At 40.6% G+C, this 144,179-nt stretch overlaps 1 protein-coding gene across 6 annotated transcripts; it reads left to right on the top strand.

Annotated features, from left to right (window-relative positions):
* The first annotated feature begins 34,071 nt into the window (after nt 1-34,071).
* On the top strand, nt 34,072-93,650 carry KCNJ16 (potassium inwardly rectifying channel subfamily J member 16). 6 transcript variants are annotated; one of them, XM_075216864.1, is made up of 2 exons: nt 34,072-34,153; nt 91,739-93,650. In XM_075216864.1, exon 2 carries the CDS (start codon nt 91,794-91,796, stop codon nt 93,180-93,182), a length of 1,389 nt encoding a protein of 462 aa, XP_075072965.1. In that variant the 5' UTR covers nt 34,072-34,153; nt 91,739-91,793; the 3' UTR covers nt 93,183-93,650. The 6 variants fall into 6 exon arrangements, with proteins under 6 accessions (XP_075072965.1, XP_075072967.1, XP_075072969.1 ...); XM_075216866.1 differs by lacking the exon at nt 34,072-34,153 and adding an exon at nt 40,549-40,740; XM_075216868.1 differs by lacking the exon at nt 34,072-34,153 and adding an exon at nt 59,526-59,546.
* The last annotated feature ends 50,529 nt before the right edge of the window (nt 93,651-144,179 follow it).

Raw genomic sequence — 144,179 nt, 5'->3', positions numbered from 1 at the left:
GATGTGAATCCATATCGATGGCACAGAGCAATGTGACTGGAGACTGGAGAGCCACAAGAACAATGTGACTGGAGACTGGAGAGTGACAAGAACACTGCTAGACTCGGTTCGGTACTCGGATCTCCGATGTTTGGGTGTGCACAGTTTTTGGAAAACTTATGCATTTAATATACCAAATAGAAAATTTAGGAGGGGTGCACTCACACATTGCAGTTCAATATTTGTATTTGAGAAAGGAAGTAAAATATGTATACTCGAGGCACTCAATGACTACACTTTAAATAAAATGTCATATTATTTTATTGATGCCCAATAAAAATAAAGTTTATTAAAGTTATTTCTATCAGGCTCTGATAGACATTTGAGTGGCTTGGAGCCACTCGCTATGTAACCACTTTGAATCTTAGTAAGGGATACTGGCAAATTCCCCTTAATAAAGAGGCAGAGGAGCAATCTGCATTCATTACATTGTATGAGAAATTTGAATTTAAAGCAATGCCCTTGAAGAACATCCCAGCCATCTTCCAGAGGGCGGTGGATGATCTGTTAGACGGATGTCAGGATGAAATAACTATATTCAGGAACACATGGGAAGACCATTTTGACATGTTATCAAGGTGTTTAAATGCATGGCAGATGCCAGACTGACTGTCAGGCCTGACAAATGCCAAGTGGGAATAGCACAGGTATAATATCTAGAGCACAGGGTAGACCGAGGCAAGGTGCAGCCATATTCAGCCAAGGTAAAAGCCATTTTCTCCTGGCCACTCCCCTCCAACCAGAAACAATTGCGAGGCTTTCTTCAATACTGCAAGATATTACCGCAAGTTTGTGTCCCGCTATGGTACCATTATCAAACCACCGACGGAATTCACAGTTAGTATGGACAAAAGTGGAGGAAAATCAACAACACTCTGTAGCATATTTGTCACAGAACCTGGTGACTATGGAAATTGCCTACTCCACCACTTAAAAAGAATGTTTGGCCATAGTGTGGTCAGTCCAAAAATTGCAACCCTATTTATATGACCGCGAGTTTTCGACTGTTACTGACCATAATCCCCTGAGCTGGCTCAACTGGACCCCGGGAGACAAACGATGACTGTTGAGATGTAGTCTGGCTTTGCAAATATATAATTTTACCATTTCCTACAAAAAGGGCAGCCAACATGGGAATGCACTATCGCGTCAGGATGAACCAAATGCTGTTGATTCTACCTACCTGGCCAGCTTGTCCGGCATTGAGACAAACAGATTCATCTACCAGATTTAAGTAGGGTGAGGAATGTGAAACCACGTGGTGTGATTTTTAGACTCATGCGATTGAAGCAAATAGACACTAGAGATTCATCTCCTCTTTCTGTGTACTCTGAACTCTCATCCTCTCGTTGTGTTACAGTTTATTGGTATTTGTTGTTGCTTATTGTCATATGTTGTTCCTATGTGTTTGGTTAACATATGATATTGTATGCCATGCATATTTATGTTAATTTTTAGATAAGTTAGACAATTTATTTTTAAATGTCGCCAGGTGGAGTGTTACATCAGGGGTAAGAGAGAACAAGATGTCTGGGTTAAACAATAAGCGTATGCAGATATAATACTATCAAACTTTTCATGTTTAGCCAACAAGGTCATTGATATACTAGTACCCTGGATTAGACTCCTAGGTATCTTCCTTACAGGGAGCCAATGGTCCCAAGCACCAAGGGGAGGACACTCAGGGTTAAGGGTTATAATTTTCCCACCTATCATAACCTGGCTAAACCCTTTGTCCACCCACTATTAAATCACCACCATGGGAATATTGAAGGGGATATAACCTTTGTTTTTGACTGTATTGGTGTGTGGAATTGGTGACTAGGAACTGCGCTTCCATCACATGTGTATGCTGTACCTACAAAGAATCGCATCAGTCTGGTGTTTGTATATCCACATTACTGCGTTGCCATCTATAGAATAAAGTGCATTTTTGTTGCAACAGTCTGGCTAGGTGATTTTAAAGAACCCACATGGAAGTGCGGTCCTCACAAGTTGGTATAAGTCTAGAAGCTCTGAGAATTTGAATTACATTTCTATTTTCAGCTCATGTGACACATGGCAGTACATTTCTAAAGACAATTTCTGGTATTGTAGCAAAGCTTCTTAATTGTTTTATATATCATGTAGCCATGATTACTTCAGCGAAGTACATAGGTGAAGACAACAATCAAAAATTCAAAAGCTTTTATGCCAACTCTCTTTACCCAGAGAGGTAAAAAGTCAGTTAGTAGTGCAGAGTCTAAGAAATAAAATTGCACGTAATTCTGGATTTTGACCTGAAGCACTTAGCACATCAACTAGACTAGTGGTAATAGTGCTGAACATCCTAATATGAAAAGCCAATAAGTGTTATAACAGTCCCATATAGCAATACATAGATCTATTTTTGTTATTTAGTCATGCAGTCATCTATTCAGTTATAGACAAATCTCAGACTGTGTTAGGAACCCCTCCAGCCAGCACAACACAACCCGGAGTCTACTCTGCCAGTCAGGTGTTCACTGGAGCCCCTGATGGTGGGGACAGGCTGGGCTGCAGACTGACAGAGGGTCGTGAAGTGTGTACCGGCTGGGGAGAACCCAGGCAAGCGAAGTGGAATCCAAGCAGAGGTCAGGGGCCGGCAGCAGACAACAGTACCTGTATACAAGCTGAGGTCAGGGGTCATGAGCAGACAGGAAAGGCGGTATTCAAGCCAGAGGTCAGGGTCACGAGATTCACAAGCAAAGTCCAAATCCAAGCCAAGGGTCATACACGGGTAAACAACAGCAAGTCCAATAGACAGGAACAAGGCAGAGAGCAGGTCTAGCAGGCTGGATACAGAAACTATAACCGGCAATGAGGCAGCAGAGCTCATTGCCTTAAATACACAGCTAGCCCAATCAGAACTTACATGCACCCCTGCAGACTAATCAGCAATATAGCACCAAACCAATCAGGGCTAGTCACTGATAGATGCACCCAGATGCAGGCTAATGCCTGTAACTTCCAGCCCCCTTTAATTAGCCCACAGGCTGTGTCCTTTTTTGCGCATGCGCCCGGCTTCCAACACCGCCGGGACGCAGCGCTATATGACAGGCCACCGGCCGTTGCCTTGGCGACGGCCGGGTAGGAAGGGGAAATTACGTCCCGGTCGTTAAGGTGACGGCCGGGACACCAGAGGGAGCCAGAAGCGAGCCGCGGCGGCTGTGAGTACCGCCGCGGCTCGTGACAGACTGTTTTGAAGGTATGGCATGGATGGTGAGTCTGTGCATTTCCTTTCACAGAGATGCAGATGCGGGTGGCTGTATGAATGAGATTTACTAGCTTTCTGGAGCCCAGGCTTTCTGAACCATATACAAATGTAGCCAAGGACATATTTATGTATTTTCCATTGTATGAGTCGTCGATTCAGAAGTGGCAAATTTAGAGGCAGAACAAGTTTTAATGGCTGATGTAGCTTTGGACCCCAATCAGATACCAAAAAAGAGGTGAAACATCAGCATAATAGCATGAAGGCTTATTGGAGTGCTTTACCATGAAATCATAATTTAATACATTTATTTTATGTTGGTACAAACAAAAATTGTCCTCCACCCCAAAAATTTTTCATTGACTTAAAGCTCTATGCAAAGCTAGCTGACAAACCCACAGGCATCATTTCACAATTTACGCAGTTATAGGGGCAAAGAATGTCAAGCATGTGCAAGTAAGTTTCTTAGTAGAATGTCAGATGCTTATGATTACACAATATGGGTTTTTGGTAAACGAGTCTGTACAATAGGTAGCCATCAGATTTACATTATTGCCTCTTTGTAGATGCATAGATCCATAAAGTCTAGTAAATATGTTTAGATAGCTTTTGAACATTAAAACTAAGTTTATGTATTGTTATTATTTTTTTGTTGGCATGTGTTGTTGTCAATCTGCTGCATGCAAGCCTATAGTTCTGATTCATACATTTTTGGAATTCAATTCTCACAGCCTTGTGTTGTGAGACCACCACAACCCTTTATCATCCAATGACTCAGTGCTCCTTTGAAACGGCAGCTTTAAGATTTTCTCAAACGATAATTCTATATAAAGTCATTGGCACTAAATCTAAACTAAATGAGATATTACTTTTGTTCAGTTGCAGTTCAGTTATGAAACAGCTACTTCTACTAACAACTGGCTAATAAAAATGTCCTCACTTTGTTTTCCAGTTGTTTGATAGCTGGGAACTACTTTTGCAGAGGATTTGTCAGGATTCCTAACATAAATACTATGGAGAGTTATGGTAATGAAAACAGAATGGGCCTGGTTCACAAAGGAAAGTAAAGCAAAAAAAATGAGTAACTTTGAACCTTGGCAAAACCATGTTTCAATTGTTATGCACGTCTAGTTGCTATCCAATAATGATTGTTGATTGCCGAAGCGTGTACACAGACAGTATTATTTTAAACATTTATTCACTATCATCGCTAACTAGAGTATACAATGTGCGATCTCTTCGGCAAATGAACCGGACAACTGAGGATAAATAGAGGATTAAAATGATACCAAACATGACATATTTTCTGTAACCTGAACCTTTGATTTCACTAACATGTATATAATTTCTAATATTAACAGTAAATATTACTACATTTCGACATAAATAACTGTGGTGCAACTACAATTAATGTGTACTAATTACAAATGTGTATGTTCGTGTAAATGTGTAAAACCTGTTATTGCCACGTGTTGCGGCTGGATACGCTTCTCCACGCCGTAGCATACTCTACACATAATTTTCAGACAAATATGATCAAGTTTGCTAGATATTAATTGAAATGACTTCATCCAATTTGCTGACTTTGACACATTGGAGGGGGAGATCAATTTAAAATGTGAGGACAGATTTATAATTGGGGTAGAGCATATCCTAGAACAACTTTGAATTTCAGCGCAAAATAAAGCTATCAAGTATTTGTGTGTCACATGAAAAAACAGCCAGGATAAATCTTATGTGCAAAATAATCAACAAATTTTCACCCCTTGCATTGTAACATGGTTTTGTCCAGAAGAAAACTTACTCATTTTTTGCCTTACTTTCCTCAATTAATCAGGCCTAATGTCTTTATTGATAACATGGTTACACAGGAAACAATACCTGCAGTTAATGGTTAACAGCAATTCAGTTCTTAGAGGTAGCAGACACAAGACAGCAGAAAATAGCAAGTATAGCACGGATTTCACAGGAGCCAACAAAAGCAATGAATGGTTAATGGAAACTCAGATCATGGGAGCATCAGGTTCAAGATAGTGGGGATGGCAGGTGTAAGGATAAATGCAGGCTCCTATACACACAGGGAGAACTACAGCACTGGATAGCAGGTTTACCAGGTCAGACTCTGAGGCTGGAGGTGCAGGAGAAGCAGGACACACTAGATAAACCATGGGTAACAGGATTCAGGTTTAGCCAGAAGGCACAAGGCATCGGATGATCCACAGGTGTCAGGATTCCAGGTTTGCCAGGAGGCACAAGACACCGGACAATCCACGGGTGTCAGGATTTCTGGTTTACCAGGAGGCACAAGGCACCAGATGATCCACAGGTGTCAGGATTCATGGTTTGCTGGGAGGCACAAGGCATCGGACGATCCATGGGTCTCGGCAGTCCAGGTTAGCCAGGAGGCATGAGACACCGGATGATCCATGAGTGTCAGGATTCTAGGTTTGCCAGGAGGCATGAGGCTCTGGGTGATCCAGGGATGTCAGGGAAACGGAGGGTCAGACAGGCCAATGGTCAGAATATGGAAAATCCACAATACCAGGGAATGAGCAGGAGCACGGTCAAAACTAAACCGGGGTCTAGGTCACAAAAGGAGGTGAAAAACGGAGGGGCTAGCAGGAGTCAACACTAGGATACAGTTCAGGTTCGGGTCACAAGAATGCACAGAGAATCCAGCAGCAGAAATGGCAATTGATGAACTGGTTCAGATTGCAGGGAAAGGCAGTTGTTATGTTCGTATTGTCACTACCAATAAATATTGTCCAATGCGATTATTGTGGTTCAAACGCACAAAGAGATTTAATAGCAAAAGATAGCAGAATTGCAGCAAACCATGATGATGCATAAAAAGGTATGACAATATGCAGGAAAATATGCCCAAATACATTATGCAAGCGCCCCCTGGGCCCAGGCCCAGCATTAGTCTTGATGTCTGCGGTCAAAGAGATTTAATATTGGGCAAGGGCTTGCTTATATACAGTTTGCGTTAACAAAAATAACAGTGATAATGTCACAATGTACACAAAGATAAACTAAGGACTCTCTTCATTGGTGCAGACGTTAGGTAAGTTCAATATAATGCAGATCATAGGTCAGTTCAAAGGATTGCGCTCCAAAGGTGGGGGCAGCTCACTCCAACAGCTGTGCACATGTTGTGCCTCAGGAACCAACCTAATCCAGTTTAAACCAACCTATAAACATGTACTGCCTACAGTATTATAGAGTATCAATTGTGTAATAATCATAACTAGCTAACTTGAATATCAGCTCATTGAGTAATCTCATTGCTTAAACAATGAGTTATCTTGGAAGGCATGTAAGTCTGGATCTATATAAACTGATCTTGCATGTCTGCACAGAAAAATCTGCAGACATACATCAAGCATGTGAACTAATTGTAGTGCAGACATAGAGGACATGTAATTCATGTGTCCATTTCTACATGACTGTTATTGTTGATATTGCAACCAACCTCTTTTATTTGAGTTTTGAGTGTGCTTACCATTTTTCATCCTCCTATAGTTGTTCTGTTGCAACTGTCACATTATTCAATGGTCTGTGACTCTCGGATTCAGCATGTCCAATTGATTCAATAAGTGATTATTTTATTTGAATGTCTTCTAGAGTCCAAAACACAGAGGTATCCTCCTCTAACGTCTAAAGTTGTGATATATTACACAGCATTGTACAATGACGGGATCAGAACACAAGCAAATGAAATACAATTATTATTATTGATTAACCTGTATTTCTATAGCACCTACATAGTACGCAAAACTTAACAGATAATATTTACTAATTCTCATCAATCCTTGCGACAATGGAGCTTACATTCTATATTTCCAACTACGTTAACACATACACTTGGAATACTTTTGTGAGAAGCTAATTAAACTACTAGTCTGTTTTGGAGTGTGGGAGGAAACAGGAGCACCCAGAGGAAACCCACACTATAATGGGGAGAATACTCGGCTCCAGGGTTGGGAGGCAGCAATGCTAAACACACTGCCTCTATGTTGCCCACAATTGCATGAAATAGAAGGTAAATATGGCCCTGCCCAAATGAGCTTACAGCCGAAGAGGTATGGGGAACACTTTATATATAAATAGCAGAATAACAATTGTAGCTGCTGGTTGAGAAAGTGCAAGTGGCTACTGTAAGGCATTATCAGTTGCTAAAACAAAAGCAACCATTGGCTACTAGCAGATACAGGTGATGTGGTAGGGTTGGAATGAGGAGAGACAGCTGGCCTGATTCATTAAAGCACGTAAAATAAACATATTGTGCTTTTTCTAAAAAAAACAAGATGCACGCAAATCAGATATACAAACATCTGTATTCAACAAGGAGCGGATGTAAAGATTTGTCTATTGTTGAATGTATGGGTCTAGGTACGCTATGCTCTAACAGACAATACACTGCCATGTATGTTCAATTCATATGTAAAATGTAAAGTCACAAAAGAACGCAATGTAATAATAAAAAAAAATTAAGTTACCTGCTTTTCAACAATAGACATTTATTTGGATGTTATTAGTGTCTACTGTACATAAAATGCATTTTTACAGTTGCTCCTGATTGCAAGGACATGTTCTCGCTTGCGTACGTGACCATCATCACTAGTATTCGGCACTTACACCAGACCAGAAGCTGGTGCAAGTGATACGACAAAAAACAGGTACCTTTGAGATGTCCAAGTGTAAGCCTACCAGGTCACACACAAACATATAAAATTGCCTGTATATACATATATATAGTTAGTCATTTATTCCATCTTTTATGGTAAAGATATACCTCCTATACCTCCTATCTGTTCTGTGAGGAATACCATAAATACAAAAGACAGAAAAACTTATAGAAAAATAAAATAGATAGATCTATATGCCAACGAGAATTATGAAAACCTAGGTGAGTTTACAGAATCTATAAACTGATACATTTTTCTTACCACCAGACACAGCTGTAAAGTGATTAAACTTATAGTTGCTTCCAAGTTACTGCAGAGGTCAAAGTCAAAGTAACTTGGTGACGCTTGTCTGCTGTAAGCAGGTCTAATAATTACACAGAATTCAAAGTTGTTTCCAAGTTTGTTTGTAGAAGAGGAAACCAATATGCATTTATTACAGCATTGCTATAACCTGCACAAATGTTCAAAAGGTCATTTAATATCACAAGGGTGTGTTTATAAACATCTTGTACTGTGCAAGGGATCCACGAATTACTAAATTGTATTTGCAAACATTTTGGGTAATATTATATTAATTATATTATTATTTTTTTGTGCCTGATGGTAGGCAGGATGGCTTCAACCTTCAGTGGAAATAGTCACCACTTGAAATAAAAGCAGCCAAAATATGTTTTCTTTCAGGAGTTACATTTAGCTCGTGTTTCTATTTTGATACTTATTAGTAACACTGCACTATAGCAACCTTTTACCTAATTACCTTACAAGCATGGATACTAATTTGCTTTATTCTTTGCAGGTTCCATTGAAAGTTATTTAGAGTTTTGCATTATACTCACCTTCCTCAACCAAAACTGGATTTTGTAATTGTCTGGAGTTATGCCTTTATATATTTTACTGGGTTAAATGTATTAATCCACTATAATATAAATAAACTTCAGTGTGTATGTGTTATTGCTTGTGCAGTTATTAAACTGGTTCAACTGCATAAATAGTTGCTAGGAAAGTCCCATTGACTAAGTACCTCCATGACCTTGGGAAAGGCATAAGGTAACATTGCTGGTATATGCCAGCTCAGACTAGAATTTAATGGTTGCAATAAGACATAATAACACACAAAGCACTTGGCTGCTATAACACACAGCAAATTGCACTTGTTATTCAGAGACTGATTAAAAAGTACAGCCTTAGGGAGAGAAAAACATGTAGATAATAGCACAGACAGTGGCTGCTGACTACACTTATTTGCAGTACATAGTCTCTCCCTTTTTGTTCAAACTAATAACATCCTAACGTTCAACTGTGCTCAAAAACACCATTATATACTTGCTAGTAAAGATCAAACTCAGTGTGAAACTCCAGAGATCCAATCTTCAAGTTACACTTTTAGTTTTATATATCCTACAGATTATAAGCTTGTGATCAGGGAACGCTTACCTCTCTGTCTGTCTGTACTACTCAGTATCATTTTATTACTGTGTTTGTTTCCAATTATAAAGCACTACGGAATTTGCTGACGCTATATAAATAAATGTTGATGAGGATGATATTCTGTGGAGTATTTGTAAACTCGTATTTTATGGAATTTTCAAATTAGGAATAGAGTTGAGATAATGACGGTCAAGTCATTGTGTGGTGTGGTTGGGCTAAGACTGGGAACACTTACAGTTAAATTGAGCCGGAGAAAATGGTGAACTTTTATGACTGAAGTCCTAACACTAGCGAAAATTAAACTTTCTGACGAAGAAAAGGGTATTGTATTGGGGCTATTTATTAAAGCTCTAGCATTAGGAAAATCACTGATCTCTCCATCGTTAACACAGTTAACGCTGTATACCGTCATCTCCATAGATCTTAATGGGGACAGTGAAATGACATTGCAACATTCAAATGGATCTCAAGATGGCGTTAGGCTGACTCTACCTGTTTTCCAGTCCCACCGGAGAATGCCATTGCATCACCACAAATACGCACTAGGGGGCATATTCAATTAGCCGCATGTACTACGGTACCTCAACATGGGGAATTCCTCCAAGCACCCATATGGGAGCCAAGAGAAATCTGTGATGTTACACTGCCGCAGAGTACCTGCGTGACCGTTCCAGAGGCCCTCCACAGCTCATTGAATATTTCACCTCAAGCTCTGGGTTTGATCATACCTCAGACCTGTGAGGCTATCGTACAAGTTCTGCATGGACAATATATGAAAGTTGGTAAAAGAAATAGTATGTTTTTTTAAAAAAATATTTTTTTATGAAAAAAACTAAACATATTAATTAACATATTAAAAACCACATAAGCACTGCCTTTGGCCTATATGCTGTTGGAATATGGAACCCATCTCTGCTCATCAAAGATGGGCAGAGATGGGTTGAAGATGGGATATATGGGAAAGTGAAATTAATATTTATGAGAATTGAGGGCAAACATTGCTGGGTGTAGTGGGATATCAGACCCATCTCTGGTGTGCAGACCAGAGATGGGCTGAAGAAGGGAAAGCAAAACAAATATTTTAACTTAAATAGGTCACACATAAACCATATAAATACTGTTTAAAAAAATGTCTTAAAAAAAAAAAAACACAGGTGTCACAGTTGTCCGTAATTTAAATGTTCACTGTTTTCCAGTGGTGACGGACTTCCTGTGTAATGTAGCAGGGTTTTTATTGGGGAAAAACCCTGATAATTAATATATATCAATTGATATATAATGAATATATTCACCTCAAGTGCAGAGGTGAATATATCATGAAATCATTTTGAAAATTTTGCTTATGTTTATCTGCCTGTGTATGGGGTATTTAAGCCAATTTATTTTCAGTGGGCACTCTTTGATTTTGTTAATTGAAATATTACTATAACCAAATATAATGTTTCTGCTATTATATACAATATAGGGTAAGGCTGTTTTGGGACCTAATGTTGGATTAAAATGTCTGTGTATGGTGATCAATCCACACACAGACTTGGTTATTCAAATTTAGGTCACAATTATCACCCTGCCTATTTTAACTTTTAGTGACATGTTATTAAACAGGGATGTCTACAGAGAACACATTATTTCCCTTCTGTTTCCTGACAAACAAAAATATTGGGGGCCACCCACATGACTTCCAGTGTTTGCTACTTTACTGCATGACCAATCCAAATGTAATTTCTTTTCATTGTAGTTTAATACTGGTTTTAGAAATGTATTTATTATGTGCTTATTTATTATTTATTTATGCTGTGTTCCCTTCGCTTATAAAATCAACTTGATGAGATTAGTGTATAAATAATGTCATGTTGCAGGACTTTATCTGCAACTGTTTTCCTATCTGTATTCAGGCTAGACTCTGCCACCAATTTTGTCTGCCCCATAAAACCCTTATCTAATTTATAAGACTTTCTGTTGATATTGTGTGTGAAAACCCTCTAAGCATACATCAGCTTTGACAAGTGGGAGCAAGGGTTAGTGATGGCAGGTCAGATATTATTAGCTATTATTAGATATTAATAGAGGCATGGTCCAATTTGGAAGTCAGACAAATAAGACACAGAGCAGGAAAAGGTGAGACATACATAACCAAAAGTCTACGTATACACTATAGTGTTTTCAGACGACTAATGGGTCAATCAGATGATAAACAACCATTTGTCCCGATATCTTATTAGTGTGATTGTCGTTCCAAAGCACTTGATCGAGATTTTCAAACTGATTGGAAAACCGTGTTCGGCAATGGAACGACGTTGTTCCAATCCTGCAGTGTGTACGAACTCACGACCAATTGTCCGACATTCTGATGATTTTTTCTCCAACAGCGAGGCCTTTCTGGGCGTGTATATTTAATTTTAGAATATCTCTATGTCTCCTACGTGGTGTGGTGTTAAAGCGGCAAGGAAATGGGAATAGTGTTCTTTTAATGGAGAAGCAATAATAATCCTGTTTGATATGCTCCATATGTCATTTCTGTCTTCCTGTATACAAGTGTATACAACAGTGATGGCTTGGTGTGTCAAAAATCGGAATAAATTGTAGCCTTCCTTGGGTCGCGTGTCATTTCAATAAAAAAAATAAATTTTATATATATATATACAAGTTAACCCGTGCATGATACTCATGCATTCTAGTCAAATCAAGCTACTTAAGGTGTTAAAAAGCTTCTTGTCATGCATTTGGGCCATAGCCCAGGCCTCAACCACCAACCACTCCCCACTGTCACCCCCGGCAACCACCAACCACTCCCAACTATCACTTCTCCTTCAAGAAATATATATATATATTTTTTTAATCTTTATAAACACTTTTAACAATTAACAAATTAAATTAACAAATTAAATACAACTTAGTATACCAAATTCAGCCCTTTCTGAATTTTTTTTTCCACACACACTAAGAATTTAGTAGGTCAGTGTATAACTCCGCCCAGCAGGTGGCGCTGCAGCTTGGTTTTATTTTTTCCACACACAGACAGACTAACACACGCCACTAGACATTTATATTATAGATATATATATATATATATATATAACGATTATATATATATTTGGTATTGGGTTACTGGCCACAAGCAATCTTATGTAGTGTTTTTATTAATAGACCAAAAACTTCATTTCTGGTGAGCCTGCAGGGTATGCAGAGCTGTGTGATTATATATAAATATTGTATTATAGGATTAAAAAAGTAGAGGAATCCTCTACTTTTTTAATTCTATAATACAATATGCTCTGCATACTCACCAGAAATCGAGTCTTTGGTCTATTAATAAAAACACTACATAAGATTGCTTGTGGCCAGTATCTGAGGCTATTTTACGATTAAATATTGCAAGTATCAATTATAAGCCCTAGCGTGCCCCAGGGAAGCCAGCCAGTGAGGTCATGCCAGGAGATATGCAAGGGAGGAGCTGCTGCGACCGCACATGCGCAGCAGCTCCATTTCGCTGAAGGGGAGTTGTACAGCAGGGAGTTGTACAGCGGTGCTGTATAAAGAAAATGTTTGGCATGTTTAAAACAGGCAGTTTGACTGTCACACCTGGCGTGTCAATCAAAATGCCTCAGCGTGTCACGAGTGACACGCGTGTCATAGGTTAGCCATCACGGGTTTGCAACATGCATTGTTAACACATGTGAAAGTACATAATCTCACTAAGCTATCATTTGTTTAACTGATGGGACGTGTGTCCCTCTCCAATTCTGTATTATTATGTTAATATTAAGAACTAAAATTCAAAAATGTTTATACGTGTGTGTGTGTGTCTTAATATGTCTGCTATTATAAATGTACCTATTATGCCAATTAATACATCTATGTGTATTAAATTTTCTTAATGCACTGCCTGGGTAGAAACCTATTTATATCAATGTGTATTGATATGTCTACTTGTATAATAGGGGCTAATATAATAATAAACATAGGGGCTGTGATGTTTATGATGTCCAAGTTGTGGCACCTGCATTTCACTCGTGATGAAGAATTAGCAAAACAGACTACCTGCAACATGGAGATGGACAGCACTACCTCACCTGAAGTTATAGAAGCAGACAACATACCTGCAAGTGGCACAGTAAGTAAAACATACAACATATGCATAAAAGATTTATTTATGTACATTTAGCTGACAAGTAAATATAATCAAACATAAAATGCGAATGCACAATTATTACAAAATGTCATTCTGCCAGGACACAGCACCCTCACCATAAAAATATTCCAAATAAGATTCCCTGTTTAACGTTGCCATGTTGCTGGAATTTCTCATGTGGGAAGAAAACTCCAATAGTATCAACCCTACCACTTCCACAAGATCTACAGTGCTCTCCATATTGCTAGGTGCACTACGCACTCCATGGCTTTTACACCTAAGAAAGTCATGTAGGACACAGTAAGTCACCACCACATTGTCTACTTTGTTTAGGCGCAGATTTATGGCGGAATGGAAAATTCGAAATTTGTTGCTCAATATACCAAAAGCATTTTCCACAACTCGCCTCGCTCTTGACAATATATAATTAAATATCCTCCTATTGGTATGAGATTTCTTTGGGGATAATAATTTAATACAATGGGGTGCAGCACAAAGGCTTCACTAGCTACAAAAACAAAGCTTAGTCCAACTTTTGTCTTGGTGGCAAATTAAGAGCACTGTTTTTACGTTTGTCATGGAAAGCATTCTGCTCCAATGCTCAGGCATCTGGCACTTTTCCATTTTCCCAATGTCCTCGAACAGAAACTCATAGTCGACATCCACTATGGCCATCAGAATAACGTTGAAGAATCCTTTAATTGTAGTAATAGGATCCACTTTTTGAGGGTGGCAGAGATGCGAATAAAGATGGAACGTTTGGTTTATGACATAATTGATAGGACACAGAGGGGAGATCTCTCACAAGACACTATATTGACACAATACCCCCACACACAGGAGCAAGGATATTTTAGACTGGCGTAATCCTATACATTTTGCATACTGCCACTCCACAGGCAACACCCCTGCCTACAGGACTTCAGCACCTATGGGAAGCACACCTATGCTACATTATACAGGGAGTCCGTCACCACTGGAAAACAGTGATCATTTCCATTACGAACAACTTTGACATCCGTGGTTTTTTATGACAACTTTTCAAAACAGTATTTATATGGTTTATGTGTGACCTATTTAAGTTGAAATATTTGTTTTGCTTTCCCTTCTTCAGCCCATCTCTGGTCTGCACACCAGAGATGGGTCTCATATCCCACTACACCCAGCAATGTTTGCCCTTATTAATCATAAATATTCATTTCACTTTCCCATATATCCCATCTTCAACCCATCTCTGCCCATCTTTGATGAGCAGAGATGGGTTCCATATTCCAACAGCATATAGGCCAAAGGCAGTGTTTATGTGGTTTTCAATATGTTAATTAATATGTTTAGTTTCTATTTTAATAAAAAAAAAAAAAAATTTTTTAAAAAAGACTATTTCTTTTACCAACCTTCATATATTGTCCATGCAGAACTTGTTCAATAGCCTCACAGGTCTCAGTTATGATCAAACCCAGAGCTTGAGGTGAAATTGCTGTGCTGTATTTGAGATCAGCCAGTGTCCTTCCTGTGGGCAAAAATCGTAGGATAGCAACTAGTCTTTGCTCTGCAGATATGAATCTTCTTAAATGGGCGTCCTCCTTCTGGGTGAGTGGGGTGACAAGCTGGAGCAGCTCCTGGAATATAGGGTCAGTCATTCTCAGGAAATTCCTGGTTATCAGGATTGTTGTCCCGTATCTCCTGTAGCAGGGGCATATGTGTAAAAGAGTCTCTCCTCTGGAACCACTCTTTGGTCCAACAAGTCCAATTCTTTCTCCTTCTATCCCTCTGGGTCTGTGCTTGCCGTGTACTTACCATAGCGACAAGCAAAGACCACGAGCTTGCTGTTGATCAATTGTGGCCATTATATTAAAATAAACAGTAGTGAATGTGCAGTTGCGAACAAACGTAGACTATACACAAATGTGCTATAGAATGAATGACGATGACGTATTTTCTTTTCCGGATCCTTGTTTGTGGCAGTTTTTTCGCCCTTTATTTAAATGTATTAAACATATTGCTACTGGAAGATCATTCATCAGTTCACTGTGTATGGTGTCACAATCTTTTGAGACAGACAAAAATCGCAGCCCGGATGCTACATTATGCAAAAATCATTTAAAACGTGTATAGTTTATATGTATGAATTGGCTTACTGGTCGGAACTTCAGTCATTGGTAAAATCGTTGTAGAAAAGACAGTGGTCAGAAATTTCTGTAATGTTTACCTAGGTTTGTTCATTGCCCAGAAGAATATAATAAAGCTTGCATGAGTAGGACGTTCATGTGTGAGAGGCATCAGCACCCTTTTTGCCTGTTTGCAACAGATCAAATGGTAAATCAAGAGAAGAGTGTTTTTTTGGATGGAGTTCTTTAAATGTCAATTACTAATTCCTACTTTTGACAGCTACTGGCTAGGAGAACATTGAACGGGAGAGGCAGTAATCCTATGTTGTCAGCATTCATGGGTTCGATGGCCATGATCATGCTTGCTGTGCAAATGACAGTAGACCCCAGTTCGAATTTGTAGTTCAAAACAAGCAGCTTGCGTTCGCTGTCATTATTTGCGTTCCAAATTTTGTTCATGGTTTGCCATTCGCTGTGCCATTCAAGTTCCAGGATTTTTATGTGCTGTTGAAATTAATTTTTTTCATTTTTTAAACAAAATTTTTAAGTAAGAAAAAATATTTTAATATTTGTACTAAATCAAGCTTTAAACATATTTGTGTTCAAATTTTGTCAATGTACACAAAGCCAGTTCACAGATCGCACATGTACGTCTGTAAAGAGGCTTGAGCACGTCCGGAAAGACTCGAAAATGGTGGAAATGGCCCAAATAATGTCATCATCTCTAATTTACCTTTTTCTTAATTAATGTAGAATATAATAAATTACTGTTAAATTTAGAACCAATTTATCGAACTGATTCAAGAATCAATATGCAGCCGTTTGAACATCTCTACTTCCTTTCATTGCACTGATCACCTCCAAAACAGTTCTGGTAAATAGTTGTCAACATTGCACTTTAAAAACTCATTAGCAGCAGTTTTCCTGTGTTTTACACTCAATGACATTTCCTTGCTAGGTAAGTATTTTCTGCTCACAGCATCTATGCATCTAGGAAATTTTATCCAAGGCACCTTCATGTCTGTGTAAAAGTTGTCAAGATCATTCCATTCTTGCACAACCCTTCCTGAGTTTTTAAACCTTGCCCCATTCAGTTTTTACTTTGCAAGTTGTATAAATCCCCTCACTTTCTTTCTGACTACAATCCCAGAAACCTGTACGCAGAATTCACCTTGTTTATCTGGTCATTGCCATTTCAGAAAATCAATATCACATTAACACTTATGCAACGTCAAAAACAGAACAAGTCTACATCTTCATTATAGTTGAAACACTATAATAATGACAATATTACATAAAAGAAAACTATGGAACTAGGGCAAGGGGCTAAATTTAAACATCTCTTCCATGTCTGACGTCTGATTTTTGTTCTATTTTCATGTTATTGAGAAGCTTTTTCTTTGTGCTTTCATAAAAGTCCATCATTGATTTCTGCTCCAATCAAACATTGTTTCCTGTTACTCAAATTTCATAGCTTACATAATGTAATGGCATAAGCTATGTACGTATTTAGCATTGAATGTACTAGTGCTCATATGACATTGTTAGGTATAGGTGCATTAAATAAGGAGGACCCAGTTTAGAGTTTGGTAAAAATAACAGGGTATTTAGCAACATTTGGGTTCCTGAATCATCATGATCATCATCATCATCATCGTTTATTTATATAGCACCAGCAATTTCCAAAGCTGGCCTTGTGTTCATGCAATTTTGGAGTAAAAATAATTCAGTATCTATCACTTATAAATGTCTGAAAGTGATTATAATAGATATAATAAATAACATATTAAGAGGGTGTCTAATAAATGATGACATCATTAATAGAATAACTAATATTTGGGTTCACTGAAACAAACATGGTTCTATCAAACATTATATTTTACCATAATTGTGTCACAAGATTGTCCTATGGTGCCAGAATAATAATATCATGTGAATCCAATGAATGGGTATCTTATCAACAGAATAATGTTGAGAAAAAGGAGAATAGTGCCTTTGATTCATAGAATAAATGTTGTGTCCATAAAAAGTACCTCACCCACAACACAATTCTGATAACATATGACAATTAATTGTACCATAATGTGAATAGCGCCTTACATTCAAAAATAAATGCAATATCCATAAAATTATAAAAGTGTCCAGGGAATAGTGATTGCTGTAGAAATTGAGTATACCATACAGTTTCTGCACCAAATTATACTATCTTCAGGGTACTGACAACCAGGGGCGAATTGGTAATAGGCCTTACTGGGAAGTTTCCCGGTAGGCCGGTACCCTAAAGAGGCTGCCTCTGTAATGAATGACATTTTTTTTTCAAGCACTCCTGGAGCGCGCGCACCTGTGCTTGGTGTGGGGCATTCAGCGGGGGAGAGTGGCCGTTTTGCGCTCCGGCGGCTACCTCTGTAATGAGTGCAAAAAATTTTGCCCGTTGTTTGTTGAGGCTGGCCCTATGAATGACCTCATTGAGACAGGCAGCTAGACAGCCAATCACACTGCTGCCAAACTGCCTGTTATTTCACAGCGCGGGGCTTTTTTGGGAGAGAAGTCTACGGACCTGCCTACTGTCAGCAATAAACTTCCAACAATGAATATTTGCAGACAGCAGCTAAGTGCAAGGGGCCGGCGGTGGGGGTGCTATATGTCTGTGATTGTGTGTGTGTGTATGTCTCTACGATAATAATAATAATATGTATATGGTAATATTATATATAATTGTCTATACATGTACATGGTAATGTGTGTGTATGTATGTATGTATGTATGTTGCATTGGCTTTGTATGTATATGGTAATGTGTGTAACTATATAAATGGCTCTGTCTATGTATGTATATGTGTATATGGTAATGGGCATGTATGTATGGGAGTGTTATATGCCTGTTATTGTGTGTGTGTGTATATTTATTTATACGCTATTTATGTATCTATGATAATAATAAAAATAGTATGTATGTATATGGGAATAGCATATACCATTGCCTATGTCTATCTATATATATATATATATATATATATATATATATATATATATATATATATAGTATTGTGTGTGTGTGTGACATTGTGGGATGTGGATATATATAATATATATATATATAGCATTATGTGTGTGTATATGGCTTGTGTGTGTGTGACATTGTGGGATGTGGATGATAGAATCCCTTGTAGCTGTGATTGACAGCAGAGAGTGTGATTCGCTATATTTCTTAATTCCACTATGGCTGTGAAGTGATCCTCCAATGCCTCATCCTGCTGAGATCCCCATAGAAAGTCAGAGGCTTTCTTTACAAAATGCAATATGGTGACAAAATACCTCCAATATGCTGTTTTTTTTTATCCCTGTGATCTCCCGATCAATTGCTGCATTTTTATCTGTATCAAGTTTTAAGCATCCAGTAGAAAAAAGTGTTTGTGCTCTGAGTGTACATTTTTCTGTGTTGACCTTTTTCTCTGGTTCTTTATTTAGTGGCCACTAGGATGACCTGTGTATTGTGTGGCAGTCACAGGGATGTGATAGGCTTCTCCTTGTATTGCTATGATAATGCTGTGATAACCCCGCCTACAGTTGATTTCGTCCCGCCCACATGAGGCCACGTTCATGTTTTTTTTCCAGGGCCACTTTCAGTTCCCAATCCGCCCCTGCTGACAACAGTAATGAAATGTGTATATAATAATACCATGATGGATTTCTCTGAATCCTAGTCACGTTACATAGTGTTCTATACTTAATCTTTTGGTCTCCAGAACATTTTCATCCTGCAGTCTTAGTGCTTGTTATTGGTAGGGATCCTAAAACATTGGATTTGGTTCATCCCTATTATAGATAAAACAATGCAATTAGTTTGGCATTGTTATTGTAAATAGTCGCAAGAAACGCCCGTGTTCATTTAGCCTTTACCACCCATACTCATGTTCCATAAAGCTGCCTCCCTCTCTCTAAGGGTTCAGAACGAGTATCAAGAGAAGGTCAATGGGCACCAAGGTTGGAAATTTCCTCAGCTCTACTTTAGCTGCATTAATGCAATATATTCCTTGGTACTGGCACAAGGATATCATTTTTCATTTTGCTTCTAACAGGAAGACTTGGTCTACCACAATAAAATCAACCCTCTTATTCAACAGAATTCCCTCATCATATTCCAGCTTTTTGAAAGCAGACAGGTTTACCAACCAAAGAGAAAACTGAGTGCAAGTTCATAGGGATAGACAAAACAAGGAGATGCAGCGACAAACTGGAGGTCTGACAATTACCTGATCGGAGAAAATAGGGTAAACTAGAACAGCTTAAATGAATGGAAAATTCTCATACTGGGCTTCACTTTACAATGCTAATTTCATTTGTAAGTACTTGGTTTCCCAAGGTAGGAAAATTAATAGCTGCCAAGAGTAATAAAACCAGTAGGTTTTTTTTCTTCTCTGTCTTTCAGGGAAAAGATGGATGGAAACCTTAAACTCATGCTCCGTTTTACAGCAGTGTTTGGTTAGTTGAAGAACATGATCTTAACCCCTTGTAAGAGAGGTGCGGTACTGCTGAAAAGGCAAGGTTATTATTTTTTCATTGTTGCCAACACATTGTTATAAAATGTCCTATTAATAAAGTTAATTCAAAATTGCATAACCATTTAACCCTTCAATGACCTGCACTATTTGGTGCCTTAGTCACCAGACCCACTTTTATGGATTTGCAGTGTGTATCGTTCACCTATAATATCTTTTTTATTTTTTATTTATTTAATTCACTATTCAAGAAAACATAGGTAAAATTAGCATGGGAAAGTGAGCTAATTTTCCTAAATAGAGAGATATCAATTACTTGTATTTGCATAAAGTATTTCATGTAGGGTAAGATTTTAAATTTTTAACATTTTTATTTTTGCACTTAACCAGGACACCATCAGGAGTCACCAGAGATTCCAGTATGCCAATATGTTTTACCTATTGCAATCTCGTATAGATCCAATATAAGCTGTATCTAATGGAAGTTACTGGTTAGTCAGCTACAATTGAATCTAATTTGCCACTCTTAGATATAATTTGCCTCTATTTGCCCTATCCTGCTGTCACTAAGAAGATAGAAGTTCACAGCGTTTTATCTGAACCAAGCTGTCAACTGTGGAGAACCAGTGAGGGTGGGCACTATCTTTTATAAATAGCCATGCGGTGAAATGGCATTTCTAGAATATTTATTTATAAACAGCTCAATAATAAGAAGGGTTACGCATTGTCTTTGCAGATAGCAAAAAAGAACAGGTGTATGTACTTAAAAATGGTACAACTCTTCTATATTCATGGATGTTTTATTAATGATAAAATATTAATGTTATTAATAATAATATTAATATTAATATTACTAATTTTATTAATGCATTTGTTGCATTCAATGGGAGGAATTAAATTCCCCGCGATGTGCTGTGGAGTGCCTCCGCAATGGTTGTGAAGGCACTCTGAAGCGATGTAACATCACTGTGTTTTTTTTAAGGGTGTGCACCGGGCACTTTTGGTGTTTTGGGTTTTGGGTTTTTGGTTCTGATTAGCTTGAGGTTTTGGGTTCTGATTTGTTTTGCCAAAACACCCCACGAAAGGTTTCGGTTCTGATTTTGGGTTTTGGGTTCTGATTTTTTTTAAAAAAAGCATAAAGAGTGCTAAAATCCATATTTCGTTTTTTTTTCACTCCTACACTTTTATTAACCTCAATAACATTCATTTCCACTAATTTCCAGTCTATTGTGAACACCTCACACCTCACAATATTGTTTTTAGTCCAAAAGGTTGCACCGAGGTAGCTGGATGTCTAAGCAAAGCGACACAAGTCGGCGGCACAAACACGTGGCCCATCGTAGGTGGCTGTGTAGGCTTGAATGACCTTTTTCTGCTCCTCCATCCTCTGCAGCATATAGAGGGTGGAGTTCAAGCGCGTCACTACCTCTTGTTTTTGTTGATGGCAGGGCATGTTCATGCTTTATTGATGTAGCAGGAACAGTGAACGTAGTTTAATATCTGATACTAAGATTTCTGGACTGCGTAGTGGAGTGGCCCCGGTACCCAATTTGGTACCGGGGCCACAATACCTCCTTCAACTGTCTAAATTCCACTGCACAGATGGCGGACACTGGATGCACGTCTAACACCAACATAGCTGTTAAGGCCGCAGTTATCCGCTTTGCCATAGGATGACTACTGTCGTACTTCGTGCACATGGCAAACGACTGTTGGACGGTCACATAATGCCAAAAAAAGAGTAGCAAGATAGAATTGTCCTTGGGCCCTCCCACCCACCCTGATGTTGTTGAAATAGGACATGCGCACTTTAACAAACCAATCATTTCAGCGACAGGGCCTACAAAACTGTGGCTGAAATGATTGGTTTGTTTGGACCCCCTCAAAACGAGCTGGCAAAGAAAAAAAAGAGGTGCAAGATGGAATTGTCCTTGGGCCCTCCCACTCACCCTTATGTTGTTGTAATAGGACATGCACACTTTAACAAACCAATCATTTCAGCGACAGGGCCTACCAAACTACTGTGGCTGAAATGATTGGTTTGTTTGGGCCCCCACAGAAAAAAAAGCTATTCATCTCTCCCTGTACAAACTAAACTGGCTCTACTGAGGCAAGATGTCGTCCTCATCCTCTGATTCCTCGCCCCCTTCAGTGTGTACTTCCTCATCCTCACACATTATCAATTCATCCTCACTGGACTCCACAACCACAGGTCCCTCTGTAGTCTCTGGAGGGCAGTGCTGTTCTTGATTGAGGAATTGATAATTCATTTTTATGAACATCATTTTTTCAACGTTTTGCGGAAGCAACCTCCTTCGCCACTCACTGACCAGGTTCCCCGCTGCACTAAAAAATCTTTCCGAGTACACACGGGAGGGGGGACAACTCAGGTAAAATAGAGCCAGTTTGTACAGGGGCTTTCAAACTGCCTTTTTTTCCTGCCAGTAAGAATATGGACTGTCTGACATGTCTACTTGGATGGTGTCAGCAAAGTAATCCTCCACCATTTTTTCAATTGTGACAGCATCCAATGCAGCGACAGTAGACATGTCTGCAATGGTTGGCAGGTCCTTCAGTCCGGACCAGATGTTCTCAGCATCCCCGCCAGCGGGTCTTTTAGGAAAACTGAGCTTTTTCCTCGCAGCCACAGGTGTTGAAGAAACTGGAGGAGCTGTTGGCATGTCACGGTCCTCTTCAGAGGACAATCTCCTGACCAGCAGCACCTCTGTAGACTTGTGTCCGCCGGAAACAGAGACACAACATACGCTTTAAACCGAGGATCGAGCACGGTGGCCAGAATGTATTCCTCTGACTTTAAAAGAGTGACCACCCTCGGATCCTGGCAAAGCGTACGAAGGGCTTCATCCACAAGAGCTACATGCTTGGTGGAATCGCAATGCTTTAACAGCTCCTCCCTCACTTTCTCCAGCTGCTTCTGCAACAGCCTGATCAGGGGAATCACCTGACTCAAGCTGGCAGTGTCGGAACTGACTTCTCGTGTGGCAAGTTAAAACGGCTGGAGAACCTTGCACAACACGGAAATCAGTCTCCAATGCGCTTGACTAAGGCGCATCCCCACTCCTTTTCCTATGTCGTAGGTGGCTGTTTAGGCTTGAATGGCCTTTTGCTGCTTCTCCATCCTCTGCAGCATATAGAGGGTGGAGTTCCAGCGCGTCACAACCTCTTGTTTGAGGTGATGGCAGGGCAGGTTCAGCCTTTTTTGATGTTGCTCGAGTCTGCGGTAGGCAGTGGCAGAATGCCGAAAGTGTCCAGCAATTTTGCGGGCCACCGCAAGCATCTCCTGCACACCCCTGTCACTCTTCAGGTAATGCTGCACCACCAAATTAACAGTGTGGGCAAAACATGGGACGTGCTGGAAATTGCCCATATGTAATGCCCGAACAATGTTACTGGCGTTGTCTGACACCACAAATCCCCAGGAGAGTCTAAGTGGGGTAAGCCACTGCGAGATTATTTCCCTCAGTTTCTCTAAGAGGTTGTCAGCGTTGTGCCTCTTATTAAAACCGGTGATACACAACGTTGCCTGCCTTGGAACGAGCAGCCGTTGTGGAGATACTGCTACTGATGCAGCTGCTGCTGTTGCTGCGGAAGGCGATGCATCTACCCAGTGGGCTGTCACAGTTATGTAGTCCTTCGTTTGCCCTGAACCACTTGTCCACATGTTGGTGGTTAGGTGGACAGTGGGTACAACCGCATTTTTCAGAGCACTGAGGACACTTTTTCGTACTTCTATGTACATCCCGGGTATCGCTTGCCTAGTGAAGTGGAATCTCGACGGGATTTGGTACCGGGGACACAATACCTCCATCAACCGTCTAAATCCCACTCCACTGATGGCGGACACCGGACGCACATCTAACACCAACATAGCTGTTACAGCTGCAGTTATCCGCTTTGCAATAGGTTGTCTACTGTCGTACTTTGTGGTCATGGCAAACGACTGTTGGACGGTCAACTGTTTGGTGAAAGACGTAGCGTTCTTGCGACTTCCCCTCTGGGAAGATGACCGACTACCAGCAGCAACAGCAGCAGCAGCAGCAGGATTCCTCGGATGAATCCCGTATTGAAGAGGACTCAGTCTGGCTGGTGACATGGCCTGCAGGACTAAATCTGATGGAGATCGAGGAGGAAGTTGACGAGGAGGGTGTTGGTGGTGTGTATCCAACAGGACCAAGGGATTTAGGTGTCCCTGGACTGCTGACGGTCCTAGCCACAGGTCCTGAACTAAACACTGAATTATGAAGGTTCTTCAGGTGACATATAAGGGAGGATGTCCCTAGGTGGCCAAGATCCTTACCCCTGCTTATTTGAGCTTTACATTAGCTACATATGGCCATACATTTGTTGTCCGGATTGGAATAAAAAGAACTCCAGACAGAAGAGGTGAATTTTTTGGCCTTCTGACCAGGCATGACGATGGGCTTTTTCATCCCATGGACAACAACTGTTTCCCCCCTTGGTGGCTCATTTATGATAACCACATCAGCATCCTCCTCGTCAAGTTCCTCCTCAGCACCAGCTACATCAATATCCTCCTCCCGGTGTACAACATTCACACCTTCATTAGCCAAATCTGTAACTGGACTGTGGGTGATCCTTCCAGCATATGCAGAGGGCGTGCTGCAAATGGTGGAAGGAGCCACCTCTTCCCGTACAGTGATGGGAAGGTCAGGCTTCGCAACCACCAACACCCTTGGACTCGCCTTGGGGATTTGTGATGACATCTCTCTAGAAGGCAGAGTTGTTTGCTGTGTTGTTGATGACAGCTTAAGTCTCTTAAATTTTTTAGAGGGGTGGGGAGGATGAGGGCTTAGATCCATGGGTGAAGCTGAACCACTAGTCATGAACACGGGCCAGGGCCTAAGCCGTTCCTTGCCACTCTGTCGTAAATGGCATATTGGCAAGTTTACGTTTCTCCTCTGATGATTTGAATTTTCTTTTTTTACTAATTGTAGTGAACTTTGGCTTTTTGGATTTTACATGCCCTCTACTAGGAGAATGGGCATCGCCCTTGGCAGACGACGTTGATGGCATTTCATCGTCTATGTCATGACTAGTGGCAGCAGCTTCAGCATTAGGAGGAAGTGGGTCTTGATCTTTCCCTACTTTATCCTCCAAATTTTTGTTCTCCATTATATGCAGCACAAGAGAGCGTACCCCTAAACCACACACACTTTGGGACTGCTGAAACAGTGAACGTAGTAATATAGATTGCAGTTCCTATTTTTTTGGACTGCAGAAACAGTGAACGTAGTAATATTGATTGCAGTTCCTATTTTTTGGGACTGCAGAAACAGTGAACGTAGAAATATAGATTGCAGTTCCTTTTTTTTGGACTGCTGAAACAGTGAACGTAGTAAAATAGATTGCAGTTCCTATTTTATGGACTGCTTAAACAGTAAATGAGTAATATAGATTGCAGAACCTATTTTTTGGAGATGCAGAAACAGTGAACGTAGTAATATAGATTGCAGTTCCTATTTTTTGGACTGCAGAAACAGTGAACGTAGTAATATAGATTGCAGTTCCTATTTTTTGGACTGCAGAAACAGTGAACGTAGAAATATAGATTGCAGTTCCTTTTTTTTGGACTGCTGAAACAGTGAACATAGTAATATTGATTGCAGTTCCTATTTTTTGGGACTGCAGAAACAGTGAACGTAGTAATATAGATTGCAGTTCCTATTTTTTGGACTGCTTAAACAGTGAACGTAGAAATATAGATTGCAGATCCTATTTTTTGGACTGCAGAAACAGTGAACGTAGAAATATAGATTGCAGTTCCTTTTTTTTGGACTGCTGAAACAGTGAACGTAGTAATATTGATTGCAGTTCCTATTTTTTGGGACTGCAGAAACAGTGAACGTAGTAATATAGATTGCAGTTCCTATTTTTTGGACTGCTTAAACAGTGAACGTAGTAATATAGATTGCAGATCCTATTTTTTGGAAATGCAGAAACAGTGAACGTAGTAATATAGATTGCAGTTCCTATTTTTTGGAAATGCAGAAACAGTGAACGTAGTAATATAGATTGCAGTTCCTATTTTTTGGAAATGCAGAAACAGTGAACGTAGTAATATAGATTGCAGTTCCTATTTTTTGGAAATGCAGAAACAGTGAACGTAGTAATATAGATTGCAGTTCCTATTTTTTGGAAATGCAGAAACAGTGAACGTAGTAATATAGATTGCAGTTCCTATTTTTTGGAAATGCAGAAACAGTGAACGTAGTAATATAGATTGCAGTTCCTATTTTTTGGGACTGCAGGAATATATTGCTCTAGAATATTTTTTATACTTTTTAAATTATTTTTTTATATTTTTTTTAAAATTATTTTTTTATTTTTTTTTTTCATTTTTTTAAAATTTTTAGAAGATTTTATTATAATTATAAAATTACTATGGACTTAGCCCAAAAAAACTCAGGAGAAAAGCACCACTGGACTCAGCAGGACAGACACTGGCCAAAGCACCACTGGAATCAGCAGGACAGAGCACTGGACAAAGTACTACTGGACTCAGCAGGACAGAGCACTGGACAAAGGACCACTTGACTATAGTAAATTAGTATAACAGAGCACAGGATATCAACCTCCCTCGACAGTGATCGCAGGGAGAATGAAGATGGCGGCCGCGAGCGGGGCATTTATGATATCCGAGTCTCGCGAGATCCGACGCGAGACTTGGATGTCATAGCCTCATTTTGGATTCGTTTGGCGACCAGTAGTACCCGAACAGTGATCGGATCCCGTCGGATCCGCACTGTTCGGGTGGGCTCGGATTTCGGTAATCCGAGCCCGCTCATCCTTATTTTTTTTCACACCCCATGGAGGTGCGCAGAAATGCCTGTAATGTCCGGGTACTGTAGTATCTGGAAATGAGTGCAAACGAACATCACTGTGATGTCCAGCGACTCGCTGTGGGGAATTCCCCCACACACAATATATTTATGTTTTTGTCTGTTTATCCTTATTAAACTTGCTGTAAAAAATATTTGCCATTGTTTCACATCTTTTCTATCTATTTCTATCCAGATAACAGTCACATTGTTTCTTTTATCACCTTATTAACAAATTCCTCCATCCCCATGTTAACATTTATTCATTCTTCAATGTTGCTCATCTGTATAGTATTACTTTTTACTCTGCTCATTATTTTGCTAGCCTTCATTTTTTAACCCCTTCTTACAAATGGACACTTTATAAATTACAATAAATGCTCATTCTGAAGATTCCTATATGGTAATTAATAAACAGCCATCAGAGAAGTCCACCAAATGACGCAATCGTTGGACCACCTCTGTCAATTAGAACATATGGATCAGGAAGTATTTTGATCAGCTTCTAGGCCCACAATCATGTGCACACTGCACGGTTTTAATGCAGAGCGAATGTCACATAAAATATGGAAATCCTTTGACATCAACTCATACTGTCACTAGGATATCCCTTCATTGACAGACAGACAAGGTAATGCCTAAGCATGCCTAAGTCAGCCTCCCTTTTTCAGAGTGCACTAATGGATCCAGTAGAACCAGATCTAATAGGAGCTTGCTTACAACTAATTATTAGATTGTTTAAAATGGACCATTATGCACTGACAATAGGGGAAACCAACTGAAGTTTCTGTCTCCTGAAGATCTGCCCTGGTTAAAAAAAAAAAAGAAAAAACTTTTTATAGCTAGACCCTAAAAACTGCATGTGTATCTAGCATTAATCAGGTGTCTGTGCCAAACTAGATCCTTAACCAGGCCATTTGCTATTCTTTATAATTTTAAACAGGTACACTTACCATACTGTCTTTATTCCCTCTGTTTACTATTACTTGCTGTTTTCAGTAGATCTTCTCTTCTGCTCCTGCTGACATTTAAAATGAGTTAAATCATACTTGCCAACTTTGGCAAAGACTGTTCCGGGAGATGGGGGGATGTGGGCGTGTTGGGGGTGGGGGTCACATCATTTGGCCCTGCCCCTAAACATCAATCACATTTTATGACCAATTACAGCAGGGGGTGGGGCCACAATAACGCATGATTCGCATACTAAGCCCTCCCCAGCCACATTACTACTGAGGTGGTTAGGAACCGGGAGGTTGCCCTGCTCTCCCGGGAGTCCGAGGGGACTTCCAGAAGTTTGGGAGTCTCCCGGACATTCTGGGGGATTAGGCAACTATGATTTAAATGTCAAATTAAAAACAACAATTATAATATACCCACATGTTGCATAATGTGTACTGTTACTGGAATGGGGTTCACTAGGAGTACTGCCACTGTGGAGGGGATCGGGTGTGAGAGGCGGACCAGTGGAATAAAAAAGAGCTTAGTGAAACCAATAGCGAGCGTGAGTGTAGAGAGTGGAATTTGATATACTCATGTGAAAAGCATGTATGCTGAAAAAAAAAGAGCGGTCTGAAATTGATAAAACTACAAATTTTTATCTAAGGCATGAGAAGATAATCGGGATAGGACTAGGGTCTAAGTCAAGTCCAAGCATTCATTATAGCCTTTACCTTGTCCAGTGGCTTGGTAGGGCTGTGTGCAGAGTGTAGGTGGTAGTTGACACACTAGGCAGAGAGTCTAGGGGGAGACTAGCAAGAGTCAAGTGGAGCCACAAAGACAGTGAGGGCAGTTACGGGCATGCTGGGCCTGATAGTGCACTAAGCTCAGAACAGCTAAATTGACTCAAGCTACACGTAGAGTCAGATGACAGTGACCTCAATCCCATGAGTGAGAACAGGAGGAACCACAAAGTAATACTTTCCTAATACAAGGGACATTTAAGTGAAATGTAAACAACCTGGTAGTATGATCATAAGATAAAGCTACTGTAGAGGACTGTACACAGGACCATAGTGAGAGTGGTTATCCCGAAGGCATGAAGCATTAGCTTTTAGGCAAGAACATAAGGTTGATGCAAAATTTTATTGCAGAAGGTGTCTAATAAAAAGTGGATTTCATCAAAAGATGGTCTGGGGCCTTGTGATTATACCAACTATTTTGAACTTTATTGATGCACGTATGATGGTCCATTATCTGCCTTTTTCCAAACTTGCATGTGCATGGTCCCCTTTTTACAATCCCACCCACAGAGTACAGGGATGTGAAGAGTATATGCTAGCCTCCTACAATCTTCCTTGGCAAAAACATAACCTGCTGTATACAGTACGTTTTTGTTTACATTCATGTTGATTGACCTGATTTATATTTTTTAATACAAACAACTATTTTCATTTCTCTATTTACTAAAAAGCGAAAAACCCTATCTGAAGCAAACATGGCTTCTCCCTATATATCAAGGAGTTAACACTGGGAATAAGGATGGCAATAGCAGAAAATATTTACTGGAAAAATGCAAATGTTACTAATATTAATTTATTTATTTATTTTATTATATTTGTTTATAGAATTTTTAAAAATGTGTGGCCAGGCTAGAACCAGCCTATAAATAATGCTTAGGCAATTGTAATCAAATCTGTTTAATTTGCATTGAAATAAGTATTTCATTTTATTACATGCTTATGCAGTTCCATTTTACCAGAATTGCTATCTGGTATAATTGTTGCATAGGTATTTTTACATTCTTGCAGATAGGGGTGTGACAAACAATGCTTGAAAAGCTTATGAGTGTAAGAGCCGCTAATGTATGGGATGTCAGAGACTCAAAATAATCCATTGAAAAGCTACTGCCCAGCACTACAATTACATCCTGTGTATCTCGTTCTTAGGGTTAGTGTCTACTGCTTCCAAAGCCTTAGTTTGAATTGATATTGGAGATTACAAATTGGAGTCCTAATTCTGGCCTTGTGATCATGATAATCTGCAGGTTAGTGTCAATAAACGATACCTACAGAGGGTAAACCCCTTTGAGTGACAGGGTTATAATGCCGTTACCCACAATGGTAGATCAAATGGAAATATTGATTAAAAGACAGCACATGACCTTAATAATCTGCTAAGGTTTTATAGTATGTTCAATTCTCAAGAGGCCAAGTCGGATTAAGGAGTGGCGTTCTATATTTTATGTACTTTTTTGTTTTCCAAATAAGGCACCAACACAAACAGCAATTGAGCATAAGACACCAGCAGCTGCAGGTACTGAGCAAGTACAGGTAGGAGAGAGCAGGAATGTCTGCTCACTGTCCTGAATTTGATGGGGCAATCCCGAATTTGGGCAACTGTCCCGATTAGTCAGGATTTGGTATGACTGCAGGGACAATTGGGAGGTATTTCCTGTTTCACATTGTATTGCCTGTGTATTTGTCTAAAATGACACCATAAAGGTGTCATAAAAGTACACACTTGTGACACTACAAGTGTCAGCATGCACATGAGCACTTGTAGTGTCACAAGTCTGTACTTTAAATGGTGACCCCATCTGGAAATTTAAAGTGTTGCCATATCATAAAAATATAAATATTGCCCCACTGGTGATGGTAAGCCACTGTAATAAAACAAAAAAAACACTTACATTTAATCTATAAATACATTTGAGCCACTAACTTGTTATTAAAATAAATTGTCCCCTGTAAGAAAATTCATAGTCATTTTTGCCTCTCTACAACAAAAAGATTGTTTATTGAAACTTCCATTGTGTCTCCTGTCATATGCAGTGTAACAGTGATGTGTTTGCCAATCTCGCCTATAGAAAGCAGCATATTGTATCAGTCAATTTTGAATTCAAACTCGGGAGAGTTTGCAATGTTGTAGCTTCATACATTTATCGATTTGTATAGCTAGAGTGGAAAGAAATTGGGACCGCGATTTGTAACGGTTTTGGAAATGGCGATTTTGAAAGAAACACATCTCTGGCAATTTTACGTCAAATTGCCGGTTAATAAATCAGCAATTTTAAACTCACCTGAGAAAGTCGATGGAAATGCAAAGTCGCACCTTGATACATTTACCCCGAGGAAACAAACAATCATCAACTGAACATAAGCACCAGCAGCAGCAGCAGGTAGTGAAAGCTGTAACAACAGGTAGGAGAAAGCAGCAATCCGCCAACTGTTCTGATTCTAGTGAGACAGTCCCGATTCTGGGAGATTGCAGGGACAGTGGGAAGTATGTGCTCTGCTCATGAAGAGGGAGATGTATGTACCTAACATTAGTGCATGCAAGATAATCCATGTATTTAAATGTTGTTGGTTATACCTTCTGATGTTTCTAAAGGTGTTCAGTGGTGTTAATGTAGATGTTAAGCCACAAAGTTTTGTAACTTAAACAGGTTGCTGTTTATTTAAAGATGATAACAACAGATGTATGCAGTTACTCACAGTTGATTGTAGTACAACAGTATTCAGCAGTAACAACAGTTGCAACAGTCAGGCAATACAGATTATATGCAGTCTTGTATAAAGCTGGTATGCAGATGCAGTCTTGTAATACACTCTTATGCAGGTATGATGCAGGCACTTTACTATACTGTGCACGTCTGTGAAGCAGCTTATTAGTGTGGGCACAGACTCTCCTATTTGTGGTCAGGGGAGCCTCCGGTCACATTCCTATAAGTTTGGGGACTTATATACACATACGGAGCGTAGCTACTAGTTAGTGCATCCATTCACTGTAGAGTCTGATTAGAAGTAATGGCACAAATCCGAACTTCCGGTTATCGGAAGCCGCGCAGTAGCGCAATACGGACATTGGAGTCCTGCCCTGCTTCCGGCTTCCTCCTAGACCACCGGGGATAGCAACCCGCATAGGAGACGTCGCAAAGTACTCCTAATGCTAACAAATGTATGGGAAGGGGTTGGTGCAGGGGCGCACGCAGGGGGGGGAGGTTTCCTAGTCTCTGGAAACCCGTGCCCTGCCTGGTGTGCCTTATGTTTTTATTAACTTTGTCCCCACCCCTCCCCCGCTCGCGGCAGGGAAAAAGAAAGTTAATAAATACATCATTGGTGGTCAGTGGCAGCAACAGGCAGCCAATCGTGAGGCTGCCTGTTGCTGATTGGCCTCAGACAGGAAGTGCTCATTTCACTTCCTGTCAGACAGGAAGTGCTCATTTTACTTCCTGTCTGAGCAGCGCGGAGTGATGCAGCAGAGAGCAAGATAAGTGTGTGTGTGTGTGTGTGTGTGTGTTTGTTTGTTGACAAGGGGGCTTCTGGCAGTCCAATGTGTGTGAGGGCAACAGGGGGCTTGTGGCAGTCTAATGTGTGTGAGGGCAGCAGGGGGCTTGTGGCAATATAATGTGTGTGAGGGCAACAGGGGGCTTGTGGCAGTATAATGTGTGTGAGGGCACAGGGGGCTTGTGGCAACGTAGTGTGTGTGAGGGAACAAGGGGCTTGTGGAAATGTAATGTGTGAGCTAGGTAGTGGCTAACTAATGGGTGTTATTTTGTTTGTGGGGTGATGGTGGGGCAATTTAATTTGATAATGGGGTTGGTGCAGACTTATCAATGTAGGTTGGGATGATTAATTTAATGTTGGGGTGGTTTGGGCGCTAATAATTAAATGTGTGGCATAGTTTTGGAAAAACGATCGCTATTTCTTAAAAGTGAATGCAAGTTATTTAATGTATGGTAGGAAATAGGTTTATTTAATAAATGTGATTACTATTAATTTAATGTTGGGGTTGTTTGGGGGAAATGGGTCTTTTTATTATAGGGTAAATAAAATTATTTTACAGGGCTGGTTACAGGAAAGGGGCACTAATAATAAAACATGAATTGTTGTGACTTAATGTCGGACTGCATAGAGGCAGGGAGGCCTACTGTGTTCACTCATTGCTGATATTTCTATATGTCATGTATCTATTCTTTTTCCAAACAGGGAACCAACATTCCAGGATCCAGACAAGCACAACTGAGCTTAGGACCCAAGCGGCAGCAACATGTATTGAAAGCGGGAAGAACAGGTAAGAGAGAGCAGGACATTCTTCCAGCTGTCCTGATTCTGGTGGGGCAGTCCTGAGTTTGGGGACTGATCCACTCAGTTAGGACTTTTTCCCGACTACAGGGACAGTTGGGAGGTTTGTCCCACTTCACACTGCTCTACTCATGAAGGGGGAGCTGCATGCACCTAACAGTAGTGCACGCAGCATTGCTCGTGTATTTAAAGGGGAATTGGAAGAGTTGGAGAGCTACCTAGCACTGTCTAAATTTATAGCCACGTCGCCATGCATGCTGGTCATGCCCACTGGTGGTGTGCTATGGAAACCCCCCTCCTCAAATCCTGCATTTTCCCCTGTGGTGGGTGGTGCAGCAGTGTGTTTAATGATAGCTATAGTGATATTGATTATCTGTACTCTGTCAGCGTAACCACAATTGCTTGATTTTAGATCAATCTTGCAGTAACAAAGGGCTAGTATAGTCAGTGTGATAACGATAAGAATGTTTGAGCAGTGCTGCTGGTTTTGGCAGAGTTACATGATAAAGAAGAGTTAAAGTTGTTGGAAGAGACACCACATGCCCGTCAACCTAAGTTCTTTTTACAGGATATTAGTAACTTGAATCTCCTTTTTCCACATATTTTCCAACTGAAATAACCTGGGCTGAATTGCTGGTCATCCAGGACAATCTTAGCATCTTGTGATCGGTTTACATCCCAGCCTGATATGACTACTTCAGCCAGGTGCATCTAGCTTCCCGGGGAACATGCAATAAATGTTAAAACGTGGCTTGGGGTTTCTTAGCCCTTTAACTATATAGCCAAACTTATTGCACTAGGAAAAAGTATAAAATACAGAAACAAAAACAATTTTCACCTAATTGACAAGAATGCCTGAATAAAAACATCTAACAACATATTGTTATTTTACTTGAGTTGCCAGAGAACAAAATAAAGAGCACACAGAATAAGCAAGGAAAGGAATCTTCCAACAATTCAGCAAAAAGTCAATCACTTCACACATAGATAAACAAGGTCAGATCATTCAACAAGGGTAAATATTTAACTGAAATTCCTGATTGCTACATTGTAACAAGGAAGAGACTTTCTTATAGTGTTACAGCTAGGAGAGCGCAGTACAGCAGCCAGCGTGAAATAAAAGTTCTGCAGAGAGAACCCAGGTAAGAGGGAGATATTCTGATTATCAAAAATATATACTTGCGGGGGTATCATTTACTACAGCATGTACTTTTCCTGAGTTTGTTGGATCCGAGTTTTCTTCCAGCCTGTTTGATCAGGGGCATAAAAAAAACATAAACAGCCTCTCATGTTTTCTCATACATCATTGGACAGGGTTGAGGCACAATACGGAAGCACCAATGCATTAAACGTTATGTTTACTGTTTATTCCCCTTTGGATCTTCCTTTGCAAAATTAGTAACAAGCTTAAGAAAAGTGAGGGGAGCAAGGCTACTTTTTTCATGGGAATTAACCTTTCATTTCCTGGAGCAATCCGTATATCGCAACATTAAGAAACCTAATAAACAAATTGATCGTTTTTCCATTTTGGATTACTTTGTCACTTTGTAAGTTCTGCATGGCTCTGTCAGAATTCTTACATTCAATTTATCTGGTCATGCTAGAACTGTTTCCCTTAATAATGTTAATAAAGAAATACAAAAAGTCAAACCATGATTCTCCAGAGTGGTGATAAAAAAAAAATAATCACTTATCACTGCAATTTATCACTGACATATTGCTCGGCGATACTAGTGCAGAGCGGTAAGAACATACATACAGCTTCACTGGGCCAGTTTCTGTAATTGTGCCGTGATGGAGCCTGCATGCTGGCTCACAAATGTGCAGTGAGACTGAAATCCCAAATGTGGGCTGTCACTTCCACTTAGTTATACAAACAAATTACAGTTTTAAAAAAAAAAGATAAAATTTATTTTAAAAATTATTTAAAAAACAAAACAAAAACATTTATACATTAAAAGATACTTTATTCAGAGATTGTAATATTTCTATTACGCTATCCCCACCCTGAGATGTCGATAACAAAACAAGTACTGTGGCCATACTTGTTCCGCCGTAAATCTTGATAAATAGGCCTTGTGTGAAGGCATGGAAAGCCATATATACCCTTTATGTATTGGGCAAAGCCTTCTTTGTAAAAAAAAACTTGTATTCTCTCCATTGTATATCTATCACTAAAATGCTCTCGGCTTCATAAATTGGTCACTAAAATAGACTCCTTATGGATTACTGGTAAGATGGGGTAGTTTAGCATTTGATAATGGCTCTTTGAAATAATAATTGTTCATATTTTGGCTGTGTACAACAATGACCACATGGTTCAGCCATACCCTCTTTTCTATTGTGGTGTGTTGCTACATGAGCCTGGTTTACCCTTTTGTGTTTACCCCCTAGCTCAAAAGTTGCCAGTTTTGTCTGTCTGCTGGTTATGTCTAAGCACTACCTACCTGGGTTACTACAGCGCATTGCAGTGATGGAACTACTGCAACTACAAGGGGCTGCTGCTAGGAGGCTCAGAGATGACGGTCCCTGCACATGCTCAGAAGCGAACAGCAGGGGTGACATAAAATCACCAGACCCTACCCCAAAATGTTGCTATAATCCAGGGCCTATTGCCTTATTGCAGTAACTATAACTACCTATCATCATAATGATCATTTATTCATATAGCGCCACTAATTCTGTAGCATTGTCAGAGAACTCACATCAGCTCCTGCCCCATTGGAGCTTACAATCTATTTAACTCACATATTATATAATGAAACAACCCAGGAAAAGATTAGGTCTGTGCGCTGCCTTCTGCTCCCTCTGTCAGCTTATTATACAACTTTACCATGTGCACATCACTGTATTGAGTGACATGTGAGCATACATGACCGCTCATTAAAATACATACCTCCCACCCGTCTCGATTTAGGTGAGACTGTCCTGATTTGAGCACTTTGTCCCGCTGTGCTGATCAGGATAGCTTTGTCCTGATCAGTGGGAAGTTTGGGAGAGATTCTGTCCACTTCTGCTCTGCATGGCAGAGCAGTGGTGAACGGGTGCTCCGTGCACTGGTGAGGTTTGGAGGGGAAGACGAAACATGACAGGGTAGTGCTTCAAAAGCCCTGTCCAGCTGCTAGAGGGACAAACGTTGGTATGTATCAAAATATGAATTTACATGTCCTCTGAGCAGGTGTAAAAATTAATCTATCACATTCAACATTTTGTTTTTGTCCCTCTCCTGATGCGGAAAATGGGCCTACCAAGGCAGTTTTTTAGAGGCATATGCTTTAATATATGCCAGGGAGATGTAAGGAAAAGCTAAATCTGTAATAGGGGACCCAGTTATTTAAAATAATAAAGTAAAGGATTCCCACAGTTCGCCTAGTCATTCTTTGGGTGGAAAATAAAATACTCTAAAACTAAATTTACCTTTTTTTTCACATTATTAGTGCTAAAACATACTGGCCCTGATTCATTAAGGAAAGTAAAGCAAAAAATGGAGTAACTTTGTACCTTGACAAATTCATGTTGCAATGGTGGGAGATGTACATTTAAAATGTGATGGCAGATTTATAGTTGGGGAAGAGCATATACTAGATCAACTTTAAATTTCAGTGTAAAAATAAAGCTATCAAGTATTTGTGTGCTAGATGAAAAAACAGCCATTATTTATCTTATGTGCAAAATAATAAACTAATTTGCACCCCTTGCATTGTAATATGGTTTGTCCAGGAGAAAACTTACTCCTTTTTTTGCCTTACTATTCTTAATGACTCAGGCCCACAATAATTAATGTCATATGTTCAGCGCAAGTTCTTAAAGCCTGGTAAATGTGCTTTAAAGCTGATTAAGAAAAATTAAGTGAATAGACCTATAGACACACTTTCTGACAATAGTTTGCTTTGCATCAATTTCGACATGGTAGAACTCATTATAATGGGAGCACTCATTATAATGGGAGCACTCATTATAATGGGAGCTCTCATTAAGTACATAGCACACAATGTTGTGAGGAGGCTTTGAGAACAGGCTGCAAACACAAAATACATGGTTTTATCTATGCTTTCAACAGGTGTTATTTTCCAATGACCATGTGTACGAGTCCTTGCATCTACTAAAAAAGTAGTATCAGCTCATTTTGTTAACTAATTTGCCTTTTTTACTGCCCCCACGACCTGCTGCATTAAATGGCTTCCCTGTGTGCTCTCGCTATATGCTTCACTTTAAATATTGACTTTGATGGACATTTATGTCTATCCCATAATGTTATCAGCCTTTAGTGTACCCGAAGTTGATCTGCAGATAAGTACACCATGGCAAACAACTACAAATACAATCTCTAAACAACAGGTCCCATGGAGCCAGATTATAATGAAGTGAAATTTCCTTTTTTGGAATCTCCTTTGGTGACCTGGAAGGTGCCATATGCTGTATATACTGACCATTCTATATACAGAAAGGGTAATTTAAGAACCTAAGCCATGGACCAAGGGTCTGGCCTATTTGTCCACAGATAAATGTGGAGCAACTAAGTTTTAAATACGCACTGTAGGATAGACACATTAATGTACAAAAACTGCTAAAACAAACCTTTGGCAGAATGACATATGTATATAGCTGGAAGGGTTAAAGTTTGTTTGTCATTACTAAATTTATATGGTTCCATAGGACTTATAAGCTCACCCAACAATGAAACGGTGAAAAGCAGCATTTCTCATGACATTTTCCCAAGTCCCAAGCATAATAAAGGGTAAATATAATTACATAGTTAGTCCATGTCTGATAAAAGACACAGGCCCATCAGGTTCAACCTGTCATAAAGTTTTATTGTGTTGATCCAGAGGAGCTCGCCAATTGAGCCCCACAGGGAAAATAGGAAAAAACAACAACAGATAATTGATACATTTACTGGCTTAATAAATCCTCTATTAATTAGAGCTACATATACCATTTCTTGTAAGACAGCCATCCAATCTATTTTAAGTGCTAAAATATCCCAAGAAAATGTGTAATTCCTCTGTCTCCTTACTTTCAATTAAACAAGAAGCATATTGGGGGACAATTGGAAAAATGTCAATTAATGGCACATGGGTGGAGCAAAATGCGACACCTGGGCTTGCCTAGCGGAGATGCAGATAGATGATGACCATGCTTCTTGTGGGAATGTACTTACTTATGCTCCAGTTTGTACCAGTAGGTGCAGCTAGAGATTTATAGATGAGCGGTGCAGTGTAAATTATTGTCATTTACTCTACAGCTCTGACATACTATGCAGCGCTGTGCACTGAGGAGATCATGAAAAATACAAATTCTAAACACTGAAACAAAAAAAAGTTGCAGATACATGAGGAAGCGGAATAACAATTATAGCAACTGGACAGGAAAGTGCATGTTTTTATTAAAAGGCGGCAGAATTATTAGCCTCCAATAATGAAGCAATCCTTGGTGGATGACATTCCTGTGCAGCTACCGGTGGTGCGTCATGGGTTGAATGGGGAAAGACAGTGGGAGGAATAGACAGGAAACATGAATCAGTCACTGTAGAAACCAAATAATTGTCATTTGCTGTAAAGCATACCTGGCCTTTACCATTTATAATAACTGAACCTCCATTTTCTTCTGGCTGTGGAGAAGAGATTTGCCTTCGTGGAGTAGCTGTGAGTAGCCTTATGTCTAACTCATACTTGCCAACTTTTGAATGTTGCCAGATCTCCCGGAGGAGAGGTGAGTGTGTGAGGACAGAGGGGTCATGCCTCAATGAATAATGACATTTGGCACGCCCCCCAGTGATGCAATGATGCAAACGTATCATTTTAACACAGGGGCGGGTCAAAATGAAGCGATTTCCAGAGAATTGCATCATGGAGGTTCCAAATCCTGCCCACTTCATGAGGAAGTGGGAAAATGTGGGAGAGTGACCTGGGCGGATTTTGGGAGTCTCCCAGACATTCTGAGAGAGTGGGCAAGTATGGTCTAACTTCAGTATCATGCTCTCTGCGGGCAAGAGAGCCAGGATTTATGTACCCCAAAATGCCATTTCACCACTTTTTTCAGGTGTAGGAACTGCATTTGATCACATCCCTGCCCTTCACTGCTGCCAATCACTGCTACAGTAGTTGCTGGTCCCCCTTTTTGTTAAGGATATTCCAATGTCACAAGTTACTTGGTGCAGATATTGCAGGTAAGGAGGAAGGCATATGGGGCACATGCAGGTATGAAAGGGGTTATGCGAGGGACATACTGGTTGGGTGGATGTCATGTGAGGCACAGCAGATGAGGACAGGGGTATGTGGGGCACAGGCTATGAGATGGGGTTATGTGGGGCACATACTGGTGTTGTGGATGGCATGTGAGGCACAGCAGGTGAGGACAGTGGTATGTGGGGCACAGGCTAATGAGATGGGGGCATGTGGGGCACATACTGGTAAGGTGGATGGCATGTTAGGCACAGCAGGTGAAGACAGGGGTATGTGGGGCACAGCAGGTGAGGACAGGGATATCTGGGGCACAGGCTGGTGAGATGAGTGACATATTGGGCAATAAATGGGTAATATACAGGAACGTAAGACCTTAGCTGTATTATTACAGCTGTATAAGTGATTGTTTTTAACTTTTAAATATTTAAAACTGTTCCTGGCTCATTATTGTGATTTATTTGTAATTTTATAAAAGAAATGTATTTGACCATGCCGTGTGTTTATTATGTGGGGTGGAATTGGGGGTTGGGGCATGAACTATATGTCATCATGGCCGACGACAGCTTTGTGCGCCTTTTCTTTTTTTGTTTAGCACTTAATTAAAAATCCTAAAAAAAAATAAAAATCAAATCTGGTGATTTAATTAATGTTTAAACACACAATAAAAGAAGGTATGTATTCAATAAAAATATAATCAAAGTTTGATTATATTTTAATTTAATGCCTCATCCCAGAGTACCCACTTTTACTATATACACCTTCTTTTCTCGTGTGTTTTAAACTATATTGCAATCTATGTATGGGTGCACCTTCAAATGTGTATATAAATAATATTCTGGGTGGATATTCCAGAGAAACGAACCATACATAGTGCAGTTAGCATTCTCTTTACTTTGTGGGATTTAATTAATGTGCCTTGGATGTTAAGTTGTGAACGGGAAAATGTCTCCTTATTTCTCAGTACAAGATCACAACAAGGTTTGTTGACTGTGAGTGTTGACAGGCAATGAGTGAAATAGCTAACTCAAAATTCTATGGACTTTTCTTAAGCTATAAATAGTAATTGTCATATACTCCATGATTTTGTAGTTTAGTTGAATCACTTAAGCAGTACAAGCAGTACATTTGTCTCCTCATATAACTTGGCTTCTGTTGTATTCTAAAGTGAAAATAAATAGCGTCTTTGCTTTTTTCACAAATAAGCTTTACAATGTCAGTGTTAGGTGAGCACAAATATTTGCTTTTGTGCGTGGGAACATTCCAGCTTAATAGCACGTTAGTTGACTCTCTTGTGAGTTGTGTAGTATAGTTGTGTTTCCGTGTCTGTGGCCTGCAGGTGTTTAAGGCACAAGAGTTGGAAGAATATGATCGGGGTTCCCAGGAAAATGCTCAAGACAGGTTTTGGTTCGATGAGCTGCACTCCTTGGCTAGAGAGAGAGGGGAGAGAGATTGTGGCCCAGAGCTGAGAGTTAAGGAAAAATGTCTGGCTAATACATGGTTAATCATGTTGCTTTGTCATCAGTCACGTTACTCAGGACAGCCAGGTGGGTGAAATTTCATAGGTTTCTAATATGCTTTGATCTGCCCAATGAGGTTGTAGTCTCTATATTTTATTTTTTTAATAAGGTACTAAGGATGGCAACTTGCCAGAGGTCAGAGTGAAAAGATTGGAGGAACTGTTGCTGTATTTACTACGTGAATATGTTGGTGTATATGCACTCATGCACTAGTACGGAGCACAATGCAGTTTGACTAGTGTAAACATATTGTTCTATGTCAGTGTTGGCTAACCTGTGACACTCCAGGTATTTTGCGAAACTACAAGTCCCAGCATGCTCTGCCAGCTATCAGCTAGCTATCTACTGGCAAAGCATGCTGGGGCTTGTAGTTTCACAACACCTTGAGTGTCACGTTAGCCATCACTGTTCTATGTAATCCAGTCAGAGTTAAATGTAGCTCTTGTAGTGTGTGAATGTTTAAAAACTATAGCTTATAGTTATGTTTTATTTTGTAGCAATTCTTGAATGTTATTAGTTTATAGATACTATAATACTGGGGTCTACTTATGAACAGTTTTATTATCGCATCCCCTTATATATCTATGAAGTTGCAGCCAGCATTATAAGAGGCTTCTCTCTATTTAACAAGTACCTCTGCGGTACTGTAGTGGTACGATACCTGTTCTACTGATGCCATCTCAGGTTGGGGTTAACCAGGGGCGCACAGAGGATTTTTCAGGGGGGGTTTCCTCCACCCCCGAAAAAAATAATAATCCTAGAGACCCGTTTCGGCTGCACTGTAGTATACAGCAGCCGCGGCGCTGTCAAAGAAGCGTCCGTGGCAGTGCTGTATACAATACAGCACCGCCGCGGACGCTTCTTAAACAGCGCCGCGGCTGCTGTATACTACAGTGCCAATATCTAGGGCACTTTTTAGCGGACGGGGGGGGTGGGGTTCTGGAGACCCAGAAACCCCCCTGCATGAGCCACTGGTTAACAGAACAAAAGCATTAACACATAGTTGTATTCTTAAAATATTGTAATAATAATTCATATTTTTTGATAAATTATCCTCTTCATAAATATATGCATTGACCATTCTGTTTATGGCGGATTGTAGACCCCTCAATGTTATCCTTTTAATGTTTGCTACAACACATTTGGTATGCTATTCAAAGGGGTAGGGTACATGATTGCAACAGAGCTAATGTCGGCAGGCTAAATGCTGACACTTACATTGTGCAGACAGGTTGACAAAGTCGTCAGTGTGATTGGCGACATTATCAATGTCACCAATCACAAAGCCGACATTAAAGGAGCAGTGCCGCCGGGTCCGGGGTATAGCCTCCGGATCCAGATAAGTGCCTCCATTACCTCCTTCACAATTATGACCGCCACCAATTCAGAGAACTTTAAATGTATTGTTTTTGTTCTTAAGCAATTATCAGATGGCCTGAGAGCTAGTAGCTTGTACTGAATAGAAACACCAACCATTCCCACCCTTGGGCCAAACATGTCCAGCAGATAGGACAGTGCCCTAAATCTGCTGAAATTGGTTGGGAGATATATGCAAATCACTAAGCATTCTAGCCCACTAATCTTGTGCTTCCTAGTAACTTTAGAGAACTCAGAAATGAGCTCTTTGACTTGTGGTTTATCTTACTATTGATAAGACATGACTCTTAATTTTAAAATTCCATTATGCTCCACTTTTACCACATATTGCATTTATTACTTATCATATTATTCATTTTTTAGCATTGTATTTATATTGTAATCCTATATATTATTATTCTGATAGTGTCATTGGTTTTGTGAATACCCCAATGCTGTAATTTTATATGCCCTAATAATGTAGTACTCTTTATTTATGTCAGGCGCCGTCTCCGCACTGACACCTGGTGCAGGAGACGGACGCCTGCACCTTCCAAGCAACCCCGTGCTGTTGCCTAGCAGCGAGACGCTATCTCTGCTCACCTGTTTGCAGCCAGCATGTCTTACCGCCAAAATCTCCCTAACCCTATCAGGAGGCACCTTAGGGTATATAAGGCAGCCTCTGACACATGTCTAGTGCCAGAGTATTAGGTCTTCAGCCTTGCTCCAGCATTTGTTCCTGTGTTGCTGTTATTTGGATTCTGATCCCGGCTTGTTCCTGACTTCTCCTTGGTTCCTGATTCTGGCTTTGACTGATATTTGGTATTGACCCGGCTTCCTGACCATTCTCCTGCTTCTGATTTGGCTATATCCGTTCCTCTGGTTTTGACCGCGATTCAGTTCAGAACTCTCGCCTCTGAACTGAACTGGAACAATGAGGCCCTTATAGCTACCTTCTGGCAGGGGCTGACAGATCGGATCAAGGACGAGTTGGTCTCCAGGGATTTACCAGCTACCCTAGATGATCTGATCTCCTTATGCATCAAGGTCGTCGATATCCGGTATTTGGAGCGTAATCAGGAACGAGAACAATCTCGATGGGCTAGTCCACGTTTGGTCTCCACTTTTCAGAACCCACCAATTCTACCTGAGGAGCCCATGCAGATCGGGCGTTCGCGTCTAACTGTGGAGGAGTGGGAATGAAGGTTTAAAAACCATCTATGCCTCTACTGCGCTGACCCCTCTCACATTCTATCTCAGTGTCCCAAGAGACCGGGGAAACGCCAGATCCTAGTCGGTGTCGGGAAAGCTGGTTTAGGACTGAGTACATCTTCCCCTTATTCCCCAGACAAGATGGACTTTTTGATGCCCATCATCATCCATGCTTCCCAGGGTCCGGTTTCCCTTCGTGGATTCAGGGGCAGCTGGAAACTTTATTTCTGCATCGTTAGCAGCTAACCTTCATCTCCCTCTGGAATCATTATTGCAACCCTTGGTTCTGACAGCGGTGGATGGTAACAGAGTGGCCAATGGATCTATCTCTCAGGCCACCCGGCCGATCCGACTGCAAGTTGGTCTCCTCCATTTTGAATGGAACTTGTTTCTAGTCCTTCCACAGACTGTTAATCCGGTAATATTAGGACTACCCTGGTTAAGGGACCATTCACCCCAATTTGATTGGCATCATGCTCAGGTTACTTCCTGGGGTCCGCTCTGCGCTGATCGATGCCTCAATAACCTACCTATTAGATGTCACGCTCTCAGACCCAGTCTTGGGTTGCCATCTGAATACGCTGCCTTCGTGGATGTCTTCAGTAAGACTGCCGCTGAGACTCTTCCACCCCACCGTCCTTGTGATTGTTCCATTGAACTTATTCCTGGAGAAAGGATTCCTCGTAGCAGAATGTACTCTCTGTCCCTCCCTGAGACTCGAGCCATGACCGAGTATGTATCTGAAAACCTCGAACGAGGATTTATTAGAAAATCTTCCTCACCTGCCGGTGCAAGATTTTTTTTTGTAAAGAAGAAGGATGGTTCTCTAAGACCATGCATCGACTACAGACTACTCAATGCCATTACCGTGAAGAACAGGTACCCTATACCCCTGGTTTCCGAGTTATTCGATCAGATCAAAGGTGCCACAATATTCACCAAACTAGACCTCAGGGGCGCCTATAATTTGATTAGGATTCGTGAGGGCGATAATTGGAAGACCGCTTTTAACACTCGGGATGGCCACTATGAATACCTGGTGATGCCTTTTGGCCTATGCAATGCCCCAGCGGTCTTCCAGGAGTTTATTAACGACATCTTCCGAGACCTACTCTATCTCTCAGTTGTTGTCTATCTGGATGACATACTTATATTCTCCAGAGACTTAGAATCCCATAGAGGTCACGTCAAGGAGGTTCTCTCTCGACTACTTTCCAACCACCTTTACTGCAAACTGGAGAAGTGTGTCTTTGAAGCCTCTCAGGTCCACTTCCTGGGATATATTGTGTCCGGTGCTGGTCTTTCCATGGATCCTGAGAAAGTGGCTGCCATTCTCAATTGGCCACAACCATTGGGCCTTAAGGCGATCCAACGCTTTATTGGCTTCGCCAATTATTATCGGCACTTTATCCAAGACTTTTCAACACTCATCTCTCCCATTACTGCTCTCACCCGCAAGGGAGCAGCAAAATTATGGTCTGCCGAAGCCCTCAGGGCCTTCCAGTCATTAAAAAGGGCGTTCTCCTCCGCCCCTATTTTGCTACAACCTGACTTCTCTCTGCCTTTCTTTGTTGAAGTTGATGCATCCTCCATTGGCATAGAAGCCATTCTTTCACAGAAAGATTCCGATGGAAAGTTTCATCCCTGTGGTTTCTGTTCCAGGAGATTTACCTCCAGCGAATTAAACTATGGTATCGGGGATAAAGAGTTATTGGCCATCAAAACAGCACTAGAGGAGTGGAGACATTTGCTAGAGTGGGCTGAGCATCCTGTTACTGTCTACACGGACCATAAGAACTTAACGTACTTGCAAACAGCTCAGTGTCTTAACCCACGTCAGGCCCGCTGGTCCTTGTTTTTTGCCCGTTTTAATCTCATTTTGACCTTTCGACCTGGGGTTAAGAATATCAGGGCGGATGCTCTCTCCCGGTCATTTGATGATAAAGATCTTCAACCCGCCCCCACCCCCAGAACCATCTTGGATCCTACTACCATTGTGGCCCTCACCAGAACTTCAACCAAGGTTCCTCCTCCTGGTCGCTCCTTTCTCACTTCCAGGCTTCGGCCTAAGGCTCTCAAGTGGGCCCATGATTCTCTGTTTGCCGGGCATGCGGGTGTTAAGAAGACCTTCTTGTTGATTTCTAGGCATTATTGGTGGCCCTCTATCTGGGCGGAGGTTAAGGCCTATGTTGCCGCATGTGGAATCTGTGCCAGACACAAGACACCTAGGCAGTCTCCTGCAGGACCCTTGGTACCACTTCCTATTCCGGAGAGACCATGGACTAGTATTTCTATGGATTTCATCACCGATTTACCAGCTAGCCATGGATTCAAAACTATCTGGGTGGTAGTGGATAGATTTTCCAAGTTGGCACAATTCATACCTCTCAAGGGACTTCCTTCGGCTTCTATCCTTGCTAACCTCTTCATCAAGGAGATTTTCCGTCTTCACGGCTGTCCCAAGGATATTATCTCGGATAGAGGAGTACAGTTTGTGTCCAAGTTCTGGAGATCATTCTGCAGAGAGTTGGGGGTCAATCTAAAGTTTTCCTCAGGGTACCGCCCTCAAACCAACGGCCAAACGGAGAGGGTCAACCAAGACTTGGAACAATTTCTCAGGACCTACTCTTCGGGTAATCAGGCTGAATGGAGTCGTTTCTTGTGTTGGGCAGAATTTTTTCATAATAACCAGGTGCATGTATCTACTGGTTCGTCTCCAATTTTTTCTTACCTATGGGTTTCACCCTCTCCTTCCTGAACTTTCCCAACCTGGTTCAGCGATGCCGGCCGTGCAGAATCTCATTTAGGACTTTTCTCAAATATGGTCTCAGGCGAAGTCCAAATTATTGGATTCTTCCCAACGCTACAAAGCTAGCGCCGATCGTCGCCGTAGACCAGTCCCCAGACTTCGAGTTGGGGACAAAGTGTGGTTATCCACATGGAATTTAAGACTTCGAGTTCCCACCATGAAGCTCGCACCCTGTTATATCGGACCATTTCAAATAACTCAAGTTATAAATCCCGTGACATTCAAACTCCTTCTTCCTCCATCACTCAAGATTCACAATGTGTTTCATATTGCTCTACTTAAACCCCTCGTTCTCAACAGATTTGTCAAAAGAACACCACCCCCGGTCCCAGTAAAGACTGATCATGGGGAAGAATATGAGATCAATCAGATTCTGGATTTCCGGATCTCCAAGGGTTGCCACCAATATCTTGTTGACTGGAGGGGTTATGGCCCAGAGGAGAGATCTTGGATCGATATACAAGAGATACATGCCCCTCGCTTATTGGCCAAATTCAAGAAGGAGAGAGAGGCGACCTTGCAAGCCCTGAAAAAGAAGAAAGGGGAGAGTACTGTCAGGCGCCGTCTCCGCACTGACACTTGGTGCAGGAGACGGACGCCTGCACCTTCCAAGCAACCCCGTCCTGTTGCCTAGCAGCCGGAAGCTATCTCTGCTCACCTATCTGCAGCCAGCATGTCTTACCGCCAAAATCTCCCTAACCCTATCAGGAGGCACCTTAGGGTATATAAGGCAGCCTCTGACACATGTCTAGTGCCAGAGTATTAGGTCTTCAGCCTTGCTCCAGCGTTTGTTCCTGTGTTGCTATTATTTGGATTCTGACCCCGGCTTGTTCCTGACTTCTCCTTGGTTCCTGATTCTGGCTTTGACTGATATTTGGTATTGACCCGGCTTCCTGACCATTCTCCTGCTTCTGATTTGGCTATATCCGTTCCTCTGGTTTTGACCCGGCTTGCTGACTACTCTTCCATCCTGCATCCTGGTGGGCTCTCACCGTTGCCTCAATTGTTACCTCGCCAGCTGACTGATACTGAGGGCCGCGGCCTGCTCGTCCCTTGCAGCGAAGTCCATACCTCCTTGCGGGGGTTCCTGGTGAAAACCAGGGGCGTGTTAGGCTCCGCGCCACAGTACTCAGTAGCGCCAACTGCTGGCAGGTATCATCAATTCCACCTAGTGATTCTGACAATTTACCAATTTCTGAACATTAGTCATATACTCCCTTATAGCAGGATAGTACTTCTATGACTGCGTTTACCATACATTATCAGTTCTTAGCTATAGATAGAGTAGTTTTAGGTTAGTGTAATGGATGATTAGGAATCAGTGTTTACAGTTGACCTGTGCAAATATGCAGCAACCGTCAGCAACATATAAGTAATGAGCATTTGCCTATCTAGAGTAAGTTAGACAAGGAACAGAAATTGCTGATTTAAAAGTTTAGTGTACACTTGCACCTTTGAACAATGTTAGGCAGGGTACACATTGGAGAATTTTACGACCGATGTATTATCTACAACGATTATACCTACGACTGTCGGCCCGATTGCTCGGGCGATTCATGCTTACACACTAGACAAGTTTTAAATGATTAACAAAAGACCGACCATCCAGCAGCGACTTTTCATAGACATATTGTTGTGTTAAAAGTTAAAAGTTTGAGGAACTATCAGGAGTGGGCAGCACGGTGGCTTAGTGGTTAGCACTTCTGCCTCTCAGCACTGGGGTTATGAGTTCAATTCCCGACCATGGCCTTATCATTGCCTTATCTCTCAGCAAATTGCGTCATTTTGGCTGCAAACGCATCATTATATAGGGGGGGGCGGGGTCAAATGCCGTGATTCCCTGAGAATCGTGGGATTTTGGATCTAATTCTGCCCACTTCACTAGGAAGTCTCCAGATTGGGAAGGCTGCCATACCTACCCGGAATCTGGGAGTTGGCAAGTATGATGTAATGGTGTGTGTAAGCAAATGCGAAGTATGTAGACTGAGCCTCAGACGAACATGTGACTATTAGAAGACGGGAAACTTGTGGGGTGCTCGACCACTGGTGTAAGTTACAAACTGATGATGATGACAACTAGCTAAGATGCATCTGGCTGTAAAATGTGTCTTTTTTTTTGGATGCAATTTACATCTGCATTTTAGATGGAAATTGTATCCAGCTTTAAATGAGCCCCCTGGTCTTTTCCTCCCAAAGGCACTCAAAATAGGACTAACTAATTCTTGTATAGAGAAACTGAGAGGTGACAACATGCTTAAACGGTGCATAATAAGGGCTTTGAGCTTTCTTAATTTATTTTCAGTTGATATCTGTAACTGATGGAAACCATTTTTCTCTGTTCATCAACCTGAGTTTTATATTTAGCAAAAAAACATTCCGTTACGAAGCTGTGTTATGTATAACATGATCTTGCTGCACCTCTTGAATGTGAATATAATACCTGCTTCTTTTTGCCAACTGATGAAATCACTGAATTCTGATGCTGCAGCCAGTTCACTTAAACACAGGAAAAGTACATGAAGATAATTCTACCTAGTGCAATAGCTCTTTTTCATGTATGTGGCTTTTGATATTTCCATTTCACGGGAACATTTCCAAGCCGGATAGTGTGGGTGCAGCGCGATAATATTTAGGCTATAAAACGGCATCGCTACTGTACATAAAAGAGTATAGAGATACAGTTTCCTTTGACTTGGTTTGGCTATCTTACTTTTGTGGCTTTCTCGATATGTTACCGTGTCTGTACTGGCTGCTTTACTGTTCAACAAAGGTCTTATAATCCAGACAGAGATAAGATTTTGAGTTGTTTAAATAATTTTTTTAGAAGGCAGTGGAAAATGGCTTGTGACAACATTGGCATGCAGACAGGTCCCTGTTTTCAGTAGCAGATAAAGATATCTTTTTAGGTGAAACATGTGCCAAAATATACAGAACTATTATGAAAGGGTGCTAATTAGAAAGATTATTTTTAAGAACAAATGTCATGGCACATGTACACGTACCTCACAGAATAAACATTTCAATGCTTCTTGATAAACTGCATGAAATGTTTATAAATTGTGAGCAAAGGATTTGCATATTATAATCCGATCTGTACATCCATGGTGGGTTAAGGCACTTTGGTACCCAAAGCAAAGATGCCAAAGTGCGTCCCCATTCTCATGCATGTCACCACTTGCTCATTACACAAAAACTGCTCAAAACATCATTGCCAAATATGCTCCTCTTCACCCTTTAAAGCAGGGGTGTCCAACCTTTTAGCTTCCCTGGGCCACATTGGAAGACGACGAGTTGGTTTGGGCCGCACATAAAATACACTAACACTAATGATAGCTGATCATCCAAAAAAACATAGAAAACATAGTTAACATATTAAACTTACTTGGAAATGAAGTTAGTAAGAGTTAGGAAACCTGTTGCAGAATCATGATTAAAGCAGTAGTCCCATTACCAGCTGCAATTTAACTTACCTGCATCTGCCCCTTTGTGGAGTTCTGGGAATTAAATGCCAAACTTTTTTTTCCTCTCTTTCTGCACCCAGGAATCATTTTTTTTATTGACCAGTTTGAAATGGTCACCGATATAGGTAGCATCAGGAGGACTAATAGAAATCTACAGAGATTTAAAGATAGGGTGGCGGGAAAAATGCCTCATGGAGCAGCCTCCGATGAGGGTAACAGTGGGTGATAATTTCACCCTACTCAGCACTGCACATTTAAAATGGTTTAAAATATTAAAAATACAATCATCTCTTAATATTTATATTAGATACATACAGAGAACACAGCTAGTTCATAATTGCATGGTGCAGAAAGTCCAAATTCAGAGTAACAACAATAAGATACTGGATAATCTTTCACTGCTGCTGATAGTTCGCGCGGGTGACTCCTCTGTGCTGCGCTACGCAATGGATGTCGGGTGTGATGACGTCATCCCCCAACATTCACTGCGAGCACCGCACGGAGGAGGAGACCAGGGAGGGAGCCGGAGCGCCAGCTGACGTGACCGCAAGGTAAGTATTTTATTTTTATTTTTTTTGCAGGATATTTTTTTCATTAACAGCGTTGCCCCCTTGCCACAACCACTGGGCCACATTTGCAGGCGGGCTGGGACAACCCTGCTTTAAAGCATGGCGGCTTAGTGGTTAGCACTACTGCCGCACAGCACTGGGGTCATGAGTTCGATTCCCGACCATGGCCTTATCTGTGTGGAGTTTGTATGTTCTCCCCGTGTTTGCGTGGGTTTCCTCCGGGTGCTCCGGTTTCCTCCCACATGCCAAAAACACACTGGTAGGTTAATTGGCTGCTATCATAATTAACCATACTTTATCTCTCTCTCTCTCTCTGTGTGTATGTTAGGGGATTTAGAATGTAAGCTCCAATGGGGCAAGGACTGATGTGAGTGAGTTCTCTGTACAGCGCTGCGGAATTAGTGGCGCTATATAAATAAATGATGATGATTATGATATTGTAATAAAATAATAAAATAATAAAATACCTCCTTATAGCCCCACATTATACAATTTAAGTATTGCATTTAAAGATCTGTCCTGTATCCTGTATTATATAAATACTCTCACCCACTCTCTTGTCTGTTACATAAATTACTGGTGTGGTAGGATTTATCGGCACTGACTATGCTTTTAAAGCGGCAATGGCTGGCCCCACCGCCTCTATAATGTAATCCAGGCAGTGGGTCCAGCCATTGCCGCTTTAAAAGCGTCATTTTCACTATGGCCATTACGACTGATGTCATTTCTTGCTGTAGATATTTCTACAATTCGCATTTTAGGTCTAGAGCTAATTAAACATGCCGGAAACAGATCCTGTCTGTGATATGGTTAGTCCATATTTTCAGCTTGTCGCTCTGACAGTTTTCGGTATTTTAAGTAGGTGTAAGGTTTGTCAGCATAGTCAGTGCCAATAAAATGACTACCACCGTAAATTACACCACTTTCCTCACACAACCTGTCCAATCTAAGCTTCCGTATGCAGTGATCACTTGCCACTCAGTGATTGTCAACCACTAAAACACTGTGTTCTGACACCTTAATCTACCTATTGGGCTCAGCTTTTTATGAAGTCCTCAACCATGCGGAAACTGCTTTATCTGTGTGGTTTAGACATTTTTAAGTAAAATGTTCATTTACTAAAAGCCTAACGCAGAAGATATCAGACATATGTCCTGCATTAGGGAAAGTACCTCATTAACCGCAGTCCCCATAATAGTCAATAGGACTGCTGTCTGGGAAATTTTAGCAACTTCCGAAAAGCAAAGCATGTGCAAAGCCTCTACGCAATAGTGACGGGAGAGAAGAGACAGACAACGGCAGTTTTAAGGTAAGTAAAGTCATCACCGGGACAAGCTCCTATTGGATGCGTTGTCCCGGGTTACTTTCGTTGTGATGACAGATGACAATTAATGGGGCAGAACCCTATTAATTAATAAATAGGTCCCCAAGCGTCTGTCTGTGTAAACTTGCAATACTACAGCAGGATGATCTTTCCATTCTGCCAGATTAAATCCATTTTCAGTATTTGTGACGGAATCACCGATTTATAGCTTGCTTCATCATTTTTCACAGGTGCTGTCCCAGCTAGGCTAATTTGATAAATAGATAATTAATACCCAAATTGGTCAAGAATTGATAAATGGAATCCTCTGTCACTTTAACTGATCATTTATTACTTACCAATGCACAGTTTTTTGGGGACAGAAAGGACTTTCTTTCTAAAAGAGCATTAAATCCACATTGATTTTACAGCTCTAAACTGTTATTGCAAATGCCCCAGAGTCCCAAATCACCAGAAACTCATTATTAGAATCAGCAACATAATCAGGTAGGTGCAGTTTGAATATTTTTAAATACTAGCTTTTTATGGTAATACATTTTGAATAGCTAGATTTGATTTTAACATCTGGGGGTAAATGTATGAACATGCGGGTTCTTCAACACCCGCGTGTTCAGCGTGTTCGGCGATTAAATTTCAAGCGGTGCTGCCTTGTAAAGGGAAACTTCAAACCTGCCTGAAACGCTTGATACATTTACCCCACGAAGTTGAAGTAAAATTATTGTATTTACACACATATGCTGAGCAGTACACCTCTTAACATCTGTGCAGGTTGGAACCAGTAGCATATGCACCCGGTTTAAGGCAGGCCCACATACTTGCGTTTCACTTGCATACCCCTTCCCTCCCGGTGGCTCCAGATGATGGTTTATTCCTTCATAAACCCTGAAGGCATATGTATAGTCTTTGCCACTCTCACATATACATTTTATACCATACCTGGTGCTCTTACTTGGGTTATATTGCTTTGCATCTAGTTTGCGTGTAAAATAGTAATATCCATTAACGTATTTTGTTGGAGGGTATAGATTTTTCATTCCTTTTCTTTCATTTCTTGACAGTGGAGACATTGTAGACTAATAATATTGTTCACATTTTATATCATTACCTTGGCATCACCTTTAAATATATGTGCATATGATGAATAATATGTGTGTACCAATAAGGCCATAATTCAGACTTAATCATAAATATTGACTGCAATTTCTATATAAGTTTCATGTAATCAAGAGTACATATTGTCAGTATGCGCATTAATGCCAGACTGTGCCATGTACAGAGGAATATATTGCAATTGCCTATGTGGGGGAAGCCACAAACTGTTATTATTATTATTATTATTATTATTATTATTATTATTATTATTATTTAGCAAATTGAGCCTATAAAATCTAAATACCTAACACTAAACTTGTGTAATGGCCAAAGATTTTTTAATTTAAAAATGACCTAACACATAAATAACAAACAAAGCTCTAAAACGTAAATACCCAATACTCTTATACCTAATAAGCTAATACCCAATACTCTAATATGCTAATGCTAAACAAACCTAATGTAATGCTTTTTTCATTATTAAAACTAGCAAGATCACCAGTTACTTAGAGTTAACCTAGTAACCTAATAACCCATTACAAACTACCTATTATTATAATAGGCTAATATGTCTGCAAATCTTTAATGGACTTTTAGGGGGGATTTCAATTGGCCGCGTTACTGTAACACTATTACCGTTATTACGGTAATGGGGAAGTAGCCACGGCCAATTTGAGTAGGGCCCCATCCCCGAGGGCATGCTTAGCGCTCTGAAGAGCTAGGCTGCACCCTTTTGTCCTCCCCTCCAAACCACTTAATCGGGACGAATGGGAGGTATGCGCTAGGGAGTGTGCACCTATCGTTTTGTTGGCTCTTGGAGTGCAAAATGTAAGAGCAATACACATAAGTAATCACAAGTAAACTATCCCACATTATTATTATCTTTTATTTATATGGTGCCGCATCACTGCGCATAGTGCGTAGGAGAGCACAAAACACGGCTTACGTTATGACTAATACACATCTGACAATGCAATGTAGAACACAAGTTTTTAGACACGTGTCCTTGTAAAAGTAGAATTTCAGCACTTGCCATTAAAGAATAAAAAAAAGTGCATATCACATAAAATATGTGCATTAACCCATTCATATGTTTACATGTATATTTATAAATCTAGAGTTTGGAGTGCAAATGCATGATTAATGAACATGGGTAACGGGTCTCAGACATGTGAGTGACCACTCCGCAGGTGATCTTAAGGTTGTTAACTTACGCTCAAAGGTTGTCTAATCTGTCTCTGCTACAAAGAACATAGCAAGCATCTGACATTTCAAGGTCTTTCAATTCCATTCCTGCTACTGACCTTGAATGTTTTACAGCATTGTGCTTCTCCTTTGACTTATCTTTATACATATAATGAGTAACATTGTCCCAAGTTTATGGTATGTTGTGTATGTCTTTCAAAAAGCTTATAAATGGTAATATGGAGGATTCGATTTTGTTTCTTTTCTCGCTATCCTGTCGGGGATCAGGTTGTGGATCTATACAGCGCTGCCTTGTTAAGCTTTCACAGTGCTAACCCTATCTTGGAGGACTTTTAATTCGAGCTCCACTCCTATAAATTTGTGGGGATCGTTTCTCCATATATATGATACCATCTGAGGATTTTTGTATTCTCTAAATTTATGGAGGGCCCTAGAAGAGGACCTATTGGACTCTGGGTGGATTATACTATATGATTTGTGCTCCTGAGTTAGGGAGCTCTTTTGCAGTAACTATACCATCAGATAGTTATTCTTCGTTTAATAATTTATACATATTTTATGTACTCATTTTATAGTGTTTTGTATTAAATATTTTTTTATTTGTGAATGAACCAATCTCTTCAATCTTTTGTTCTATTTATTGTACATATTTATGTCTATGTTGTTGGCTAGTTTCCTCAGCGCCATTTTCTTTCCAGGTGTTCTTGTATCCTCTTGGGTTTCAATAGGCCCTTAATGAGCTGCAGGGGGGATTAGCCATTTTATAGAATATTGATTCATATAGCTACCTTGATCTTCTTTTCCTGTGAGTGCCGGACTCAGCCCTTTGGTGGGTTATTGGCTGCTATGCTAAATTGGGATGAAACTGTCTGGTTAGCAAGGCTAGGTACAACACTACAGAATTTTCCAACCAATGTGCTATCTACAACGATTTTACCTATGACTGAATTTCCGAACAGTCTACCGATTCATGTGTACACTATATACACGATTTACCTTCTGATCTGTGCTCTTCATTTGGTTTAAGAGCAGTGTATTCGGTCATTCCTGTCACACTGATTATAACACACAAAATAAACTTCGACTTCTCCACAATGTCGTTATAAATTATGTTTGCTTCTGTGACTCTGAAGCGAAACAGTCAGTCTCAGAACGAACAGACAAATTAATCCACCTATAGCACTCTCTACATTTAACAACACAAACACAGTGACAGGTTCCTACTCTCTCTCTGGGCAGACAGTCGTGTGAGTGCATACACACTGCAGGATCGGAAGGCTATTGGAACGAGATTTTTAGTCCTACCGACCAATCAAATGAAACGATTATCGGTACTTTGGAACGACTGTCATTTATCGTACAAGTATACACACTAATGCGATAACGGGCTAAACCGTCGTTTATCGGGTATTTGGCCTGATAATTGGCTGAAAAACCTTTAGTGTGTACCTAACCTAAATAGTTCTAGTAGAAGAATTCATGCATGCAAAGCATTAGGCAGCTCGGAAGAAAGTTTAGCTTTCCATCATAAGACACCAGTAGAATACTGAAACTGAAATAGTCCATAGGAGTCATGTGCATAAGTAACTTGGTAGCAGAAGTGCAAATACAAACTGGTGTACCCTATGGCGAAAATATCCAGGTAGCTATATCTCCATACTTGGTCTCCACCTCCAACATATGATAACCCAGATAAGAATCTCTGTCGCCAACCTATTTCCTTCATTGTAATTCTTAGGAGTAATTACGATGTACCATTTTACTCATTAGCTAATGGGTACTTGGAAAGACTCCCCAGTTGTAGTAACCAATATAGGTATCCTGTAAGTAGTCTAAAAAAATGTCAGCATTTACTATGAGGAGCAAGTGCCGCAACACCACAGCTTAGTTTGTATATTGTGACATTGTGCATCCTGATGGCATCTATGTAGATAGTGGCATTGCAGATGCAAATACATTTTGGCTGGACAAAGGATGGTGTGTAGATGTAATAAGAAAGGCATTTCTTCTTAACTTATATTTTAATTGAGAATCAGTGCTTACTCTTAGATACATATAAAGGAATACTACTTAGTGTGCTATCATGTGAACCAGAAAGCAGTATAATACAAGTTGGATTCTGGAACTCTGAATTTATGCAGAGGTGCATTTGAGAAGAGCCATTCTACTAACCGCTCCTTCATTTATCGAACTCTCAGTCTGCATGTCTTGATGTCTCTTCTCATGTCATAAAAATTCCCCTGCCATTAACACAATCATTCATCTCCTGATAAAATCTCTGCTGCTGTAAATATTCCAAGAGGTGAAGACTGAACACAATAGGGTGCTATCAAATGCACCATTATGATTTAAATTAAGAAATGTGAAATATTGAAAATACATAGTTACTTGGTACACTTGTTTGAGTTGTTTAATGTTAATATAAGAGCAGCTGTATAATTTCCTGCACTTTTGGAAGGTTGCTGTAAGTGGTCGGAAATAAACTTATATCCACTAATAACAAAAAGCAAAAATATCATTAGGTAATCCAGTGCTTTTTTGCAGACGTGCAAAATATGCAGATATGTATGTGCAGAAGTAGCTCTCTAGCTACAAGTTAAGAGAAATTCTGCACACACTTGTTTACAGGTCATTTCTTGCCCTTTGTAATTACTAGTGTTTTGCAAACCTGTGGAACTAGTATTGACCAGCTAAATTTAGATAAAGTCATTCTTCTGTTTGCAGCGCTGAAAGGTATTTCCTTATCGGCTTAGTTATCTGTAAGTGAAAGATACATTTTGTTTTAAACGTTAAAAACATTGTCAGCTTGAAAAAACTGTTAAAAGTAAATGTGTCATGTTTGTGTGGTCAGTAAACACATAAAGCTTTATGTTGTACATTGAACCACAGCGCTCTGTTTTTTGCGCAGAACATTGTTATATGCACTATTTAGGTATTATATATGACACAGCTTTGCTCCAAAACCATACCTGGCAACATTTTATATTTGGCTTCCGGGAGCTGCCGGGTGAAGGTGGGCGTGCAGGGGGTGGTGCTCCGAAAATCGTGCCGTTTTGGCCCCGCCCCCGTGACGTAATGACGCAAAACGCGTCATTTTACAGTGGGGGTGGGTTTTTGTTCCCACTGACGTGATTTTACCTGTTTTTGACAATTTTTAAAGAACTCCAGATCCAAAGCGAAAAACAAAACACATTTGGTTTTGGTTTTGCCAAAATCAAATCCAAAACATCAACATGATTTTACCAAGACCAAGAACCAAGACCAAAGCCAAAACACGAGGGTCTCTGCACATCTCTAAATGAAAATAAATGACTGGTGCAGCCAATTTTGGATTGATGAATTGGGGACCTGCGCTGTACTTACCCCATGGGACCCCTATCCAAGCTAGCATCTCTTTCTACCGTTTTCCATTTAATAAGTGTTTCTTATATATAAAACAAAATCAGAGCAGATGTGACTTTCACCACCTCAGACGTAGCAGAGGATATTGGTGCTCACGCTTCATGGTTTAATCTCATTACCACATGTGCATGCTGTAGCTCTGCCCAAAGTCCTCCTTTGGCCACTCCATGCACATTGATCAAGAGCAGGCAAACATGGAGGAAAGAGTGGATGCGCCACCCATTTTCCCATATTTACCTTAGACGAGCTATAAATCCGCATATATATGCACTTATGCTTATAAATACACACACACATACATATATATATATATATATATATATATATATATATATATATATATTAGGGATGAGCGGGCTCGGATTTTAGAAATCAGAACACCCCCTAACAGTGCCGATCTGAGCCTAATCTGAGCACTGTTCGGGTATTCCCGCCGATCGCAAAACTCAAAACGAGGCAAAATGTCATAATCCCGCCGTCGGATCTCGCGAGATCCGGATTCATATTAGTCCCCGCTTGCCGCCGCCATCTTCACTCAGGCATTGATCAGGGAAGAGGGAGTGTGTGTTAGTGGTGTCCTCTGTCCTGCTCATTCCAGTGGTGGTGTCCTGTGCTCTGTCCTGCTCAATCCAGTGGTGCTGTCCTGTACTCTGTCCTGCTCAGTCCAGTGGTGGTGTCGTGTGCTCTGTCCTGCTCAGTCCAGTGGTGCTGTCCTGTGCTCTGTCCTGCTCAGTCCAGTGGTGGTGCTGCCATAATTCCAGTGGTGCTGTCCTGTGTCCAGTCCAGTGGTACTGCTATATAAGTTCACTGATCCTGCAGTATAAGTCCAGTGGTACTTCTATATAACTAATTCACTGATCCTGCAGTATAAGTAAAGTGGTACTGCTATATAACTAAGTACACTGATCCTGCAGTATAAGTCCAGTGGTACTGCTATATAACTAAGTTCATTGATCCTGCAGTATAAGTCCAGTGGTATTGCTATATAACTAAGTTCACTGATCCTGCAGTATAAGTCCAGTGGTACTGCTATATAAGTCCACTGATCCTGCCGTATAAGTCCAGTGGTACTGCTATATAAGTCCACTGATCCTGCCGTATAAGTCCAGTAGTACTGCTATATAAGTTCACTGATCCTGCCGTATAAGTCCAGTGGTACTGCTGTATAACTCCAGTCCAGTGGTACTCTCCTGTGCCGCATATAATTTTTAAAGCCTTTGCCAAGTGTGTGTGGTTTAGGGGTACTCTCTCTTGTGCTGCATATAATGGAGAACAAAAATTTGGAGGATAAAGTAGGGAAAGATCAAGAACCACTTTCTCCTAACCTTTTGGCCTAAAAACAATTTTGTGAGGTGTTCAGAATAGACTGGAAATGAGTGGAAATGAATGTTATTGAGGTTAATAATATCGTAGGAGTGAAAAAACAAAAAAAAAATCTGTATTTTAGCAGTTTTTATTCTTTTTTAAAAAAAAATCAGAACCCAAAACCCAAAACCTTGAGGGGGGTGTTTTGGCAAAACCCATTAGAACCCAAAACCTGAAGGTAATCAGAACCCAAAACCCAAAACACGAAAAGTGGCCGGTGCAGATCCCTAATATATATTGTGGCAAGAGCCCGCTACTGCAGAAGCACACGCGTACAACTTCCTTTTTATGGTTCTTTATTGTCAGGATGGTAATAATGTTTTGACACCGTATACTTGCACAGCAATTATGGAGACCCTCAACGCTTACTATACATAGTCCAGCTCTCTGTCCAGATCAGCCAGCTAGCCCAGCGTTGATCTCCCTGAACAATGAAACAAGCAGGGTTTTATACCTGACACTCCTCCCACAGGCCTAGCTTGATGGACAGGTGATACACCCAGCGCCGGTGCTAGGGTCCTTGGCGCCCTAGGCACAGTGTGAAAATCGCCGCCCCCCCCTTTAAAAATCGCCCCCCCCCCTTTAAAAATCGCCCCCCCCTTTAAAAATCGCCGCTGCGCTTCCCTCCCCACCCCTCCCCATGTCTTTTTTTAACTTACCTGCATGAAGCTGCTCCTCTCTACTCTGTCTTCTCCCCTCCACTCACAGACACTGTCGGGCCGTGATGATGACATCATCATGGCCTGTCACTGTCAGTGAGCGGAGGGGAGAAGACAGAGCAGATAGGAGCAGCTTCATGCAGGTAAGATTCAATAGCCCCTTCCCTCCTCTCCTCCCCGTGGATTTCCGTTTTTTTTTTTATTTCGAGGCGCCCTGCAGAGCCCGGCGCCCTAGGCAATTGCCTAACCTTGCCTAATGGGAGCGCCGGGCCTGGATACACCCACCTTCTCTTTAAAAGGAAACGCCCATCCCTGGCTCTGTTTAGACTATCAGACCCACCCTGTCTGTTTGCTGAGAGGAAGCAGCTTTTAAATCATGTAAGTAAACCAATTTTAAACTACACATATGTTTTTACCTGGTTTAATCTCCACCTAGGTACATAACTGTGCCAATGTTTTACTCTACTTCCCTGCTTTCTCTGCATATTGCCAGATAAATGCCTCCTTTTGTTACAATATATATATATATATATATATATATATATATATATATATATATATATACATATACATACACACAACACACATTATTTTATATATTAAATTTGTTGTTTCAAGGCAGTGTTTTCTGGCATGACCAGAGGAGACCTTTACTTGAAATTCCATGTAAACACTGTCATCTTGTTTGTGCAGTTATGTAATTAAGGGGAAGCCTCAGAACTATCTTGATTAAAGGCAGAGAACCAACTGGTTAGAGCCAAATTGACGAAACGCATGCACACTTACGTAAAAGTCTGTCACTACAGCTGTGTTTTTATAGAAATCCTGGATGTAAAATTTAGTCTCAGGATTTCCTGTGTTGTTTGTATATTAATATACACTCTACATAAATATATGTCACTTGGCTGTGCCGTAAAGAATTTCAGTAATGCATCAGTTGGTATGAATAAATGGGTATGGCGTGTTATGCTCAGGCACAGAGCAGATGCTTATGTGGTCACATTTACTCTTTGGCTTTGTGACCTTTTCTCATTGTATAATACGCCTATAATCTCATTACCAGATTCTCTACGCAAGAAAAATTATGAAAGGAAAACTGAAAATGCTAATTTTGATAACACAATAAATAAGTCACTGTCTCGATGTCTAGCACATTTCCTTAAAGGAAAAACTTCAGAGAAAAATGAAGCCTGTTCTACAGAGACACAGTCTACATATGCGTTTTCCTTGTGTAATATTATACTTGTTGATTTTATACGATGCACCTGGTAATGTAGTGTCTGCAGCTCAACTAGGAGTTTTATACTCTTCTGTTGTGTCTCATACAACACGACCTGTCTTAAGAGTGATATGACCTCAGAGACATAATAAAACAAGGGAATATAAGCAGCTTTTCTGTAACTTTTTTTTTTTTTTTTAGGTAAAACAGCCTGATAAATTAAAATAAATTCTGATAAATATATCTCATACTTGCCCACTCTGGCAGTATGAGCTCTAGGAGGGGGCTCCATCATGGGGACGTAGCCACACGGGTGGTGCCGTTAGGCCCACCCCTGTGAAACTTTATCAATATTAGCCTATTACAAAAGGGGGCAGGGCCAGGATGGCACATTTAGCCCCACCCCCACCCACTTCACCAACGAAGAAGGTGTCACGGGCACTAGGAGTCTTTGCCCAGGATATCACCAGATGATGTTCTTACCAGAGTAATATAGCTGGTACTATGGTCCTCTGGTAGCAGGGTGACAACGGAACAGGAGACTCAGCAGATGGTGAGAGAATGCTCAAGGAAAGTCTATGACTAGCAGCAACTGGTAATGACTTAGATGTATGTACACGAGGAACCAGATGGACAAGGAAACGCGAGGAGAGTCAGTGGTCTGCGTACAGCAAGTTGTACCACTGCTATAGTGAGGAGGAATGTCCAGGAGTAGAGAGGAGGTAGTGAAAGTCAGTGGTCTGCGTATAGCAAGTTGTACCACTGTCTATAGTGAAGGAATGGATTCCAGGTGCAAGTAGGTAACGGGGAAGTCAGTGGTCTGCGTACAGCAAGTTGTACCACTGCTTATGTGAGAGGATACTTGAAACTGGTGCCAATGGGAAACAGGAGTCAGTGGTCTGCGTCAGCAAGTTGTACCACTGCTATATATATGTGAGGAGGGACACGAGGAGATGAATGTAATGCAGAAGATACACGGGGCACACAGAACTTGATCCCACGATGATATCCACAATACAATAATAACTGACAAGCGCTGCTTGAAGTATACAAAGTCACTATAGCGATCCAGGTAATAGGAAACAAAGTCAATAGTAACAATAGCTTCAGTAGATAGAAGACTCCGGAGATGAACACAACACAGTCCAGACGGATATGCAATACAATAGCAAAGTCAATGGAAAGTATGCATACCGCGGTTCAGGAGAGCAGGCTGTCAAGGAAACGTGCAGGGATACCTGAACGGCTTAACGCCGGCAGGAGGAGAGACCACTGGAGGATGGAAGCGGTAATCAGGTTGGTGCAGCGCACGGAAGGTAACCAGTAATCAACGGAGCAATACTCAGGAAGCAGTAGTAAGTAAAACTGGAAACATGATGAACACGGGAGAGTTGAGGCTGTCTGGAATCCGGCAGAGTAGCGGAGGCAGCGGAGGGAAGGTACGCTGAACACAGGAGAGTAGAGGCGGTCTGGAATCCAGCAGTAGAAGTGAAGGCAGCGGAGGGGAGACACGCTGAACACAGGAGAGTAGAGGCGGTCTAGAATCCGGCAGCAGTAACGGAGGCAGCGGAGAGCAGACACGCTGAACACAGGAGAGTTGAGGCGGACTGGAATCCGGCAGCAGTAGCAGATAGGAATCAGCTGAGTGCAGACACGATGAACACAGGAGAGTTGAGGCGGACTGGAATCCGGCAGCAGTAGCAGATAGGAATCAGCTGAGTGCAGGCATGATGAACACAGGAGCGAAGTAGACAGGAATTAGCTGGAGCTGAATACACGAGGAAACACAGGAACACCTTCAGAGGCTCATGGGGAATGAGACTCCAAGATCAGGCAACCAGGTAATGATCACAGGTGGTTTAAATAGGGAGGGTTGCCTGATCATCCAATCAATTAAAAGCAACAGGTACTGAAGGTTTCATAAGGGCTGCACTTGCGCAGACCCTCAGGATGGCGGACGGCCACGGTTCCTGAACACAGGAGAAATGGCACTCACAGTCCGGTGAGTGACAGAAGGCACAATGCGGGAGGTTTCCCTGCTCTCCCAGGAGTCCAGGAGAACTCCCAAAAATTCGGGAGTCTCCCAGACATTCCGGAAGAGTAGGCAACTATGATATATCTCCAATGTGTGATTTGTTGCATTATTAGTGGAGTTTGCACAGATCAGACATGGAAGAAACATCAGTCTGCACAGGGATCAATAGTCCCTATTCAATGTGGTTTATTGGTCCAGGTGAGTGTACTTTTTCTACCTTGCACCCAGAAGATGCTGGAGACAAACTAGGAAAAGAGGAGGTGGGTGGGGGCTTCATGATAGGATTCATGTCATGATGTAAGCAAAGCAATTTCACCATCAAGGCTAATCACTTCGGTAAAACCTGATACTCTTGGCCAGATTCAAATTGGAATGCAAAAAAAAGACATGGAACTTGAGCGTAGTTCGGACCGTTTTAAAATCCAAACAGGTCTCAAGATGCCTTTTATATTTGAATCTGGGTGTATTTACACGCTGCCTAAACGTTATGTGTTGTATGTTAACAGACAGACCAGTATAACACAAGCATATGTGTAAGGTCACATCAGAACGGCATACAAAAAAATGTATGTTATATAATAAATGAACAACTAAACAGTATAAACATAAATCATAAAAATATGGTGGGTTTAAAAAAAAAATATTTTTTATAAATTGTTTTTATATTAAAAACATAAATCAAGATGTTCTTAATGTGCTCTGTGTATACAATGCATTTTTATTGCATATCTTACTTGCATACACATGTTGTGTGCTGGCTAGTGGCACGCAAACATGTACTTTTCCAAACAAAGACTATGCTGTCTTAGTCATCACTATCAGACGACACCTGCCCTGTAACTGGTGCAAATGATACGGCTGAAGCACACGTACTTAAGAGAAACCCAGGACATGAATCAGACACATTTGCGCCGGCACTCTCTCAGTACACCATTACTGTACATTGTCTACATCAATCTGCCTCTTCCCTCCCCTTTACCATCCTAGTCTTGTCTCCTTCTACCTGGTAAACACTCTCCATGATAACTGACAGAGTTCAGGAGGTTTCCTCCTAATTAAGGACATTCTGGGAGAATAGATAACTATGGAGCTTAGGTGGACCAAAAGCTTAGTATTATGTTTTATATTTATCTGTGTGTTAAAGACAGAGTAACCTACTAGTATGTGTGCTTAATCTGCCTACTCGTCCTCATCATCATCATAGTTTATTTATAAGGCAACATCCAATCAGAATCAGTCTCATTCCTCTCAGGTGACAGGTGAAGATAACAATGTACATATGTATCAACTAAATCATGTATTACTTTTGTATTTGTGACCCTACCCAAACAAATGTTATACTGTTTTATATTGTTAGAAATCATCTTTATATTTTGTGCAAGTTGCGAAAGAAAAAAAATAAAAATAAAATCATCATTCTTCTTTTTCTTGTAAAGACCTTGCACTGCCGCGATACCAGAAACACCCCCCGAATGAACCATCCTTGCCCACCGATCATTCTAAAACATGTCTATCAGTTTCACCTGCATATCTCCAAACATTTAAAAGTTAAAAACTGAGGCAAAGTAAAATCTTTTGCCCAAGCCACACCCACTTCTCCTCACTCTTATAGACTCCACCCCTTGTTCCACTAATAACAGAACTATTGGGAGGCATCTGTGTTGATGGATATCAACCACAAATGTGTAATTGTGCATTTTATACTTTTCTGGAGCAATGTTGCACATTTTCATGCATCAGTTTCTTACTGTATATTATCATTGTACAACCTGCAGTGCACATGTAAGTTTGCCTGCCCACCATCTATAAACATCAGTATATGCATAAACTAATTAAACTGATTAAATGGTGACAGGTTCAGTTTTTTTTAAATTAAAATAATATGTGAGAAACAGGTTGGCACTTGCAATCTTACTTAAAATGCAAATTGCACAAACCTATTTAGATGTTTATCTTACTGCCAGTTAATTACTAACGCCATCTATATATGTATACCTCAAATTAAAATATTTCAGCACATTTGTACATCTAAGTTATTTGCAGCCTTTAAAATAATGATCTGCCACTACATTTGTAACCCCACATTAATCGATTGCAAAGAATGCCCATTATATGCCCAAGGAGTTCAGTTTTAAAAGTGGCTTCCAAATAACATCTGAGTCATTGCCCCAGCCTTTGTTTTTGGCAGAGAACGTTTCAGAAAAAGATTTGATTTATGCTGGGAAGGAACAAAAAAAAGGGATGAGAGTAGCAAATTCACAGTGTCCCATTTGGATGGGAGCGGCTCACAGTACCAGTTCTTTCTTCAAGTCTCTCTGAACACACAATTGACTTGCAAAAACAGCTTTCTTATTAAGGCAAATTAAATGAAAATGATAGCAAAAGGCATTCTGGTTTAGTCCTTGTCCTTCCCCACACTGCAGCCCTGGGAACTGCATGTTGTACAAGTTTCCCCTCGTCTCTTCCATTTCTGTAGTGCTGCACCAGATTTTCACGAATGAGATGAAGAGTATGTAAGCGTGCTGACCAATCAGAAGCCACAATAATGTTACTGCTCACAACCAACTTTTAGAATGGAGACTCTTTTTTATAGTGCAAAAGTACAGAAACAGAACAGCCCGGGAAAAACTATTTCACCAATGCAATTATGGGGGCTTTAGTGGCACATCAGTGGGAACTGAATTGGCAACCTGGATTGCTGTTTTTAGCACATTGTAATGGAGAGAATTACAATGTTAATCACTGTCCAGCTGCACCTCTGTACAGGGAGTTACCTATTACAATTCACCTCCATGTCAGTAATTGAAGAATGTGTAATGTGTATGTACTGTAGTGCTCTTCATATTGTTACATATGTATGTCATGGTTTTTTAATATGTAGTTATGGACGGCCTTGAGCATGTTATGCCAGCAGCTTGCACCACTGGTGGGAAAAAAGGTGGCTTGTGGGGGCCACCAGCAGCAGGACAAGCCTTCACCTGCAGCCCCCAGCTTTGTGTCACCGCTCTGACTTCTTCCTTGCTTTATGTCATAAAGCAGACAATTAGACTGATTGAGAGCAGTCAGCTTCTGCTTCACTCGACCTCCTTTGCAGGAACGTCATTCTGCACATAAGAGGAGTAGGAGGGAGTGCAGCGTATTCTGTACCATGTGGTCTCCCTCCTTTCTCTGTGGACTCTGGATTAAAGGTATGTTTTAGGCTATAATTAGATGTAATTAGATTATTAGATTAACCCATATTTGGATTAGCCAGTGAGTGAGTCATGTGGGGCAGTCTGAGAGGCATGTGAGGATGAGGAGGTCTGAGTGGCACATAGAGGATGAGGAGGTCTGAGAGGCATGTAGAGGATGAGGAGGTCTGAGTGGCATGTAGAGGATGAGGAGGTCTGAGTGGCATGTAGAGGGCATTTTGGGAACTCTGAGTGACATATGGGGGCACGTTGGGACGTCTGAATGGCATATGGAGAGGACTGAGGGGCATATTGGGAGGTTTCATCTGAGAAGTTGTGGAATACATGTGGCATCTAAGCGCTTGTGGGAGCCTGTAGGCACAAGGGAGCATTTTATGGAAAGTGGAAGGTCTAAGTTGCACAAGGGAGCATTTTATGGAAAGTGGAAGGTCTAAGTTGCACAAGGGAGCATTTTATGGAAAGTGGAAGGTCTAAGTGGCACATGGGAGCATTTTATGGAAAGTGGAAGGTCTAAGTGGCACATGGGAGCATTTTATGGAAAGTGGAAGGTCTAAGTGGCACATGGGAGCATTTTTGAATGGGGTGTGGGGGTGCTAAATTAATTTTGGGGCAGTAATGTCCAGCCCTTTTGAAGGTTCACTAACAATTTTCTTAGCATAAGTAGAGATGTAGAATAAATAAAAACTGATAGCAGATAAGAAATAAAGGTTTTATAAGGCAATGTGATGAAAAGCAATGTTAAATTTATTGAAATAATACCAAACTGATAAATGTCATTAGATTTAAATAAAAAATAGTCAATCTGATTTGTCATAGAATACATAAAAAAGAAATAATTTAAAGTGAAAAAAACCTCAAAATAAATAAATAAATAAAAAGTTGATAAAATGCAATCAAATGCAACAAAACAGACCAATATACTATGACTTAAATTCTTTTAAAATGATCAGAAATCACAGTACATTATTGCTGTAAGCCAGAGGTGTATTCATTGTGCTGCTACAAGACACTACATAAGATACCAACCAACCCTGAAAACAAATTTTAACAATGACACAGACAACCCACACTTTGTCTCAAGCCCAAGCTGGGACAGTTGTGTGATATAGCATTAATAATGCACCTAAACTGAATGTAATTTGTTACTTGATTATTAATTTATTAGAAAAAACAAACAAAAATGCACGTTCAACAGCCCAGGCAGATGTGACAACCACGAAAAGTAAAAAACTGCAGAATTTCAGTGACAAATCTCATAATGTCTGTGGCCAGGGAGGGATGCTATTTAGATTCTGTGGTCAAGTCAATTGTACAAACACAACATTATATGTAGATTTGGGAACTATAATTGGCCCTGGAAAATAATGTGAAAAATGTTTTTATGTTGTATGTGAGGCCAAATTACCTGTAGGTGGAGTCAAAATAGTATGAGGCAGGAACATGCATGTGCCGCAGCGGCAGCTCCCCTCCAGAGTATGTGGGGTTGGCAGGAAAAGGCTTAACTATCTCTTTACACTTCTCTCCTCCAACCAGCCCCAACATTAAATAAATAGCACACACAGTCAATAAATAAGCCTCCTTCCGCTATCCAGCTCCAAAATTAAATCAATAGCACCCACATTCAATAAATAGACCTGTTCCCCCAACCAGCCCCTTCATCAAATGAACCACATTTAAATTTAACAAATAAGCCTTTGTCCCAAAAATAAAATATAATAATAAAATTAATAATAATAATAAATTAAGTCATATGACAATTTATCTAATTTAACTATGTATTATTATGCTAACTAATGTCTCTTTTTATCCTGGAATTCCATTGACAAGGCATTAGACAGCTCTTTTACATTTTTGTTTCACTGATATGAACAAGTTGGCATAGTACATTTACACTGCAGTGTGTGCTTTTATCTTCTTTATAATGGACGGATAAACTGTGACCGGGTGGAAATATTTTAATATAGATGCACTAGCTTGTTCAAAGTTCTACACTTTAACATGTCAGTACAATAAGTTCCTTTCAATCTATTTTTCAGCTTCTATTTAGAAGGTTCCCTGGCTGATGTGTCTTGTTCCTCTTTCCTCAGGATGCTTGGTGAATCTTCAGTTTGATTTCCCTGTTATTATAAAACATCAGCAAGCTGTCCATCTGCTTTCTGTTTTCTTCAGAGTTTCCTGCACCAAGTAGTGCGTAGACATCACAAACTTCCGTTATTTGTCGGAAGGATAAGGTTATGAACTTTCTTTTTTTTTTTCCTGGAAAGATAACCCATGTGTTCATCTTTCCAATAGAGGATTGTTGATATGATAGCATATGGTGCAATGGAGGTTAACTCAGGGCACTCATCTATTAATACCAACCGATTCAAGCTTTTAAAAAAGTCGTAAGAGACAAGCAGGTAGTGATAGGAATTTTGTGGCAGACAAGTCATTTTTGGCCGGCATGTTTAAATAAAGTTTCTTTTATTTGATTATAGCTACCAAATCAGATGAAAATAAAAAATACACTTTTTCATGTTCCCTTATTTCTTATATTTGATTTGATACCTTGTCGTTTTCTCTAGTTTAAGACAGTTGTAGGGTATAGAAGTGACGGTGTATATTGCTTCAGTTTTTTACTTTGCTTTTATGTTTTACTTTATATTTATATCTTTTTATGCTGAGTTGGACGTTTGGAAGCATATAGCTCAAAAAGAGTAGTATTTGTATATTTATATTTGGGGTACATCAAATGCACAAGAGTGTATACTTAGAGCGAAGGATGACATAGAGATTTAACTTGACAGTGTTACTAGTAAATGATAAAGTCACATTACCCTATTTGTACACAATATAATAATGTAATAAAGTGTCATATACACAAGAGGGAATAGTGTCTTGAGAGGTATTAATAAATGTGAAAGTCACAGTTTCAATATAAAATGTAATTAACTACAAACACTATATAAGTATTCAATAAGTTTAATTATGTCATAATTATGTGAACACACTCTTTACTTTAGTTGGCTTATGCTTGCCAACCCCTGAGTGCCCAGCATTTCTTTTTTCCTTGCATAGTGGATGCAAGTCGAAGATATGCCAAAAATCTAGATACAGACATATGGGTACAAACTTTTGGTGCACATGTGTAGTGGTGCAATGCATATTTCTTGTAAAAATTATTGGCATACGTCAAATGAGCTCCTAAATATGCAGCCACGCTAATGTGGTTCTGCTATTTCTTGCTGCCGTAAATACATAGCGGCCGGGAATAGGGTTCACACCATATTTTTACTGCATTAATGGATTAATATATTTGGACAGAAAAGCGTGGCATATCATGTCTCGTCTTCAATAGTATGAAAACTCTCCATCAACAATAATAAAATCAGTACCACCATCATGATAACAAAGGGAAAAGTACGGTAGACATTTATATAACTTCTTGTCTTTTTAAAATGAATACAGACTTTCCAAGATTTTAACAGTTATATATATTACTTTTTTAAAATATATATGAAAATAATGGTGAATGTTAAACAGTGCACTTTAAGGGGCTGAAGCAGAGTGAGTACTACTCCAGTTTTCTCCTTTTTTGGAGAGGAGTGACAGATGCGTTTTATGGAGGTCAAGTTTAGTAAGGGTGTGTTGCAAGTGTATGCAGACAGGAATACAGACGTATATATGCCTTAGAAAGCTGTATTATTACAAGTAAACCTCTAGTAATTGGCTGTTTGCGTTGGCATCACCGATGCAGATTGGTGCTTTATTTGCTGCTCTGATATATTATGCTTTTGTATGTGTGTTTAAGTAAAACGTTATTTTGTACACATGTACACAGGTAGTTATTTTGCTGTATTAGACACGATTTCTTCAGTTTTACTAATGCCTAATAGTTGCACATAAAACAAATGGCTAAAAACATAGGTGCTAGTTGGATATAGGTGGGCTGTGTACCTAGCGTAAACCGGGCGCATATGCAGAAGCAAACAGATCAGCATATGGATGTGAATACGCTATTTTTACATCCAGCTTTTTAGAGTGTATGTATATTAAACCCAACTTTGCATTAGCCGCTAAATTTGCATCTTCGAAAACTTAGATATAATAGTGAATGTAACAAAGTGCACTTTAGATGTAAAACTACGACAACTTAGATGTCAGGAGAGGGTTGGCATATTTTAGCCCGGGGAGCAAGACTCGGCTCAGCAGCCTATTAGGAACATTTTAAAGAAAAAAATACAGGTGACCCAGTGACCCAGCCCAAGGCAACCACTGTGGGACTGGACCGGGGGTCAAATGCCCCCCTGCCCCCCAGCCCAGCCTGCCCCTGTTAGATGTAGCGGTGACTGTAACAAAGTGCACTTTAATGTTTAAGAATAACTTGTATTTCACTTTTATTATTCTGTTAAAATTGTAATGTGCTTTGCTAAGTATTTCTGTAATAATAAAATGTTGGGTACTGAAGTGCTTGTGTATTTATAAGGTCTGTACTGTGTATATACAGAATGTACACCTGTACCAGTAAAACGGTAACTAAATCTGCAGTGCACAGTAGATTAAAATGAGATTAGTATCAAGTAACTGGGGAGATTTTACTTCACACATCCAGGGAAGCAGAAAAACTTGTTGATTGCATGTTTATGCACAAGCTGATTACCTTTGCCAGGCACACCTACTGGAATGTTTTCAGAGTTCACAGTGTTTATCACTGCCAGCATGTGGGCCGAGGGTTCAGTTCTTTTCTAGGGTGGTTTTTTTAGCTGCAGCTAGTTTGTTCTTACCATGTTCCTACCATAGTACAAAGCATACTGGTATGGTAATTTTTGTTTATGCATCTTTTTTGCTATGAGTGTGTACATTTGTGAGGTGCCCACGGGGGAAGGGGTGGGGGATGTTCGAGCGCCCCAAACGCCACAGGGGGAAAAGAGCACTCGTTTTGCTGTAAGGGGAAAAGGGAGAATACGGGAGGGACAGCTCCACAAGGTGAGTGCACCAAGGGACCCACCCTCGCCGCGGCTATACTCACGTATGCGACTCTCCGATGGTGCCCCCTTGGCTCCCTCCGCGTACCATGTCTTCCGATCAGCATCTGTAAGACAAGAGAGACAGCACAACGACAGCCCTTCCCCATACCTCTGATATTTACCCAATCCCGAGGGACCGCTATGGAACTCACCACACCGACTTTACCTCAGACCGACCACTCTCACGTCCTGAGACGCTGTGCCCCACAGGCCTTCGCCCGCGGCCCGAGCCCCAGCCATTAAGCCCGCCTTGTCCTGGGGCTCAGGACTTAGGTGCCCTTCCGGACGGATGGAGGGGTTCTATAAACCACTCCAGAACTCTACTTAGTGCCTACTTAGGAACCGTGTGTTCTCTACTCTACGTCAGGACCCAGCGTCCTGCTAGATCTGGGTCGAATGCCCACTTCCAACTGTAAGGGCATACTGCCCGCTCACCATCAGGGACCTTATGCCCCTCTACCAGCAAGGACCCTGAGTCCTTGCTACGCTACAGCGCAGCCACCCTGCTACGCTCACGGAAGCCTATCGCTTCCCTCAACCAGAGGCCTGTGCCTCTCTGCATTAAAGGGCCTTGCGCCCTCCTACAGCTCAGGGCCTTGCGCCCAACTACAGCTCAGGGCCTTGCGCCCTGTGGAGGAGACGAGCTCCTACCTACTCTGGCCTAAAGCCAGAAGCTACTTAAGGGCCTTCTGCCCTGCGGGGGAGACGAGCTCCTACCTAAGGGCCTTACGCCCGGTGTCTACCTAAGGGCCTTGTGCCTGGCGGGGGAGCCACGCTCCTACCTAAGGGCCTTATGCCCTGTGCCTACCTAAGGGCCTTGTGCCCTCTAACTAACAAATGGCCTGGTAAACTCTGACTAACAAAGGGCCTGCTGCCCTCTAACTAACTAAGGGCCTTGTGCCCTCTAAACAACTAAGGGCCTAGTGCCCTCTAAACACCTACAATGGCCACCACAGGCCTACAATAGGCTCCACAGGCCTAGTGCCTGAAGGTGCCGCCGGGCCTTTGCCCGACCTAAAAGAGTAATTGGTACTCACCTGCTCCATGCAGGAAACTCCACTTGACCCACCATCTTCGGGTCTTCCAGGCTCTCCAGCCGCCGGTGCCTCTTCTCCTGTTCGGTGCTGTTGAAGGCTGCTTGGCGGGGGCGCTCTTAGCCCTTACAAGGGCTCCCCGCCAACGATCTCCTCTCCGGTGTTTTGATAGAAGTCTTCAGGCGGCATGGTAGCTCACAGCCCTTACACAGGCTCCCTGCCGCTTCCGCCGCTGCTGGACGTCTGGAGACGTCCTCCTTCTTCCTCTCCGCCGCCGGACTGACCGCGTGTCGGCGCCCGGCAGCTGATAAAGCCGCCAGCGCGCTGACGTCATCAGCCATCGCCGCGAGCCCTGATTGGCTCGCAGCTGTGGCGCCAGTAGTTCGAATGGCCGGAGGGGAGCCAGGATTGGCTCGCCCATCCGGCCGCTGATTGGCCAGCAGCGGGAAGTTAGCTGTGATTGGCTCACTTGCCCGCTTCCGCCGGGACCTGCAGGGAGGAAAGAATACTCACCGCTGGAATGGTGAGTAGTTTCTTCTTTCGCCTCCCTCTCGGCCGCCTCGTCGCCGGGACCCTTCTCCACACATTTCTGATATTGGTCTAGGGGCATGGCTATGACAAAATGGGGCATGGCCACACCCTGGGTTGCCCCTTCTCTCTTCCCCTCCTCTCCAAAACCTTCACTGCTGTGCACACCAGTGTGAATGGCACCTGTTCATTGCTGCTCTGTGTGAACAAGCAATGTCTCTCTGATTTTACAATGATTGGGACAAAGCAGTCCTGATTGGGACATCAGCACAGAGCCCTCAAATCAGGACTGCCTTGCCTAAATCAGAACACTTTGGAGTTATGTCCTTGTTTGTTCGCGAGCTTGAGAGGGAAATGTAAGACAATAACGCTAGGTAAACAGTACAGAAAATTTCTCAAAATACGATACGATTTTACAATGACTGAAAGTCCCAATCAGCATGCCGATTCATGTGTACACACTTACATGATTTTACATGATTTACCTTCAGATCTGTGCTCTTCATCTGTCATAACCATCTGCTGCAAAGATTGGGACTCTGTAAACTCTATAGAGCTCTGTCTATACTGCGGGTCATGAGCGCGTACACAGAGCAGAAATTAGCCATCCTCACTCCATCATTTATAGAGATTTTTAGCCTGGTTATAAAATAAAATGAAATGATACGATGTGATTTGGTACAATAAACATGATTGTGGGAGCGTACATACTAATGCAATATCGGACCTAACTGTCGTTTATCATGTGATTGGCATGATAATCGGGTGAAAATCCTGTAGTGTGTACCCAGCTTAAGACTCATTGAAAGGTTCACTGTCCCTGAATATTTTTCCCTGGTTATACAGAACTGTTGGATACATATAATGTATAATAATATAAAGATGATATTTAATATGTTGGATAAAGTTTAATAATAAAACGATTTGCAATTCAAAACTATTGTTTTTTCACCTTACAGTAGAATTAAAGTTACAGATAATACTGTTGTATTGAAACAGCATTTGATCATATGAGTTTTATGCTGGCAATATATATTAAAAATCAATTTTAAGATTCAGTTATTTTTTAACCGGAACAAAAGTATGACTAACGCAATCGTCCCTTTTTAATCTGATCTTTATTAAATAATCAGATTGTCAAAAAAAAGTGATCAGCAAGTTTATCAACATTTCTCTAATCATATATAAAGACAACCATTCGATCTAAAATATGAAAAAAATGTATGTGTCTATGCCTTTAAGACAGTAGTTTGTGGTTCTGCATCATTATCTCTGACTCACTTACTGTAATAAGACTGTGGCAGACATCCAGGAGAGTTGTCCAATCACAGTCCTTAATGCTTTAGAGAAGCTCATATACATTTTCAGCCATAGAGCAGTCGCATATAAAATCACTAATAATAATTTGCATCTTATGTTTAATGTAGGTGTTCTGGATAAGAGCAAATGAGTACAACTTGCCTCTGAATCCCAAATTTTAGTGCAGATACCAAGCGCAATTAATTTTAGTAATGCCATACATATTACATTGTCATATTATTCAAGCATGTAGTTATATAACATATGCAGTTGAAAACATGAAACATTTACAGTACTTAATTAATGGCAAATGTAGCTAAAATACCAGTTTAACCTAAAGATCTGCCATCATGTGTTTGCCAGCATCCACTGCTTTCAAATACAGCATGTTTCATTTTCAGGTGCCCCCTATACAGCTTGTAAAATATATAAATAGATGGTTAAATTATTAAATTGCAGCTGGTTGGTTAAAAATGAGATACATTCTACTCTATTATTTTCTTTCATACTGTTTCTGATGAAGTTATAGTAAAAGAAGATATACATTTTAATTTTCCAATCCCAGGGTCATCAATGATCCTTTACATTTGTATGTAACCTGTTTTGTTTGTATGCAGATCATCTAGTCAAGTGCCCCAAAAATTGTCTCTCTAAATAGAGGCAATTCCAGGGTTTCCCAAACCCAGTCCTCAGGGCTCCACAACAGTGCAGGTTTTCCATATCTCTTTGCTGGAGCACAGGTGTATTCATTACTGACTGACACATTGTAACAGATCCACAGGTGGTCCTAATTATGTCACATGTCATCCGGAAAACCTGCACTGTTAGGGAGCCCTGAGGACTGGGTTTGGGAAACCCTGGGCAATTCTATACAGTAAGTACACTTGCCCTTAGTCTTTACCTACATGCTGTTATTAGCTTTTATCATAAACTTAACACCACAAATACCCCAATGAATGGAAAATATGACAGCATCAAGATACACAGAATAAAATAACAAAATGAGTCCAAAATCATCTCTGTAAAAATACAGATCCGTGGAAACATCTGGACATTTAAAATTAGGAATGAAAACACTCCATGACATTCCATGACTCTGGACAAAATACACAGCCTGAAAACAAGCCTAAAGGCTGCTTGGAGGTATTTGTCCTAGCAATTCAGACATCGGCACATCTCATTTCATGCTTTCCAACATGCTTGGCTAATTAGCAGTTTGATGGATTATGGCTACTGGAATCAGTACAAGCTGAAACTGGCTGATAATTCCTTCAAATTGAGAGCTATGGTTATATTAGTGTGTCTTATTTTTTTATCAACACACGTTTGTTTCAAGCGTGCTTATTTCTACAAATTTGAGCATATTACCTTACATGTATGACTCGGTGGTAGTCAGCATATCGATGCTGACTACCCCGACAAGACTTCCCACGATGTCTTCACACCGAACGGCTCCTTCCCGACCAGGCTCCAGGACGACGAATGTGACAACCGACTGCAAGGCATTGCGACGAATGAAGAAGCCGGTCAGACCTGATTACGTGACTGGCGACTGCAACGCTTTTATCGGTGCTGTTAAGGGGGTAATGTAAGTATGCAGGCATGGACAATGTACAACGCTTTGCAAAGTACATTGTCCATGGCCGCATATTACATTACCCCCTAACAGCACTGATAAAAGTGTCGTGGTCGACAGTCACGTTATCAAGTCTCGCCGGCTTCTTCCTTCGTCGCGATGCCTTGCAGTCGGTTGTCATCAGTTTTCCTGGAGCCTGGTCGGGAAGGAGTCGTTCGGTGTGAAGACGTCGGAATAATCACCATCATTATTCCGTACCCCACCTGTATGATTTAAATCCATTCTTCATAAGTGGAGTTAAACCGTGTTCTCCTTGAGGACTTGCATATGCTACTGATTGTTGCACCGTTGTTTCTGTGTAGAAATACTTCCACAATATACTGATGTTCACCATTTCTGTAGTTCTGACATTACATTATGTTCACCTCTGTGGACTAATTCTTTCTCTAAAGTGTGTACAATAGGACCTATTTTGAAAATATAATATGTACCCGTTTTTTAATTGTTGTTTAGATACACTATCTAGCAGGGTGTATATAACAGGTACCTTTTATTCCAGTGTCTTAACCTCCGAGTGTTCGGGAATATACTGTCCTTAGCATATGGCTGAACCCTGATCATCTTGTCATATGCACAAAGCTAGCAGTTTGAAATCACAGCAACTACATACGTAGCGTATACCAGGGGTTATTCACATCTATTAGTGCAGTATATAGTCAAAACTAAAAAGGAGTTTCCTGTAGACATTGCTATGTTTGTTTTGTTTTATTTAAAAAAATCAATAAAAAAACTTTTCAGGTTAAAAAAAACCCTAAAAATTAGTTGTTGTTATAAATTAATCCTGAACTGTTGCACAATACAGTCTTAGTATGTTTTATTAGGTACATGGGTGTCATTGTCCATTGTAAACAGTTTAGTTAAGCAATATCCACGTATTCTTACTTTCAAACTGCCCATGCCAAGCTTTCTTTTATACTTTAAAGTATAAACCATTCAATTTAATGAATATAGTCATGAAGAACTTATAAGAAACGCAATTGCACATTTGATGCTCTTTTCATGCACCAACCAGGACATCATTGAAGTAAATGTTTTGAATATCTCATTCTGCAGGGGCGCACCCAGGGGGGTTTCCTAGTCCCCAGAAACCCCTGTCTTTCCTGGGGTGTTGTATGCTTACAGTGGCTGGCCCCTCTCCCGGGACCAGCCACTACTGCTTGTAGCTTGCGATCATCTCCCACAGCTCTCTGCCAGCAGCTTGGCCCCGCCCCTTCCTCCCACACGGCCAGCATGGGTGTTATGCAGAAGGCAGCAGAAGAAGAAGGTAAGAAGGTGTGTGTATGTGTGTGTGTGTGTGTGTGTTTGAGTCTGTGTTTGTCTGTGTATATGACAGCTTACATGTCTGTGTATTTGTGTATGTGTGTGTCTGTGCTTATCTGTGTATGTGGCAGTTTACATGGCTGTGTGTTTGACCCGGTGTGTGTTTGTAGCCACGCCCCTACACATGCTGGGCACGCCCACTGGTATCATGGCGTGGAAACCCCGCTTCTCGAATACTGCGTTTGCCCCTGTTCTGGTTGACTTTTCCCAAGTCTTAACAGACATCTTGTTAGTTATGCAATGTTGCCCCTGGACTTATAGCTAGAATCATTGTGCTGTTAGGCTGGGTACCCAATACAGCATTTTCATACTGTTATCGAGCCAATCAAGTGATAAATGACCGTTTGGCCCAATACCGCATTAGTGTGTACTCTGCAACGATGAACGATTATCATTCGAAAGCACATTGTATCGTTTAATTTGATTTTTAAACCGGGCTAAAAATATTGTTCAACAATGATATTGTGTCGGCCCAATTCTGCAGTGTGTATGCGCTCCTGACCACAGTGTCCATAGACCTCTATGGAGTCACAATCTTTTTTAACTGACGGTTATGATAGATGAAAAGCACAGATCTGAAGGTAAATGGTGTAAAACATGTATATTGTGTACACATGAATCGGCCTGCTGATCGGGACTTTCAGTTACGAACAAACAAGGACTTAACTCCAAAGTGTCCTGATTTAGACAGGACAGTGCTGATTTGAGGGCTCTGTGCCGCTGTCCCAATCAGGAGAGTCCCTATTTTTGGGTCATACATATATATGTTTTCAAATTGAGAGCTAACTTATCAGAGGTACCCAAAGAGCCTCTAAATGGCAATACAGCACCAGCACTCCCCATCAGCTACTGATACCAGAGCATTTGCTAATATGTGTAACTGAGAAATCTGCATTTTACTGGTTAACAGCGTTGTGCTGGGGGATTTTCCTCTGTATTTGTTCTTTGCTGGATAACCCCACCCTTTTAAGCACCTGCTGTAAGCCTATAAATTGATTGAGCAACTTTCCTTTCTGTATTGTTAGTTTGAGAGGCATGTCTGCTATCAGTAGCTGATGAGGAGTACAAGTAGAAATAGCAGTTTATAGATCCCAACCAAGTCAAGGAAATAGGTGCCACTGCTGTCCTCACAATGATGGCGGACTCTGGAGACCAGGGAGGTATTTCTTATAAATAATTTCCTGGGTACATACAACTATCTTGACAATCAAGGGTATATAAAACAGATGGTGCAGAGTATCCTGTACTTTAAAACAGAAAACTATCTTTCTTTTAACTGTACTTCCTCTTTAAGTCTCTGCTTGCGACGGAAGAATTGGGAAACACTTTGTTTCTTTATTACGGTCACTAAGTGTAGAAATTTGTATTGTCACATCTGTTATTGAAGTGCTGTAGCACCACCCAACCTTGGCAGCAAAACAGTTGTGTATAAGAAATGATAATACGTGAGAAACTTTCATAACACAGGCCACACCTGAGATTGGGGCAGCAATGCCTATCATTTTCCGAATGGCAATCTGATTACAGTGATACTGGCAGCTGTAGAGAACTAACCATTCCAAGATGGTCTGCAAAGCTGCTGATTCCAGGAAAACCCCAGGAAATCAGAATTCTCACCAACCAATGTGCAGACAGGTAGGATAAATAAAACTTCAGCTTTCACTTGTTTGACTCTGCAATGAGTCAATATTTTGTTGGTTTGTATAATGTGATGCCACATTTCTTGGTTCTAAACAAACTTGTATATTTGTGTTCGTTTCACTATATATTTAAATTGTGACTCCTTTTTACCAATTGCAAGGCATTGTTCTCTTCCTGTCTATGAATATTGTCATTTTAAACCCATCTAAATATTTTTACACAATCCTTCAAAGTGACTGAAAAATAACAAACTACATAATACAGTTAAAGTTAAGTAGATGTAAAATGCACTGCATTCGTTTCAATTATTTTATGTAGAATAGTTATTATAATGTTGTAAAACAAGTTGTATGTTTGAAATTTGTTCCAACAAAAGGTGTGTTCCACAGATACACTGCTGCATATACACTCTTCCTCATTTTATCTTATCACTAGGGGGTTGAAATGTGATTAATAGTTTCAGGGGTCTATGCATGAAGCACTTAAATCATGCGGAAACAGCTGTTTAATGGCTATGCATTAACTGCCTAATGGAGGAGATTTAATAGACATCTCCGTTTAGGCAAATACTATGTAGCATCGCAGTCCCCATAGATTACTATGGGGACTGCAATGTTCTGCAATGCATGACTTTGATAAGCTTTGCATTGCACAGACAGATAACGCCATCTCAGGATGGCGTTACCTGTCTTTTCCTATGAGATTCTGCTGAAGCTTCTCTGGCTTCGCAGAATCCATTACAGTGGAAGTGCTGTGCACACAGCACTTCCTCCTTTCACCGACAGCGCTAGGCTGCCGATGAGCAGGAAAGATCACGACTCTATGGAGATCCTGATCATGAGTGCATACACACAGCAGGATTGGAAGGACGTCGTTCCATAGCTGAATGAGATTTATAGTCCTGCTGAACAATCAAATCAAAAGAAGGTCGGTACTTTGTAATGACTATCGTTCATCATCTAAGTGTACACACTAATGCAATTTGAAGCAGAATTGTCGTTTATTGGGTGATTGGCCCGATAGTTGACTGAAAACACTGTAGTGTATAACCAGCCTAACTTTACATACGTAGTAGAAAGTCTTACATCTTGTGCCTATCTACACTTAGAGAGGTGGAACAGGGGAGGGGATGGGCAGGCAGGTGAAGGCATAGTAGTGTAGGTGCATGTTAGTGCTTCTCACGTACTATGCTGAGGGGGGAAGTAGTCACAGATATGAGTTGCTTGCTGTGTTAACAAAAGGAAGGAAATAAATAATAACAATAAAATAAAACAGGTGGGATCCATCTCCCCTGAAGAAAAAACATAACCAGCCTTATTGCTGCAAGCCTAGGCTGGTACTGGCAAAACTGGTAGGGGGGGGGAAGCATCTGGTTCCCCCAAAATTACCAGCAGTAGGCCCTATAGCAGGATAACACTGAGCATGGGTTTCCCCAGGCTGGGCTACACAAGGCTACATTCCCGAGCAGGATTCCCCTAATTCTAACCAGTCCTGTGCTGAATAGCAATAGGGTTATTCCCACACCCCTGGATAATAAAGAGGGTAAAAGTGTTTGTTTTTATTTCAATTAAAATATTTTTTAAAACAGTTTTACATTTTTCCTTGGTGCACTACAGGTCCCAGCGGGGCTTAGGTGACAGAGCAGGCTGGCACTTGTGATATATCATGCACCAGCAGTGCTCCAGTTAATTGTTCAGTAGTGAACTTTGGCAGCCAATAAGAGCAGTTCATTGCAGGAAACACTATAAGCGAATGATTGTTAGAAATTCCTGTACTTGGAAATCGAAATAACAGTTAGCGACAGCAACACAAGGTGTGAGTAATGAGATTTATTGTATGTTTACAGAATAACGTCTGCTTTGTATACTGGCCACCAAATCTGGGATTGATTTGTATACTTACCACCAGAATGTAATCAAATATATAGATTATAAGATTGCGAGCGGAGCCTTCTATACTCTTTGCCTGTTTGGTATTACATACTTACTTTATTGCTGTGTTTCTTCCCAAATGTAAAGAACTAAGTTGTAGGCTGGTGGTATATAAATAACTATTAATAATGAATAGTATTAATAATACTTCATTCTGTTACCAGAAAATGATCTGTTTGCTGCCAGAATCTGCTGGTTTGTCTTGAGTTACTCCTTCTGTGTTGGGAAGTTTATGGTGTCAAACGCATCTCCATGAAACAAAGTTCATAATTCAACTTTCTTGAATACTGTTTGTGATGGACACAGGGCTTTGTCATTTCTAGACAGTTCTATGTTAGTGCCCGCTCCTAGGCTGAAATTAGGAGAGAGTCGTTTGGTAATATCCCATACCACTTAACTTGATGTGAAGGTACACCTGTCTTCTAATTGGCCGCAAGCACCTAACAATTAGGGGGGAATTTAATTAGCCACGCTGTTCCTCAGAACATCGAAGCCACAGGTTTTTACAGAAATCTCAGCTGAGATTTTATCGTAGTAACGGTAAAAATGTGCAGCTGTGATGTTTTGAGGAACTTCACGGCTACTTGAATTCCGCCCTTGGGATTCATTGCACATTCTTTATTTTCACCTGTTAACAGTGAGCACTGCCAGGGCAATGCAATAGAACGTGAGTGACATTGGAGGGCAGCAGAGGTAAGACAACAGCATGGGACAGCTACTTAAGCTCATCATGTTACTACTAGTGATTCTTACTACTACTACATTACCTTTCTAATGGGCACCCTGCTGAGTGCTTCTGCAACTAGTTGGCATATCTCTGATTATTATTTTTATTACTACAAATCAAAGATTAGGTACTTTAAAAAAATATACATACTACTGTAGCAACAAAAATACATATTTCTCTTGCACACTGAAAATTGCCCCCCCCCCCCCCCACCCCCCAACACATCTAACCATACGCCAGAAAGGAGGGGTGTTCATGGATACATTTTTACATTGTTGACAACTATGTTTACCGTATGGGGCTACATAATTATAGGCATTGGGCTGAACAAATTGTATACATTTTCTCTGTATTGTGTGCATTGCTTACTACTGATTTAAATGGTCCGTTTTTTTATGTCCTGCATCTTGCAAACTCACCTCTGTATGCAACCACTGTTCAAGAAGTACAATTTCAGCCACCAAACCTAGCATCAGAAAAGTTACATAATTAATGTACTATTAATCCAAAGGGTTCAAAAACTAACACTTTTCTCTATTTTCTGTAAGTCTCGGAAAATAAGCTTATATATAGACTGAATATAGGCAGCAGTCTGTTTGAGACACAAAAGGTTGTCATTAAGTTTACAACAAACTTTTATTTTCTGTTCTGTTGCCATCATGTCTGACTACTGACTAATTAAAATACAAATATAATTAGTACAGGACGCCCTGTACAGTATTGATATAGAATAAGCTTGAAGCTTCAGTGTTTGAATTAGTCAGCACTTTCTGATTATGGGCCATAACCAGTTTCTTTACTAGTCCTGTTTATATTTTTATTTTTTTATATTTAATTAATTTTTAAATGCTTGCATGCATATTACTACATGAGCATGCATCAAATCTGACTTAATAAAATTCCTATTAAGGTGCCCATACACATGGTTGTCCGGCCCTTTGCCCCAATCACCAAGAGGTTGTATCTCTGACAGATTTGAACACACATATACAAATGTATGTGTAATCAAATAAGAGAGATCTGACACTGTACCAGAATACACGGGCTGATGCGGTTATCATCCAACTACATCTACCAAAGTCTTTTTATCTAGTGCCAGGTGCGGACTTATATAAAACGATACAGACATAATCCCTTCCCCAACAACTACACTTTCTGCGGTCAATCAAATTGTGGCAACAATTATTGGATGGAGACTGTGTATGTTGGAGATTTGGAGACAATTATTGGATGGAGAGGAGTATTGTGAAGACATAAAACAATTTTATTGTAGCAGGAACTCAATCCAGGTAATGCAGGGTAAACACAGACCAGGTAAAGCTGGGTATAAGAAGCAAACAGGTATGAATACTGAACAGCAGGAACAGGTAACTTAACTGAACAATGGTAACAGCCAGAACCCAGATTCACAGAACCAGAAAGTAAGTTTGCAGTATGTGCAAAGCAGGAGACAGTATCAGGATAACATCCAGGTGTGGCTGGGTACAGGTGATTAGTAAATGAATACTGAACTGCAGGTACAGGTAACTTAACAATGGTAACAGCCAGGACCAAGGATTCACAGGAACAGAATGTAGTTATGCAGGAAGTCCAAGGGAAAACAATTAATGAAGAGCAAGGTGCATGGTGAGGAGCAGGCATAGATAGTTAGTGAGGCAGGTACGAGTGATTAACAGGGGAAGATTAACTCCTGCCAGCGAGGGGAAAATATCAATGGTACTACAGCAGCACCTCTGGTAGCACGGAGGTACTGCAGGCCTAGTTGAAAACAGTTTATGGGTAGTGGGTATGTTGCTTTCCTAGATGGTAGTCAGTGGCTGGCAGGGATAGGGGGCAACTGCTCCCTGGGCCGGTCCTATAGTGAGCTAACTTGGGATGGGTCACTGGGCCACCTGCATTTTTTTCCTTCAAAATGTTCCTAATAGGCTGCTGAGTCGAGTCTTGCCCCACGGGCTAAAATTTGCCAGCCCAGCCTTTCCCTGATAGAAGTGCAGCTTTACAAGTTAGTATTAGCTTTTAAAAAACATTCTATTGTACTTACCGGATTAGTAAACTACTCAGCTATTTATTAGTTGAGGCTTTAATAAAAGTTTCATATAAATGCATGCCCAAATGTTTTTCCAATGCCATGGCAGAGAACTGGTTAATTAGATGTCTGTCGAACAGTACTATAACGTGCTAAGCCCTTGGAATCTCAGTGCAGATCTGGAGAAAAAAATAATCGGCTGAACTATATACTTCTGTTGCTTATTATAGCGTCAACCTTCAGTGGTTCCATGGCGTTTTTTATGGAGTCTGGTTTCACTTAGAAGAATTAAATGTCATTGTGTTTGTTTCTCTTAGATATTCTAGTGCAAATTGCTGCCTCGTTGCATGACTTTTAAGTTTGTGTAAGTGTCTGCTGCTCTGTGCTATTTACGTCTGAGTTCCTAATGTTTAAATAGAAATTCTTTTATTGTGATATTTTACATCTCCAGCCATTTATTGAGGTTTCCCAATCACACAGCGTTTGTTCTCCCTCGCCAGGGACCCTCCCTCTTTCCAGGCCTGCTTTAATTTGCATACTTTTGTTTTTTGACATTCACATGAGAAGAAGGGATAGCTCAGAGTATTGCTATCAAATTCTGTATCATTCCATCATTTAGATTAGAGTATCTATGCATACAATATTCAATGCCACTGATATTATTCCTCACAAAGAGGTAGAATTTAACTTAATATAGACAGACACAAATTATTTTCTTCATGCTTTTATACATTGTATCATTTTGTCTTATTGGCGTTGAGCAAAGATATAATTTTTTGTAAAAGTTGCTTTATAGTAGATTTTCTGCACTTGTATGCATCCATTTCATCAAAGACTAATAAATTATATGCTTCATCAACATGCACAAGACACAAAGGACCTGATTTGTCAAGGCATAATCCCTCTTGACCGGAACTGGGCCATACGCAACTAAACGCAGCAACGTTCACTGAATCTACGTACGCAAAGGACACTTATGCTGCAGCCTAAGATTTCTGGGAGTGAATGGGGCGTTCAACCATAGTCAATGCACAGCAAGGGCGTTCCAAACTCGAGTGCACGCAGCCAGGTCTGGATTAAGCTTTGATCATCTCAGAGTTACTTGTTTGTGTGCCCTATGTTTTGCTCCAGCTACAGGGCTAGCCTAAGTCCTGAGCACTAGCGATGACAGTCTTGTATGCATGCTATAACATGCAAGAGCTACTGTAAACATTTATTGTCAGTAGACATTAAGATCATCCTATTAAATGTATTTCATGGGGAAAAAATATTTTTATATATATATATATATATATATATATATATATATATTATTTTTTTTGTTAACCATTTTGTCATTAATGCTTATATCATTAACAGATAAACTATTAGTTCAATAGTTTTTCTCTGTGCGTTCTTTTGCAAATGTATATTCCACATAGGCATTGAACTCTGCCAAAGTCATCAGCGCATGTATCTTCAGTTCTGTTCATTGTTGAATTCGGGAGTACACAGAGACGATTTACGTGCATTTTTAAATAAACGCACGTTGTGCTCAGTATGCGTGCCTTGATGAATTAGGCCCAATATGTTCCTCAGCATTATGAACCTCATTTAAAAAGCGAAACGTACCCAAGGCACAACACAATACTGTCTCTGGAAGTGTCACATGCCTCATTTTGCGCAAGTGCACCTAGAATTTTGCCAAAGCGCATAGGTTTACAGAAAAAGTTGTTGGTGTTTGCAAGGAGAAAGATAGTGTCACTTGCAAAGGGGAAATATTAGGCAAAGTGAAGGCGTTACTTGCAAAGAACAGTGAAGGTGTAGCAGTATTCCTAGTTTTTCAAAAGGTTTGAAAACAAAATTTTTTAAATTAAGGAGCAAACTTATTGAAATGAGGTAAAGATGGGGAGGGGTTGCATTTATATATGTTGCTTGCTGTGCAAAGAGGCACATAACCATTTTTATTCTGCAAAAGGACTTGGGGCAGAGAATGGGTCTTATCATAAACTTTTAATGAGACATATTTTGCACCTTATAGTTGCAGTTTAGCTGAGAAACGCATTTCTAGTGTAATACAAAGCTTTGAACACACAAAAATGCCACAGATTTGATTTTCTCTCGCTCTCATGATTCATAGAAACCATAAATGGGAATAAACCAAGCAGTATTTTAGAAGACAAGCAGAAAAGTTTTATTTCTTGAAAGTAGTGGTCCTACAGTGGTAAGAAGTTGGATTTTGATGTGACATTTACACAGTGTATTTCAGAATTCAGATGTCTTGTGATCAGTGCTGCAGTTTTTGTAAAACAAACTGTCATCATTGAAAACTGTACCTTTTATATATCTGCAGTACTGCAAATTCATTATGGACAAAGGGTCTGAAATCAATAATATATGGGCCTATGTTAGCTACAGTTAAAAAAAAAAAAATCAAAGTAACAAAAAGCATTCATCTAGATCTCTGCATGTCTTCTTGAGCTGTGAGTGCTAGATGTACTGAAGGATAATTTGATGCTATATTTGGTGATGTCTCCGTATGTGCTCAGCAGCTGCAGTTTTTGTGTGATTCTGACAATTAGTTTCTTCTCTCATCTACTATTTTGTTCGCTGTGAGTAAGGTGTGGATTCCCCACCCCAGTTCCAGTACAATTTTAGCAGAAAATTGGTGGAAGACATCTTAAATTAGGTAGCCAGTACCAGTTGTGGCATTTCAACACCTCATGCCAACTGAGCCTCGCCTATGTATAATCCATTTTTCCCTCTACTTCCTCCATCCATTGACAGACAGAGGCAGCACAGTCAGTGTTATATTCACCTCCAGTACTTGAACCAAATAACACAGCCAGAGTCTATTCCTGCACTGTGGCTTTAAAGAGCAGTGAGAAGTCACACATCACCACCAAAAGTAGGAGCTTCCACATAGATACCAGAGAGTCTACTTTGCTCTACTTACCATTGTTACCAGTTCTCCAAAGCTTCCTTAAGACCGCTACTGAATATGTCCAACACTTCAGACAGGTGAACTCTTTTTTCCCTATACAACCCTTAACTGGTGGAAGTGGGGATGTATACAGTAGTATGCCATACCGTCACTGCTCCTGCTGCCTTCATTGTAGAACTATCAAATTCCATTCACTTGCATTACCATTACATTTTTCATACCGCTACTTCTAAATTTCCATACCGCCCCTTCTAAATTTCTACTTCCACCACTGACCCTTTACACTTAAACATAATCTTTTCATGAGGTACAACGTAGACTAGGCCATCAAGAATTTTGCCAGTTCATTTCCTTCTGTAGTTTTTAATAACCACAGCTGAGGCAGTTCCTCTCCTGGACCCAGCCCTCATTACGAGCATCCTGATGACATTGACAATGATGTCAGTCTAGCGATTTCTGAGTAGTAAGATCATTATCAAAAGCATGTATGACAATAACTAAGGCACCTCATCTACTGGAAGCTTCCTTCAACTATAGAGTAATATATGTCGAATTTAATCATCACATTCCTGTGCTCCTTAAGGCCTAAGCCTTTCTCTCTTAAATTACCAATATATGAAACAGTGCCTGATAATCCAGATGGTCTGCTTTGGCACCTATGCAATAACTAAAACATGGGTTCCATGTATAATTTGTAGGCATTAGTGTGACGCCATCCTCCAACAAACATATGCATTTAAACAATGGTTTATGTGTATGTATGTTAGGGAATTTAGAATGTATGTATGTTAGGGAATTTAGAATGTAAGCTCCAATGGGGCAGGGCCTGATGTGAATGAATTCTCTCTACAGCGCTGCGGAATCAGTGGCGTTATATAAATAAATGGTGATGATGATGAATGGTCCTAACTCCAGCAAATAATTTAAACATTCCAGCAAAAGAAAAGCATATTTGCATAATATGTCTTTATGCCTGCAGCATACCTGGACAAGAGCTCTTACAATCTCCACCAGCCTGGTCTTATGTGTTTTGTTTGTTTTGTCAGTGTTAATAGGGAGACTCTGTAAAACACCTGTCCCCACTTAGCACAACTCCTGCCCAATAATCACCCCAACAGCTCATTCCAGCCACACACCTCTACTTAACGTTTCCCACACACAAACACTCTTACCTTACCCCAGCTGCCAATACCTCATCAATCCACCACACACATCCCCCAAAGCCCCACACTCTTTCCCCTTCCCCTCACCTCCCCATAGATTCACTCCTGTTCTCAATCCTCCTCTATACTTTCATACACACTTACCTAAGCCTCCACCCCCATTGGTCCTACTGCCCCCCCCCCCCTTCCTTTATCTCTAGATATTTTTTTTTTTAACTTTTTATTAGAAACATCTTTTCCCATAGAAAATGCATTACAGAATCTCGAGAGGTTAAACAGAAATAAATAACACATGTTTACATACAACAGGTTCTCTCGCACTTGGGAGATAAATGTATATTTATCTATCTAATATTGCAAAGATGTTATTTTAACTTTTCAAGTTTGAAGGGTATAAAAAAGGAGGGGGGTATACAGGGACCAAAGGGAGGGACGGGGGGGGGGGGGGGGGTGTAAGTGATTCACGCATCCAGTAAGAGAACAAGTATGTTTGCTTAGGAATATCTTTCCACTAGAACTGAAGTGGAGATTGATTGTGATACATGGCCCATGGGGTCCAAGTTTTGTAGAAGGAGACGGAGGAGCCCCTCAGCACACTAGTAATGTGCTCCATTTGGTAAGTGTGCCAGATCCGACTGCAGACCATCTGGAGTGTTGGTGGTGTGGAGCTTTTCCAAGAGGCCGCTATTTGACAAGTGGCAGCACTGATGATGTGCCTAAAGAGTTTGTGAGCAGATCTAGTAAGGTCTGGAATGGGTAGTGGCAGTAAGATGTGCTTAGGGTCAGGTGGTATGTGGGCATTTAGGATTGTTGAGGCTAGAGCAAGAACTGCTGCCCAGTATGAGCGGATCCCCGGACAGTCCCACCATATATGCATGAATGTTCCCGTCTGACCACAGTTTCTCCAACAATCAGCGCTGGTCTGTGGGTATATTTTTTGTAATCTCGAGGGGACATAATACCATCTGTGCAACAGTTTGTTAGCATTTTCTTTAATGCGGACATTTATAGAACAGTGAGCCGTACCATCAAATACATCCGACCATTCTTCCTCATCCAGTACAGTCCCCAGGTCAGCCTCCCACTGCGCCTGAAAGCGATCCTTAACAGGCGGAGTGACAGGAAGTAAAGTATTATATAGAATAGAGATGAGACCTTTGGAGGCTGGGCCCAAAAGACATAGATTCTCAAATGTGGTGGATGGCCTGGAAGAGAGTTGAGCCTTGACTGTTTGGTGGTAGTGCCTAATCTGAAGATACTGATGGAACTGTCTCGGAGCAAAGCCACACTGTTCAACTAACTCTGAGAATTGTGGAAATAATGCTGTTCTGGTTATATGATTGAGTAACAGCAGCTTGCCTTCACCTGCCCATTTCATATACATAGAGCGAGATAATCCGGGCGTAAAGGCTGGGTTAGACCACAAAGGTACTAGAATCGAAGGGGTAGGAGAGAGGGAAGCTAAGCGATTGCATCTAGACCAAATTGATAAAGACAGGGCCAGAACTGGATGGGCTCGGACAGAGACTGGGCGCTGTGTAGCTGGTAGCCATAGTACAGAGCAGATCGGTGGGCCACCCAGTATGTCCGACTCTATGTCCACCCATATCCTAGTTCCAGGGGGAGAGTGCCATTGTACACACTGAGCCAGCCTCGCAGCATAATAGTAATTGTGGATGCTAGGGATGCCAAGACCACCCGCAGCGGGAGAGCGCTGTAGAATGCGAGCAGATATCCTGGGTCTCTTGTTCGACCATATAAATCTCTAGATATTTTTAATAACAGCTTAGTACACTTATTACTCCATACAAAACCTTTAATCACAATTACATTATCTGGAGCTACACTGGATGTTTAACCTATTTCTTGACTCGTTATTACCTCTTAAACACCCAGCTCTGAAAACCAAGAACTACAAGAGTCACCTCTATGGACCACACTCAGCTCTCCACACCTATCCAATCCGACCACAGCTCTTGTACAAAACGACAGCATCCTTAACACTAGCCGTGCTCTACGGCTATGGACAGATAAGCTTGGGGTAAATGTATTAACGTCCGGATTCTTGAACTCCCGTGAGTTTGGCGTCTTCAGCGCTTAAATTTAAAGCGGCGCTGCCTTGTAAAGGGAAGTTTCCCTTTACAAGGCAGCGCCACTTTAAATTTAAGCGCTGAAGACGCGCGGGAGTTCAAGAATCTGGACGTTAATACATTTACCCCAAGGTGTTATGAGGGGCAGGGAATTGGAATTCTGAGCTACAAAGATGAATTAATATTTACAATGTTGTGTTGTAAACAGCATATTAATGTTTTGTTGAAAACTGTCATTATTGAAAACTGTGCCTTTATATTATTTGCAACACTGTGACATTAGTGTGGGTGTAGGGTAAGAAATTAGGATAATATAGTCAGCTGCAATAGCAAAAATCAAAGTAAAAAAAAAAAGTCTTATCTACATCTCTTTGTGTCATCTTGGGATGTGAGAGCTATCTGTACTGAAGAATAATTTGATGCTATATTTGGTGATGGCCCCAGCTGCAGTTTTTGTGCGATTCTGACGATTAGGAGAATGTTCCCTTTATCATCTGCTTTTTTGTTCCCTCTCTGTTACTGTCACAAGACATGAAAACTTCATCACGCGAAAAACCAATAGAACATTTTTATTTTAGGAAAGTGGTCTTGTAGCATCTTTAAAAAAAAAAAAACACAATAAATGTAAAAACATTCTCTCTTCTTGCTAATCCAGAGCAGAGTCAACCAGTAGCTCTTGATTGAAGCAGATTTATTCCCTTATGTTTGCGGTTCTTTTTAAAATAACTGTTGTTTGAACCAGTCAACATGAAAACAATTAGAAACATAAGCATGTTTTCCATTTGAAACCCCATTGCTGTTTCCTTATTTATTTTCTGAACAGTGGTTATAAACCTTTGTTTTGAGTAATGCAGACAAGGAAAAAACTCAATGAAAAGACCTCTTCTGGCTTTAGCTGTTTACTTGTGGAAGCCCAGACAGTAGCAATGCATGTCCTCAGCACCCAATTAGAACAGTAAAGTAAATACTGTTGTGGTCATTTACAAAGAGTCCAGATGGGCATGGGAGAAGACCTTCTGTCCTAGTGCACATCAAGGTGTATGCCTCCTTTGAACTGCTTTGATCATTTTGCTTCAGTTGATCAAAGTGTGCTGGTGGGTCATTAGTTTAAGGATTTTTTGGAAGGAGAAAGGGGAAGATCCAATCTGGACTACAATGGTTCAAAAAAGAAGAGAAGATGATTTTATTTTCCAATTAAAAACTAAAAAGAATCAAGAAAAGAACATATTTCTAAATATTATTATTATCATTATTGTTGTTGATGTAAAGAAGGCTTTGTGTAATTTTTTTTTTTTTAATCGATTTTAAAATTGTGTATTTGTCTTTATTTTTTTTACTGTCATGGTAACGGCCCGGAGTCTAGGCAGTGGCGGATATAGGGGTGGCGGGAGGGGGCGATCGGTGCAATCGCCCCCCCAGCAGTACAAGTCCTTTAAATTTAAGTCCAAGACGCCGATCAAAATGGGTGGAAGGGATGGGACCAATCGTGGGTGGTGGGTGGGGTTTTCCGCAGCCAGCCAATCAGAATAAAGGAGGGGCGTGATTATGAAAAATTGCCCCCCCTAAAAATTACGTCTAGGTCTGCCCCTGAGTCTAGGAGACCCATATCTATAATTTTGGAATAACTGGGGTGTCAAAGCTGCCACTCCAGAGGGTAAATTTATCAAGCTGTGGGTTTGAAAATGGGGAGATGTTGCCTATAGCTACCAATTAGATTCTAGCTGTAATTTTGTAAAATGTACTAAATAAATGATAACCGCATCTTGATAAATTTACCCCCAGGAGTCCCAATCTTGTTAATTACCATTACCCCATAGCCAAGGGGCTTCATGAAAGGCCCCATTGCTTTCTACTGTGGCGGTGGTTACGTCTGGGAGGGGTAGCAGGAATGAATGTGCATGGCAAGAACCAACCCTGAAATGTGTTCATCATCATCAGCAGCAGTAGATATTTATATAGTGCCACTAATTCCGCAGCGCTGTACATAGAACTCACTCACAATCATCCCTGTCTCAATAGAGCTTACAGTCTAAATTCCCTAACATACACACACAATGACCAAGAGCGACAAAGGTCAATTTATTAGCAGACAATTAACCTACTAGTATGCTTTTGGAGTATGGGAGGAAACCGGAGCACCTGAAGGAAACCCACGGAAGCACGGGGAGAACATATATGTGCCCCAGGGGAATCTAGGAGGCCCAAATCAGGGTTTTTGCACTTTCTAAATTACAGCCACTATGGTCTATTCTTGTAAATAGAGAATAGTGCCCTATAATAGTACAATGATATATTAAATGTTTTCCTATCTCAGCTTTATTGATTTGGAATTGCTATTTGTGCAGGACTCGCCTAGTGATGTCCATTGCTACTCTCACTCAATTAGCCTGACACAGCAAATGGAGATAGAGAACGCTATTAGCTAGTTAGTAGGAATATAGAATCCTAATATTTTACAGCCCTGTAAAAACGACGAGCAATAAAGATCGAGATAGCTTCAATGATAGCTCCAACTTCAGTTGGATATCATACAAACATTTGTTCAAAAGACATGGGTCCAACTAATGGCAACAAACTTGGTAATGGAATTTAATGTTTAAATAGTAAGATCTAGCTAAATTGGCCACACATTTATGTATGTTGGAAATTTTTAGTGCACATATCGATAGCAAGAAGACCTTTATTTCACTCATAAGGACGAGAGGCAAAATGTAGCCAGGCCTATATTATTATTTAAAGCTTCAAGGCCAACAGAAAAAACGACCTTCATTAATTATTTTATATCCTTTTTTCCTTCTCAGGTGTTAAGTGAAGAAAGAAAATCATTTTGTTTCAACATTAACATTGAATGTCAACATGAGTCAGAACATTGATACCTGGAGATTGGTGAATGTTAAAGAGCATACCTGGTACCAACACAGCACTATGTACAGAAAAACTTTCCAGAGCCGCTTTATGCAGAAAGATGGTAGTTGTAATGTCTACTTCAAGAGCATCCTCGGTGAGTGGGAGAGCTATGTTCTTGACATCTTCACCACATTGGTTGATATCAAGTGGCGTCACATGCTGATCATATTCTCACTATCGTATATACTATCATGGCTGTTGTTTGGTCTCCTTTTCTGGATCATAGCTTTGCTGCATGGAGATCTAAGCAATATGGAAATAACTCCTTGCATTGACAATGTTCATACATTTGCAGGGGCATTTTTATTCTCACTGGAAACACAGACAACCATTGGCTATGGGAGCCGTTGTGTGACAGAGGAGTGCTCTATGGCCATTATATTGGTGACTCTGCAATCAGTGTTTAGCTGCATCATAGACACATTCATTATAGGTGCTGCGATGGCAAAGATGGCAACAGCCCGGAAAAGGGCACAAACTATACGCTTCAGTTACTTTGCGCTTGTAGGTGTGAGAGATGGTAAACTGTGCCTCATGTGGCGTATTGGTGACTTCCGACCACACCATGTAGTTGAAGGAAATGTAAGAGCCCAACTTTTACGTTATAATGAAGACCATGAGAAAGGGATCACTATGGAGTACAAAGATCTAACATTGGTCAATGACCAAATAATATTGGTCACTCCGATCACTGTTGTCCATGTTATTGACAAAGATAGCCCATTATATGCTCTGGATCGTAAGGCATTGGCATCAGACAGATTTGAAATCTTGGTTACATTTATATACACAGGTGACTCCACCGGAACATCCCACCAGTCTCGAACATCATATTTACCCCGTGAAATTCTTTGGGGATTCAGATTCAACAATATTTTGCAAGCAAAGAAAAAATATTATAAAGTGGATTGTGAGCAGTTTGAGGAAATGACAGAATACTATGCTCCTTTCTGCAGTGCAAAGCAGCTGGACATTAATTCCATGCCGGCGAGTCCATCCACTAGCTCAGTGCCCAATGGTTTATCCAATGTTGTGTTTTCAAAACCTATGCTTAATGTTTTACCCAGCGTAGAGTCTACAAGCTCCATAACCAATGTCTTATACAGTGCACCACCTGCAACCTCGATGCCCAATGACTTTCTTAATTTAGCATCCACAAGCTTAGTGCCCAATGGCTTATCCAATATGTCACAAAGCATGACTACTGTGTCATCACTCGGGACTGCAGACAGCAGTGACGAAGCCCATGGAGAACACAGCACAGCTACAGAGGACACAGAGGAAATGTTTCACCAAAAAGTTTTTAAGACTCTGAGCAAAATGTCACTAGAATCCTAAAACAGAAGCACTGTTGATTACTTTATAGTGTAACAAATCACGCTTCGTATAAAGATGGTTTCTCACTTAGCATCGTGTAGCAAAGCATAAGTAAGTTAGCCATGGAACATTTAACTGCCATAGTATTTCTCTATGCACAGCGAAAGCATCTGTAACATGCAAAACAAAATATACTCTGCTTTTTTAACTCAATAGATTTTTATTAATATTTTCAAGGAAGGAAGGATACAAAACAGAAAAAGGGGGAAGTATGGTCTTCTTTCAAGTTGAAAATCAAATATTACAAAGGATGGCAACACTATTTCAGCTATCTTATAATGAAAGTGTTGCAATATTTCTGACCATATTTTAAAGACATTTCTATTTGCTTACCTTAATAAAATAAATGACTAGTAAATGCTAGATGGAGTTAATTGCTTGCAAAGGAAAAAGCAGTAGAGAACAATACAGGATATTTTAAGCACGTGACCTTGGGTGTTCAGTAGATTATGTATAACCAAGATGTGTTTGTGTATTTATTTATCATGAAGATCAAGCTTGTTTAACACATTTCATATATATTACTTGCTCAGATCTTTGAACGCACCCCATACTTCCTTTTAGGTCACTGATGAGGTAAAACACTGAAAGAAAGCTATTCCCATGTATTATGTTACTTTGGGTATACTCGTAGCCTTAATTATGAGAAATTAAGCAGTGTAAGAGTTTGAGTGATAAAACTGTACTGCCCTGCCAAAATGGGGACATATGGGAAGCCTAGTTATATATAGCCTATTATATTATTTTTACTTTAAGTGTAAAATCACTCACATTATTTATAAATCTAAGATAGAAAGTAATATGCACTGGCCTCGTAGAAATACAAAGTGAGATCCTAAGGAGCCACTGGTAAAAAGAATTATTGATCATTTACAATCTATATACACAGATGTACATAATCTTCTTGTTTCAGAAGGTGCATTTTTACCTTTTTACTGTATGCAAATTGTGTTGTTACTATTCACATAAGTAGATTAAATGTACTTTCTTTTTTTTTTACTGGTGGAGTATTTGGTTACTTAAAGGGCAGGAGGACAATTTTCCAAAGGGATGCTGTTGGTATGTTAGTATGGCTGTAGCATAAAGATGGAAGAGGCACATGCAATGCTACCTTCAGTACACAAACAGAACACAGGCACTGTATACCCCAAGGGTTTTTCTACAAAGCTCGATGAGAGGATAAAACAGCATGCTAGGATTTCCTGTAAGAAGGACATGATTGCTGGCTTATAATATATTGCTGCCTCTGTAAAGCTTTTAAGTGATAACCTGGTACTGTAAATGTGAATGGATGCTTATGTATGATTGCTGCTTAGTAGCAGTAAACATTTCTTGCTCTTCAATGCTACAGGGTTCGCAAGGTGTAACTTTGCCCTAGATCCTTGATTCCATTTTTGTACAAGCATAAACATTAATAGTAGTCAGTTCATATGGGTGATGGGTGAAAAGATGTGGGTTAGAATTAGAGATGGGCAGGCTCGGTTCCCCGAGATCCGAACCCGCCCGAACTTTGCCTATCCGAGTACCAAGCCGACGGTACTCTCCCACCCATTCGGAATCGAAAATCGAGGCAAAACGTCATTGTGACCTCGTCTGATCTCGGGGCTCGGTTCTCATGATATTTGAAATGCATAAATACCCACCTACACAGCAATCCATCGCCATTTGACAGAGGGAGAGAGCAGGGTTAGGTCACAGGCAGAATTAGAGCAGGGACAGAGCAATTATTGTATACCTTATTCTTTCAATTATTATTGAAATTCTGCTACCAATTCTTCTAGCAATTGTTAGAGCAGGAAGAGAGGAGGATAGAGGAGGCATTTTTAGGAATATTTTGCACTACAAGTGCTTTCGGGTGTCCCATATTCCCCAGTGTGAAACAATAATTTTTCTGGCTGGAAAAAGTCATATCTAGCAGTACTATCTATTTAATATTTTGCACTACAAGTACTTTGGGCTCATTAAAATGGATTCAAAGCAGTCCACATATGAGCAGGATCAGCAAGCAGGTGCTGGCACCAGTCCTGATGGTAGTGTTCCCAGTACGTTATCTGGAAAAGCCTATGTAAAAGTACATAGTCTTTTTAAAGCAGGCCAAAAAACACAAAAAAAAAAAAATGGCCGTGTTGAAGCGAAAAAGAAGTGTAACTGAGGAAAAGTTAACTGCCAATAAAAAAAAAATTTGATGTGATCCACTTTTACTTTTTAAAAGCTTTAGTAAATCTACCCGATACACAATCTAAAAGTATCTCCAAATGCTGGGAGAACTTCTCAGTTAGAGAAGCCATAAAAAATATTTTGTTGTATTTGTTCCTTTTTTAAACTTCTGGAATACACTGGGCCTCATTCACTAAGAATAAAACAGCTGAATGGTAGCACAAAATCCTCTTTTGTAACGTCACACTATTGAGCCTAAATTTCCATCAAAGGGAATGTATTTTCAGTGTAAGACGGCTATATTTCCAGAGAAGTGAATTTTCTTCCCTTACTTTTTACAGTGTAGGTGCTTTGGTGAACCTAATTTTTCAGAACAGTGTGAGATTATTAAAATGAAATATAGGGGTAGAGAGGGCATATTACTTTGTTTCTTGCTGTGCAGAGGTATACAACTACTTTTCACTCTGTGAAGACACTTCATTTGTGCACCAGCTGTGGGCTGGCAGATATTGGGCCTCGTCCTTTACTTTTAATGAGATACATTGTGTAAGTTCAACAGAGAAATGCATTTTATATGTGCATTGTTAGCAATGTAAAACAGTCTTCAAATGCACAAAGCACAATTAATAAAGGCAATCCCAAATGTCAAAACAAAAAGACAGTTGTTGTCAAGGCGTATCCTTAACACTGCATATCTGTGTGTATCTAGCAAAATGAAAACATGAGGTATTAGTTCATATTCTCATCAAAACATTTAAGCCTGCATCCCAACGTCAAGGGCACCTCATTTTATGCAGGTTCTACACTGACCTATATGCTTTAAACACCAATAAACTGCCGTTAATCTCAGATGCACTCAATCATAAATGTCACCTCACTCTCATGGCTAATTTAAGCTAAAAAGGAAAGTATACCAAGCAGGATTTTTTTTTAGATAAAAATGAAAACTTTTTTTTTTTAAAAAAAAGGTGGTTCTAAAGTGATAGGTAGGAGGTTGGACCTTGAAGTGACATTTACACTTTTGCATAGTGCACCTCTAAAGATTTTTCTGCCTTCCTGCAAACCTAGACATACTTGTTGTTTGTATAGGTGTCTCAAAATACCAGAAAGCGGGTGTGCACCTTGAATTGTGCTTGGAAGACCATCATGGTGGTCTGGCCAGGTCCAATCATAACCTACCCAAACAAGAAGTTTTAAAACTAGTTCCAACATATGGAAGAAGTAGACTAAGTCGAAATTTAGAAGTGGTTGTATGAAAACCAGTAGGAGAAATGGCAGTATGGCACCACCATATATAGGACCACTTTGACCACTGTCTGGAAGGGGAAATAATGTAAATTGCACCTGCATTGCCATTTATCACCTCTAGAGAATCTCTTTCCTGTGTATCAAATAGCTTCCCAACAAATACATCCAAACATATCTTTTTAATTAAAAGATAGGCAATACACTATTAATATAATTCCATTAAATATTTAAAACCATTTTCTTGCATTTTATCAAAAGGATCAATAGGAAAATCACACCCGATTATTTAATGTATTTAAGGAAACTATTTTGTCATTTATTCTCCTTGTCCACGGATTATGATGGGGGGATTTTTGAAAGGATTTTCTTCTAGAGTTTCTAGTTTGCATTCAACATCATCATAGGAAATATGGGTGGTATGTGTAATTGTGCAGCTACAACACTATAGGTAAAATTATGCAGCTACAATGCTACAACAATATAGGTATTACAAGTACAGACCAGTCTTCAGTAGAAATGCAATTTTGAGTAAACCTATTCAACCTAAGGCTTAAGACACACAGAGCAAATAAATATAAACATTTTGTAGCTAGCTTAAATTAATGTCTAAGTACAGTTACAAAATTATAATGTGGTTTTGTAAAACTCTCCTGTGACATGAAACCAGAATCTACACATATCAGCCACAACATTACAACCACCTGCCTAATTTTGTGTAGTTCGCCCTCATGCCGACAAAGCAGCTCTGACCCATTGAGGCATGGACTCTACAAGACCTCTGAAGGTGTCCTGTGGTATCTGGCACCAAGACGTTAGCAGCAGATCCAAGACCTGTAAGTTGCAAGGTGGGGCCTATTTTCAGAACTTTTTGGTGTCTGTATGTTTTCTACAGTGTTGAATAGGGATGTTAGTCCATACAACATTAAATTTAACCAAGTTGTTAGTTTATTTGACAACCAGAAAAGGTATGCACAGGGTTTAATGGCTGCAGCAGGTGTAACAGTTATAGAATGCAGTTAGGATTATAGGGTCATACAGCAGGATCATAGGATAATGCAGGAGCAGAATGCTGATGTCATTAACCAGTTGGCACTAGAGAACCAATAGAGAGTGTCACGGGTCTGAATGCCAGAACGGTTTAATGGACAGGATTTTGCCATAATCAGATACAACACCCTAGTAGGCACAGAGTCTAACGAGGAGATGGTATCCACCAGGGATCAGCCGCAAGGCGGTTTATACTTAGCGGCGTCTTCTTTTCAGGTCGCAGCCCTTACTAGGAGTAGCTTCTTAAAGGAATAAGCCAAGAGGGACAGCAATGGCAAACGATAGAAGGGAGTTAGCTCTGCAGACGACTGGTTACCACTGGAATGGCGGCAGAAACACTTAGGAGGTGTTTGTTCAGAAGTCCACAGATTTCCGCAGGAACAGAGGAGAAGCGCTGGTAGTAGAGCAGGGCCGGACTGGGACTAAAAATCATCCCTGGAGTTTAAAGTACACAGGCCAACCTCCGTTCCAGTAGGAAAAAAACTATGTGCCGTCGCGCAGCGGCGGCGCAGAAAAGGGCATGACCACATTGTGTTGTGAGTGTGGCCAATATGGGGCATTGATACATACATTATAATAAAACATGCTGCTGTCATCCATAAGGGTGGGAACTTCCTGTAGAGTGAGCGGGAAAGCTTTACTCTCACAAGCTTAATAAATCTCATGAGACTTAGAGCTCCTCGGTTTGCTCTGCAGGCCGTGTCCTGTCCGGGACTGGGAGCAACTATCAGATTCCTCCTGCTGACCAGAACTGGATTAAGGCTCGGGGGGCCCAGGGCACTACTGTTAGGTGCACGCAGTTCTGCCTTCACAAGCAGTACAATGTGAAGCAGGACATATCTCCCAACTGTCCTTGAAGTCAGAGCAAATCCTGACTAAGTGGGACAGTCACCCACCAAATTCAGGACAGTTGGCAGCAGGGGAGGGCTGCAGATTCCAGTCCGGGGGGCAAGCACACAGCAGCGGCCCATCCTTAAAGGGTGGTTTTTGCTACAATATATATTTATCTATATAAAAAGAGGCTATTGTAGTGTTGCTTAATCCATATATATATTTTTATGCCCCCCAGAGCTGAACTAAGACTCTGGGGGGCCTGGGCACTTTAGACAGGGTAACCCCCTATGATGTAACATGGTTATCATTTTAGACAAGTACACAGGCAATACTATGTGCACTACTGTTAGGTGCACACAGTTCTGCCTTCACGAACAGTACACGGTGAAGCGGGACATACCTCACAACTGTCCTAAGCCAGACAGTCACCCAAATTTGGGACTGCCCCACCAGATTCAGGACAGTTGGCAGACTGTCCTGCTCTCTCCTACCTGTTCTTGTCACTGTCACCACTTGTAGCTGCTGGTGTATTTAGATCATTTGCTGGTTGTCTGGATCCTGAAATATTGGAGGCCCTATTTGGAAAAAAAAATGGGTACATTAAATGTAGAAAACTCTAACCAGTCCCAGTGTTAAATCAATAGCACTCACGTTTTATAATTAGGCCTCCCTCCAGCCACAACATTAAAATAATAATATTTACATTTGCTAAATAGATCTCTTTCTTTCCAACCAACCTGACATTAGATAGCAAACACATTTAATATATACACCTATTCCCCTCCCTCCAAACAGCCCTAGCAATAATTTAAATAGCATTTGCATTTTACAAATATAACCATTTCCCACAACAATCACAGGCATTAAATAAAACATAATCACAAATTAATAAATAGATCTAAGTTTCCACAAACAGCCCACAGTCAATAAATAGCTCCAAAAACACACCAGCATTAAATTAAAGGTCCAATTACTACATCTTAAATTCATAGGACCCACTATTAAATTAAATAGCCCCACCATCACCCCACAAATAAAATTGCACCCAATAATTAGCCCCCACCTGCACTCCTCGATTAAATTAATAGCCTACCCCCCACATTATATTAAGACCCCCCTCCCTCTCACACACACATACATACATTCATATACTGGCTCCTTCTCACACATACATACATACATATACTGGCCCCCTCCCATACATACAGACATACATATACTGGCCCCTTCTTACACAGACATACAGACATACATAGACTGGCCCCTTTTCACACAGACATACAGACATACATATACTGGCCCCTTCTCACACAGACATACATACATACATACATACATACATACATACATACATACATACATATACTGGCCCCTTCTCACACAGACATACATACATACATACATATACTGGCCCCTTCTCATACAGACATACATATACTGGCCCCTTCTCACACAGACATACATATACTGGCCCCTTCTCACACAGACATACATACATACATATACTGGCCCCTTCTCATACAGACATACATATACTGGCCCCTTCTCACACAGACATACAGACATACAGACATACATACATACATACATACATACATTCATATATTGGCCCCTTCTCACACAGACATACATACATACATACATACATACACAGGCCCCTTTTCACATAGACATACATATACTGATATACTGGCCCCTTCTCACACATACATACATACATACATACATACATACATACATACATACATACATATACTGGCCCCTTCTCACACAGACATACATACATACATACATATACTGGCCCCTTTTCATACAGATATACATATACTGATATACTGGCCCCTTCTCACACATACATACATACATACATACATACATACATACATACATATATATACTGGCCCCTTCTCACACAGACATACATACATACATACATACATACATACATACATACATATACTGGCCCCTTTTCATACAGATATACATATACTGGCCCCTTCTCATACATACATACATACATACATACATACATACAGACATACATACATACATACATATACTGGCCCTTTCTCATACAGAAATACATATACTGGCCCCTTCTCATACACACATACATATACTGGCCCCTTCTCACACAGACATACATATACTGGCCCCTTCTCACACATGCATACATACATACATACATACATACATACATATACTGGCCCCTTCTCACACAGACATACATACATACATACATACATATACTGGCCCCTTTTCATACAGACATACAGATATACATACACTGGCCCCTTCTCATACATACAGACATACATATACTGGCCCATTCTCACACATACATATACTGGCCCTTTCTCACACATACATACATACATACATACATACATACATATACTGGCCCCTTCTCACACATACATACATACATACATACATACATACATATACTGGCCCCTCCTCATACATACATACATACATACATACATACATATACTGGCCCCTTCTCATACAGACATATATATACTGGCCCCTTCTCATACAGACATACATATACTGGCCCCTTCTCATACAGACATACATATACTGGCCCCTTCTCATACATACATACAGACATACATACATACATACATACATACATACATACATACATACATATACTGGCCCCTTCTCACACACACATACATATACTGGCCCCTTCTCACACAGACATACATACATACATACATACATACATACATACATACATACATACATATACTGGCCCATTCTCACTCAGACATACATACATACATACATACATACATACATACATACATACATACATACATATACTGGCCCATTCTCACTCAGACATACATACATACATACATATACTGGCCCCTTCTCACACAGACATACATACATACATACATACATATACTGGCCCCTTCTCACATAGACATACATACAGACATACATATACTGGCCCCTTCTCACACATACATACATACATACATACATACATACATACATACATATACTGGGCCCTTCTCATACATACAGACATACATATACTTGCCCTTTCTCCCTCCCCCTCCGCGGCGCTCAGCTGGTTCATCGGTGCAATGTCTTCATCTCTCCATCCCATGTGACACTTGAAGGAATGGAGACCCGCGCGCAGCTTGACTGGAGGAGGTGGCTGGCCGGGGGAGTGGCCACAGGGACCGGCCCGAATACATCTTTTTTGGCCCGCCTCGGGTGCCATCTGCACCCCTGCCCCCCGGGCCAGCCCGCCCCTGGTTGGCAGACTGTCCTGGTCTCTCCTACCTGTCTTGTCACTTTCACCAATTGTGGATGTTGGTGTCTTTAGATCAGTTGCTGCTTGTCCTGGAATGTTGGGGGCCCTATTTGGAAAAAAAATGAGTAAATGAAAGTTAGAAAACTCCAACCAGCCCTGGTGTTAAATTAATATAGCAAACACGCCTTAAGATTAGGCCTACATCCAGCCCCAACATTAAAATAATAGTATTCACATTTGATAAATACATCTATTTCCCTCTCTCCAAACAACCCCAGCAAGAAATTAAACATACACTGGCCCCCACACACATACTATAGTCACACAGTGGCCCCCACACACATACTATAGTCATACACTGGCCCCCACCAACATACTAAAGTCATACACTGGCCCCCACACACATGCTATAGTCATACACTGGTCCCCACACACATACTATAGTCATACACTGGCCCCACACACATACTATAGTCACACACATACTATAGTCATACACTGGCCCCCACACACATACTATAGTCATACACTGGCCCCAACACGCATACTATAGTTACACTGTCACACACACACTATATTCATACCCTGTCACACACACATACATACTACAGTTACACTGTCACACACACATACATTCTATAGTTACACTGTCACACACACTATATTCATACCCTTTCACACAAACTACTCCCCTTCTCTCCCTCCCTTACCTTGTTCGATCCAAGGCGCGCTCTGCAGACTCTCTTCACACATGGGACGGCACCAATCACATGGTGCACGTCCCATGTGACTCTGATCGCTGGAGACCCATTCATAGGGGAGGAAGGGAGGAGAGACGCTCAACCAACATGAAGTCAGTGTAGGACCATTCATGCCGCACAGACTGCCATGCTGGGTTCCAGCATGACAGTCTGTCTGCCAAGTAATGGGGCAGGCCCATCTAGCCATCGGCCCTTCTGACATTTGCCAGATGGCCAGTCCTGCCCTGAAGTAGAGTGTCAGCTCTGCAGACAACAGGAATAGGGGAACCACGTCTAGTATGAAGATAGCAACACAAAAAACAGGCACTGAGGATACAGAGGAGGTGCCTTTTAAACTTTGGAGCCAGAATTCTAGCCAATAGGAGAGAAGACAAGGGAATTGATAGAATGGATCTGCGCATGCGCAGACCTGGAGGGAAGATGGCGGCGCCCAGCTCGGAGCGAGCAGACGGCAGGAGCAGGTGAGCATGCCGGGGATCTGGTATATGGGCCGTGTGACAGAGAGAGTGTGAGAGAGGAGACAGCATAGGGAACGCAGTTCTCTCCAAAAACATGAATGTCAGGTTTCCCAGCAGAGCAATGTCCAGGGTATCACACTTCCTCCGCTGGCTTGCATTCTTCCCATAGTACATCCTGGTGCCATCTCTCCCCAGGTAAATGAGGCACATACACCCATCTGTCAACATGATGTAAAAGAACACATGATTCATCAGACCAGGCTACCTTCTTCCATTGATCCAGTTCTGGCACTCACGTGCCCATTGTAGGCCCTTTCAGAGGTGGTCATGGGTCAGCATGGCCATTAAGACCAGGCTGCAGCTATGCAGTCCCATACGCAGCAAGCTGCGATGCACTCTGTGTTCTGACACCTTTCTATCATAGCCAGCATTAACTTTTTCAACAATTTGTGCTACAGTAGCTCTTCTGTGGGATTGGACCAGACGGGCTAACCTTTGCTCCCCACATGCATCAATGAACCTTAGGTGTCCATGACTCTGTCTTCGGTTCACAAGTGGTCCTTCCTTGGACCACTTTTGGTAGGTACTAATCAATACATACCAGGAACAACCCACAAGGCCTGCTGTTTTGGAACTGTTTTGACCAAGGCATCCATCACAATTTGTCCCTTGTCAGAGTCGCTCAGATCCTTATGCCTGCCCATTTTTCCTGCTTCCAACACATAATCTTTAAGAACTGACTGTTCACTTGCTGCCTAATATATCCCACCACGTGCCATTCTAATGAGATAATCAAAGTTATATCAGTGAAGGGGCAACAGGCAGCCCTAGGTCTGCATGTGGCCCTCTGAGCCTTCCCATGCGACCCCCAGCTCCTTCATGCCTTATTGTCACTACTTAGATTTGTTTGTTATAGCATGTAACTCTTGTTTAATGCCAGCTGATATGTTATTACAGATAGGTTTCTCTTTCTTTGATTAAATGTATTGTTTTAACTTATTACTGAGGGTAAGCGCAATGTGAAGGCTAGAGGTCAGCACCATGCAGACACTGAAGTGTATCAGTATGTCTATCATTAATCTATATAGATTATAATGACAGGCAAAATGCAATAAGTTATATATTTCTTCAGCTACAAAGTGTTGGCATCCACAGCCCTGTGACATTGTTCATTTTCTTTCAAAAAATCATCTAGGGCAGGGTTTCCCAAACCCAGTCCTCAGTGCTCCCTAACAGTGAAGGTTTTCCAGATCACATGTGACATAATTAGGACCACCTGTGGATATGTTACAATGTGTCAGTCAGTAATGAATACACCTGTGCTCCAGCAAGGAGATATGGAAAACCTGCACTGTTGGGGAGCACTGAGGACTAGGGGTAAAATGCCAGAAGTGAAGAGAATATCTACCCTGAAGACCTGGAGAAAGAGCAAGACTTGTATTCTGAGTACGAGAATGGGGGAGCCTCATCATTTTACACCAGACAGATAGACCTGCTATGGACATGTTTCCACAGATATCAGTCCAGGTGCAAGGCATTAGGTCAGTAGCCATAGGGTTAAGATTTAGTTTAGTCTAGAAAATATTGCAGCTCCTGAAAACTAGGGTCATACAAGGTAAGGCCTGCATTAGCAGACAGATTGTTAGTTACCATCTGGTATATGTAAGAATATTTAGTGGAAATACCTCCCATTCTCATTTACAAGATAGCTTCTAATAAAAGGATATAGTTTAGTCTTTAGTCAAATAAAAATTACCATTCAGTGTGCAGAGCCTGGATTTGATCACAGGTCAGTGTGAATTTTACTTGCCATTAGAATACACTTTGCACTTAAAGTTTTTAATGATTATGTAATTGTCCATTGTAGTAGCGACCCGAGCTACTGCTAATCAATAGCTTCAGCAACTGTTTTAAGAACTGTGAATATTGACATGTTATTTTCAGACTGTTAATCAGGACCAATGGGAAAAGAATAAGCAACTGTATCTTGAATTTACATATTTTGTCACAACTACTGAAAATATTTTATATGATTAACTTGTCCACCATGTGCCTGATTCATTAAGGATCTTAACTTAAGAAACTTCTTATTTCAGTCTCCTGGACAAAACCATGTTACAATGCAAGGGGTGCAAATTAGTATTCTGTTTTGCACATAAGTTAAATACTGACTGTTTTTTCATGTAGCACACAAATACTTGATAGCTTATTTGTACACTGAAATTTAAAGTTGATATTTGCGTGCTACATGAAAAAACAGTCAGTATTTAACTTATGTGCAAAACAGAAAACTAATTTGCACCGCTTGCATTGTAACATGGTTTTGTCCAGGAGACTGAAATAAGAAGTTTCTTAAGTTAAGATCCTTAATGAATCCGGCCCCATATTCTCTAAATTATAATTCATCAACCTGTTCCTTATATGCCCACAGCAAAATAACTGACAATGCAACACTTGATTGCAATAAAAGCATTTATTTATTATTAAGGGTAGTTAATGAGCATTTAGTCGAAATTTGCTGATGTGGTGTGCATGATGGAAATTGACGTGAGCAAATCTCTCTGAATATCAGGCAAGCTTGCATGTCTCTTGTTCAGAAGAGCAGGGGGAAAGATACAGCAGCATATGGGCAGCACAGTGACTCAGTTGCTAGCACTTCTGCCTCACAGCACTGGGGTCATGAGTTTGATTCCCGACCATGTGTGGAGTTTGTATGTTCTCCCCGTGTTTGTGTGGGTTTCCACTAGGTGCTCCGGTTTCCTCCCACACTCCAAAAACATATTGGTAGGTTAATTGGCTGCTATTAAATTGCCCTTAGTCTCTCAGTCTGTGTGTGTATGTTAGGGGATTTAGATTGTAAGTTCCAATGGGGTAGGGACTGATGTGAATGAGTTCTCTGTACAGTGCTGTGGAATTAGGGGCGCTATATATATAAATAAATAGATGATGATGATGATACGGGTCAGCCCGTAATGCAGGAGTATTGTACATGATCAATATTTGACTGACCATGCTTTTTAATGTTATTGATCTGAAAAGCAGAGCTATACAGGCATATGCAATATTTAGGGGCATATTGAATTGTTGGCGTTACAGCCAAGATAACACGCCCCGCGCACTTTTACCGTCATTGCGGTAATAGTGCGTGTAAATACCGTTATACGGTACATTTCTCGCTGGATTTCAGCTCAGGGAGCTGCGAGCTGAAATCCGGCTTATTATTACCTTAATAACGGTAATACTTTTTCCGCGGCGGAAAAAGTAAACAATTAAAATAAGCCCCTTAGAGTTTGTTCACACAGTGTTCTGTGTAGGACCACATGTGAACAAATTCTTACTAAATGCTTATTCATTGATCATCTGAATATGACCTAATAAATTAATTCAGCCCAGGTTATAGCAATGATAAATTTACTGAAACGTACTGGGTCTGCAGGTATAAGGGGCTGGAGAGGAAGGAGAACACTACGGAATTGCTCATAGTGGTGAACAGCAACAAGGCTTGCAGAAGTCAAGCCCAACTGCTGAGATCCCATTCCCAGTAAACAGAAATCCAGTGACTTCCACTTGGAACATATGGAGAACCACTGTTATAAGCGTCTCCACACCTGCAGCTGTCAGGATGCAGGCATACGTGCCGAGAGGGTAAAGGTTGTGGGTACATGGTACTGGACAGGACATGCTCTGGGTGCTGAACCAGTGCTGAATTTTAGGGAACGGAAATGTAATACTAACTCTGTGTCCCCTACCAACAAATTGGCTCATTAGTTTTCCACAAGTCTGGGTAGGGTGACTATGCGGACCAGTAACAGAGAACTTGTAGCTTCTAATCAGTCTACGTGCAGGGCCGGGTTATTCATAGGGCTAACTGGGCTACAGCCCAGGGGCCTATGGCATCCAGGGGGCCCTTGAAAGTGCTCAGCAGCAGTATTGATCGGTCGGGGGCGGGGGCGCCCCCAGCCCGATCAGTGCTGCTGAGCACTTTCCCTGCAGTACTTCCCCGGCGCGCTGTATTCTCCTTACTGAGGAGATCTCGTGAGTCTCACTCTCACGAGATCTCGTCAGTAAAGAGTGTACAGTGCGCCGGAGAAGGAGGTAAGTGGCGGGGGGGGGCGGCTCAGATCACCGGGGGGAGGGGCGGCTTGGATCACGGGGGGGGGCCCTCACGGGGCAATGGAGGCCCCCTTAGCCCAGGGGCCTCCATTCCCTTAATCCGGCCCTATCTACGTGGTAACACTACCGAAGGCTGTATTTATATCACCAGCTTTTTAGGGAGGCTAAGAGGTCGCTGCAACGGGCCTGAACTCCATTTTTGCGGTCCTGCTCCCAAGCACGTAATTCAAAGTTGTTTTGCTCATGTTATGTTCTGCTTGAAAAAAAACGGGTTACCGAATTGTTACTCAGTGCATGTCAATCACTTAACTGAACAGACCTTTAGTTATAGCATGTAAAAGGGACAGGTTACTACAACTGGAAAATAAGTGGATACATTTAGTGAGTACCATTCAAAATGTCACGTTAGACGTTGTAATGTAGATTATACTTAGCTTGATAACTATGCAGTCATGTGACTTGTGTTCTGAATTTAAATTGACCACCCTTGTGTGTTCCCAACTGATATTGGCATTATGCACCTGTTGAGTGCACTACATTTTATTTTGCTATTAAATTAATTAAAAGCAAAAATTGATATAAAACAAGATATAATACAAAAGTTTTCAGCTTGGCTGTTCTGCTTTGTTTTTATAAACGTGGCTCAATATATCTTTTATCTCTGCCCCTGATTGTATCCTCTCAACTAGCACTTTGCACCTTTTTTGCAACAGGTTCAATTTCTCTTAAGGTAAAAACAAAAAATGCACCTGTCTTCTGTATTACTCACCATTAGTCCATGCTGCCCAATGACATCACAGTTATGAAAACAGTGAATGTCTCTCTCTATTAAATGTCTTGGACGCCCTTTATTTTTAAACAGTAAACCCTATTGACTGACTACTTTGAAAATGATTGATATATTTGTATTAATTGCCTTAAGTCTAAAGGTATTGGTGACAGGCAGAGATCAGAATGAACTGCTTATCTTTCAGAGTTATCTGTAGATATGGATAAGAAAGTGCACATAACACATGTAAGTCTTCAAATATACTGCTAGCAGTAAAGCATTTGGGTTCAAGAGGAGGAAATGACAGCCACATTGGATTTTATTTTCTTCTATATCATTTCTTGGGAGTCTTTTAATCTTGGTTAAAAGGAAAAAAATGTCTGTTTGCGTGACTGAATTTTGGAAAGCTGTGTTCTTCTGGCAGAGTGCATCTAACTTTCAGTCAATCAATGAAGCAGAAGGAAATTTACAATGGGCCCCACCAAGAAAACAACGCATAAGCATGTACCAATAATCTGTTTGCTAGTGTGGGAGGTAAGATTAGAAAGCGTGAATGAGTACAGCTCATGAGTACAGCACACCTGCTGTTGATTTCACTGTCAGGAACATGGTCTGATGTGCGGAAGTAGAAAGTCCTGCTAGCTGTTTGTAATGCTCCCTATAAAAGCAGAAGGAAGATGACAACATGAAATGAGGCTGCCTACAGGGACTTGAAATCTCTCTGCACTGGATCACATTGTCCTGTGGAGAATAAACCTACAGTCATGTGTGGGAGATACCTTGCTCAGTGCATTTTGGTAGTAAAAGAATGAAAGGCTTAACCCCTTTGTAGTGCAGCAATGTCTCAAACAAATCACATGCAAAGATCACGAATAAAAAGGCGAAAGTGGATAATGTTAATATTATACCTTTTTAATGTATAATTGGTGCTATTTAAACTTTCTGCAGGAATTTTAATACGTTTGCGATTACAAGGGAGCGCTGTCAATGTTAGATCTAAGGGCTCGTTCAGAAGAGCATTTAGTGAGTGTTGAGTTAAAACATGCACTAGCAGCGGTAGACACTGCATTTGGGGGGAATCACAGTCTCTTATATAGGTTGTCTGAACAGCAAAAGCATGCAGACACTGGAGTCAGGGACCCTGAAGTTTGCACAATTCAGAGAAGTTTGCCCACATTGTGCTCCATTTAGAACGATGTGGAACAAATTTTAAAACAATGGTTTGTAAACGCTAGAAAGTAGATCACTGAACCACACAACTGGATTTCTTTAACTTCAAGGGGCAGATTCAATTTGGTGCGAGGAGAAGCGATGCCTCACCTCAAACAGTACACAGACACATCGGAGTTTTTACTAAAATCTCTCGTCTCATTCCCTCATGTCCCATAGAGATGCGAGGGAAAATGAGCAGAGATTTTCGCTGTCTTGTCACCTGATACCACGCCCGGATCTGCACTTTGCACCGCTGTACAGCCAAGTGATACCATGCGTTTGGCTGTATTGACACCTTTTTCCCAGCAATACTGCCATGTGATACTATGATTACATGAAATGTTTTCAGTGTAATGGTCATTTATACTCAGATTTTTTACCCTATATTACCCACCCGTGAGCATGCTGTGTTTATGAATATATGATGGTGTGAATGCACCCAGGGCCAGGCTGGGGTGGGGGGCAGGGGGTTTCTGCCCCCCGGTCTGGTCCCATAGTGGGCTACCTTGGGCTGGGTCAATGGACTGTCTGCATTTTTGTTCCTTTATAAAAGGCTGATGAGTCGAGTCTTGTCCCCAGGCTAAAATTTGCCAGACCTCCCCTGAATGCACCTCTTGCCCAGTGCATCCCTTTTACCTAACAAAGTGTTTCCCATAGCTTGTCATGCTGCAATAATTTGAAAGGTATCTGGTCTCTTCCTTGACTTTGAATGGTTAATTAAGCATTTTAGTAAAATTGTGTTGGGATTCTACAATTGCAAACCACCCCTGAAATTCACCCATGGCACTGTGTATCCTGGGGTCTACCTAAACCCCACCTAAATTAGCCCAACCACAGCCAAATTCTGGTAAAGCCATGCCCTGTTTTAAATAAGCCACACCGATTTTAGGGTCTGAGAATTGGGCGCAATCCCACCTCAATCAAGTCTGAAAGACAGTTTTAATAACATTTAAATGTTAAATTATTCAGTCATACTTGCCAACTTCCATTGTAGCCCTCAGGGAGATCCCAGAGGGAGGTGTTATGGGAGGGTGGAAGGGGGCAGGACACAGCAAACTGCACCATTTTGACCCCGCCTTTTTTGCAGTGGAGGCGGGGCCAAAATGGTGCAGTTTGCTGTGTCCCACAGAGAATCGTGTAATTAAGGCTCCCGATGTGCAGGATGCGGGAGTATTGCTTGTTCTCCCGGGAGTCCAGGAGACCTACCTAGGATTCAGGAGTCTCCCAGACATTCCAGGAGAGTGAACAAGTATGATTTAGGTCTATGATTGAGACCCATTAAATCTAAAATACAAATTGTTTTGTATAGGGGGGCCTATTTATTATGTTTTTGTGCCTGGTAATTGACGTCTCTTATCGCCACTTTGTGCAGCGAAAATAAATGGTTTTGCGGACCAATACATCAATTTAGTCCAGCTGGGACAGGGGCTCTGATAATTGGCTGTCATGGCGAACATATACAAGCCCGGTGTTATCCTACGCCGCTACCTTTAAGCAGTGAAGAAAGACTTGTTACTTTGTCTGCATATGCTTCTTTATATTTTAGATACTGCATTATTTATTAATGAGCACTGAAGAAAGTTTACTACTACTGGCATATGTTATTGGCTTAATTGTGATCTTTATGTATTAGTGTGACTTTATTCTACATAATTTCAATAGATGTTCCAGGATATATCCTTAGAATAAAATGCAAAGCTTTAAATATATTACTTATGGTAGGCAGACTTAAAGATTAAAGAACACACATCTTTATTTTATTTCCCCTTAATTGTTGCTACGAGGTACTTGTCAGCGATTGTCCCAGCGCACTGTTCAATGTGTATAGGATCTGCCTATGTCCTTGAAAAATAGACTCACAAACTCACAGATCTTTGACCTTTGTTGTCACTTGATCACAGCTGCAGAGTAGTAAGATTACTCTTGGATATGTGACAAAGGTGGCAATTTAACAAAGGTCCCTGTAACGGTTCCTGTACAGTGAGTCTAACACTAGTGGTACAGGAAGGAGGGGGGGGGGCAGCATGCAGCCTGTCTTCACTATGGGCTGTCCTCTCCAGAAGAGCTTTACATAGGTAAGGCCTGCACATTGCCATTATCAGATGGCGATAGCTATTGTAGACAAGTTGATGAATTGTCCCATTTCACTGTCCCCATATTGAGCTAAGGGGACAGCATAATGATCATTAAGTTAGTGAACCCTGGAGAGATCTGTGATATCTCCAGCGTTAATAGTTTCATAAATCCCCCCATATTTAAATTTGCCTTACTCATGTGAAAAGTGCAGTTTTTGCAGGAGTCAAGGATTGTATATGTTGTGAAATGTCTCAATTTCTGTTAAGGTGTGGAAATGTTAACATGCACATTATAACAACATGTTGGCCCAAATTTGCATATTAGGTTTTTTTCGCCCTCTCCATTTATAAGGTAAGAGTTATTTTTGCTTCACTAAAACCCACAAAACAAGTATGCTCATGAAAGCAGCCCATAATTAGAAAGAAATTCATCTTTTCATCACACGTGACCTGTATGTATTTTTAATATTAGTCAGGGGTCTCTGTGTCTGACTAATGTCGATATCAAGAATTTACTAGGATATGTATTGTATTATTCGAAGTACAAATGTTAGATCAGTATCAGAGAATTTGTTTTGTAAATGTTCCTATGTGAACAGTCATATTCTTCTCTGCCAGCTCTTATGTGCTCCCTCTTGTGGACTAGCTGGTGAAATGCAGTACAAGAGTGTACTGAATATGAAACACTTGTGACAGAGCTGCTTTCTTATCCGTGAATAAGTGATTTGAATGCACCTACTCTCACTTTTAGATTGTGTTATATATAATGCTGGAGCCCAATAAAATGTGATCGCTTATGCTCTCTGTACCAAGTTCTTTAAGTTATATTTAATTGGTTTTGAGGATTTGTTCCTGAATATGTCCATATTTTTCAACTTAACCAACTGCACAGTACAATTCCTCTAATTCAGACACTGGATGCAATTCTCCATTATTAATCTCTGGGCTTTATAATATACCACATGTAAAAAGATTTAATTGACCTGTCCAGCAGTAAAGTGTTGCTGAAAATAATTTTAAAACATTTGAAACTATGGCAAAAACATATCTAGAAATATATTCCTAGATCAGTCTATATACTAATGTCCTGGCAAGTGTTGCTTGTTTAGATTAATGGAACTAATGTTTTTACAACAAAGTGTACTTGGAGTACAGGCTAAAATTAAGGTAAATAGTCAATATACACAGTCCAAAATAAAAAAATAAAAACAAATATTATCTCTTCATACCTGTGTGTAAGATCAATATCACTTCATGGCAATTGGAAACCTAATTACAAATGACTTAGTTATTTGCACCTGCTGTATATTTTATAGGGATTTATAATTTAATCACAGAGAATTCTTACTGCATTATACGGCATTTGGAAGTATTTATCATCTGGACACTTCCACTATGTATATTAATGTTGCACAGTAGTTTTACGTTTTACCGTTGACCAAAATAAACATGTGTGTTGTGATTTGAGCTATAGCACGGTATTTAAGTTTGTTTTAGTCTTACCACATTTTGGCATGTATACTAGTGTTTTGTTTCATGTGAGTTAGCCAGCACTTTGGTTTTTTACTTTGGGATGATGTTACAGGATTCAGAAACACAACACAACACTAATACCAATGCATCCTAAACCTGTACTTATATACAGGTTAACACAAGAGCTGTTGTGAAAAACCTGCATTCCAGGCTCCTCACATAAAATAGGTCTTTTCCAGATTCTACTTAAAAAACTTTTTGTTTTAAATTAACTTTAGAAAAAAAAAATTCTTGGAAAAATAGAAAACCAACATTCAGTCCACCAAGCAGGACTCATAGGCGCAAATTTAGTAAATGAGTTTCTGGCGGGTATGAAAGGTGGAGATGTTGCCTATAGCAACCAATCATATTCTAGTTATCATTAATTTAGTACATTCTACAAAATGATAGCTAGAATCTCATTGGTTGCTATAGACAACATCTCCACTTTTCAAACCCGCCGGAAACTCGCAGCTTGATAAATTTACCTCACAGGCTGCAAATTGTGCAGCCTTCCAATGGAAAATAATTGTTTGAGGTGGACTAATAATTACATTATGTCAACAGCTTTTGGGGAAATCAATGTTTTAGGGATAGTACAGACACTTGGGGGAGAATGAGACCAAAGTATTCACCTTCTTAAACTAACATTACAGGGTATTTTGGGTTGAGCAGTAATATGAATTTCCATATAAATCTATTTTGATTTCATGATGTAAGAGAATAAAATGGGAACAATGCCAAAAGGGATCAATACTTTTTAAAACTGCTATAAATTATATGTGTTAGGAATGATAGGGTTGGCTCTGCATCTAAACATTCAAAATGTAAAATGCCCCCCCCCCCCAAAAAAAAAACAACCCCCTATGTGACATGGTCAACTATTAGCAAACTCTGTGCAAAGTGATAGTACGTACTGTACTGGCAATTATGGTAGAGAGCTCTGGTTCTTTATGCAAAAATGAGCAAAGATGTTAACCAGGAACATACCTGCCATAGGGGAAGATTTAATTAAGAGCAAAGTCCTGTAAAAACCTAGTGTCAGCAAAAAATGCGAAAATTTCTGTACTGTAACTGCCTGTACACATGCACATTACCTCCCGAGATGTTCCTGCTTGACTTCGCTCTTAGTTGAATTTGCCCCGAAGATTTGTTAGATAAAAATGCATTTTTTGCAGCGTAATAGAAAGAGGTTTTGAGCAGACAGTTCATTACATGCTATGATTATACATAGCTGCAGATAAAATAAAGTACTAAAACATGTCATGATATACTACTAACTATAAAGAACACATACTTGCCTACTTTTTAAACTTCTCCTCCGGGAGATCCTGGAGGAGAAATCATACGACAGGGGCGGGAGGGGGCATGGCAGACACTGTTGAGAGCCAGTCCCAAGAATCTATACATACGACTCATTTGTACTCCTAGTGTTGTATACTAGCAAGAACTGACTTAAACAGGTCACTGTAATTAGTCTCCCTCTGGTACTAGGAGTTTCATGTTTCTTAGGAATATCACCCAGTCATTTATAAACTCTCCCTAGGAGGAACAGTCATCGGGACAGCTCCATGAAGATAAATTGTTCACAAAACTCTAAGCATGTGTTCCTACCTCGTGCACCCTTTTGGTGACATTATCATACATTGTCACCTGTAAACTTAGCAGCAGCTGTTTAGTAATTAGAACCAATCATACACTATTACAGCTTCAAGTAAATGGGCTCAGTGAAAACCATCACAGTAAACGATCCTCCAACCAAACTATGCATGTATCCAACCACTTATATCGATAATGCCATAGCAATGGTTTAGTAAATATAATATTTAGCATTTTTTCCGATGCTACTATTCTTGACCTCTGCAATATCACACCACTGGGTATTTATACACATACTGTATTTTTACTCACGTGGTATATAATTAGCTTTCTTTCCAGCAAGCATAGTCAAGACTGGAAGTGGAGAAGCTAAATATAATTTACAAAAAGTCACAATGATACTTAAATCTAATCTGATCGCTCTACAATCTACATTTAGAGGTTGGCAACATGCTACAAAATACTTTCTTTTATTGCGAAAGAGTTAATGGATATATGATGTGCATTATGAGATTAAGGCAAAATCCCTCTGAAGCCCTGTCTGGTATCTCTCCACAAGAGAAAATGTGTTAACTGCATTGTATGTCTTTTTAGAAATGTTTCCTGCCACACTTAAATCTGATGTATTTCATTGTTGAATTAAAATAGGTGTGCCAGTGTTAGTATGTTATTTAACTGGTGACAGGATCTCTAATGTTCTCAGTCAGTGATAACCAAGGGTTTGTCTGTTGATCTCCTATTCTACACATCTCAGGGGATCCATGGCACAGGTTATCAGCATAAGGGATTCTGGCCAACACATAACTGCAGTTAGAAATGGATGGCAAATCCATTTCTAACTAAGCTAGGAGTCAACTTAGTAATGATATTCTTCTCTGTAATGAGTATTGTGGAGGGCACAGTGTGCAAATTGAAACAATAAAGATATTCATTTCACTTACAATTTTTAAGTATTTTAGGGCATGTATTTTACACTATCACCCATATGGGAAGAGGTGGAAGCTGAAGAATTGAATTTCTTAGTGGTTGAACAACGTTTTGACAAGATCAGGGGGTAAATGTATGGAAGTCCGGTTTTTTCAACTCGCCGGAAATCAGGCTTGCCTTTACAAGCCATCGCCGCTTTAAATTTTAGCTGCAAAGTCGCCGATTTCCGGCGAGTTGAAAAAAACGGACTACCATACATTTACCCCCTGATGTCCACTTTGATTCTGAAAGTTCAGCCAGGCTGTAGTGTTCCTTGTAGGAAATTCTAGTGTTCAAATTTGCACTATTCATCCTTCTCTCCATACTAATTAAATTTCTAATCAAACTGGTGTGGACACTGCATGCTGGGTTACTCCAGTTGGGAGTAGCAGCAGGACATTAATGTCACTATTTTGAGAATGTTTAAAAGACTCCCATTGAACTACAATTTTTATTGCCACAGAATGGGTAACGCTTATAATGTCCCATTGTGGAAATCTACATACAGTCTTCTCTGTTAAACAACCAACAGGACAAGATACTGGCCGTTCACCAGACCCTGGCAGCAATTGGGATGAATAACACTTACTTCACTATCTACTATCCACAGGCAGTACAGCAGCATATTTTCACCTGTGTACCTGTCCCTACACTACTATTCATGACATACAAGCATATATGACCCCCCCCCCCCTATTTATACAAAATCATCAAACCAAGGCTTATATTATTATTATCCTTATTGATGTAATTCTTATAAGACCAACCCCACCCAAACAGTCCTGGCGGTAAATGTATCAAGCTCCGAGTTTTAATGGGCCTGAAAAGTTCAGATGTTGCCTATAGCAACCAATCAAATTCTAGTTACCATTTATTTAGTACAGTCTACAAAACGATAGCTAGAATCTGATTGGTTGCTATAGGCAACATCTCCACTTTTCAGGCCCACTGAAAACTCAGAGCTTGTTACATTTACCCCCTGATGTTTGTTTGCCTAGGCTAGATTTTTGGCGGTGCTTAACTAATTTGGGATGGGGTCTTGGTTAAACAGGGGCATACCTTCAGAAATCATGGACAGGGCTAAATTTGTTCCTTTTTTCTGGAATGTTTGCAGGTACAATATAGCACCTCTAAACAAAATAGAATAAATAGAATAATTTAAAAATGTGGCTGAACAGATGAATTTTCAGCCTGCTTTTGAATGCCTCACAGAGTTGGTGCCTCACAAACTGTGGGGTGTGCAGAGTTCCAGTGTATGAAAGTAGCATGGAAAGGGCAGTACATCCAATGGATTCTAAGTGGACTATGGGTCAACTCTGATGATTAAAGGAAGTGGGCAGTGATACTGTGGGTCTGATTTACTGTAGGCAGCAATTGTGTAAACCTATGCATTATGTGTGTAGTTTTATCATCATCATCATTTATTTATATAGCGCCACTAATTCCGCAGCGCTGTACAGAGAACTCACTCACATCAGTCCCTGCCCCGTTAGAGCTTACAGTCTAAATTCCCTAACACACACACACACACACAGAAAGACTAGGGTCAATTTTGATAGCAACCAAATAACCTACCAATATGTTTTTGGAGTGTGGGAGGAAACCGGAGCACCCAGAGGAAACCCACGCAAACACGGGGAGAACATACAAACTCCTCACAGATAAGGCCATGGTCGGGAATTGAACTCATGGCCCCAGTGCTGTAAGGCAGAAGTGCTAACCACTTAGCCACAGTGCTGCAGTTTGAGTAGCATTTGTCTTAACATATGTGCAACTCAATAAAATGGTGCAATTTTTTATATTGATACATCTGAAAATACATCAGTCATTATCCTCAACTTGATGATTACTGTCTTTAGTGTCTTAAAAAAGCTTAACTAAATACATTTTAAAAAATTATCTCCACTCCTAAAATAAGTAACTAGCATCAGATCTAAGTCCTGGACTGGTTACCGCCATAGCAAAGGAACAATTAGTGTGGGGACCCCCTTCAAACGCTGCAACTAGAACCAGGCAATGCAAGGCTGTGCTGGACCCACAATAAAAGGGAGATCTGCAGCATTGTGTTCCTTTATTATAAATGTCCTAAATCCATTGGGAATAATCTGTCTTCTTTCCTGAAGTTTGTCCAGTACTTGATAAACTACAGGGCAAAGGCATGAACGTAACTGACCTTGAGAAGTCAATACACAACTGCCAATTAGAGGGCTTGAATTTGATTGGCCAAAGCATCATGTCTTAGATGATTCTTTTACACTTATCATTGTGGTTGAATAAAGGTGATTTTATGTGAAGTGCTTGCTTAGTACATATGGACAGATAGCTGAGTATGGACATTGAGTCAATCGCAATAGATTTTTTTTTTACATATCTATAGCATCTGCTCTAACACTTTCATTGACTACTCTCTCTCTCTCTCTCTAAGAATATGTATACAGTAATGTCAGTATTTGTTCACTGGTATATTGACAGTTTCTAATATGAAAACCCAGCTATTTCCTTTTTTATTTGAACAATAAAAGCTATTTCATTAAAAGAAAATATAATCAGAAAGAAAAAGCTGCTTTATTCTTTACATGTAGAAACAAATGCACTGACTCTCACTTGATCTATAAATGAATGCCGCTTTTTGGGATTGGAGTATGTCAACAAAATGGTTAATTGGATCAGCCAGCTGTTGGAAAAGATGAAAACCTTGTAAATTATTTTAATCCTGAGCAGGAACAGAACTCATTGTCTGGCAAAGGTTCTTCACGAGGGTTTCCCTTGTGTGAGAATCAGGCTGGATAAGGACTAAGGTTTTGTACTGGTCTGGCATGGCTGGGTGAGATGAACTTAGGAATTGGGCTTGTCCTGAAAAGGCCTTAGAGAAAAGTGATCCGTTACTTCCCAGCCCCTCCTCTACCAGCCTGTAAAACATTGCCGAAGAGTGAAACTAAGATGTAGGGCGACAGATCTTATTTACATGTCAAATGTCTCCTGCCTTTTATCATAATAATTGCTTAACTATAGAATAATGCCACTTTCAACACTCCAGCTAATATACAACACTGTCCATAGTAACTTTAAATGATTGGAATTGTTTTAGAAATTAATCTAGCGCATATTATTGGTTAATCTTTTACTGGCACATTTGGTTAGTCAGATATACTGAAGTCATGATGAATTAACTTAAATTTATCACCAAAATGATTAATTATTTGTACTGTTAAGTAAGGATCAGCGGGCTCGGATTCCGCTAATCCAAGCCCACCCGAACAGTGCGGATCCGACGGGATCCGAGCACTGTTCGGGTACTTCCGGCCGCCAAAGGAATCCGAAACAAGGCTATGACATCCAATTCTCACGTCGGATCTCGCGATACTCGGATGTTATAAATACTCACCTTGCGGCCGCCATCTTCATTTCGCCTGACATCAGGGAAGAGGGAGGGTGTGTAGGGTAGTGGTGCTCCTGCGTGATCAGTGCTCTGTCCTTGCTGAGTCCAGTGTTGCTTTATGCCTCTGTCCAGTGCTCTGTCCTTGCTGAGTCCAGTGGTGCTTTTGTCCTGTGCTCTGTCCTTGCTGAGTCCAGTGGTGCTTTTGTCCTGTGCTCTGTCCTGCTGAGTCCAGTGGTGCTTTTGTCCTGTGCTCTGTCCTGCTGAGTCCAGTGGTGCTTTTGTCCTGTGCTCTGTCCTGCTGAGTCCAGTGGTGCTTTTGTCCTGTGCTCTGTCCTGCTGAGTCCAGTGGTGCTTTTGTCCTGTGCTCTGCCCTGCTGAGTCCAGTGGTGCTTTTGTCCTGTGCTCTGTCCTGCTGAGTCCAGTGGTGCTTTTGTCCTGTGCTCTGTCCTGCTGAGTCTATACAAATTTTATAATTATTAAAATCTCTTAAAAATTACTAAAAAAAATTATTTTAAAAATTATACAAAATTAATAAAAAAATAAATATTTAAGCAGTTCTAAAAAATAGGTACTGCAATCTATATTACATTTACTACGTTCATTGTTTAAGCAGTTCCAGAGAATAGGTACTGCAATCTATATTACATTTAATACGTTCAATGTTTAAGCAGTTCCAGATAATAGGTACTGCAATCTATATTACATTTACTACGTTCATTCTTTAAGCAGTGCAAGAGAATAGGTACTGCAATCTATATTACATTTAATACGTTCATTCTTTAAGCAGTTCCAGAGAATAGGTACTGCAATCTATATTACATCTACTACGTTAAATTTTTAAGCAGTTCCAGAGAATAGGTACTGCAATCTATATTACATTTACTACGTTCATTCTTTAAGCAGTGCAAGAGAATAGGTACTGCAATCTATATTACATTTAATACGTTCAATTGTTAAGCAGTTCCAGAGAATAGGTACTGCAATCTATATTACATCTACTACGTTAAATTTTTAAGCAGTTCCAGAGAATAGGTACTGCAATCTATATTACATTTACTACGTTCATTCTTTAAGCAGTGCAAGAGAATAGGTACTGCAATCTATATTACAAGAGAAAGTGAGGGAGGAGCTGGTAAACCATTGTGATTCCACAAAGCATGTAGCTCTTGTGGATGAAGCCCTTCGTACACTTTGCCAGGATCCGAGGGTGGTCACTCTTTTAAAGTCAGAGGAATACATTCTGGCCACTGTGCTCGATCCTCGGTTTAAAGCGTATGTTGTGTCTCTGTTTCCGGCGGACACAAGTCTACAGCGGTGCAAAGACCTGCTGGTCAGGAAATTGTCCTCTGAAGAGGACCGTGACATGCCGCCAGCTCCACCCTCATTTTCTTCCACATCTATGGCTGCGAGGAAAAAGCTCAGTTTTCCTAAAAGACCCACTAGCGGGGATGCAGGCAACATCTGGTCCAGACTGAAGGACCTGCCAACCATTGCAGACATGTCTACTCTCGCTGCATTGGATACTGTCACAATAGAAAAAATGATGGAGGATTATTTTTCTCACACCATCCAAATAGACATGTCAGACAGTCCATATTGTTACTGGCAGGAAAAAAAGGCAGTTTGGAAGCCCCTGTACAAACTGGCTCTATTTTACCTGAGATGTCCCCCCTCCAGTGTGTACTCGGAAAGAGTTTTTAGTGCAGCGGGGAACCTGGTCAGTGAGCGGCGAAGGAGGTTGCTTCCTCACAACATTGACAAAATGCTGTTCATAAAAATGAATTATCAATTCCTCAATCAAGTACAGCACTGCCCTCCAGATAATACAGAGGGACCTGTGGTTGTGGAGTCCAGCGGGGACGAATTGATAATGTGTGAGGATGAGGAAGTACACACTGAAGGGGGCCAGGAATCAGAGGATGAGGATGAGGACGACATCTTGCCTCAGTAGAGCCAGTTTAGTTTTTTACAGGGAGAGATAAATAGCTTTTTTTTGTATGGGGGCCCAAACAAACCAATCATTTCAGCCACAGTAGTTTGGTAGGCCCTGTCGCTGAAATGATTGGTTTGTTAAAGTGTGCATGTCCTATTTCAGCAACATCAGGGTGGGTGGGAGGGCCCAAGGACAATTCCATCTTGCAACTCTTTTTTTGGCATTATGTGCTCTTTGGGGCCTAGTTCTATCTCCATCAGAGATATTCCTGCAGGCCATGTCACCGGCACAGCTATGTTGGTGTTAGACGTGCGCTGCATACTCTGTCTGATTTAGCAGAAGCTAGGCATTGCCCTTGATAAGCAAATAGGATTTCCGTGATATTACATTGTCAGGGATTAAGCTAAACAGAGTGTCATGGTATTTGAGATCCCTACTTTACCTACACACAGCGTATACAGCGTGCAATTTGTTCTATCATATTAATGTTTAGATAGTCTCTCCATATTAACACACTCCGCTTGCTCACATCACCCAGTGAAGCAAGCGCTATATAAGTGCCAACTTTTAGACACGTTAGGCAGCGTCTTTAATGAGAATACAGTCTCTATATAATTGTGAGAGCTTTAAGATCTTACATGACCTTTAATCAGGCCACTTTAATCGCTGCTTTATTACAGATCTCTGTCCAGTGATCATCATGCATATTTTTGCAGAACCAAGTTAAATATATAAACAGGGTCTCCTAGAATACGTACTATTTTATTTAAAGGAGTTTTAAGGGGCATTACACTCTAATAGAGAGACTCATCATTTCTGAATAAACAAAATTATATAATTCTTGTTAAGTTCCAAAAAAGAGGAACTGCCATTTCTATTACTACGTTCTTTGTTTTTGTAGTTCCAAAAAGGAGTAACTGCCGATTCTATTAATACTTTCTTTCTTTCAGTAGTTCCAAAAAATAGTAACTTCCATTTATATTACTACGTTCTTTGTTTTTGTAGTTACAAAAAAGAGGAACTGCCATTTTTATTACTACGTTCTTTCTTTCTGTAGTTCCAAAAAAGAGTAACTGCCATTTTTATTACTACGTTCTTTCTTTCTGTAGTTCAAAAAAATAGAAACTTCCATTTATATTTCTATGTTAATTGTTTGTGCAGTCCCAAAAAAGAGGAACTGCGGTTATAACATCTATGTTGGTTTTAGACGTCCATCCGGTGTCCGGCATATGTGCAGTGGAATTCAGATCTGTTGAGGGTGATATATTGTGGCCCCAGTACCAAATTGGGTACCGGGGCAACTCCACTACGCAGTCCAGATAGATGCGTATCAGATATTAAACTACATTCAGTGTTGGGGGCAAATCCAAAAATAATTAAAATGCACTGTCATGATGGAAAACAAGAGGTATTGACACGCTAGAACTCCACCCTCTATATGCTGCAGAGGATGGAGGAGCAGCCATATGTGCAGTGGAATTCAGACCTGTTGAGGGTGATATATTGTGGCCCCGATACCAAATTGGGTACCGGGGCGACTCCACTACGCAGTCCAGAAAGCTACTGCGGTGCAACGTTTTGGACTAAAAAGAATATTGTGAGGTGTGAGGTGTTCAGATTAGACTAGAAATTAGTGGAAATGATTGTTATTGAATGTTATTGAGGTTAATAATAGCGTAGGAGTGTAAAAAAAACCAAAATAATGTATTTTAGCGCTTTTTATGCTTTTTTAAAAATAAATCAGAACCCAAAACCCTAAATCAGAACCAAAACCTTTCGTCAGGTGTTTTGGCAAAACAAATCAGAACCCAAAATCTCAAGCTAATCAGAACCCAGAACCCAAAACCCAAAACACTAAAAGTGCCCGGTGCACACCCCTACTGTTAAACTGCCCATGAGATAAGATAAGTCTAGTCCTTCAGCCTCTACACTTATCCACATTTTAGCCAAACAGATCTGGTTGATCTGGGTCACATTAGAGTCATTTTGTATTACTGAGCAAAATATCTGTATACAATTGTAGTTCATGTTAATTGGTTGAACAGATTTTCCCCACTGTAATCCTGATCAGATGTTGATAGTTAAGCTAGGTACACACTACACGGTTTTCATCCAATAATCGGCTCAATCAGCCGACATACGACCGCTCGTTCAAAAGTCGGGTCAGTGTGTGCAGTGACACGATGGTCGAAAGTCTGCCCAAATTTGGTTGGTCGTACCGTTAAATAATTTTGTTCCAATCTCGTTTCCGTTGTGTAGTGTGTATAAACTTCAGACCGATCCACAACAGTGAGTACGAAATTACAGTCATTGCTCACAACAACATGGCTGTAAAAAATCGCTAACGGGACGTCCGCTCTTCCCTTTATCGTCCTAAACAAGGCTAGTGTGTATGCAGTCCATGGACCGAGCGATCGGACCATCGGTCGCATGTAAAATCGATCGGCTTAAAAAGTTGGTGGAAAATTCTGTAGTGTGTACAGAGCAATTTGCATTATTAAGGCAAATTAGTCATCCAGATTGCTGCATTTGTGGGACACTTTACCTATTGAAGTTCCTTTATTATTCCATTAGCAGTGGAATAAGAAAACTCAACATGCTCACACCATAATGTAACACTTGTTTGGCTTTTTTATTAATTTACATTTTGGGGGGAAATTGAAATTGATCTCGTTACAGTAATAGTGCACATTATTACCGCTAATACGGTAATTTCAATGCTGATTTTTGCTTGCAGCTCTGAGAGCTGCGAGCAGAAATCAGCATTAAAATGATCATACTAACGGTAATAGTGCGCTTGACGTGTTACTCTCACCAGTAACGCAGTCAATTAAATTCCCCCCTTTGTATCTTAAACCCTTTATCTAGCCATTTATCTACATACTGTCGTATGACACTTTACCCCATCGGATAAATGGTTTTGCAGAAATGGCGGGTTTAATCGCAGAGCAGGTGGAACCTGGTTGACACTGACAGTCTCTGGCCCCATCGATCTGACTGGGGACCGTTCGATCCATTTCAGATCATATGATTTTTAAAACGCAGCACTCCATTTGTCTCTTCTACCTCTAACTAGTAATATAGCACTGATCATAATAATCTAATGCTAGCAGCCATTTGTTATGATGTCACACACTCATGCATTATTGCAGAAACTTTATGCAAAGTGTATGTTACCCTAAAGGCACAGAAATTATCTCAATTGTAGGCTGTTGACCCCAGCCCTATATATCTCTACCTTCCCCTCTATATATTTGTACACAGGTGCTTTACATAGATGGGGAACACCGTCGGGTAAAAAAAACCAAAACGTTTAAAACTCAGATTAGTGCATTCCTTCTTGGGCCACATAGTGATGTCAGATTTGAATAAAGCCCATGTATGTTGTATTGCTGTACTCACAATAACTAACCATAAAAATGTGGTTCAGTCCATGGTTGCACCAACTATAATAACAATAATGTGACTATTGGCAAAAGAATGGAAATATTATATTATTTTGCATTTTTTTTTTTTTGCTTTCACCCAGGTGATGTTTATAAAATAAAAATATATGTATTCCAATTTGCTTGCAAAAGACCTCCTCAGGTATCCTATGAAAAACAATAAATGAAACATGCGAAAGATAAAAGTTATTCTCATTTAAACTGATGCAACCCAAAAAGTAAAATTTGGTCTGGTCTGGAAGGGGTGAAAATCTTCCAGTCATTGAGGGGTTAAAGAAAATAGAAAACATGGATGAAAATCAGTTTCTAAACAAATTTAAAATGTATAAGTTTCTTTTTACGGTGGATTAAAATGTTAGCTTTGCAGGGCATGGGGTTAACAAGAAAGGTCCTTCTATAAACAGATTAAAGAGAATACCAGTTAAATTGCATATAAGTAGATTTTTATGTCTTGCTGTACAGTGCCCAAATCCATGTGATCACTGTTCTAATTTTAATGGCTCATTTTACTGCCTATTCTGACTGATGATCCATTTGCAGAAAAGCCCTGAAGCAGAGATCTGTCTGTCTGATGAATGCCTCTTAGCCACAAATAGCATTGGCCGTTGCAGAGCACTTTGGGTGATTCACAGGATTTCATGCACTTGCCGGAATGCGTGGAATTTGAAAATGGTTTAAATCCAACAACTTGCAAAGTGTCACAAACAAATCACCCAAAGCATGTTGTTGTGAACTTATTAGAGGCTTTTGTATAGTGCGGTCTCCGAGGTGTGCAACCTATTCTGCCCGCTGTAGGAATTGCACAACTGTAACATTTGTGCAAACTATGTGTTTTCTAAAAAATAATTGTACTGAGAGAACTGCTTGGTGGCTTTAGAGAGCTCACACTTTGGTGCTCACATCTAAATTATGTGTTGCTTAGCGGAGCAAGTGGCTGTGGACAGAACACAATGTGATCTCCTCGGCTTCAGCAGATATTACATATAGCTCTTGGTAAATCTACATATTTATTATCAGTAGATGCAATGTTAGCAATATTCTTGAATCTCTGTGACAAATACCAACTGGTGTTAAGAGAGTTTCAGTGAAGACTGTGTATCCATCGCAATCTCCAGTGCCTACACCCAGGGCTGCCAAGAGAAAATTTGGGCCCTTGTACAGCAGCTTCTTGGGGCCACAGAAACGGGAGGTGCCACACAAGACAGTTGACTCCTCCCACTACACCATCTGACCAGGGCCACCAGGCAGGACTGTGCCCTGTTACTTTGTACCTGCTTAGCCCCTCTCAGCTCCCCTGCTTACACCAGTGGTTGGAAGGCTCAAAGGAGGACACTAGCAGAACAGAGCAGGCAGCAGCCAAAAGACACTACAGCTTCTGATTGCAGTCGCAAAGTGGAAGTGAGTATGGTGCAATTGTAACCAATAGGTTCCATCCCCATACCAGCTTACCTCTAGTAAGACAATGATTTTAACACCAGTTATTGCATATATTTTAATCCTCAACTTGAGGCATATGTCTGTTTCAGCATATTACTCAGTTACAGGCGTTTGCTACATATTCTTGTTAACATTAACTGTTATTTTAGTATTGTAGCAAAAGTACAATACATAGTTTCTTGATGTTGTCTAACTGGGCAGCAACATAAAATTGGTGGACATAGTTTATCTATGGATCTACTAAGGACCTAGAAAATGGATGTAATACATTCACTTGTAACAATGAATGATTGCATTGCAGTTTATTAAAACTGAAGTATTGAAGCCAAAATAACAAGTAGGCATTGCCATCATAGAAAGTGAAAAAAAGCAGACACACAATTTTTAAATACCCAAATGCTATTACATGTTCTCTTGGCGCTAGAGCTAAGCAGAGAAATGACACATGAATCGAGTTTCACAGCAGAACAATTCATTTTGTAGAGGCGCAAAGCTCTGGTGATAGTGTTTTGCCTTGACTTTCTGTGGAGTACCATTTTTACACTATATTTGTAAATTTGCATATTGCAGAATTTATAGTCTATGGATAATGAAAGCCAACGCATTCCGCTGTGTCATGTGCTTGTGGTTGTGCACTTAAATCCTGCTACCGAACATACAAAGGTTTGTGGCCAAATAAGTAACAAGGTGAATATTTCACCAAACAGTTTTAAATACTGAGCTCATCTCCCCTTTGTGTATATAGGTGCACATCAACATTCTGCATTTGGTAAGTGTGCTGCTTATTTTTGCAAAGTTGTGGGTCTGGCTGAAAGTGTGCAGGGTATAAGGTGTAAATATCATCATCATCATCATCACCATTTATTTATATAGTGCCACTGATTCTGCAGCGCTGTACAGAGAACTCACTCACATCAGTGCCTGCCCCATTGGGGCTTACATTCTAAATTCCCTAACATACGCACACACGCAGATAGACACAGAGAGAGAGAGAGAGAGAGAGAGAGAGACTAGGGTCAATTTTGATAGCAAAATTCCACGTGAATGTCCTGCCGACTGCCAGATTATGAAAACTTCCTTCATTAATTTAGATTTTAGACTGAAATACTCCTCATCTAACCCTATGTCTAGAGATAAGGAGAAAGCAGTACTTTCTTTTTCATATGTGTCCCTTTTGTGTGCTTAAATATTTTGATTACATGGATATTTGTACAAAAATAATCATGTCAAATGTTCCTGGACAGTACAACAGGTATCCTATCGAAAGGACACTACGATTCTCATATCACCCAGAAAAATAAAGTCTGTACACTGGGTGAAAGACTCTTCCACCAACCACTAACTCAGTAATGCCCCCTAAATGTGCCCTTGCAACCCTAACCACTGTAAATATCTCGACTGGTAAAATGAAATATCGATTATGCATGTAAGTGAACTTAATTTGAGTCATCACCCTCTCTAGGTTCCACCATTTACAAAATGATCTATGGGCTTCCCATAAAAATGTACATATTTTTGCAAAAGTAGGCACATAGTTTCAGTGATTGCAATGTGTTGTGTGGGGGCAAATTTTTGCACGGAACTCAATGATCTTTATTGTTTTTGCAAATAAGAAAATGCGGAATGCTATACAGAGGGTAGACTTGTGAAGAGCTATTAACAGGATCATCATCAGCAGCAGAAATATATATAGCATCACTAATTCCACAGCACTGTACAGAGAACTCACACACACCAGGGTCAATTTTGATAGCATCCAATTAATCTACTACTACAGTATAGGTGTATTAGTCAACGTCTGGAGACACTAAAGAAATTGGTACAAAAGTAAAATCTGGTGTAACCCAATTATAATATAGTTGCATTATAGGAACTAAACTAGAAAAATGTCAGAATCTGATTTGTGTGTCTGAGTTATAGTAAATTTTTCCTGCTGCCAGTTTTCATAAATGTTCCCTGAAAGTGTTCTGTGAAAGACTGCAACTGGTTATGTCAAAATAAGTACCTATGATTTTATATAGAGAAGCACACATATATCCAGTTTGAGACTACCCCTGTTCTAAGGATTATATTCTGTGCATATTATATAAATGGGTGGGGTACGGTATCCCGATGCTTGGGATACCGACAACCACTATTCCTACAAAAAAAACAGAATAGTAAAATGACGAGATGATGAAAATATACACTTACCTTGACAGCAACGGCGTTAATTTCCCAAGAGTCTGCTATGCGACGGCTGGTAATTCCGAAGATGCTGCATGCCGGCACTGGATTGTGACGACAGGTAAGTATCGGGCGTTTTGTGCAGCCTATCCCTATTCCTAAACCTAACTCTAACCTGTAACCCTAACTCTAACCTGTAACTCTAACCTGTAACCCTAACTCTAACCTGTAACCCTAACCCTAACCTTATGATTAGCATAGCTCTTTAAATGTCTTTGTTAATGTCACAGTCCAGTGCCGACATGCAGCACCTTCGGAATTAGCAGCCATCGTATAATAGAGTCTTCGGAAATCAACGCCATCGCTGTGAAGGAAAGTGCAACTATTCATTATCTCGTCATTTTACTATTTTTTCTTTTCTTGTAGGAATAGTGGGTGTCGGTATTCCAAGCATCGGGAAAGGGATACCGATTACCACCAATATAAATAATGCCTCTTCCAAGGTAAAATGGTCAATGTTTTGTAACTGTATGAAGGTTGCTAATACAATTAGTACTATAAAAGTTATTAGTATATAAATCGAAGGAATGACATGTGAATAAGAAACTGCAAGGCTCAGGTTAGTACAAATTTATAGAATTTGCATTATTTCTGTGGCACAGAATCTCTTCTATTTTTCTACATTATGACAATTCCATTTGTTTGATCTGTGCATAGCTAACTGGGCCCTGATGCACAAGCTAAGCAGGAGCCCCCTTTACAGGATTACACCCTCACTAACACTCTTTACCATATTATCCAACTATACTTGACTGTCTTCATTGCCTATATATATATATATATATATATATATATATATATATATATATATATATATATATATATATTTCAGCTACTTAGGGGCATATTAATCAAAGAGAAAAGTCTTGTATGCCGGTAAAAATGGGAGTTTTCAATACAGCTTATTTTTGATTTGCCGTATATGTCAGATGGGTTACAGCAACCAATAAGGCAGCTGGTGACATGTTTCACTGGCTTTCATATGGGTAAGTCTACTTAGAAAGTATAACAGCTTTTACCGTTACAATACCTGTTCTGTTATTATCATCTCAGGAAGGTGTTCGAAAGAAATTATTTAAATTTTTTTTTAGAGTAAAGTCTTTTTTAATATGCAACAACATTTGGGGGTATATTTATTAAACTGCGGGTTTGAAAGAGTGGAGATGTTATCCTATAGCAACCAATCAGATTCTAGCTGTCATTTTGTAGAATGCAGTAAATAAATGACAGCTAGTATCTGATTGGTTGCTATAGGCAACATCTCCACTTTTTCAAACCTGTAGTTTAGTAAATATACCCCTTAGCCTCTGTACAACTGCAGAGTCCCACGCTGTATAGCAGTAAGTAACTCTCCCTGCTCGGCCCATTATTATCAGGGTAGCAGAGTATTATTCTGCTGCCTCAGTGATATTTTTTGATAAATTTTGATGAATTTGTACTGCTGTGATTTAAACCCTTGTATCACAACAAGGTTTGTCCAGGGGCACATTTTCACCCCATAGCTGGATTTGCTCCAACTCTAAATGAGACCCTTTATGATTCTTAGTACAATACATTGACATATCACTTAGCTTTATCAATTTGATATGTCTTTTACAGACCTAGTTTTGCAGTATCAGTCACTCACACTCCTATATTTAACTGTTGCTTTTTTCAAGATGTAGGAGCAAATGTATCAAGCTATGAGTTTTCCGGCAGGTTTGAAAAACCAATCAGATTCTAGCTATCATTTCTTTAGTGCATTCTACAAAATGCTAGCTAGAATCTGATTGGTTGCTATAGGCAAATTCTCCACTTTTCAAACCCACCAGAAAACTCTCATCTTGATACATTTACCCTGTAATGTTTAAAACAGTCAATATTTGCAGTATTTCCCAATTGGCCATGAAAAACAACTCATGAAAATTTGGCCACTAGGGGGCACTATTTCATTGGCATATGCTCACGATCATTTACTTAACCACAGCAGAGGAACCAACCAAGACCAATCTTAATACTTCCAAATATGTAGATAAATAAAGATATTTGAGTAGAAAATGTTATTCCTTGTACTCAGCTATCTGATGTGACAACTAATATGGCACTTTCCTCATCTCTTACACAAACTAAAAATTAGTTTATTGCACAATATAATTAATAATATTACCACTTTAATCATTATTACATCTACCAACAAGGTAGAAACCACTTATTTTGACGATTCATAAAGCAAGAAGATATGCATTTCTTTAGATGCACACCCTGCAGTTTACTGCCCTTGAAAATGTGCTGCCTTAGACAGCTGCCTCTGTCTGCCCTGTGATAGGGATCTAGACAACCAGCTAGTTCTTGAGTTTCATTCACTTTATTATAATATGATATTATGAATTGCATGTTACTTTTGTGTTGCAATCTTTTAAAATATACTGTATGATAAGTATACAATTATTTATTTATTAACATTAATTCAGATACCGCCAGAATACTCAGCAGCGCTTTTTAATTAGGAGGAAACATTAATAAAAGTCTGGGGAATTGACGAACAGCTTGCAAGTTTACAATCTATCGCGGGCCCTCTGAACTCTTCTAGTATTGCAGAGTAAGCTGGTGCTATATAAATAATAAAACATGATGTAAATATAAAATATAAATAAATAATACAGTCTACACTTTTGTATCTATAAAATTCTAACTGCAAGTACACATTGTAAAAATGTAACCCTAGGCGACCTAACCTGTATTTACTTTTAAATATAGATTTTAAATTAATTGCTCTGCTAAGGATTTCTGGATCATAAGTCTGAACGTGAGCCAAGTAATCCCTTTGGTTACAACACTCTGGCAACTGAATGTTAAATTTAGATCTGCATTGTGCACGCTTCCTCCCTGACCTCCGCTTGATCAACAAAGGCCCCAACAAACAGGCTGATGTACTGAAGAGCTTGAGAATCAGTCACAGGAGGCTATTACAGAGCAGCGTTGCCCCAAGTGGACGACTGCTAGAAATACACACTGGTGGATTTCTGCAAAGAGAAATTTGCTAAGTCACTCTAAGGGAAAAAAGATAAATCACTTAAAGGGAAAATAGATAAATCCTTTATGCCTACAATATCTAACAGCGTTGTATCCACCTTTTTACTGCTGTTTGCGAAATGTACATATAGGAAAACATATGAAAAACTGATAAAGGTGATTAGTTATTATTGATATTTATTTATAAAGCACCAGATCTATTCATCGCACAGTACAATGTGAAAGTTGTAATCACATTTAGGGTCTATGCATTAAAGTGCAATGAACCATTATAATGGAGAAAACAGCAGTATTATCTGTTAAATGGCCATGGCAGAATGCATGAAGGGCTTCTGGCAGGAGAAATTAAAGATTTCTCCTGCCAGAAGCCTCTCCGGCTTCGCAGAATCCATCACAGTGGAAGTGCTTTGCGCATGCACAAAGCACTTCTTCCTTTCACCGGCAACGCTAGGCTGCCGGTAGACAGGAAAAACACTTTGCAGAAGAGGGGTCACATCGCCGGGGCTCCCAGAGTAGCCCCAGCATGATGCATTCCAGTGGTGCTTAAATATGCATCACTGCGATTTGCAGCAATTCATATTTAGTGGCACCGCTTTACATTGATGCATAGACCCCATAATGTCTTTAGTGATATAATAAAACAAAAGAGGATGAACATTTGAATATATAAATAATGTATTTCTTTGTCACAAGTCTATAATTGGCATTTTATTTATTTATTTGAAAAGAAGGTATAATAGCTTTCCTAGGAGAGGCTATCAAAATAAGTGTGTCCAATATGCTAATTGTAAAACTGAGATTCAGTCTGCCCCCCAGCTCTGCCTTACCCCTCCACTTTATTCAAATCCTCGAGATCAGATCAGTGGTGTGCTGGGCTGCCAACAGGATTTTCAGGCCCCAGTATCACCACTTATGGCCTAGTGGGTGTGACCACACAGACCAATAAGAAGCTATTGGTTAGCTCACTCACCTCCCCACCCATAATTCAACTCGGCTGGGTCAGTGAATGGGTGTTTGAGACCGGCGCCTCATCTGCCCCCACCATAACCGCCACTGAAGTACTGTCTGCTCCCAACCGTAACAATGCCTCTACTGATATGTAGGAAGGACAAAGTGCTAAAGACACAGCTCTGTCCAGAAGAACTGAAATGTTATTAGCATATGAAGGTCGCTGCTGGTCAGAGCTGTGTTTCTCCATCCCTGCCTTCCTTATGCATTTCACTGCTTTAAGTGTTCTTTATTGGCAAGGTGCACCAGGATCTGGGAACTAGAGGCAGAGCCATATCTACCTAACATACCTTCCTTCCGGGAGAACAGTGGCAGAGCTACCATTTGTACAGCAGATGCTGTGCACTGAGGCCCATGGCAATAATGGGACCCATTGCATGGGGAACTAGCACCGGGGCCCACAGCTCAGTAGTTCCGCCTCTGCGAGAGAAGATATGAAAAGTGGCTGTAGGTGGGGCTTGATGATGCAATTTGCATAATCAAATGGGCAGGATAGAGTGTATAATGCCACAAATTGCATCATCTTGTCTCTGATCACGCAGGTGGTTGGGCTTCATACCGCCATTTGCACCATTATGAAACATTCCAGTTCACTTCGTTGGTGAGTGGTTTCAGGGAGAATTTCCTACTTCCCCAGGAGCCCGGAAAGTCTGTCAATAATCAGGAAAGTCTCCTGGACATTCCCGGAAAAATAGGCAACTCTGGGCAAGGCACATCCCACTTTTTTCAATTTGCATACTGAGGTTGCATATGGGATTGCATATGTGGAAAACAGTGGAGGACAGGAGAAAGTCATTCAATTATCTGTATCTTTGTAATAAATAGTGATAACAAGTCATCTAAGTATAATCAGGCAGAACATTTAAATGATGGAATAAAATGAAATTTAATACACTGTCATGTAGAGGGTAAGGTTAGGAATGATCTGCAGGAAAGTTCACTTAAGAACTGCAGATGTATAGGAAATAAATCCAGTTCTGCGGCTATTCCTAATTACTATTAGACTATGTGCAAAATATAATGAATTGGTGAAAGGGTATCTTATTATATTGGTACAAAAATAAAAGAATTATAAGGTTCATGATGGTACAAGTTTTTAGATTGACATGGTCAGTTCATGTAAAATAATAAAACTCTTACTCCACTGATGAGTTTTCTGAAGCAATAAAAAGCAGAGATGAAAATATTTCTTGTCTGACATGACGATCACATAAATGGGGCTTTACATATTCTCTCATGGAATCTACGACTTCTCATCCTTATTTAAACAACACTCTGATAGAATAAAGTCATTCTCCCTTCCTCTCCTTCCCTCTTTCTTACTGGTCTTGAGGTCAGCGTTGCATGTTCAAACATGCAGTAAAGTTTAAACTTTGCAAATGTTATTGTGTTTGGGAAAACCACCTTTTTCCTGATGGACTTTTTCCAGTTCCCTAACCACTTGGAAAACAAATCTTTGCCAGATTACACGTTGAGGTTGGGCTGGTCGGAACACTCCATCAAATGTAATTTCTAAGGAACAAACAATAAGGTATATTTTATTATTATTGATGCAGATAAAATAATTGTGTGAGGTTTTCGGAACTCGGAAAATATGAAGGAAAATCATACTGGCATAACTTTGTTCAAGATTTTGAGTAGCTTTGTGGTAAAACAATGAGTAAGGTTAAGTCATTTTATAATTCTTTTTCTAACTGGATCATATTGCTCATGTTTGCAAGGATTCACTCATCTCAGATCACATGCACATTGTAATCAACTAGTAGAAACACTTTTTTTGGGTTTCTTCAAGAGATCAGCATCTGTGAAACTATTTCAATTGCAGATGTAATAGAGGGGAGCTGTGTGATGAAGGAGGGGAGCAATGATGAAGAAGGGGAGCAGTGTGATGAAGGAAAGAAACAATGTGATAGATGGTTCCTATTTAACAAAATTATATTTTGTTAAATAGCAGCCTATCTGTTCATGGCAAGAAGTGCCATCATATTTTAGTGATTTCCCTTGCCTGCACCAGTCTCTCTGCTTTTCCTTTAATATGATAATATAACTATAATTATAATATATTGATAATTGGTCCATTGTGATGAAGGGACACAGTGTGATGAAGGGGGAACAGTGTGACCAAGGGGGAACAGTGATATGAAGGAGGGGACAAGTGTGATGATTGAGGGGAAAACTATGATGAAAGAGGGGACTAGTGTAATGATAGAGGGGACTAGTGTAATGATGGAGGGGAACAATGTGGTGAAAGTGTGGAGCAGTGTGATGAAGGAGGAGAGCAGTGTGATGAAGGAGGGAAGCAGTTTGATGAAAGGGAACAGTGTGACAAAAGGGAAAAGTGTGATGAAGGGGGAACAGTGTGATTAAGGGGCACAGAGTGATGAAAGGGAACTGTGTGACAAAGGGGGGACAGTGATATGAAGGAGGAAAGCAGTGAGATGAAGGGGGAACCGTGTGTGATGAAGGAGGAGAGCAATTTGATAAAGTGAAACAGTGTTATAAAGAGGAAAAGTCTGATGAAGGGGAACAGTGTGGTAAAGGGGAGCAGTGTGATGAAGGGGGAACAGTTTGATGAAGGAGCTGGCAAGTGTGATGATGAAGGGGAGCAATTATGAAGGACAGGATCAGTGTGATAGAGGGGAGATGTGTGATGAAGGACAGGAGCAATAATGAAGGTGGGGGAGCAGTGTGATGGACATGAGTAATGATGAAGGTGGTGGAGCAATGTGATGAAGGGGGAACAGTGTGATGAAGGAGTGGGCAAGTGTGATGATGGAGGGGAACAATGATGAAGGACAGGATCAGTGTGAAAGTGGGGAACTGTGTGATGAAGGACAGGAGAAATCATGATGGTGGGGGAGCAGTATGATGAAGGTGGAACAGTGTGATAAAGGAGCAGGCAAGTGTGGTGACAAGGGGAGCAATGATGGATAGGATCCGTGTGATAGAGGAGAGCTGCTTGATGTAGGATGGGAGCAAAGATGAAGAAGAGGCGCAGTGTGACGAAGGAGAGGAAAAGTGTGCTAGATCGTTCCTATTTAACAAAATTGCATTTTATAAAATAAGGTGCTGATTTAAAATGCTTATAACATGTTAATATTGGTAATTGGTCCATTGGTAACAATACAATATATTTCTCTTAAGGTGTCCCTCTGTATTTTTTTCTGCATCCTCCCCTGTACAGATACAATAGCTCCTGATCCTATTACTAACTCAAATATTACAAAAAGTGATCTGGTTTACCTATACTAGTGAGAAATAGGCAGTAACATTTCAGGTTAAATTTCACTGCCCTAAGTAACTAAAAGTAGCCATGGAAAGAATTCAGGAAAATTGTATTTTGAGATTATGCCCATTTCTCTATAATACATGAAATATAAATAAATTGATTTCAATAAGCAAATAAAAATCCCATCTCTTGTGAAAAAGCCATATAAAATTAGCTTAGTGCTAGGTTTTAAAAAAAATGGTTCCAACACAACACAAATTTGCAAAAATTGTTCTGGTCAATATTGTACAAGCAACCTCTGTTCATGAAAGGGTTAATGTGGGCTGTTTATATTGACAGCAAAAAAAAACATCCTGTTAGAATTTTAGAGTAATATTTTGTCAGTTGCAGAAGGAAAACCATTATAACTTTTTATGTAGTCCTGGAGGTCTTTGAATAAAATATAGCAAAAGCACTTTCAGGACTTGTAGCTGGAATAAACATGATCATTTTATTGTATAATCATCAAGGTTTTGGTCTAGGCTTATGCTTAATGCTTAATAATTGCATTTGGGGAGAGCCATCACAAAACAGCTTAAAGTTTGTTGAATCTCTGTAGCTTTCAGCAGATTCAGAGATGGGAGCTGTGCATTCTGTATTAGTGCCTGGATAACCCAGTTCTCTGAGAAAATATATAAATGTAAGCATATAAACAGATCCACCTGATTTAAACCTTTACCTGCCAATGAAAAGGGTTCCACATTAAAAGGCTATTGATGCAAATTTAGGGCGCATTGCACTCCTTTCCATAATGTTTTAAGCTATGGCCCCGCACTATTTAGACACATGGGGAATTTTATTCCCAGGCATCACAATGTGAACAGTGAATTACGTAATCACCAATGTTTTCAGCATCTCTGCTACAGAGCCCCTATAACCCAATATACCATCCTATTATTCTGCACGTTTTACCTGTGAGGGCATATATTCCCATAATTTCCCATTTGACTATTTTTTAGTTTAAAGCTTGTTTTAAGGTGGTACAAGAAGCTTGGCATAGGCTAAGTTCCATTCAGGGCCATATCAGTACAGCATGCTGAGGGAGATGGCGGCTCAGGAGTCAGGAGCACTCTGATTGTCATCGTATGTACTAATGGTCACCATCAGTACATACGGTGACAATCAGAAAAAGCCAGAGCTGCTTCACGCTCAGATCATTACAATGCCCCTGAGCACAGAAATACAGATCTGGACATAGCCTAATGAATTTCACAGTGGCTGGCCCTTCCCCCAGGACCAGCCACCTAATTCTATGTGATTTTCAGAAAATAAATGTAACAGATTGCCGATCTGGCGCATATTTTTTTTCTTGATTAACGCCAGCTCCTCCCTCTCTCCTTCCCTAAAAAATGAATAGGCAAAGAGAATGCAATCAGAAAGAAGAGATTGTCAGGAGTGTAAAATAGACGCAGTGACTGAGAGGGCCACCTTAACAGCAATGTAGGCCCCCGGGCATAGCAGTGCACTGGGGCTCTACCTACACAACCACTCATTGGAATAAAATTGTAAATTTTGATTAAATTAAACTTATATTTATTGGTACCGCCAGGGCCAGATTAAGGGAATGGAGGCCCCTGGGCTAAGGGTGCCTCCATTCCCCCGTGAGGCCCCCAATGTGAGCCGCCCGCCGCCCCGTCCCCCGTGCCCCCCCCCCCCCAGGTGCTTACCTGTCAGTGCAGTCCTCCGTCCTCGGTGCGCTGTAAGCTCCTTACTGAGGAGATCTCGCGAGATCTCCTCAGTAAGCAGATTACTGAGCGCTGGGAATGGAGGACTGCACTGACAGTGCTCAGCAGCATTGATCGGGCTGGGGGCGACCCGGACCGATCAATAATGCTGCTGAGGACTTTGAAGGGCCCCCTGGATGCCCGAGGCCCCTGGGCTATAGCCCAGTTAGACCTCGGGTTAATCCGGCCCTGGGTACCACCAACAAAATCAGTGTTTAAACATTAAAAAACATGCTATACATATGAGATTAACCCACACAAAAGTTTGAACGATATAACATGAACCTTGAATTTGAGAAACAAGAAATTAGTACGTGTACGTTGTTTTCGTTAAGGTCAAGATATGTATTCGCAACAGAAAGATCGCATGTACAGATAACAGCTGATATTAACGTTATTAGTCCCCTCCCTTTCCCTCTCCTCCCCTCCCACTGTAGAGTCTGCAGTAAGCTGGTGAGGAAAAGGCTTGTCCCTGAATAGGTCCACCATTCCAAATGAAGAACAAGTAAGCGCTTTTTTGGCAGGTATTAATGTTATGTAGGTGTTACTGGGGGTAAGAAAATGGGGACTTTTATTGATGTTATTTGGAAGTGTATTAATATAATTTGGGGTTTGTGGGCTATTATTCTATGTCGAATATCTAATACATTTTAGAACAATAAATTAATTTCAGGCTCACTGGGGTAATTTTAAATTCTATTAACTTGATTTTGAGGCTGGTTGGGGGAAATTGGCATATTTATTAAATAAGAATACTATTTAATGATGCAGGGCTAGTTGGGGGATAGGTCTGTTTATTAATAGGTAGTGTTGTTAATTAAATGATTATTAAACATAAATTAAAAATGATATTACTTTAATTACAGGGTTGCTTGGTGGCCAATAGTTCTATTAATTATTATTTATTCATTGTTTGATAAGTTAGGGTGAAAAAGGCCTATTTGGCTTTCCAAGAGGGGAATAGTACCTTCTCTTTTCCAAACAGGGACCAAACATTCCAGGATCTGCCCAAGCATTAACTGAGTTTAATACACCAGCAGCAGGTAGTCAATACTGTAAGAAAATGTAGGAGAGAGCAGCACAGTCTGACAACTGTTCTAATTTTGGTAGGGAAGTCCTGGTTTTGTTAGGCTGGCCAGAGTTGTCAGGACTTTGTTCCGACTGAACTGCTTAGCAGTGGTGCGCACTGTATTTCCAGGGTGTATGAAGAGAAAGGGCAGGAGCTGAAAGTAGCATAGCCCAGAGATAGCAACACAAATTTTAATAAGAAGTAAAAAACATTGAGAATGGATGGGGTGTGGGCAGGCAGTCTAGGCTTGTAAAGGGAGATAGGCACGCCCTCACAATAGGAACATCTACTATCACTCCTAGGGCACTAAAATGTCTACTTACAGCTTTGGCTCCTTGTCTTTCATGACGCTATTTTTGTAGGGTAGCAAATTAAGCCTAAAATATAAAATTAGCAAGTTGATATTTAAAGGAGAACTCCATGTAATATTTTGTGTCCTATCTTGGACTCCCCCCCCGTCATACCTAGGACGACTGTGGTTCTTTAGGTACTCTTCCCCCACTGGTGTGTCAATACTTATGATCCACCAGGATATACGCTCACAGCCTGGAGGAGTGCAAATACAAAAGGCCCTGTTCATTGTTGTCAGCTTGAATTCCATATTGGGTAATGTTCTCCCCTCTCCCCATTACGCAACACTTAAGCCCTACCAATTGTTCACCCATTGTCCTTTCATATAATCAACCCTGCAACACAACTTTCACTGATTTTTTTTTTTAACCCTTACCCTCCCATGTGCATGAATCCTAACACAACCGTGGCGTTTAAATGACTTTGGGCTTCAACAGCCCTCTGTTATCTTAACCAGGAACCCTGCGATTCTGGAATCGTTCACCTGTACTGGCGTTTCAGCTCCCATGAAGAGCCTTAAGAAGTTCAAACTGCAAATGCTTTATGTAGGCTTGCCAGTTTCAATCTGATTGGAAGTTTTCATTAGCACAACTTAGTGAATAAAGATTGTTGTTAAAATAAGGTAAATCAATATTCTAATGTGAATTGTTAAAATACGAGAAACATAGTTTATATATTCTTTGTTTGGGTTTATATGTATTTCATTTGTTATAATTTATTGTATTTAAAATTGTGTTAATTTAGCTACCACAATTATCTGTTGATATTACTGTATCATTATATACTCAGAATCTAAAGTAGCCAATGATAGATTTCTGTTTGCAGAACTGTCACATATTATGCAGAAATATTTCACATGATCTATTATTGGGATAGGTTATTAGAATATTATGTCAACAAAGGGCAGAAATGTATGTATGTCGTATAATATAAGTGTATCATTAACATTGAAGGTGAATTTGGGTTCTGCTAGGGTAAAAAAAGAATACTTGCCTGAAACTACAAATAAGAAACCTGTTTATGGTGGTAAACTATATTATATTGCGATACTGTATGTTTTTTTATTCTACTAACGGTGGCTTGTCACTAAGATATAGGAGTCTATTTATTAATAGATGAAAAGCCCTAGAAGTTCCGTGTTACTCAAATTTATCACCGGGGGTAGCCCTCTCCTTGGGCTTCCAGCGAAGCTTCACCATGTAAAGCACAGGAACGCCTATTAATCAAGTACAGCAGTGGCACAAGTATGACCTCTGTGCTCCTTACCACCATTGATCAGGATGGAGATAACATAGGCTGCCCAAAATGCTTTATTATTTAAATCTTACTGTGTTTTTCATTGAATCTGGAAATGAATGTCCAAGTGCAGGCTTCCAGCTCCGGCGTGCATATTCGAATTGGCAAGCAGGCTCACACCGGACTGGCCTGGCAAGCGATACCATTACAACTGCCAGCAGAGTGACGCCGGGGAGCTGAGATAAGCTGTGTGTGGTGACACATTTTTGTTAAAATATTCCATGTCACCCAATATTAATAAATAGACCCCATACTACCATAACTAAACCCTGTCTTTCTATTTTAAATAACATATATCAATACAGTATGCAATATGAAAACGTATCTGAAACGTACAGCTGAGCTAATGAGAAATGTCTTATGTTATTAAATTATGAAACATTTCTATCACCAGATATTAGTAAACTGTTAGACTAATGTCAAGCAAGTGATTTGAGTACCTGAATATTAAACTTGCATCTGCCTATAGCAAGCTATGTAAATACAGAGGGCCTGATGCTGAGCTGGACACATGTTGGGTGTAATTTATGGTAAAAATAAAATGCCTGTATACTGAGTTGGACGCATCTTAAGATGCGTCCAGCTCTGCACCTATAGCGTATGTGCCAGGTTTTCACAAGGCATACATACATCCAATATGCATTCACACAACCAGGCCATAAGCACAAGAAACTTTTGTTAACATTTGTTTTGATCTTTAACAATACATTTAATATTATGCGTGATATAATATAATTCAGCAGATATAATATTCCTTACCACAAAGCAGCAGGGGAGGGCTGGCAAACTTTAGCCCGGGGACAAGGCTTGACTAGGCAGCCTATTTTAAAGGTAAAAAATGCAGGTGGCCCAGTAATACAGCCAAAGTTAAAACTGACCCCGGGGGGGCAGATGGCGGGGCAGATGGCCCCTTGCCCTCCAGCCCAGCCTGCCCCTGCCACAAAGAAATTCACCCACAAAATCCATATATATATATATATATATATATATATATATATATATATATATATATATATATTATACTAGAGATGCTCAGGCTCGGTTCCTCGAGAACCGAACACACCAGAACTTACGGGATCCGAGCCGGCCGATTCGGTACTGTGGCGCCCTCGGAATTGAAAACGAGGCAAAACGTCATTGTGATGCCGTCGAATCTCGGATCTCGGGAATTTTGAATTGCTTTCAAAGATCCAACATCACGGAGGGAGGCAGGGCGGACCCTCATTTTTCTTTTCTTCCACTGCTGTGTGCCATTGTGTCCTAGATGTGCTAGGAACTGCCGTGTGTTTGTGTCATTGCTCTGTCGCTTACCATCCAGCCAGGTCACTGCAGTCTTTGTTTGAAAGTGTGTGAAAATAATATTGTGACCTGTGAGGTGGTCTAAATTGACTGAAAATGACTTGAAATGAGTGTTATTGAGGTTAATAATAATGTAGGAACAAAAAAAGAGCAAAATTATGACATTTTTGCATATTTCAGGTTTTTGGGTTTTTTTTCTAAAAAATCCAAAACCAAACACAAGAGGGTGATTTTGCCAAAACAAAAACAGAAACACAAAGCTAATCCAGATCCAAAACCAAAACCAGTTCACGGGTCAGTGAGCATCTCTAATATATACATCTTCCTGCCTCAGCCACATTTGCTTGAACAAATGTTTTCTGTAGTCGGCCCATGCTAAATAGGTTTGAAGAGCATATCGGCATTCGTGTGGCAGGAGCTTGAGTCTTACACTGCCTGCTCTGTGCATGAATTTGTTTGTTAGTTGAGTTACCACGGAGAATATACATGGGGACTCAAAGTACCTGTGAGCAACTAGCTTTAAAGGGAAAATATTCACTATTTCTGAAAATGCTTACTTTTTTCTTAAAATAAATTATTAAAATATATCAACAATTTGAAACAGAACACCTTCCATATGTATTGCGCATACCTTCCATTTGTATTGAAACACATGAGCTGCATGCTTTATTTTCCTTTTGTATAGGTCTAATTGAAATATATTGTATAAAATATGAATAGGGATTTCTTCAAGCTGCTTAGAAACACCTTTATGAAAGCTAGACAGAGGGATTTTTGTATCTTTCCCAAAATGCTTAATCTTTGACTAGAGCCCTCCTGTCAGCCTCTATGTGTAATTATACTCTCGCAACACAATAGCTTTGTATAAGGCATAGAGGAAATTATGATAACATTGGGTTTGGGTATGACGCAGTTGGGAACGTTGGTCTAGAAGGTTGCAAATAAGGTTGCAAATGCCCTAGGTTTGTTCATAGTCTGTATCAGGGCCGGACTGGCCATCTGGCCGATGGCTAGATGGGCTGGCCCAACACTTCCCCTGGCTTCCTAGTGGCTGGCTCCTCCTCAGGAACCATCCACCTCTGTTGAGCAATGGATCAGGGCTCCTCGCTCCCTCTCCCCTTATCCTCTGCACTGTGCCCTGCAATGTGGACACAGTTTCCACCCCCGGGTGTCAGGAGTGTGAGAGCCAGGGTGGAAGGGGTGCAGGAAGAGGGGTGAGAGGGAGCCGGGGGAAAGGGAGGAAGGGAGTGCAGGAAGAGGGGTGAGGGCCAGGGGGAAAAAGGGTGCAGGAAGAGGGGTGAGAGAGCCAGGGGGGAAGGAGGTGCAGGAAGAGGGGTTAGGGAGCCAGTGGGATAGGGGTTGCAGGAAGATGGGTGAGGGGTGAGAGAGTCAGGGGGGGAGAGGGTGCAGGAAGAGGAATGAGAGAGCCAGGGGGGAAGGGAGTTCGGGAAGAGGGGTGAGAGAGCCAGGGGGAAGGGGGTGCAGGAAGACGGGTGAGAGAGCAAGGGGGTGCAGGAAGATGGGTGAGAGAGCCAGGGGGGAAGGGGGTGCAAGAAGAGGTATGATAGAGCCAGGGGGAAAGGGAGTGCAGGAAGAGGGGTGATAGAGCCAGGGGAAGGGGGCGCTGGAAGAGGGATGATAGAGCTAGGGGGAAAGGGGGTGCTGGAAGAGGGGTGAATGAGCCAGGGGGAAAAGGGGTGCTGGAAGAGGTGTTATAGACCCAGGGGAAAGGGGGTGCTAGAAGAGGGGTGATAGAGCCAGAGGGGAAGGGGTTGCAGAAAGAGGGGGTGAGAGAGCCAGGGGGGAAGGTGGTGCAGGGGGTTAAGTGAGAGGGTCAAAGGAGAAGATGGTGCAGGGGCATAGGTAAAAGAAAGTGTAAAGGGAGAGACATCTTAAGAATGGGAATGTCAAGGATGCAGCCATCATAAAACACAAGTAGTAATGAAGAATGGGAATGCACAGAGGGGACAAGTGTTAAAAAAATAAAAAATCAAGCCTTTATACTCCATTCACTTATATTTTCTGTACCCCCACTTCTAAATTTCCACTTCGACCACTGCCCTCTGACCACTGCCCTCTGTTCCTGCTCCCGACTGCCTGTGTGAGCTGACAGCTGCTGATCACTCCTCGCCCAGCACGCCCAGTAGAAGAACAGAACACAGGATGCCATAATCAGGTAAGTTCATATATTTTCTCGTGTGCAATGTGTTTGTAACCATCCTTTGTTGAACTGAGGGCACTATTGTGTATCCAATGGCGTTTAAAACACTATGTATTGCTCATTATTGCGCTGTAATGTTTCTTCATATCTATCTGTACAGATATTTTCAATTAAGAGGAAAAAACACTGCTTGTCATAAATTTTATCTGTGATTGTGTCAATATATCTATATTTGTTTGCATTGTAAATGGTGTATTAAGCTGCTCCTGGGACTCACACTCTCAGTATCTTATATGCTGTAACAAATTTTATTTGGGAATGAGTTTTTGTCTGGTCACTACTAATGATTTGGGACACTACTATGGCATACTGTTATTTGGGGGAACTACTGTATGGCATAATGTTATTTGGGGGCACTACTGTATGGCATATGATTTGGGGGCACTACTATGCCATACTATGATTTGTGGGCACTACTGCATGGGCAAATATGAATTGAGGGTAATATTAGGTGGCATAATATGACCTGGGGGCACTACGACGTGATATAATATGAACTGGGGGCACTACAATGTGTCATAATATGAACTTCTGCCAAAGGCAAGTCTCTCATTGTTGAATATGATGGGAGCCCAAAGAAGTTGCTGTACCGGGGCCCAAAATTCCTCTTTTCGGCCCTGCCTGTGTCATGGGGGTAGACGTCTCCAGGTAAATAATCTAAATGTTTCCAATCTAATCAAACTGATGGATCACACCCAATTATCTCTCACACACCTCCTATATCCCCCTTAATTTATATACTGTGTTATTTAAAATGAATAGAAAAGACGCATATCCAGTTTCTGTAGTAAAAAAAATATTTTTCTCTGACATTTTGCTGTATATGGAAATACTTTTAATGTGACCATGTGGGTTCAAATGATCATTCAATAGTTATGTTTTTTTCTGATATATATGTTAGAGTTTTATTTGTTGTGGAATGATTCATGAAAATTCTGCCATTATTATTTAATTGAGGTAAAAGGGTACCTGTTAACTCTATGTGTGTAAGTATTCTGTTGTTGTTATTTTGTGGGAGATTTGAAAATAGCAAAACATTGGTTTCCTACAGTGGCGCCTGTATAATTGGTGGTATTGCTGTAGTATGGGGTGGCGTGGTGGTGGCAATGTTGTAGTGTGTTTGGAGCTTAGTATTACTTTTAAGTAGGAGATTGTATTGCTGTAATGTGGGGGGTGATGCTGATTTCTGTAATGTGGGGGGTGATGCCGGTTGCTGTAATAAGGGGGGTGATACTGGTTGCTGGATTGTGGGGGTGATGCT

This window comes from Mixophyes fleayi, chromosome 6 (assembly GCF_038048845.1).
Source record: "Mixophyes fleayi isolate aMixFle1 chromosome 6, aMixFle1.hap1, whole genome shotgun sequence".
In the NCBI taxonomy this organism is placed as follows: domain Eukaryota; kingdom Metazoa; phylum Chordata; class Amphibia; order Anura; family Limnodynastidae; genus Mixophyes; species Mixophyes fleayi.
The sequence above is the reverse complement of the archived record's forward strand: the minus strand, read 5'-3'. Positions and strand labels throughout refer to the sequence as shown.

Bases quoted from the DNA above. Each gene is read 5' to 3' on its own strand.
- KCNJ16 (XM_075216864.1), top strand. From the start codon at position 91,794: ATGAGTCAGAACATTGATACCTGGAGATTGGTGAATGTTAAAGAGCAT.